Source organism: Sabethes cyaneus, chromosome 2 (assembly GCF_943734655.1).
Source record: "Sabethes cyaneus chromosome 2, idSabCyanKW18_F2, whole genome shotgun sequence".
Classification (NCBI taxonomy): Eukaryota; Metazoa; Arthropoda; class Insecta; order Diptera; family Culicidae; genus Sabethes; species Sabethes cyaneus.
Window position 1 is genome coordinate 142,246,942 of NC_071354.1, and position 144,179 is coordinate 142,391,120.

A 144,179-nucleotide genomic window follows, 5' to 3' on the forward strand; every position below is an offset into this window, starting at 1 on the left:
GCATTCGTGATTGTCTACGAAATTGTTGATAGCACCATTCATTGTGAAATTGCGATAGATTGATTTGAGGTATAATTGTCTTTCAACTAACATGTGAACAGCCAGTTAAAATATCAATTAGCTAACGTCCTCTGCAACTTACTGGTTGCTTTCGACACTATAGCTGTGAAGCTATTTGCATACTTTACAGAAATATAATTAAACTATATTAAAAATTTGCAAGCAAATACCCGAAACAAAGCAGCAAATGTAACTATTCTCGGATAAGACAGTCGCTGATTTTCCTCGCTTTGAGAATTGCTGCGTCCAGTCACACGCACAAATATCCCTTTGGCCCTGTTTCCGTGCAAGTCAACAGTTCCGAACAAAATCTTGCAGTAAGGAAAGGAAGGATAACCGCTCAGTGTTCTATGACATTTCACATTCAAAGCATCGAACTAAACTAGATGCAATGTATAAAGAAAAAATCGGTTGAAAAAAATAGGTAGTTTTGCACTTTATCAAAATTGTTTAATTTCAAACAATAAAATCGGTTGAATAAGCCGGGTGGTTTTGCATTCTGGCGTGCTTCCCAGGCACAGATATCAAATTGGTATGGGTTTAAACGTCATAAAGAATCTTGGACCTGTTGGAACGGGGGAGTTTTGTTACTTTTTTACTATACTAAACTATACTTTTACTATCCTAAACAGATCGTGTGTTTAACTGTCGTCCCAGCCTGTGACGCAAGGTAGTCACGAAGAAAATGTATGGGGAGATTTGACCTTGAAACTTTACATACATTGGCACTATTAAGCGTATAAAAGATTGTCATGAATATGTTACTAAACACTGCTGGACATTTGATCTATTCAACGACATATTAACAGTTATGTTTCGTTGACTAGTATAGCAGCTATTAGCATTTGAAATCTTTCATTTAAAATTTACACTTCTATTTTTGTTTTCATAAAATGCTACCCGGTATAATAAATAAAGACATAGTCCTATGTCAAAATTCCAGATCAACGGATGTTTTCAGATTGCATTATCAGTGCACCGATGATGGGAAAAACGAACCCGTAACCCGTTGTGTGACATTTGAATAAGGTTTATGTTCATTTTGATTGTACTATGCCCACTGATGTGTTTGTAAATAGGCTAAAGAGATTACTCTAGTAAAGGCTGTGCTACATCAAATTGCACCACGGAAAAAACGATGTAGAAAATTACCTAATTGACCGATCCTTTTCAAACTTTCAGACATTAAAATATAACCCATCAGTAAACTTTTGGCATATTTATTTCATTCAACTTCAATACCATAACCATATGCTCGCACCTTACGATTAACTCCACTCATATAGTTCTATCATAACATCTGGCTGCAGCTGCAGCTTCTTCTCTACGAAAACCCACTTTTTCTTCATGTCTTCCTCAGATTTGACCTCCTTGGGATGCTTCAGAATAGTCCAGTATTTTTCGGCCTTAGTCCGGTGCGTTGGATAGGTTCATGTCCTTTAGGTGCGAAAGTAACCCCGTTGGCTTCGTACAACTTTAGGTCATCCTTTGAATAGTCACACGAAGCTAGATCCGGCCAGAAGATCGTAGGGCCCTCGTGTTGCTTCAACAGAAGAAGTAGATGCCTTTGTAGAGACTCCTTGAGATAGATCTGGCCGTTTACAGTCCCGATAATTACGAACAGCGCACTCCGTTTGCCACATGAGCAGATCGCTTGCCAAATCATGTAATTCTTGGCGAACTTGGCAAACTGGGTCTTTCCAAACCCGTGACTTTCCCACGTATTTTGCCGTTCGTCACGATTTGGAGCCTTTTGCACGTTGTACGTATGTAGTCCTTTCCGTGCTTGGCGCTCTGAACGAAAAACTGGGACAGGTTCAACTTTTTGGCCACATCCTTTACCGAAGTATTGGGATTCTCCTTAAACACTTCCGCGACACGCTTGTGATCCCGATCACTAATAGAAAATCCATTCTAAAGGGTGTTCCACATCAAATTGAACCACAGAAGAAACGCTGTAGAAAATTACCTAATTTACCGATCCTTTTCAAACTTTCAGACAACAAAATACAGCCCATTAATAAGCTTTTGGCATATTTATTTGATTTAACTTCAAAACCGTGTGCTCGCACCTAACACTTAACTCCACTCAAAAAGTTTTGTACAACCTGGCTGCAGCTTCATCTGTACGGAAACCCACTTTTTCTTAATGTCTTACTCAGATTGACCCCCTTGGTATGTTTCCGTAATGTCTGCTTGATAATAGCCTAGTATTTTTCGATGGGCCTTAGTTTCGGTGCGTTTGGGGGGTTCATGTCCTCGGGTACGAAAGTGACCCCGTTGGCTTCGTATCACTCCAGGACATCTTTTGAACAGTGGTACGAAGCTACTATAGATCCGGCCAGAAGGTGATAGGGCCCTCGTGTTGCATAAACAGAGGAAGCAGACACTCCTTGAGGTAAATCTGCGCGTTTGTAGTCCCGATAGTCACGAACACGGAGTGCACGTTTGCCACATGAGCAGATCGCTTGCCAAATCATGTATTTCTTGACAAACTTTGAAAGTTTCTGCGTCCTTACTTTCTCCGGAACATCAAACTTGTGCTAGGCGGTGAAGCCCTGGAAGCTGCTGGAAGTCCGCTTTGAGCTTTGACGTAAGTCTCACCATTCGTGATGAGAGAGCTGAGGATTTTCCAGGTGCTTGCACAAAATAAATTCGCGAGGGGGACTTTTCGGGTGACGTCATCTTTTCCAATTTTCGAAAAACTGACAGCGATAAAAAATACAGTGTAAACAATACACTCTAAACTACTTCTACTCAAATTTTCAAGAGAAAATAACCAATGGGTAGTTTTGTACAGCGTTTTTCCCGTGGTGCAATTTGATGTGGGACACCCTTTATGTAGAATTTCTGTTAAATGTTAATTTGACAGCAGTATATAAACTTAAATAATGTGTGATCAAAAATGTATTGTAAGCTTTGAAAACAAGAGTTATGCATCGATAATTGAAGATGATGGAGTTTTATGCCTCCTTGACACTTGTCGATGTATGATCATTTCAAGGAGCCTTTTTTCCGTCCAATCCAATACATAAAGGTCTGGCTAGCCAGATAAATAAATAACAAAATAAATAAATAATAAATAATAATAGGATAAGAAAGGAGATTTCCATTCGATAGTGCGGTTTGAATCAGTATAATTAGTTTCGTCGCAAACTTTTGTTCAAGCATTATCTGCCACAGCTCATTTCGTTTGACTGATTCATGCACCGCCTTGAAATACATAAACAGATCATGAGCCTGTTAATTGTACTCCCGGAAGTTATCCAGGATCTGTAAATATTTAGCTCGTGGAATGATCCCCTCGAAAACCATTGGTTTCTACATCGCAATGACTTTGTTTTTGCCGACAAAAGACTTCGCCGATGAGATCTGCAGAGAAGCGCTTAGCTGGAATCCGCAAGGACAGTGAAGAAGAGGCAATCCCAGAAGCTCATGATAATACAGCTCAGCTAATGGTCCGAACTGTTGACGCAAACTTTTTCAGGTGATAGGTTACAGCAATCCAGGGTAATCGTCGGTAGTGGAAATATCTGATTTCAGCTCATTGGAGAAGTGGGTTGAAATCCGGAGACAATTATCTCCGATTATAGCTCAGTTCGATCCGCAGTTCTCTCAGTTTGAGTCTAAGATGCGATACACATTTTCTTAAGCCTTGTAGCTCATATATTAACTACTGCCATCCAGAAGAAGTTACAATTACACTCATCATAATACAACAAAAGACGTAAATGATATGTAAGCAATTAAAATGAACGTAAGCAATTTAAAACCACAGACAAACAGACATAACACTCGTTTTCCATTCTTCGTACCGATTAAACCGTCATTTCAAATTTGAGCTTAGTTGAGAATGTCTCCGTTTTTGTCAAAGTAAAAAATACTAGCTAGTTCGAGGGACACCCATGTTGCTATTTGATATTTGGGAATGTCGAGCATAGATGGTGCTAGTGTTCAGGCTAAATGTGACGTACGATAATTTTTGTTGATATTTCTTCTAAGAGTTATGCCTGTTTGTCTGTGTTAAAACTATTACGAGGCATTTTACAAATGTTCAACAGTTTGATTCACAGATTTATAATTTACTGTATTGTTAACAAATGCCTTGAAATACCATTTTTATCAATTTGCATATCATTTGTATCAACTGATCGTTTCCAGAGTTTCTAGTTTCACTAATGAAACCACTGTATACTGCGGTTAACAAACGGTATTTGTTAACTTTATTTCTTCTGTCGAGTTAGTTGAATTTGCAGGTATATAAACTTGTTGCCGTGGGTCTAAAGAGCTAAATCATTCTTTTGTGTGATTGGTTGATTCGTTAATTCTTTACGGTTTATTGATATTTATGTTTATTTCAATACTGGTTTAACAAATTTCTATTATGATTGCTATTTCAATCAATTAGAAAAATAGCTGATCGATTGATGCAAATATCTCTAAAACTTATTGAAAAAGTGATAAGCGTGCAAAACTCATTGAAAAAGTGATAAGCGTGCAATACGTAACAACATTTCATTACATGTTCATTACTCGTACTTCTAAAATGCACCTCAATACCGAAAATAAAAACTTAGTTCTACGTAAAAAATGTTTCTTTATTATACTGTTTCAACAAGAATGATAGCTGCAGAAAACGCTCTACAAAATCATTCATAAAACCGTTGCTCAGCTGTTTAAGGTGATACGGTACTGAATGTCAACATGGCCGGAAAAATGGCATCCATGTCAGGGTATATGGATGCCACTGATGCGGCCATGTTGGGATTCAGTACCGTTTCACCTTAAAAAACTATGAAACCTGCTCATTAATTTCTTAGCAATAAATTTTGTTCACCAGCGAATTGTTCAATTAGAATCTGCGGAGTAGAATTGCAAATTACCCCGTATATTTGACAACTATTAAACATTTAATAATAGCTTATCTATTCAGTAAGACTGATAGGTACTGTTAAGCGCAATAATATTACCTGTCACTAATGTAAAACGCATTTTTGTTTATTATAAGGCCATTGCAAATTATTTTTTTAGTTTTTGTCTGATGCATCCGACGGTCTGGTGATGTAATTGGTTAAACAACACGCTCAACTAGAGATTGAGAGTTGTGCGTTCGACGCTCACCCTCGCTTAGTCGAGATTTTTAGTCCAAGATCAAGATTTTTAGTTCATTTTATTTTTGATTTATCACATCAAGTATTTAGGTAAATAATTTTACTGCAACCCAGCTGTTTCTGTATCTATTTTTATTCTGATTAATCAAATCCTTTTCTAATTCAATTAATAACAATTAAGACAAGGTTAATTGAAATTTTCATGAAGTACATGTTATTTTAAACAATTACTATTATTAACTAGTTAATGACTCTCTTGATTAGAACCATAAAGAAACTACTATTAACTGGCACCTGAACCGTTTTAGTAAATTATATGATATCCAGTACTATTATATGGTACTTCCAGTGTATCTTACAATTACAGGGATACCTCGATTTAAGACAATTTATAATTTCTAAAAGTTGTCTTATATCGAATTGTCTTATATCGAGGTTGTAACGAGGCTGTCTTATATCGAGGTATCCCTGTATGTATATTACAATGCATATTTTGACTCCGCATGAAAATAAATATGAGAAATAAATTGCTTTGAGATGGCTAATAATTCGACATTTAAACAAGAATAGGCATAGCTACATGAACAGAATTGAGTGTTTCATAGTTCTGATGAAAAATTGTCAAACGAAAATTTTGATTAAAAATGAAAAATGTTGCATGCGAACCTCATCAAATGTATGAGTGTATAATTTCTTCAAAATTACCCGATAGAATTATTATGGTTAGCATTTATGGAATCTAATGGAATGGAATGAACATAAGCTGAGAGCAGAAACATTTGATACATTTTTCTTAATTGGACTACTCAGTCATTTGTCGAAAGGCACAATGTATATGTATTAGTGGATAATTCGAGAATCGCGACAATGATGACGCTATTCTATGTGTTATCCTGCTCAAACAGTTTTTGTTTTCCTCCCGTGTACCATGTCCCTTTCTACGCGCGTCGTCGGTCGTCTATACATATTATAGCAGGGAGCATCATTTGGCGTTTCGCGTCTTTTCGATTGCAAGCAACCAGCAGCGGCTGGAACTTTCCCGGGAAGAAGCACCGTAAGACGCAATAATAATTACGTAGTTCAGCAGCGCGGTTGTGCAATTTTGTTAAATGTCACTGCCGAATTAGAATAGTGCGTCATTCCTCGCTGGAGCAATATGTTCGACATGTGTGGTTGGAAATTCTTGATTCAAAGCAATCGGAAAGTTTAGCAAAAAAATAGCAAAGGTACCTATATTTATAACGTTCAAATCGACTTAGTCTTTAACGATTGCGCTCTAAATAGCACATAATTCAGTTACAAATTGCGTAGAAAATTCACTGATTGTACGTTGGTCCGTCGCGAAAGCGCGTGTGGCTCGAAAGAAAACGAAGACATCGTCTCAATTTCTCAACAAAGCACCGCTCGTTTCACCGAAAGGTCATGCTCATCATTAGCCTTCCAGCCTCGGCCCTGGTGCGCAGTGCGGGACTGATAGAGCGCAAAGCGGCAGCCACTGATAACGGCTGCAGCAGCACAATCAGCACGTCAAGTACGCCATGTCTGGGCCGGCATGGCCGCAACTCGGCCAGACGAAACATTACCGCGCGCGCTATCGTCATTACCGCGCGCTCACTGCACTGCACAGTCGGCAAGCGTTACACTCGTGATAGGTTCCGTTATCGTCGGCCCGCAAAGCCGTGTTAGCGGTGCGAGATTGGCACTGTCTGCCCTCGCCAAAGTCGGGCTGAGCGACGAGGAACACTCGGTCGTAAGTGCACTTTTTTCCATTACGATGACGGCTGGGTGGGTAATTTTTTATTTGCAGTTTAATAAAATATACATACATTTCATGTGAGTGATGACCTCGTCTGTGACCTCCTGTCGATACGGGGGCAGTTCCAAGAGATTAGGGGATAATTTTCCGACATCCGCCGACGGGTTATCACAAGCCGCCTGTCTCCGTTAGTGGTAGCTTTCCACTGATCACGAGCTGGGGTGAGATGGCGATGACTAAGAGGAGCTCTGTGCTTGTTTCGCTGGTCCGAAAAGAAAAAAAAACGATTGTAGTGCGGAGCAATTATTGCTCGTTTATACTCGTGATTGTTCTGCGTCACTGAACAGTGGTCGGAGTTATTTTGCCATTAATCAGTGCACATATTTGCGTTTTGTCTAGGTACATATATGGCGGGGACAGATAAGGTCTATGTATTTTTTAACAGTTCATTACTTAGATGTGAACCAGTTAAGTGAGTAGGATTTATTAGAATTTAATTACTTATAATAATTATTACAGAGACGAAAAAAATTGGAATTGGCCATAACACATGTCAAAAACATAGTTCGAAAACAGACACTGAGGAAGCCGGCAAGTCGTAGTCGAAATACGTATCTGTCAAGAATAAATTTACATAGTAGAATTTAATTGGAAAGTTTTCTTTTTAATTTGATTTCAGACAAAAACATATGTTTTTATTTGGAAATTCATGACAAATTTAACAAAATGTCCGTATGAATTTTTTATTGACAATTACTCACTTTTCATACTTATACATATTAGACTGCTGTTCCATTGGTTCAGAGCTATATGTTAAATAATTCGAGTTTTAGGTATTCATTGATTGAAGGTTCTTTTGATCTCCAAACATCAGGCTTCTAAAACTATTTCCCTTACTTACTGGTTCACTTACTTATGTGTTCATGTCCGCCGCACAGTGGGGAATCGCTGGCCAGCAGCCAAAAAATGAAAGTTCATTTCGACTCTCCGTTGTATTTTTCCTGTGATTCTATACTATTGAAGTGTTTAAATCCAAAATTTTAGATCAATATGACAAAATTTTAATTTTCTATGAATCTTGAAAGTATGCTATCTCAGCAGTTTTTAACGTTTTTTTGAAAAATAACCCAATATTTCAAAACATGCTAGAGGTCTAATGGTAGCTCGGATTTCAACGGTGTCTAAGGAAAAGTTCTTCAAAAAATAGTGCTGAATAAAGCCTTTTAATTGAGTATGCAGTAATTGTATCATAGTATGCCACAATTTTAATTTTCATTAAAAAAGTGCTATATTTTCGCGTAAAACACGCTTAAAAGTTTTGAAGCCAAGGTTCGCCACTATTGACACTACCGGTAAAAGTTAGCGTAAAATATGAGCTTTCGAATGGATATAGTCTCATTTAGCGCAGAGTAGCGCAGAGTACAGATGTTACGCTTGTAAGGCTAGTATATTAGAATTCAACAATATAGACAAAATGCAAACATTCAAAGTAAACGTAGGATATCTTAATTTTGGGATTTCTCCTTTACATGGTTGGATAGGCTGCTTCGAATGTATGGTCCATATTGCATATTGACTAGATTTTAGAGGTTGGAGGAAATCTGGAGGATACAGCGATAGTAATGACGGAAATACAGCTCGAAGGTCTTATGCCAATCCTGGTATTAGTTCCGAAATCACGGGTATAGATATGAAATTAATTAAAAGGTTGAGAAATTTTCTTATAGCAAGTTCTTGAACACATTATTTCAGAAAAATTCGAAACTTATTGTTTGTATACCAAAAACCTTTATGTCAGGGTATAGTCCTCATATAATACGTCCACTGCAATGCAAAGAATTTCAATTTGCGGTCATAAATGAATCTAGACAACTATATTGCTTGTAGGACGAATGGCAGAAGAAGTACAAAACTAAGTTTTTTTGTTTAATTATAATCACTTTAACAACTCGGGTCATTCGTGACTTCTGCAGGGTTGGGAATTGAACCACGGTCCTCGGTGTGAGAGGTGTGAATGCTAGCCACTACACCGTTATTGACCATCACGAAAATAAGGTTATTGCCTTATGCTTAAAATAGTAATAAAAATACAAGACAATGTTTTACATGCAAAAATGCGTGTGAAAATACAAATCGTGATAGAATTATTCGTCTTCTTATTTCTCCGGATGAAGCTTATAGCTTCTTCGAAACGGAAAAATGTAATTAGAAAAATCTTTCTGAGAACGCTATATTACTATTGAAGACGAAACGTGAAACGAGTGAATCTGCAGAAGGAGAAAAAAAAGAAGAAGAAGAAGAAGCAGAAGAAGAAGAAAAAGAAGATGGAGATAAAGGAGATTCAGAAAACTAATAAGGGGAAAAGTTTTGATTTTTGATTAATATTAACTTATATGGATTTTGTGTTGATTATTAAAGCTCATACTTGTTTTACATAATGTTTTATCCTATAAAAATCCATCTGCAATAGTTTTCCAAATGACTCTCATTTCTTATACGTCATTATACTTAAAAAATACTTGAAAAATAGTTGAAAATTCTCCCTAACACAAAAAATATACGTTCTAATGCAAAATAAACCTGAAATTCGGGCTCAGCACCCCAAAATTACTTAAGAACCACATATTATCCTTGATTTAAAGAGATTTTTTTGCTTGGCCAGCATTTGTATGGAGTCGCCCCACTGTGCGCCGGTCCGGGAGAACAAAGAGCTGAAATCAAAAATCATCACTGCCGACGATTACCCAGCATGGCTTTCATTTGTGACCACAACAAGTTTTCGTCAACAACCCATTGATCCATTGCACTATGTGCACGTGCCAAAAAACAGATGCAATTAAGATACGGTCTGCAAGCTGATAAAATATAGGTGATCTTATGCGAAATTTTCTCGAAGAATCGCGTGCTGCCCATCCCTTATCTATTTGTCACCGGAAAGTACCCCATTTTGCTAATTTTCCCATATTTTTTAACATTTAACATTTTTTAACCTTTTTGGACTATATCAAGCAAGGCTTCGCGGAAACAAAACTCAAAGATATAATAATTTTATGTAAAATAGTCAGCAGAATCGAATAGGGTTTATCCGATTTAATTTAGAGCACATTAATTTTTTTGGTTGAGTATCCGTTACCAAAGCGAACATATCAAACGGAAACTCACCAAAGAAAATAATGTGGTCTAAATGGGATAAACCCTATTCGATTCTGCGGACTTTTCACACAAAATTATTAGGTTTTTAAGCTTTGTGTTCTCAATGCCTTGCTTGGTATAGTCCAAAAAAGATTAAAAGAAATGTTAAAAATAGGGGAAAATGAGCAAAATGGGGCACTTTACGATACTAAACAGGTAAGGGGTGTGAGCCACGTGATTCTCCGGAAAATTTAACGTAAGGTCTCTTAGATTTTATCAGCCTGCAGGCCGTATCTTAATTGCGTCCGTGTTTTGGCTTGTTTTTGCCCACAGTGCATTGGTGGTTGATGCATTGATCCATTGGTTGAGCAGGGTCGCCATGAGCCTCTGGGGTTACCTCTTCTTCGGATGCCCGTGCGGATTCCACAATGGACCAAATATTTGCCTTGTGACAGTTTCTGCCTGAATCCCAGGAGTAAAATCTAACTTAAAGTAACTCTGGACGACCATCGTGCGTGACCGTCACGGCTCTTGTGGTAGGAGCTGCAACTATTCGACAAAACTTGTTTATGTTTACATATTTATGAAGAATAACAGATGTGCAAGTTTAGTCAAAATATTCTACCACGTTGTGGAGCAGTACGGAATGGAACTCGAATCACGTAGAAAAATCTTGCAAAAACATCCGGAAAATCCAGAGTGGTCTAAATCAAAGTTGGCTACAGTGCTAAAAATTTGGGCATTAGTGTGTAATATTTGGAAGGGTTAAGGGGACATAAACGACTAAATTTGAAAAAAAAAAATCAATATTTTTTTATTTCCGATTTTGATTCTACAGTCTTTTCTACTTATTTTGATATTAAGTTTGTAAAGAGCCGACTACGGGAAGTGGCCGAAAAACGATCATACACATAAGCCTTCCAGTGCGGCGTGGAACAACTTTGAAATAGATTATTGCAACAACGAAATAGATTATTGCTCAAAAACAACAAAATATTCTTCTTGAGTTTTGAGTGTAAAGTAATCTCTTTAACATATTTTTGAATGTACATTGCCCTTATGGGCTCGTTTTTGCCATCAACAGGGCGATGATATTGCAGTTTTAAAAAAATCCCTAGATCTAAAAGTTTCAGATAGAATGAAAAAGGAAAGTGAATTTCGCCTAACAGCAGCTTTGCCACGAAAACTACTCTACTTATATCTTTTCTTTTAGCCAAGGTATTCCTATTGAGCAAGCAGCAGTGTTCAACAGATGGTGGGAATCCCATTGAATTTCTCCAAATATGGATTTCTCAAGACATAGCCAACAAGAAACTTGCTTGAATAACTTCGTTCCTGTTTGACCGAATAGCTATGTATTGACTCCAAATTCAAGCTTCTAGTACAAAATAAACTAGGGAATAATACAATACTCGTAAACAGTATGAATCAGTGAATTCTTTGGCAAGTCTTATAATAAACCCCAAACGAATCAGCATGCGATTCTACCCGAAATGACATGGGTATCACGTAGTTTACAAAAGCAATAATACACTACGGGATTTACATTGTAACGCGAAAGATAAAATCCCCGCCGAAGAAAAATCGGGAATTTATCAAATCGAGTGTCAAGTTTGCCCGACGATCTATATTGGCCAAACTCGTCGAAAAATTAAAGTCCGCGTGAAAAAACATAAAGCAGCAACTGAAAATAAACGTACTAATGACTCCAGTGTGGCAATGCATGCCATTAGCAGTGAACATGTGATAAACTGGAATAGAGCTAAACTTTTAAAAAATGTACAAAAATCCTCACATTTGAATGCGTGGGAGTCATTACACATCCTCACAGCTGAGCGGCCACTGATGAACGAAGATGATGCTCCAATAGTATCGCCGCTCTTCGGCTTAACAAAGTTAAGTCTGTAGCAGCTCTCATCAACATAATTAGTTGGGCTCGGCCCCGTAGATGGGTAACTACTTACCAGAAACCAGTCGCACGAAGGTAATTTTATACTTATTCTAAGAACAAAAAGTAGAGTGTCCAAAGGTATTTAAGAGTTATTCTAGTTCTTACGTTAGCACGACTGCGTAATTGAACCCAAATGTCTATTTGACATTAGAGCTTTCTGGATGATGTCACCTGGATGGATGGATAATGACACCTAGAGGTTACAAAGCACTTGGACACGCTCAGGATAAGCAAATTTCGAGTCATCAATCGCTAAAATCACAGTTAGCTGTCGAATGTAGTAATTTAAAAAAAACGTAATGGTCCCTTGTGAAACACCCGTTTGTAAAGCATAATGATTTATGCTTTCTAACATTACCTCTGGTTTTATTATGGTACTACGCAATACCAAGATGGCACGAGTTTAAACACACTTATAGCTAGCTAAAAAACCATAATAAAACTGTTAATAAAGCAAATTTATTTTGGATGTTTATATTACCATGATAAAACTAGTTGACTGTGCTACATCTCTTATAAACTTACTATAAGTAGGGTGTAGCAATACAGCCCGTGTAGCCCGTGACAGCATGGGGCGATCTCGTTTGGCCCGCACCATGCCTATGCCTGGACACCACTACCCTAGAATATTATGAAGAATATTAGAAACCAACACCGAAAACATGTTTTTATGCGAGGCCATATTGCCTTATTCTAGTTTTTTTAGCTCGCAAACAAAAATTCATCAAAGTAAAGTGTGAGTTGCAGAAATAAATTTATTATCGATTGGTTTTCATGCCACCGGTAGCAACTAAAATGAGTTTGCTAGAGGTTGAGATTGACTAAATATTTATTTCATCATGTTTATAGCCACGATAAAATTTAATGCGCATTTGTTGCACAACTACGGAAACTGCTGAAAATTTATTGTTTATTAAATCGGATACCGTTCTGATTCAAACTTAGAACAGTCTCAAACTTCGAACATTTCAGAATAAAATGCTCGTTAGTATCGCTAATTTGATAAAATATCATGCTTGTTATACACCACCGTGTTCGTTAGAATGTCCTCTACCCGGTGAGGTATGACATTGAACTGTAGGACCTCTTATAAGAAATCAGCAGGCGCTGGAAAAAAGTGAGAACTCATTTTTTAACTTGGTGTGCTTTCTCTTAGCGTTTCGTATAAAAGTAGCTGTTTTTTTTCGTTTGCATTATTTGACCAGTTTTAGAACGTTTACTTTCCCATTTCGCGATTATTATATAAATGCAAGGTATGTATGTATTTCCTAAAGCATTGTTGAAATACAATATTTCATGCATTATTTCAAAAATATTAGATAAATTAAAGTGTTCGAAGTTTGAATCACGTTTTGAGGTGTGATTCAAACTTCGAACAGCCACGAATAATCTCAGGTTTTGTCCGCATTTCCGTCCGGAAAATGAATTGTTTTGATTGTAAAGTTGTAAAAATCAATTTACATAAGATGTGGTACATACAGATCGAAAATATTAGCGATTAACTACAGAAGTGCAGATTGAAACTAATTGTTATGTGAAAAATTTAAATCACACTAGTAGGTGGATTTAAAACGACAGTGTTTAGAAAAAGGATATAATTTCACTCATTTAAGTTTTGTGGCACTAAAAACATTAATATTTATCAAAATAATACTAGTCTGAGACAGAAAAATTTAACCTTTGAATATCGTCCATGAAAGTGTTCGAAGTTTGAATCAAAACCGAGCTGTAACTTTTTAGTTTTTTTTAATGTAAAACTACATTTTATCGCCGTTTTGAACATTTTCCTTAAAAAGTGATTAAATTGTCATGCTGTTAAACCATTTGAGAGGGTAAAATAACAAAAAAGTCGAGCATTTTTCTTCGAACAAAGTTTCAGCATAGCTTAAGTGTTCGAAGTTTGAATCAGAACGGTATTTTATTACGGTCACTATGAGTCGATCAGGATGATTTGACAGTAAAACTTTTAAGTGAACGTTCATTTAGTCCCTAATGAGTTACTAACATCGTAGCACTGTAACTCAAAAAATACAGCAAAACTTGTAGATAATAACTAGAAATAACTGTCAAAAGACTGTCGTACTGTCAAATGAATTAAAATTGAGCCAAAATGATCGAACCATGAAAACCACTTAGCGCAACGTATTAAAACTTTAAATAATTGCTGCTTAGGTTCGATTGTACATTTCATGTTTTATTACACTCTTATAAAGGTATTTAAGACCAATTTTGATCATAAAAACTATCATAAGAGTACCGTAAAACCTTCATTGTTACGTGGAATGTCTATTGCGGCGTTAATATCGATTGCATTGTCTAATAGCTTATTCCAGTCAATGTATGAAATCGATTCTTGAAACCCAGAGTAATGAGTTTGCACCAGTGAACGCCGAATCGACATGTTTCTGAGTTACGGTGACATAAGAGAAGGAGCCTGGAGGCAGGTATACAGCACAGGTATACAGCAGTATATTTTGTGCGTTGGCCTCTGACGTTCTGGTAGTATAATATTGAGCTGCTATGGAAGATCATTTTTTTGAACACGGGTTTTACTATATAAATTCAGTTTTTTATTTGATTTGAAAGTAATGTGAATCTGAGCCACATTACAGTGAACGTAATACTTAACTCAAACCCCTCTATTTGAACTGGAGTTGGGAGTACCGACAGGATTTTTGAGAACCGGTCTTTCGGTACTGAAAGGATCAGTACCGGTGATACCGGTAATCTTTAAAAACAAAATCCTTATTCTTTGAAAAATCTGCTAATACTTCTATTTGAGGTCCAATTGTTAAGTCACTTCACCTCACCTTGCAGCTATCATTTCATTTGTACTGTCACTTAGGTAACAGGGGTCACCCAGGTACTTTCAAAATCGCTAATTGTGTTCTCATCTGAGATCTATGAGAATAGGGCCCTTGTAAAAATGAGAGTGATTCCAGACGACATCTGGCGAAAGTCGGGAGGCTACGATGGGTCGGCAATGTCACAAGGATGACGGATGACTGTGCAACCAAAATCTGTTCTTTTTAAAAACCCCACCGATACCATGAATAGAGGGGCCGACCTCGAGAAGCTCAATGAATTGGTGACAAGTAGCCTAGGACCAAGTACAGTGGAGACAAGTTTTTGATACACCACGACCCCCCGGTTGTATGCTGCTAGAAGAGAAGCTTGCAAAATTCAACTTTAAGATGCACAGAATATTCAATGTACTGTTCACCATGCGAAAACGAATCTGCCAGACGCTGAAAATGCTTTCTCAGAATGTATCGCTGAATGACAGGGTGTACTCAGGGTACCGAAAAGCATAGTCCAATACTTGAGTTACATCGAAGCGAATTGATTCCGCAGAGTGTTTTGGTGTACAGGTCTAATCGAACTCCTTAAAGCTTGAACTGCTATAGGCGTCTGAAGTCCGTTCTAATTTTTCCTTCATGATCAGCTAGCCATATTCATTCCAATAACTAACTCAACCTCGTTACTGGTGTTAAATCGGTGTAGTAACTCATCCGCTAGCTTTCTCAAAATATAGCGCGTAGTTTTAGAAATTATTTTAAAATTGTTATCTTCGATTTTAAGGTCGAATGTTAGAAAAATTGCATAATTGATCAGTACCGAAAGTACCGGTTTTCTCTTGTGCCAGTACCGGTATTTCGGTACTGGAAAATCAGCTGGTAGTAGCGGTATTCCCGGTTCCGGTAGTCCTGGTATCCCAACCCTGATGTGAACATGTATATTTAGGTTAAATCGAACTGAATCAGAATATCAATTTTTAATTGTGAAAACCGAAGCCTGATATTTTCTTCTGTATTTACTCTAAACTTTAACCAACGCCTCCAAGTCAAACATATTCCCGCACACAATACTCACTTTGAATCTTGCAACTTGAGGATCTCCGCTCATACGTACCTATTCAGACTAGACATGAAATCAGATTACTCTTTGCCCGAAAAATAAACTGCCAAAGTCCAATGACACCTACCGATGGTGGTGGAGCACAAGAAATGGGAGAAACTCTTCGGACGGCCGTAAATTGAGTCATCCGTTGCCGGTGCCAAGACTACCATCATCGGTTCCGTCGGAAGAGCCCACGACCGACAACGACAGCAACAACAATACCAGGCGCTTGAGCGCGCTAGAGAAGCCGCTCTTCATCTGGGGTAATAACATGGTCCATAAATTTCGCTGCCGGTGCTGGTTGGTTATTTTCCTCCCCATTCTCGTAGTATTTTTCTTCTTCTTTTCCATGCTGTGACACCACAGCAACATGGCGAAGCTGGCCGTTTCCATGTGTTGTGTTATGCTGTTTGTCACTGTCGATGTCGGCGGAGTGTCGCTGCTTTTAGTGGGGATTTCTTCTCTGTTTTCCTAGTGTGTTCTCCGTCGAGGAAAATTAGGTTCGGATCGTAGTGTAGTGTGAACGATGGCACGAAAAGCACTTGTTTGTAGGCCTCATGCTTTCTACCGATGTCACCACTCCTGGTGGGTCCAATCGTATATGTCTAGTAAAAATAATGCACATATAGAAGGTAGTCGCAGTTTTTATCGAAACCGTTGCATCTGTCATATCAAACTTTTATAATGAATAATGTTATATCCTGAATAAGGCTTTAACACACACACACCTGCTCATTACAATGTTGCTCAGAAAAACATATTTACCGACATTTTACTGTCCCGTTGAACCCACCCTGCTTCCGGTCAATGCTTTTCGCACACTTCGACGCGATGTCTCCCCGGAGGGTGGCAAGCGGCTCACGCGAACGATCGTCAGAGTATTTATTTCTGCTACCTACCGCCAAAGCTTCTTCCAAAATGTTGGTATAGGAGAAGAGCCCCCATAGTAACGATAAAATAAGAAAATAAAACCAAGCAAACCTAGCTCTAGCATGGCGACAAAGCCTATCGCTGTAGTAGCGTGTAGTCAAGGAGGGGTTTGGGACATGAAATATGTTTGTTTAGGGGCAAGTTTCTGCAGAACTCCTAATCTTTAACTGCTGAAGGTACTGAGCTTCGTAAACATTTTTATTTTTTGTTTCTTGTTCTATATTTATTACTGACAGAAAAGGGAGTGCTGCACAATCAAAAAAAAAATGTTGCGTAAAAATCAGTGTCACCACTACTGTCACTACGCGCCATTGATAGGTCCCTTTCAAATTTTCGCTCTTTTGAAGAAGATTCAGTTGGCCGACAACAGCTAGCACGGTGGGTCTTTTCAGCGCGGGGTCAGTTAGTTGGCATGAAGCTAGATGGTGGGTAGACTGCGAAACTACTAGACTGCGAGAGAAAAGTAGAAGGAAAAAATAAACAAGACAACAGAGCAGCGTCGGCATTAGAAGCAGGTTTTTCGTTAGCGGCTGGCCGTTTATCCTAAGCTCAGTCGGCAGTACGCCGTATAGCCTAGCCGGGGTCAAAAAACCTATCTATCAAATGGCGATACTCTGTGAATGGATTTTTTTTATCTGCTTCAGCGAAATCTAGCCTTAAGCCGGAACGTTAATCGAGCCGGGTGGCGTAGCAAGCGATTCGCTAGGGCCCAGAGATTCGGTTCGCTTTATAAGTAGCGATGCAAAGACGGGAAGGTGAAAATGGCCTTACATATTCAATTGAAAACTTTAAAACAGATGTTTACATCACATTCGCTGCTGTAAACGATAGTCTTATTTGCCTTCATTGATTCAGTTGAGGATTTAAATAATTATTCACTAGAACCGAATTTATCATTTCACCTTGTCTGTAAACAGTTTGAATGGCGCCTTCTTCAAACGGTGTATACAAGGAAATCACGTCTAGCTATTTCGTAAAAAAAATATTTTCTATACATGTTTTAAGACAATCTTACCAGATTGAAAAACAAAAAAGTTGATATAGTTTCTTTATTTTAACAAAATTCAGTTTTATTGTATGTAGAATAGATGCTCCATTAATGGTGCAGCTAAGCACCATGTAATTCCTTTTTTGCTTGTGCACACTACATACTTAAAAAAATCCGGTAAATTACGTCTTTTAAGTTGCACATAAATAAAGTATCGCAAATCATGTAAAATATTGTAGCATGTGTTGCATACATGTAGGCTTGATGTAAAAATGAATCTTTAAAAATGGTTTTGGCTATTTGGCAGAGGTTGGAAAACTCGCAAAATGAATAGATACGCCGAGCATCGGCAAACGTAAAGAATCTGACTAGAGAAGTGACAGGTAACTCATTTTCAGTTCGTCGAAACCAAGTGCGCATGAATCTCGATGAAACCTTCTGAATCTTTTGCTCGAAAACTTGCGGAGTATCAGTCGATGACCGCTGTAGAAAATAATGACTGCAAGCAAACGGCAACAAATATCATCGTATCATCACGAAATCGATCCGTGCTGCCTAACGAAAACACCAGGCAATCAAATTTGTATCGTACAGTTCATAAAATCGCCTAAATGTTGAACTCGAAAAAATATTGTTCGAACTTTTCCTAGCAACTTTGAACAGAGTCACGCACAACAATCATCGTTGAGCACATCAGGTTTAATGATGACAGGAGGCCGCGAGTGACTGAGCTCCAGTGTCTTTTCTTTAGTCAGATTCTTTAATTTACCGTCTTCTGCTGCTTGTAAAGCCACTAACACTACTTTAAACTATTCCCTTTTCGTGGTAATATTATTTTGAATACTTTGCGGCGTCCTCGGGCATTTTATATCCGATAAATCGAACGCACTCAATGTTCAATATTCAATTTTTGAACGAATTCTGAAGTTCACATTGGGGTTCTGTTCGTGATAAAATTCAAAGCTGATGCGTGCATTATTGCCGAGGCAGGTGAATAGTGTATGTTCATGAGGGATGTTCATCGATTCAAATGATCACTTTTTCGCGAATTCTCCAACCACTGCTATTTGGTAAAATCCAATATGGCGGCCAAATCCAAGATGACCGCCAATTTTTTTTACACAGGTTAAAAGCCATATCATTCCATATTATTAGGCCATTGCAAATCATTTTCAAAGTTTTTGTCACCCCTTCCCCCCCTGGCTTGAAAAATCGGGGGGCAAAAAAAAATTTGTAGGATATGAGTTAATTTTTTTTATAAAGTCAATTGTCTGTGGGCTCTACAGCCTGAAAACCTCGAAAAATGAGTGTACGAGTTGAGTTAACGCTTCTAGCACGAAATAGAAATGGAAGTTCAAACAGTGGGATTTCCGAAACTCGGCCAAAAAAATTTTCTTTCGTTTTTATCTTTTAGTGCGTAGATTTTTGCATGAAAAATAACAACGTATATATTAAAAGCAAGAATAGATTTGGTTTTCACGTTTAAACTTTAAATAAAAATGCTAAAATCCATATTTTTTTGCTCGATTAAAAAATTCTCTTTGTTTTTTTTCTCGACTCCCCCCCCCCCCCCTTCAGTGGCCCAACACCGGAGGGACAAAAACTTTTTTAAATATTTGTAATGGCCTTATTAGGTGGCTTACCGTCCTAAGACAAAGCCTGTTGAACAAAGTTTCTCCATGTAACTCGGTTGAGGGCTACCGCTCTCCAATTTCTCGGACACCGAGTACTCTCCAACAGATCTCGCTCCACCTGGTCTAACCATCTTGCTCGCTGCGCTCCTGGTCGTCTTGTTTCTACCGGATTTGAGGCGAACACCATCTTTGCAGGGTAGTTGTCCGGCATTCTTGCAACATGTCCTGCCCATCGTATCCGTCCAGCTTTAGCCACCTTTTGGATACTGGGTTCGCCATAAAGCTGTGCGAGTTCCTGGTCCATCCTCCGCCTCCATACTCCGCTCTCCTGTACACCGCCGAAGATCGTTCTTAGCCACTTTAGTCGTAGTTTTAGTTTTTTGTTTCTTGTTGTTTCGTTGTTGTGTTTGCGTCTTTCCGTCGTCTTTTCATCGTAATTTCATTTTTTCCGGTTTTTATGTTTTCAGGTGTTCCGTTTTGCAATTTTTAAGTTTCGCATAGAAAACTAAAGCTTATCAATGTAAATAGGATAATGATTCTGAGTATGAAATGGGAAGAGTTATCAGGAAGTGCCGAACTCTCTCAAGCACATATCTAGCGCCTCCTCAAAGATTTAATTTGAACGATGATGATCGATGGCCATCCCTGGACCAGCTAAGCCTTGGTGCCGTTATCGAAACTTGACCTTCTCTTTTTATCCGACAGACTTCGCAGCCAACTGTTAGAGTGCAGGACAATTGCAGGGCCAGTTGCTATGATCCTATTGATTCTGACAGCCTCTCCCAGTCGAGATTCGAATATAGGACGACTGGTTTATTAGGCCAGCGTCATACCTCGAAGCCAACTGCGAGGTAAAGCAGCTAAGCTAAGAGGTGCGAATTTGAGCGCCTGTTCCATAGGTGACGGGCGGTTCAAACAGCGTCTGTATCGGAGCGAGCCGCTGGCAGACCCATCAGCGGCATGTAGGTATCGCGGCCCCGGTAAGGTAGTATACCGAAACTCTCATTTACTACGGAAAATGAAATGGGAAATTCGGAGCTCTGAACATGAACCGACACGAGCTGGCTCGTTTGCCAGCTACATCGGCTCGGAGTGAAGCTGCTATTCATGAAGTTCGGTGGCTAAATTCCAGAGAAAGGGAGCTGTGTGCAGTAGACTGCAGGCATTTCTTTCAAATCTGATTATTCTAAGGACGAGGTCTACGACAGACTCGAGTGCACTTATGCAAAGTGCCCAAAACATGACGCAAAAATCATCATCGGAGATGCGAATGCACAGATCGGGAGGGAGGACCTTTCTGTCATTGAAAGACATTGCCTTCATCACTCGACCAATGATGACGGTCTGAGGCTCATAATTTTAACCACGGCTAGAGGAATGGCTATCTCTAGCCTCTACTTTCCACGTCTGAATATTCGAAAACACACCTGGAGGCATTCAAGTGACGATTCTAACTCTCAGAGTCTCAGACCCAGCATGTCTTAATTGACGGCCGATGCTCGTTTTGAGGATCAAATATCGACTCTGACTACTAGATCGTCGTGTGTAAGATTCGCGCAAAGTTGTCGAATGTGGTGAAAGCTCGCACTGAGGAGACGTTTCAACATCCAGCGGTTTGCTTCAACCAGGTTTTGGTTGCTTTCAAAAAGCAGGCAGTTTAAAAAAGTAATCTTAGAGACCTAAAATATCAGTCAAGAGCAAGAAAATTGACTGGTAGGTTAGACGAGTTATCGTTCAGAACTGCAATTCATGATTGAATTGTATTGAAGGGTAGAAAACTGAGAAAGATAAACACTGTCAGCAGCTCAGTAGTCATATTCATGGGCTAACCGGTTAACGAATACTACCAGAGGTAAAACTGCATGCGCTGAATGCGTTTTATATTCGCCTTCATGCAGGGCTGTCATTTTTTCGAGCACTGCATACGGCCTGCTTACGGACATTTAGTCCTGAATAATCTAAGAGAGAAGAATCTAAGAAGAAGAAGAAGAAGAAGAAGAAAGAAGAAAGAAAGAATGATCTAAGAAATTGTATAAAATTACCCTTATACCAAATGGCGTAATGCGAAATGACCCCTCATGATTATGCCAAATGGATTATATCAAATAGCGTTATGCCAAATATCATTATGCCAAATGGGCACGCAGCACTGCACACCATCCACCGTGGCCTTCATCAGTCTTGTCAGTTCCTCGGGAAAGCCGTTTTCATCCATAATCTTTCATAGCTCTTTACGGTCGATAGTATCGTAGGCGGCCTTCAAATCTATGAATAGGTGGTACGTAGGGACTTGGCATCTGCGACACAGAGATTTGGTCCATTATCGTTCGCCCGTCCACAAAAGCGGGTTGATAACTTCCCTCGAATCTACTTGCTAATGGCAATAGACGATGAAAGCTGATCTGAGGTAGCACTTTATAGGCGGCGTTGAAAATGGTGATCGTTCGATAGTTCTCACAAACAATCTTATGGCTGTTGCATATTGGACATATTACTCCCTCCTTCCACTCCTCCGGTAGCTGTTATGTTTCCCAGATCCTGACCATCAACCGGTCTGCAGACAGGTAGCCAACCTATGCGGGTCCATCTGGATAAGCTCCACTGCCTTGTTGATCTTCAGCTGCTTTATAACTTCGATCACTTTACCTATTGTGGGGGTCCGCATATTACCGTCATCCGTCGTACTGATGTAGTCATTACTCCTGCTGTCTTGGTATTCCGTCTCCATGCGATTCATGTACTCATTGTAGTGTTGCCTCCACCTTTCGATCACATCACGTTCATCCGATAAGATCTCTCCGTCTTTATCCCGACAAGTTTCGAGTTTCGACTCGCGGTACAAAGCCTTGATGGGATACGTACAGTTTCTTGTAGAATTTACGCTTTCCCTGAGAACAATACAGCTGTTCCATCTCATCGCACTTCATTTCTTTCAGGCGGCGCATCTTATCCCGGTAAAACTGGGTTTGCTGTCTTCGGTTCTGTCTACATCGTTCCACATTTCGACGGGTCCCCTGTTGCAGTATCAGCGCCGGCGCTGCATTCTCCTCGTCTAACATTCTCTGGTATTCCTCGTCGAACCAGTCGTTGCGTTGACTGCAAACGCAATGGCTATGACATCTTCCACTGTGCTGTTGATGGCTGCTTTAACGCCAAGTCAGCAGTCCACGAAAGGGGCTTCGTTTAGCTCTCCCTCACCCGGCAGCGCAGTCTCAAGGCGTCGCGCGTACTCAGTAGGGACTTCAGGTAACTTCAGTCGTTCTAGATTGTACCGTGGCGGACGACGATACCGAATGTTGGTAACAACGGAGTCTTAGGTGCACTTTAACCATCAAAAGGTAGTGGTCAGAATCGATGTTTGCGCCACGATAGGTTCTAATTTTTTTTGTAAAAAGGTTCTAATGATAGCCGAGAAGTGCCTGCCATCAATCAAAACGTGGTCAATTTGTGAGTCCATTTGTTGTGGTGATCTTCAGATGTAGCGATTTGGAAGGCTGTGCCGGAAGTAGGTACTTTGTATGGGCATATTTTGGAGGCGGCGAGGTCAATGATTCGAAGGCCGTTTTCTTTCGTAAGCGAGTGTGCGCTGAACTTTCCAATAAACGGTTTGAATTCCAACCTGAGCGTTGACGTTGAGGCAGTTGCAGACACGCTCAAGCTGCGCGTAAAATGTGTCCTTATTGTTTTCGTCATTTCCTAGATGTGGGCTATGCACGTTGATAGCCGTTGATAATGTGTGGGGGGGGAGGGGTGCTGTATCCACAAAGTTACCGAGTGTGCCTTGACTAATGAGTAGCTTGTAGCTTAGTAGAATCAGTCCTTTCGATGTTGAGTTTATGCTCAGCCCCCCCCAAATGCTGCCTTCCTGTTGAATTTTGTATTTATCAACAATGAAACTACTTACCAATTTCTTATTCTAGCTGGGGCTAGTTAAAAAAATGGTACTGAGTAAAAAAATGGTACTGGTAATGCTTGAGGTGCGAATCAAGCCTTTTATCCAAGGACAAATTATAACTAGTCTCCGCAATTCCTGGTTCTAAAGAGCACTGATTCGTTGAAAAGTAGTAAAAAGTTGTTCCGGATCATGTAAATCTCAGCCAAGCTACTCATATTCATTGTCTTAAGTTAAAACATAAAAACACCCATACACCAATTAGTTTAAGTCATCATCAAGAACAAATTCAATACAATCTCGAAGCTCTTCATTATTGCTACGTTCGTTTCGTTCATGCTAATTTAGGTTTTTTTAACGAGTTCACTTACTTTTAGTAATGGGTTTTCAGAAGCGTTGCCAGACACAATCCCGTTAAACCTGCCCCAATCGACACAGCAGGTAGAACAGTAAAGTATTAGGGGAACTGGGGGGAAAATGAACACCCTTAGCAGTTTCGCCATTTCCTTCCCCAGAAACCAACCAAATTCTGAACGCACTACATGAATTGAAAGCTGGATTCATATTCCACGTAGCAAAATATAAAGATGTTTGAAAAAGGACGATTTGTCATGAAAAATTCCTTATTTTCGAAAGCGTCACATTCGAACCTGATTTTTTTCGTGTGGGTAAAATGAACATGCTGTGAGGGCAAAATGAACATGTCATAGAAAACTAAAGTTAACATGCAGTTTGGATAAATTAAACATTATTTTACCTTATCATTGTTCTACATAAGCTGTAGATATTCAACAAGGCTGGTGAAATTAAAATAGGACTCCACAAAGTTAGCATAATGAATCTTCGCCACGTTCATACAATGCTAGACTTTCAACTCGCTTCATCGGACATTTTCCGTCATTTTTCGAGACACTCGATTATTTTTATTGGTTGAATTGTAATTAGGTCCTGACTGCTGATAAATGGAAAATAAAACATCATTATACACATTGTTCATTTTGCCCCCATAGTGAAGTGTTCATTTTGCCCCCAAAACACCAATTGTTTTCTAGTGTTTATTATAAACAAACAGTTGATAAAAATATTTGGAATTTTCGACAGAACCGCAGGACAGTGATAAGCAAACAACACAAAATGATACCAATAGTCGAAATGTAATTTGTTTCGCCAAAAAAGCTTATATACTATTAGCGGAAATTACCATCGGCGTCAGATTTCAATAAATATTTTTTACTTTTTCAATTTTTTTCACATTAGAAAGCTTATGATCACCACATATTGTCTCAAACAGCTTGAAATACTTCTAGGAGAAGATACCTATTGATCTGGAACAGATTTTAATCGGTTTACTGGGAATTTGGCTACCTGTTCATTTTACCCACAGTTCCCCTACCCCTACATTCGATCGGGAAAAAAAGCTAATTTTCCAATCATAAAATATGCGAAATTTGACACCGACGGCACCAATCTGAACCGACGTTCGACGTTCACTTCAATCTTCCATTCCCGGGGATGTCCAAATTTGGACCGGACTTTTTGTGTGGACGTTGACGACAGTTTAACTAACTTCAGAGCTCAGCCCACGCTTTTCGTGGAGATTCCAATAAACCGTGCCTGAACTGCCGGCTGCACTTAACTCCTGGCACTGAACAAAAAAGAGTTTTGATTCTGTGCACGATTCTGTATCTGTGCCGATTGAGATGCATACTGATCGGCATCCCGTTGCAGCCTTTCTCTCCTGGACGGCACGGAGCAGAGCCGAGCAGACAGACCGGAAATAAGTTATGACTTTTGGATCGACGCTTCTTAACAAGTTTAATCTCGACGGTTGCCTCCCCGCGGGCGGCGGCTGAATGGGTAAGAATGAAAATATTAATGAAAGCAGACGGAGCAGACTTCGACGATGACAACGATGTCGACGACATCATTGATGTTTTAAACGAACAAATTATTCCGGTGATAATGCGTTTTGTATGCTCGTTTCGGTTGAGCTTAAGATTGCAAAACAAGTTTTATTTATTACGGCCAGGACGACGACGACGACGACGATGACGACGGTGGATGGTGTCGTTCGGAAATAGAGAATTATGTTAGAGAGCGTCATTAAACAGTTTATGGCGCTCGCATGTCGCAACATATTTGCTTGCACACTTTATTGGCCGGAGCCAGTAAATTGAATGCTTTCTTATTGCTACCATTACGTTGTAATGTCCAACGAAAACTTTTTGAGATTTTCAAACAATTTGGTTACCATGGACAATAATGCAGAAAAAATTACTTTTGATTGTGTTTTTCTTTTCTTGCATTTTATTAGGTACCTAGATAATTGGTTCAATTTTTAGAATTTTATTTCATTTAACTGAAATGCCTTATTTTTATGAAATCAGTTAATACATTTTTTAAATGTACCAGATCGCGTTATATTTTATTTTAAGTAAACCGGATTAATACAGTAAAAATTTTGAATTTCACTTTGCTCGAACTTCTACGTCTCAGTGAGTCGTTTCCAAAAATCGGCACACACGAGGACCATAACCAGCAAATTAATTCATATGAATTTCCGTTTTTCTTTTTCCCTTGTTTATTTTTCAAAGTAATTTCCATTTCCGATTGCCGTAGAAGTTTTCTAATAGAGATACAACAATTGCTCCATCTCATAATATGTAAATAATTTTTCCAATAAAAAATCTGCAGAAAATTAATTTTGAAGTTAACCTGATACGTACTGCAACTGGGAAACCAGCAAGCAGCAGGGTGTTTTGTGAAGGTACTTCCAACCTCAAGTGGGGTAAACTCACGTAAAATGTTGCATTCAATCCAGCCTGCCTGCCAGTTGAATCAGACAACGATTGCTGCCCGATTGCACTTATCCAATTAAACTCGTTATCCGTGCGGCATTTCTCTCTGTTTCGTTTCGTACTTCGCGATTTGTAAGAAACTCTCTAAGCCATCCAAGGATCGGCATCATCATTTTCGTTGAATATCGCTTTTTGCAATCATCTTTTGCTCTGTGCAGCGCGAGTGTATCGTCGATTTATAAGATGTTTTGCGCTGAATACCTGTTTCTTAGAAGGGTTCATATTTATTCGGCTCATTATAGTATTGTGCGTTGCTTCAGTTCACAAACTGGTATTTAAAAAAATGTTTCTGATTCAACAACACGTTTTCATTAAATTTACAATAAAATAATAAACTTAAGGAAACGTTTGCAAATCAAGAAAACTCCATTATGCAAAAGTATTCACCAGTCATTGATTTAATATCAAAGCTTACGGTTTCATCGCGTCTGAACCAATCTAGTAAAACGCAGAGCAAACCAGCATACAGTGAAGCATCGAAGCCGACAATAAATAAAAAAAAATGTGAACACCATCCACTCACATACAACATACGCCAAACATTCCGCCAAGCCAGCCTGCCAGCCGTCCGGCTGAACGCCGAAACCAAAGTAATTTGCGAATTTTGCCTGATACTTGCGAATCAAAGCATTAACTTCGCCGCGATTATCCAATAAACCGGTCATTGACCGATTGCGCTTCTTCGGCGGCTAACCCACGACAACGAACGGTGGTTGTTGCTTTGGCAAGATTGTTCGCCACTTGCCGGGTTCCCAGTAAGTGCACGAATCTGAATAACAGCATACACACTTGAAAAGCTCTGGCATTTGCGATGACTTTGCCGATGTGTATGTGGAAGAAATCCGAAATCATTAGAAGGTAATAAAAGGCTAGCTAGCAGCACTGCTTAACACTGGTGTGACTGTCGTGCTTCAATCTCTGTGGTTCGAACGTTACTCTAGGCTTTAGGTATGTTACGCCACAGCTGTCTGCTAAACGTTTTCAGAGTCGCTAATGAGTAAAAGTACAGAAGCAGCAGAAATGCATAAGTGTGATGTGAATAAGGTTCGGCTGTTAAAAAATACTCTTCATCTGATTTAGCATTCAATGAAAAAGTTGGATTTATACTCTTGTAAAAATAGACATAGAAATACTGAACAAATTTGAATGAATTTTTGCTAAATAATCCAAATTTAGAGCATCGAAAGGTTAGAGATTTTTGAACCAGGTTAAAGTCGTTTTCGGATAAGATAGTTTTGAAGCACGTTGCGCCGAAACGATAACGTAATACAGATTGTCGCACTTCGCCGGGTAAAACGCGCAATATTGTGGTTATGTTTTGTAACCGAAATGTACGAGGCATCTTCATCAGTTATAAAAAAGGGGACGCCTGGTGCGCTTAAAATTTATGTTATAAGGAGGTGATAGTTTTGTTAATAAATTTTCAAAACTTAAGAATTTTTAAATATAAAAATATTTTAATAATGCAATTATTGCTTCCTTTAATAAAAATAAAGTCGACTTTAGAAGTGGTAATGTTGATACTCTCAAATCGGATTTTCATTTGTATCCGGAAAACTGTCTATGTGTGATCCAAATAAGCTTATTCGAATTACTCAGAAATTAAAAAAAAATTTATTGAATTTGAACTACATTTTAATCCTGTTAATTACTAATGTCGAATTTGTTTGTTCAATCCGGATTGGAACTGGATGAACTTTTTGTATTCATTTGCTCCTATCTGATAGATAAAATTCATCCAGTTTCAACCCGGATTGAGTAAACAAATTCGACATAAGGAATTGCAGCAAAATGACTCATGATTTCAGGTTTCTAGCTTATGTATTATGAAAATACACCATGAATAATAATCATGACATCGTGAACTTTTTGCATCCCAACACAACAGTTCATTAATTTTTATTCATGATTCTGAGAAGCCCGATATGGCAGTTCAGTCATGAATTCACAGCAACTCAAAGTTCATGATTTCATGATTTCATTCTTTCTTTCCGTGTATGTACAATGTACTACTTTTAAAAAAGTTTTTTCGCAAAGTTTTATTATGGCTATTAAGAAAGGTTTCGTTTAAAGAATAAGATGAAATGTACTGCGCAGATGAAGGACCCCTCTAAGCTTCTTTCCTATCATATTGCAAGCTTTGATCAAACATTTACTCGTATTTTGTTGATTTATGATTCACTCCCACTCGACAGTTCCCCCGTCAATGACCGAACAAAAGTACCAATATCCATTCACCGCAGTCAGTTTTATCAGGACTTGTCTAGAATGTTAGAAAAACAAATCAATTCTTAAGTGTTTAATTTCTGTCTAGAGATACCGGCCGAATACCATTCCGGACGCCAAATAATTACCCACAACGCACCAATGTGTTGGTGAGCTGCTTCGTTAGTGATATTGCGCGATTTTTTCCGTCTGTACCAACCGGCCACCGGCGGCGACCAACGACGCGCGGCTGATGATGGTCTAATCACTGCTGTCAAGCCAACAGCAAACCACGTAACAAATCAGCCAGACTATGCCGGGTGCGGCCTCCGCCGCCATGGCGCACAGCTATACACGTTGGCAGAGAGCGTCATCCGCCAACGTATGTGGGCCAAATTTAGTGGGCCAGCAGCCGCCGCCTGCCAAGGTTAACGGTGCTTATGCGTGCTTGAATGATGATATGCGTGTATGTGTGAAACTTGTTTTGGCAAAGCTGTGTAGATTCACGTGCAAATTATAGTTTGTACGATTGCTTCTTCCGCAGTAGTCATTTAAGTGCAGAAAAAAAGACGAATAGAATGCGCAATGTAGCACGAATACACGCTAATACTTTTGACTTGATTAGTTCGTTCGACTAGGCCCTAAATTTGTCGCCTCTCACAACTGGTCCTCAGCTTTCATATTTACAAATAAGTTTGCAATTAACGTCGATCATTTATTGCAAAATTATTCAGCTATTATTCAGTTATTAATTAAGAAATTTCTATTTCATACGCCTGCTGGCGAAAACGATTGTTGTTGATATTGATATATTTATATCTCAAAAATAAAATTTACTAAATTGGAAAAGGTAACCGAGAGAAAATAATTTATTGAAAAAAAGATTTGGAGAGCTTCACAAAATTTGAAATTTAAAGTAGTTATTTTTACAGTAATATATATTGCTATAGAAACAAACTGAAAATTCACACTACATTAAATTTAACCCTTATGTTACCAGCATTTAGCGAGCAGAGCAGGGAGCAGAGTTTATAAATCCCTTTAAAACCTATTTTTTCGCATAGAAGTAATTCTCGTTGTAACGGGGCCACTAGTGACACGAGGTCTTCAAATATTGGAACTTTTGTGCTTAAATGGTTGAAAATTGTTAAAAAATAAGAATTACACTTTTGATACCTCCAAATAATGGACCCTTCGTTCGCCAAGGGGCCTAACAGTTTAATAAAAAGGTGAGTTTTGAGCAAACCTTGACATCTATATCATGTGATATTTCATAAATTTGCCATGAACTAACAAATGACCCGGTTCTGTAGTTCGGTTTTTTGGGGGCCATCTTGGATTTGGCCCTATATTGGATTTTATCAAAAAATGACCATTTTCACCATGAGCCCCCCAGCCGAATTTCATTTTAAGACCACCATTGGAAAACTGAGAAAAAATGCTTTAGGAAACATTCATAAAATTAGGTGTGCAATGGCATTAACTGAATAAAACAAGCAAGGTTCACAATTTTCATATAATTATTGTGATATTTTCAAAATTTGCTATAAAACAAACTACAAACGACACGGTTTTGTAAAGAGGAGAGACAGGGTTTATAAACTAAGTGAAAAAAAATCGGCGGCCATCTTGTATTTGGCCGCCATGTTGGATTTTACAAATAAATCGCCGTTTTCGTCATGATCCTGCAAATTGATTTTAATTTTAAGTCCACCATCGGAAAGCTGAGAAAAAATGCTATAAGGAACATTCATCAAATTACATGTGTAGTTGACGAATTTATCAGCAAACATGAACTTATACTCAGCGCTGTAGAGTGCAGTTGGCCAGACTGGGTGCACCAAAACAGGCATTCGCCAGGTAAAAAATTTGGTTCAAAATCTGATAAAAGAAGCGGTCCAGACAACCTAGTCCAAATCTGTTCCAAAATCTGGAACAAAATTTGATACAAAATGTGTCCCACGGTATAGTCCGGGTTCAAAATAAGAGCCAAATCCAGAATCTTGTTCAAAATCTGTTTCAAAATCTAGTAGCTGTTTTAAAATTTTACTAAAAATGTGGCACAAAGTTAGCTCCATATCTAAAATCGGATCAAAAATTTCTAAAACTTGCCCCAAATTTGATGGAAATGTGTTCCAAAATCTGATCCAGAATCTAGTTCAAATCGCTTGCAAAATTTGTTACAAAATCTGGAAAATTTCATAACAAATGTGGTCTGCAATCTAGTCCAGGTCCAAAATACGGACCAGGTTTAGAATCTAGTTCAAAACTTGATCCAAACCCCGATTGCTGGTCCAAAATTTGATCTAAAATGTCCAGAATCTGGGCCAAAATTTGTTCAAAAATGTGGTCAATTGTGGCGGTGTGGTCTATAAATGTGGTATTATCCGAAAATACTTCCAAATCTGATCAAAATGTGGCCCAAAATCTGGTCTGGAAGCTGTTGCAGCTGCAAACTCTATTTCCGGTCCAAATATGGTCTAGGTCCAGAATCTGATTCTAAATCTGATCGAAAATGAGGGCCAAAATGTGATAAAAATTGTGATTTAAAATCTAAAATAAATACTGGTTCATGATAAAAATGTGGTCCAAAATTGATTGCAGGTTCCCAATGTGGTCCAGTCCAGGTCTAGAATCTGGGTCCAAAACTGATCCAAAATATGATCAAAAATCTAACCAAAAATGTTCTTCAAAATTTGGTCCAGAATCTAGTCCAAATCTTTTTCCTTTTTTTCGGATTATCCAACTGGTCGCTTAATAGCGTATAAAACTCTGCGCTGGGCCCTTTTGTGATGTCAACAAAGTGCCAGGGAGACCTCAAACATCAGTTCTACCTGACGAGACAGGCAATGTCGCCCGCTAAAACATAGGTAGAGCCCCAAGCAAAGCCGTCACGGCTATGCCCGCAGGCGGATATTTTAAATATAATGATGCTGATGATGGTAATGATGATGATGAGAAGAAAACTGATATGTCGAATTTGGAAATGTGCGTTAGACTTTTTGTACTACCTGAGTTATTTATTTTGAAACGATGATTCTACAATTGATGAAGGGACGGTAAGGGAAAGTAATGAAGAAGGATTTTTTCGGGAATGAAGGGGAAGGGTGGAAAGGAAGGGGGGGGGGGGGGGGGTAATAGGTAGCTATGGTTAACAAGTTGTCGCTGTGACTCCTATCTTTTGTCCAATGCTGGAAGGTGCATGGGTCGAACCAAGCTGTAATCAGAGATTATAACCGGATTTGAACCCACAACACCTGCCAGGGCGTGTCGCTCACTGGTACCCGTGTACCTTTGAACCACAGAGGCGCTGGACAAAAGAAGTCTGCACAACCCCCCTTATTAACCATAGCGCGACATGGGTTGTTCTATTTTTAGACACACAATGTGCCTCTTCCTACACCTACTGTAGAAACCACCGACCGAGAAGTTTTAGTCTAACGTCTTTTTACTTTCAGGACGACGACACTATGCAGGCCCTTACGACTTGCAAGGTACTGCGTGTGACGCTGTTCGTCCGAAAGCGTGTTAGTCCGCGTTTCTCAGCGCGGTTATTCGGAGAAAGGCTCCGTTCCTATGAAAATTGACCAAACTCGTGACTTTAGTCATGACCTTGAAATGCGGTCAGGCATATATAAATATTTATTTTGAAACGATGATTCTACAATTGATGAAGGGACGGTAAGGGAAAGTAATGAAGAAGGATTTTTTCGGGAATGAAGGGGAAGGGTGGAAAGGAAAGGGGGGGGGGGGGGTAATAGGTAGCTATGGTTAACAAGTTGTCGCTGTGACTCCTATCTTTTGTCCAATGCTGGAAGGTGCATGGGTCGAACCAAGCTGTAATCAGAGATTATAACCGGATTTGAGCCCACAACACCTGCCAGGGCGTGTCGCTCACTGGTACCCGTGTACCTTTGAACCACAGAGGCGCTGGACAAAAGAAGTCTGCACAACCCCCCTTATTAACCATAGCGCGACATGGGTTGTTCTATTTTTAGACACACAATGTGCCTCTTCCTACACCTACTGTAGAAACCACCGACCGAGAAGTTTTAGTCTAACGTCTTTTTACTTTCAGGACGACGACACTATGCAGGCCCTTACGACTTGCAAGGTACTGCGTGTGACGCTGTTCGTCCGAAAGCGTGTTAGTCCGCGTTTCTCAGCGCGGTTATTCGGAGAAAGGCTCCGTTCCTATGAAAATTGACCAAACTCGTGACTTTAGTCATGACCTTGAAATGCGGTCAGGCATATATAAATATTTATTTTGAAACGATGATTCTACAATTGATGAAGGGACGGTAAGGGAAAGTAATGAAGAAGGCCTTTCCACCCCCCCTTCCTTTCCACCCTTCCCCTTCATTCCCGAAAAAATCCTTCTTCATTACTTTCCCTTACCGTCCCTTCATCAATTGTAGAATCATCGTTTCAAAATAAATATTTATATATGCCTGACCGCATTTCAAGGTCATGACTAAAGTCACGAGTTTGGTCAATTTTCATAGGAACGGAGCCTTTCTCCGAATAACCGCGCTGAGAAACGCGGACTAACACGCTTTCGGACGAACAGCGTCACACGCAGTACCTTGCAAGTCGTAAGGGCCTGCATAGTGTCGTCGTCCTGAAAGTAAAAAGACGTTAGACTAAAACTTCTCGGTCGGTGGTTTCTACAGTAGGTGTAGGAAGAGGCACATTGTGTGTCTAAAAATAGAACAACCCATGTCGCGCTATGGTTAATAAGGGGGGTTGTGCAGACTTCTTTTGTCCAGCGCCTCTGTGGTTCAAAGGTACACGGGTACCAGTGAGCGACACGCCCTGGCAGGTGTTGTGGGTTCAAATCCGGTTATAATCTCTGATTACAGCTTGGTTCGACCCATGCACCTTCCAGCATTGGACAAAAGATAGGAGTCACAGCGACAACTTGTTAACCATAGCTACCTATTACCCCCCCCCCCCCCTTCCTTTCCACCCTTCCCCTTCATTCCCGAAAAAATCCTTCTTCATTACTTTCCCTTACCGTCCCTTCATCAATTGTAGAATCATCGTTTCAAAATAAATATTTATATATGCCTGACCGCATTTCAAGGTCATGACTAAAGTCACGAGTTTGGTCAATTTTCATAGGAACGGAGCCTTTCTCCGAATAACCGCGCTGAGAAACGCGGACTAACACGCTTTCGGACGAACAGCGTCACACGCAGTACCTTGCAAGTCGTAAGGGCCTGCATAGTGTCGTCGTCCTGAAAGTAAAAAGACGTTAGACTAAAACTTCTCGGTCGGTGGTTTCTACAGTAGGTGTAGGAAGAGGCACATTGTGTGTCTAAAAATAGAACAACCCATGTCGCGCTATGGTTAATAAGGGGGGTTGTGCAGACTTCTTTTGTCCAGCGCCTCTGTGGTTCAAAGGTACACGGGTACCAGTGAGCGACACGCCCTGGCAGGTGTTGTGGGTTCAAATCCGGTTATAATCTCTGATTACAGCTTGGTTCGACCCATGCACCTTCCAGCATTGGACAAAAGATAGGAGTCACAGCGACAACTTGTTAACCATAGCTACCTATTACCCCCCCCCCCCCCCCTTCCTTTCCACCCTTCCCCTTCATTCCCGAAAAAATCCTTCTTCATTACTTTCCCTTACCGTCCCTTCATCAATTGTAGAATCATCGTTTCAAAATAAATATTTATATATGCCTGACCGCATTTCAAGGTCATGACTAAAGTCACGAGTTTGGTCAATTTTCATAGGAACGGAGCCTTTCTCCGAATAACCGCGCTGAGAAACGCGGACTAACACGCTTTCGGACGAACAGCGTCACACGCAGTACCTTGCAAGTCGTAAGGGCCTGCATAGTGTCGTCGTCCTGAAAGTAAAAAGACGTTAGACTAAAACTTCTCGGTCGGTGGTTTCTACAGTAGGTGTAGGAAGAGGCACATTGTGTGTCTAAAAATAGAACAACCCATGTCGCGCTATGGTTAATAAGGGGGGTTGTGCAGACTTCTTTTGTCCAGCGCCTCTGTGGTTCAAAGGTACACGGGTACCAGTGAGCGACACGCCCTGGCAGGTGTTGTGGGTTCAAATCCGGTTATAATCTCTGATTACAGCTTGGTTCGACCCATGCACCTTCCAGCATTGGACAAAAGATAGGAGTCACAGCGACAACTTGTTAACCATAGCTACCTATTACCCCCCCCCCCCTTCCTTTCCACCCTTCCCCTTCATTCCCGAAAAAATCCTTCTTCATTACTTTCCCTTACCGTCCCTTCATCAATTGTAGAATCATCGTTTCAAAATAAATATTTATATATGCCTGACCGCATTTCAAGGTCATGACTAAAGTCACGAGTTTGGTCAACTACCTGAGTTGTTAAATGTGGTATAGTGAAGAAGCGGAGGATTCGTCAACCCCGCCTAACACCGGTCCTCAACCGCGCGCCCACTTTTAATTTTCCAACACAAAAAACCACAAAGGAACTAATAGGAAAGACAAATTTCGGAGCATTAGTGGTTGTCAACTTATCAGGGAAAATTTAATCTTTCATCCCTCACTATCCCAAGATACAAAGTAAATTGAGCGCAGCACAACCTGGACGTTCGCGGTAGTCGACAGATGCTTTAAAATATAGAGACCCACCCGTCTTCCAACTCTCGAAACCAAGGAGCTAGTGCAGTGAAGCTGTGGGCTGAAACGTCTCTCTAAGACTCGACCCCTCCCCATCAACAGACCCCGCGGCCGGCCATCAGAGCACAGGATAGCCACGGGCTCAGTGCAAAAATCCTACCGACTCTATCTAACAGCACCGCCCAGCCGAGACTCGAACACACGACACGAATTGACCTAATTTTCCCATCTGCTACCTAAGCACTTCTATTATTACCCGTAATCATTGTAGAGTGTTCCTCCGGCATCCAACCGGATCTGGTATCCCGCTTACATCCCCTTACTAACCCTAAACCCCCGACCGACCCAATTAATCCGACATTTCTCGGAAATATTTGTGATAGCTGTGATAAATAGGGATGAATCCCAAAAACATTCATCTATTAATTATCAGACATCCCCATACTGGCCTTATTCTTAAACGGAATAAAAGCACTTTCTGAACAACGCAACAATCACATTTGGTAAATTTTTACCCCGAGTCCCACTTGAACTCACAAAAGTATTTTGACATATACCCACATTCAGCAGTAAACGTGGACGCTGTTCATTTACTGATTAGTTAAAAAGCCCTACACCACGACAAGGTTCAGTTTTATCGTATCCAGAATCTAGTCCAAATCTATTCCAAAATCTGAAAACAAACTTGATAAAGAATGTGATCCACGATGTGGTCAAGGTCCAAAATATAGTGCAGGTCCGGAATCTATCCAAAATCTACTTTGTGGCTTAAAAACTGATGTGAAAATTGTGGCCCAAAATATGCTCCAGCTCTGTCTGGCCCATAAAAATCAGATCAAACCGTGGTTCAAAACCGTATTTATAATGTGGTCTAGTTCCAGAATCTGGTCCAAAATTTCATCCAAAATGTGATTCGAAATCTGATAAAAAAAAATGTGGACCAAAATATGGTTCAGGTCCAGAATTTGGTCCAGGTCCAAAATCTAGTTTTGGTTCAGAATATGGTCCAATATCTGGTTTAAAGTCCGACCAAAAATGTGGCCCAGAATTTGCTCCAGAACCTAGCCAATTCTGTTCCAAAATTTATTATAAAGTTTGGAACCAAATTTGATAAAAAAAAGAATTTAATACAGGTTCAGAATCTGGTTGGTGGTTTCAAATCTTATCAAAAATAATAAACTTGGAAGGAACACATTGAGGAAACGAGAGCGTGCTAAATCGCCAAGGGCGCCACAATGTCACGCTACGGTTCTGTTTATACTTGTCCGACACTTCGCCACGCCCAGTTGCAATGTTAAATTTTGGACCAGGAAGTTGCTTGAAATCCTTTTTTACGAAGGTTTCGTCGTCCATTAAAAAACATCCGTTGCAAGTCATCAAAACTTGCTCGTACAAACGCCTAGCACGCTTGTTAGCTACCAAATTCTACTTCAAGTACCGATTCGGATGTTTACTGGCACTGAATGACCTATACTCTTCTCGAGTGAGGATATTCCGCGTGGTTTGATAACTGGCATCGTACCTTCTAGCCATATACCAAATAGAGATGCCAGGATTGGACTTAACGCACCGCAATATCTTCCCCCTTAGCTTTCGCTTCCTAGTTCCGGTTTTTTAATCTTTTTGCCACCTTTCCACACCTAGGTTCTCCTTATAACCTTTTAGAACATTACACACTATGGATTTTGGCATTTTTAGCATTTTCGCCAACTTTAATCTATACCACTCTGAATTTTCCAGGTGTTCCATTCCAGCTTTATGTATTTTAAATATTATTGACAGTCACGTCCCGAAAAACGATACACTTAGAGTCGCATCTGCCATGGAAAACGCTGTTCTATGTCACTTTATATCCGAAAACAGGCTGCTTCGACAAGCGCTACAAAAAGTGTATTCGGCACTGCTTCTGGAAATAGTTAAGCAACATTGAGCGTTGCAAGAAACGTAATCCCAAATCATTCTAGAAAAACGCTGGTGTTCAACGGAAAGACGATAGTCTTTCATCAGCCTTGTAGAAGTAAGAGGGCTGTACCGTATGGAAGTTTGCAGCATCCGAGAATGTATTTATTCCAGCAAGTGCTCAATTTGTGGTTAGAAAATTCGTCTGGAACCACGACGTAGTCAGGTCTAAATTGTGTCTCTGTGACCAGCAAATATCAACCGGAAGTCCTGTTGGCAGATGAAATGACAGCCAGCAGCAACCTCCTTCATCCACGGGACAACAACATCATTCATAACCTCCAGGTAAACATAGGCTGTTACCTTTAGTCCTTGTTCAAAGAAATACGGAGGCATTGCTTCCCCCTCGCTGAAAACTACGCCTAGAACCATCACATGGGTCGGAAACCTTGCTGACATGACGATAGTAACCTGACTACGATCTGATGCAAGCCAACTGTCATTCTTTCGATTCACCTTTTGATCCTGATTAAAGTTTTTTTCATCAGAGAAAAAGATGTTCTTGTTCGACATCTTTCAGTTTACTCGACACTGTTTGTTTACATCTGACACCCAACAGTGAATAACTTATTTCAGTGCTGCCAGATATATCTGAATATTGTTTCGCAAGCATGACGAATTACGATTTGAAATTTACTGCAAAAATTCGTCACGCACCCTGTATAACTGGCATACAATGTAATTTTAACAAACTTCGTACCATACTTTGATTTCTACGTCAGCGGCAGCGTACTGAAAGTCCACTTCAGAACAAATGCTCATTATGAATTTATCGGTTTGAAAAATTTATGAATTTATCAGTATACTCTCCTTCAAATAGTGTTCATTCATTTCACCACATCCCATTTGAGAACTATATATATTTGACTTCAAAAGAATTTTCCATTGTAGCGACTTCATCACTAGTCAAATATTTTTTTATGAAGCACCGTGTTTTATCCATCGGCATATACCGACATAAAAACAACTTTTATTTCTAGTAAACAGTGCCAAACAGCACTCTACACTTTATGTGCTCTTACTGTCAAATTGTTGCTCAAATGAGACAATTTGCAGTTATTGTGTTGTTGTCAACATCAATTTGCTTTTATTTCTTAAAGACGCTAGAAATCGCGACACCCATTTGGAAAATAAGCAACTTTTTTCACGATTATATAAGAAAATGAAAATCAAATGATTCTCCCAGGATCTCTACTATGACGTTTACTTTCACTTTTCGAATACACTTTCATGATTTTCAGAATTCAGCGTTTTCTTGAGCCACGGTTCCGAGCTTTCCGCATCATTTATATCCGTACGGCTACGCTTGAAATCATTATATACCACTGACAAATGGTTTGCTTCGCCGAAATGCGGAAAACAGTTTCTACGCCATTACAATTGCTTTGTTTGAGCGGCATTTTTTCCCATTAAACATAATCCGCAGCAATTTCAAGCGCCATCTTAAAGTCACCCTCGTGATCATTGAAAGAAACTCTGAAAACCAGAATAAAATAAAGAAATTCAATTAAACCACAATTTCTTTTCAAGGACCGTCATTTTTATACATTTATTACAGAATATTGGCGACACTATGTGCTTCAAAATTTTATTTAGTACACAAATATTACAGCGGCGTAACTTTTCATGCAAAAAAACTAATTTGAAATTTTATTTCTTTTACAGGTAAAACCATAATTGTTCATCATCTTTTTAGTAAGTAGAATTAGATTGTATTTATTGAAAACAATAATTTAATTTCGACTACTAAACTAAAGAATGGTTTGTTATGGTTAGTTGATAGCAGCAAGTATTATATTTAAGATTTTCAGCTCCGTGTAACAGCCTCGGAGCTCAGCATAAATGTGTCGAATAACGTGTACGTAGGCATAAAAAACCAGCAATTACAGGCTCGTTTTGCGCATTAGTTCTACACCCTTTGACTTCCCACTCGTCAATCTATAAAGCGTATAAATTATGTGTTTTAATCGCTCCCGAGCGATACTTCTGTTTCGGTTTCAAAACAACACAGGTTTGAACCGCTCTCTAACAAGCAACCCAGGCAATAATGAACACTGCCACCGGTCACTGTTTGGGAAGGTTGTGAAATTGTGTGTGCATTCTTGTTTTATTTTGCTGAAGGTGTAAAATCCTAGACAGTATGGCTGCCATAAAATCCCAACCAAAACAGCTGTTCCTAGGCTATTAATTCCCGTCCACTGCAGCTAAACCCACGTGACTCTTTTTTCACCCAGCAAACTTCACAGTAATAACGTGAGCCCAGCAGCCAATAACTGAGAAAAACGAGTTTCGCTATCCCCGCTAGACGTATTATCTTATTTTAATTATTAAGAAACCAGATTTCTTTCTATTATTTACGTAAAAATCGACATTTTACAACAAGCTAACTCTAACTTTGAACGTAACCTACGATGGAGGAACAAACCAAATCAATCAACATTTCGAACATCGAAAAAAAGTGAATGTATTCATCTCGATGCTTGTTATCGAAAACGGAATCCATTTCCTCGTTAGATGACGCGTCAGAAACCTTTGTTTGAAAACGCCTATTTATTATCTGTACTGCAAAACCCTCGAAGTTTCTCGTTCTCGCCAATGCAGAGCACCCATGGTCACACCGACAGAGTACGATGCGACCCAAATATTGATTTTTCCTGATCCAAGGGTTTTCCCTGGCAGCAGCTCCTATCTGTACCTCGCTATCGCGTCTCCCCTTCCGCATCGGTGGCGGTTGCCCATTTTTGAGCTCATGGAAGCATACTGGCAAGTTACTCCGAACTAGGACTGAAAGTGGCTTCGCCACAACATTGTTATGCAGCCAACGGCACTCGCACAGGGCCGACTAGTTCTATTCTAGTTAAAAGGACCAAATCCGCACAGTATTGTAGCGACGAAAGGAAGGCACGGTGGATACAGCACAGAACACAAATACCAGCTTACGCTGCTGAAAGGCATGGCCTGGCACCGAGTGGAAACTAGAACGAACAGAGAACTGGAGTGTGTGATTCATTTTTGGCCCTCTAGGAAAAAAAAGTTCAGTAAAACCGCCTTACCCTTGATCTAACGCTGTAAAATAGGACTATGTTCTGTTCAATCGAAGCAATATCTTCCTCAAATATAATTTGGATTGTAAATGAGACAAACGGAATCGTAACATTTTGATAAGCGAATGGTACGCAAAAATAATCATTTTGAGAAAGGACTACCGCAGATTACGGACATATAAGACACCGTGGGAAAAAGAAAGCCAATGCTCACTACAATAAAATGTCATAATTCATTTAATCCTTGGGAAATCTCCATTTTTTAATAGAACAATTTCTAAATACTTGGTTACAGGGCAAAGGCGTCAAAGTTTTATTTGTATGCAAATTCAAAAATCACCAAAGGAGTACTAAAATCGGTGTTTTCGAAAAAAAAATTTTATGCCAAGTAACTTAAAATGCGTTAAACGTCGAGATCTGGTGTTATCTAAAAAAAAAGAAATTCGTCAAAAATTGACTTTCTAGGACTTAGTTGACCTCGTATTTCGAAAATACGACGATGTCGTCGATGTCGATTGTCGTAAGAACGCCTATATTTAACGATTTTTTTTTCGAGGTAACACCAGATCTTGACGTTTTCTGCATTTAAATGGACGGTACCAAAAATAGCATCAAAGTTTTCCGATTCAGTTTGCGTTTTGTCGATAAGTGTAGTCTGTAAGTAAAATTTGTCAATAAGTCTGTGTTGTTTATCTGGCTCTTATTTTTTGTTATTAGTTTATTTTGCCTAACATAGAATAAGTTTACTAATCCCTAAAATCTCATCCGTTAATTCAGCGACGAAAAAGTTGCGAAAAAATGATTTACCTATATGAACGTTACCATTTAATAACCTAAGGAGACCCTGTCTACATTGTTGACTCAGCAGCTCAAAAGAGGCCACCCCGGAACATCTAGACCAGGTAGTGGAGCTTAGCATGGAGGCTCTAAAGGCTCCATAAATCACTCACTGGGTTCGTGAACCCGTACCCGGTAATACCAGCGCCGTTCGGCAACAAAGTCCAGTGCTACGTAGTGTCCACTGTAGTGGAATAACCGGAACCCACATACCGCACAATCAAAAGTGTGGAATATCGGTCACGTGGACGTTGCGGTTAACTACTCCGGCCACAATTGGCACCGTACGGTGCGTCGTAAGAATCCTGTCAATGTCCCGAGCGAGCCTACAGCCATCTACATTCATCACGGTTATCACGGTCATCTCTTCATCACGGTACGTTCGTCTCCTCTCCCTCCGTTCGTCGGTCATCAATGGGCCCCAACGTGTGACGTCAGGAGCTACATCGATGGAATGCACGAGTTTTCCTTTTTTTTCTTTAAAAAAAGAGCCAGATTTCCCTTTAAAACCTTCTTTAACGCTTTCGAATGGTCTGCTTCGTTCTTGGTAAATAATCGGGTTGCGCGAGTCCTCCGAAGGTGGGTTGCCGATCCTGAGAGAAATACAATTGAGCTAGCTTCGAACGAATGCTTATAAAAGGCAAAGGCCTAGGTGGTACACTCCGTTTTCCAAGTTTGACCTTCTATTTTTTTCATTCGCAACATTTCACAAGCAACTGTTAGACTACAGGACTACAATTATTGCGGTGCTAATGCGATGATTCTATTGACTCCAGCAGACTCTCCCAGCTGAGATTCAACCAGGGATGGCACCTCCTCAGAAGAAAAAAAGAGAAGAGAAAAATTCAAACTGTGCTCAGTCTTCAACGCGATTTATTCTGCTCCGTTTCATTTTAACTGTGCTCTTTCTTGCTGAACGCAGTTGTATGAGCAACCGCACACTGTGCTACTCATTGAGGAGAATGTTAATACACTTTGAATACGTTGATGTGATGCGCTGACGTATGACAACTACGGGTAGTTTTAACATGGGTAGTGCGTTAAGAAAAAACGACGATTGTCAGTAGCGGTCATTGCCATCAGAAAAATATTAATCCATTAATGCAGTTGAATCATGATTATTACATTTAGTATATTCAGTTGAGTTTGGCTGCCCGTGAACGCAACTGCATCATATGGTTAGGCATGTCACAACGGCAACAGTGCGAAAAATGTTATTTAGATATGGCAACATTTGAATTCCCATACATTTGCTTCTTGACGCGTACCAACAGGAAAGTCCCATTATAAACAAAGGCAATTCTCCGCTAAGATTCAAAATATAACGACTTTTGATTGCTTGACGCCTCTGAGTCTATAGTTGCTGTACGCGCACCGGTTGTTTTGTTTCCACGTTTACTGCTGTAGCTACCGAGAGGACCGGGAGCAAAACCGAAAGTTGCTCATTTAAAGAGCGCATTAAGAAATTTTTCTGCACGTCAGTTTTTCTCATTGTGTTTAGTCTGTTTCTCATTGTGTGGATTTACTTCTCATTTCTGAAAGCAGTTCTGCTCATTGTGTTGAACAAAAAAAGTTGCACTTTTTGCACAATGAGTGAGGAAATAACAAGCCTGGATTCAACGATGAAAATGTTGCCAAATATGATAAAGTAGTGAAAAGAATCGAAGTAAAAAAACAAGCGAAGATTAAAGACATCGGTGCGTCAACTTCATAGCTCCCTGAGCCCTGTTGATTAATGATTCATCGTTAATTTTTTGAGCGTCTCGATACACGCAAGTCGGTTTCAACTAGCTCGAGCCATCTAACACGGTGGGCCCCTCTATTTCTGATGCTAGTGGGGTTCTCGGCATCCTCACGATGTGGCCAACCCACCGTAGCCTCTCGATCTTTCGCCAGATGTACGATGGAATCGCTCCAAGTACCCGTAGCTTGTGGTCCACACGCCTCCGTCACTCTTGGTTTTCCGTTTGTACTTCGCCAAAAATAGTCCGCAACATTTTTCTTTCAAATACGGCAAACGCATGTATGTCTTCCGTAAGCAAAGTTACAATCTCAAATCCGTTGAGGACTACCGGCCTGATTAGTACTTTGTACATCATCTTTGTGCGGCGGCGTATTCTCCTTGAGCGAAGCGTCTTGTGGAAGGGAAAGTAAGCCAGACTTGAATGCGTCATTGAATCTCCTTACTCATATGATTGTTGGCGGTGACCAGAGATCCCAGATATATGAACTAATCAAACACTTCCAGTTCATCGCCATCAATAGTCACTGTTTGTGAGAGGCGAGCCACAATTGTTTTCTCTAGAGCGAGATCATCGTCGAGTTCGTCCCTGTGACACGCACATAGCACATCACTCGCTCCAAGGCAACTTTGATCCGCCACGTCAGTTTGTCCGGAAACCCGTTGTCGTGCATTATTTGTCGTAGCTGTTCGCACTCAAAAATATGATTTGTGAGCATGTTGTGCTCCGGACATTTTTTGAGGATTTGTCGGAGAGTGAAAATTTAAACTGTAGTAACACGGGCCCGCATAAAGCCCGTCTGATACTGTACTCTGATTCTCCTATTATTGGAGGTAGACGACGTAATAAGATCATGGAGAGCACCTTAGCGTTGATCCGCGTAATGCCGCAGTAATCACCTCTGTTTGTAGATGGAACAAACCACATCTTTCATCCACTCCTCCGGTAGTTTCTCATCCTCCCAAATCGTTGAATTTACTCAGTGAAGTGCCGTTACTGATTCTTAGTCATTCTTGTATAGTTCTATCGATAGTCAGTCTTTTCCGGCGGCTCTATTTTTCGTCGGATTTCCTCGAGATCGGGAGCCGGATGCTGTTACCGTTTGTAGACACTCTTAGGTTAACTACCGTTTCATCTCCTCCTGTAATATCAGTTTTGAGGGACCCAGCAAAGAACTGCTTCCACCTGTCGACCACTTCGCGCTCGTTTGTAGCCAAGTTTTCCTTCAGCGTCCTTATACACTCAGGGTTTCTTCATCCTGCACCGTGATTGCGGCCTCATTGACGGCCGAGCGTATTCCGCTCCACCGCTTTCGGCCTAGGTCAACAGAGGAAGGTAAAGTTTCAGCCTGTAGGCGCGCTTAGTTCTCAGCAACACGCGGGTTGTCTAATTGCCGAATGTACCGAGCAGGGTAGCTAGGTTATGATCCGAGTCGACATCCGTACGCTGTAGGAAGCGTATGTTGGTGATGCTCTAGGAAACCCAACCGTCGATGGAAATATGGCCGATTTGGTTTGATGTTCGATGGTTTGGTGTTCTCCAGGTGGCTTTGTGAATATCTTTGCGAGGAAAAAAAGTGTTTCTGTTCACCAGACCTGCTGGCCGCTATCTTTCTAGCCGGTGTACATTGCCTCCAGCTACCAATTGAACGCTTTCTTCGAGTCGTTGAGTCTACCTTTCTGTGGACAGTGCACTTTTATGATTTTGTAGTTGAAGAAACGGCCGTTTATTTTCCTCCCGTTGATCGTCATCCAGTCCATCACGCGATCCTGCAATCTACCCATCATTACAAAGCCCGTTTCCAGCTTGTTGGTCGCTCCGCCGGGACTTGTCATCATTAATCCTCCACATTTCCTCGCCTTTCTGACAGATCTTTTATAATGCCACGATACCGAACTTTCAGGGCTCTAGCTGTTCCACAAGCATCCACAAAATTCAGCTATCTATAGTTCCAGGTACCGATATAGGTCCCAGCATCAAATTTATGTCCTTATTTCGTCGCCGTTGTCCATGCTGTATGTTTCGAGTCGGATTTCCCTGATTGTTCGTAATAAGTTTGTTTAGGTAGGTTACGTTCCTAGGGCCGCATTATCGAGTGCACTCGTAATGGGACTGCCATGTTAGCTTCAGTGCCATGGCAACACATATCTTAATTCAACCGCCCGTTCCAGACCAAACGTCCTGGTCTGTCCAACAACCCGTCGTGAGCCGCTCCTAATCTGGAGTACAACGCTCAAGACTGACAAGATTATTCCTCGTTACTGCACTCGGCATTGACGTAAGTGCCTCCTTCCCTATCGGTATATGACCATAGTTTCCATCGGGGTTACCTTAGGTTAGTTACCTGATCTCCGCTAAGCTTGCTCGGTTTCCGGTTGGTACCACGAAGAGATAGGAATGGGTGTTGCTGTATAAGATACTGGGGACCACTGTGGGATCTGTTTTATGTCTACGGGTACGCGAGGCACCGACGTTACGTATTGTCCATTCGGGTCGGGTATTGCCCATCAACGGGACTGTGTGCAACTAACCACATTGAAAGTAGTTACAAACTCAGCTTTGTTAAATTGAAGAGCGGCGACGCTACTAAGCTGTGGTGATATCTAGGGACTCCCAGGTATTTAAGTATGAAGATTTCCTCACAGTTTTCATCTGTTTTGCACTATCCTAATCTGTTTGGTGTTTAAAATTAATAGCTTTCGTTGTCACACTGGAGCCGGCTGCGGTTTTATGTTCACTTGCGCTTCCTGAAGATTTTACAAAGAGTATTGAATGGAATTTGGTATTCAATATTTAGTTATCAGTTTTCCAGATACAGGTTTTAAAAAGAACATAAAAGATGAATTAATAATTTCTTTTAATGGATTTTTTGACAGCATTCGGCTTGGAAAATACTTTTTTCATATGAGGGAATTTCTAAACGACCAAAGACGACCGTCACCAATAACACATACACATGCACACCTTCATAAATGAACACTAAATCTTTGTACCATCTCATATGAAACATGAACCGCACAGAGGTTATCAATTTATGAATTCTTAGTACGATGGCCTGCCGGCAAGAGTCTCTCCCTTGAGCGCCTACACGTACGCAAATCCTTGAACCTCAAACATTTATTAGTCTGCCGTACGAACACCTAAGCAACCAGCATGCTATCTCATCAGACCGGTCGACCGACACAGACGTTTATTATTTCCCCCCAAACGGGCACCGTTTTGCTTTTCCGGCCGTGTCTGAAATACCTCGGGTGTCATCATGGTTGGTGCTGCCTCCCGCTGGCTGCTTGATTGTATCGTGATTCTGCAATAACCAAAGGGGTAGGCACGAAATGTGACCTCCCGGCTGCTACTGGCTGCGAGTTGGCAAATGCAGGTTTAGAATGAGCGAGATATTCAGAGCAATAACTCTTTGTGACTCGGCAACATTTTCCGCAAGTGTTTAATTAAGTAGAAGCTATTGGAAGCTTATACGCCTTGCGTAAAATTGTTGCACACATACACTGAATTCGGTAAGCCAACTAGAACCAGCTTTAAATGTAATTCACAATTACATTCAAGTTTCCAGTCCCGTTGTTACGCTCCAGATAAAACCCTCAATCAATCCATTCGCTTTAAACCTACTGTGGCATCCAGACTATGCAATTAATCTACCGTCTGCTTCCCTAATCGATTTATCTCCTGCGATAATCTGTCTGCACGTCAATACAAATTGTATTCCTGGAAATATAATTGCCGGAGCGGGGGGAGATTGGTGGGCCTGGCGTCTGTGTCCAAAGTCTGGTCACTGTCAGTTGATAAATATGACCACAGCAAATATCGACCCGACTGTGTGGGGTGTTGTGATTTAAAATCACTTGTCATCTTCACTTTTGGTCCAGCCGGCTGATAACGGTAGCAGGAGTGGCGCCGCCGCCGTTACCGTTCGCTACACACATGCGTACGCAACCAAACAAGTGCAAGACTGAGTTGAACACATGTCAGTGATGTCCGATGCCTTAATTATCATACCAAAACAGTGTTACTGGCGATGATAAGCATGTTACCCGTAGGGGGCGTGAATGTCACGGATCATCAGCCCCCGAAAACATGTTAGAAGTTTTTTCTTGTACCAGCGCCGTATTTTTACGGCACTGACGTCAAACTTCTTCGGTTTTTTTCGATGATGAATGCTGTTCGGCTCTCCATTCGCACGAATGTCTACGACGGTGCGGCAAATTTCTAACCGGCTGAAAGCCGTCTGGGCCTTTCCGATAACTTTGGTTCGATAATCCAATAAATACCATCTATCTTCTGTCCAGTATTTATCGGTTTAAAAGAATGGTGTGCTATCGATAGCGAAGTTTTAAAAATAAACTCGCAGCTACGAAATATGTTTAAAATAGAAAAAAAAATTGTAACGGATCTATCATTCGAGTAAATAGTGTAGGCAACTATTTAGTAAGCCTTGCATTTGTTACAGCTGTGTTTGATTCGTTTCAATATCAGTATTTAACCATAACAAACAAGCAATGCAACGAACTAGTCTAACATTGCGGTGTAAGCCAATGTAATCATTAATCAGTTTTTTCTGTATTGAAATATGCATCGTTGAGCAATTTGGTTTATCACCGAGCACGGCGATTTTTCTAACTACACTGATAAAAATAATTAGGACGTTTTTTGCAACATATTTCACAAAAGAAGTAAGTTAGCAAGAAGAGTATCTTTGAAAAGCACTGATCTTATTTTCTGAGTGTATGCAACACAGTACGCAAAACTCATAGTCCACTACTGCCCGCCGCACCCTACTTACTACCCACGGTCCACACACACAAAACCGTCCGCAGCCGACGACCATGTGCTTTCCTAATGCTGGTTCAGTGGTATTTATTATTACGCTACGTCTGGCGGCCTCGTGATAAGATAAGCATTAATCTGTCTGGGCTTCTGCCGCACGCCGACAACTTGTGCCGCGGTGGGAATTAGCGGAGTGTGGTGTCGGTGGCATGTAATGGGCCGTTTGCGAATTGAATGTTCAAGTGCACATGTAATTGCTACTTTACATCAACATGTGATGTGTTTTTTCTCTCCGTACCATACAGGGAATGGTGCTGCCGTGAGGCAACATGATTAGGTAACGAACCATCTCGTGCCGAACGATCTTTGATGGCTTCAGTCACGCAGTTTTGGGAACATTCATCTCGCTCTCGTGCGCGCGCTCTGGTCCCTCGCCCGAGTATCACAAAACAGTTCTACCGTGAGTCGGTAGGAAATTTTGCAGTTATTATTGTTGTCTGGAGCAGTTTGTAATACGTTCGCACATGTCAGATTGAAGTAAATATCGGTGGCAGCCAGAGCCACGATGAACGCCGTAGACCACGGAGTAGGTATATGAGCAATTATTTTATGAAGCATATGGCGCTATCTTGGCAAGCTTTGAACATGTCCAAGGAGGTGTGAAATTTCTTGATAAGCATCACGAATTTCTGTATATTGCGAACACATGAAAAGAGATTAGATGCATCGAAAATTATTGTTTCTTTCCCGGCTTTCAGCAACTTGAGTCAACGGTCAGCGTGTGTCAGGCAGACTTGAGAATTTGAGATCTTGTTTGTCACAACGTCAGCCGACAAAACCTCAGATTAACAGACTTAACACTAAAGCGCACACTAACACCCTCTTCTACGCACATTTCGAAGCATTGTTTTGCAAGTAAAGCATCCCTCGTACGCACCTACAGTGTAATTTTTCACTGACTGCTTTCCCCCGTTGTTCGCGTCTGCGCATCAGTTGTTTGTTGAAATCAATCAAAATAAACAGCCGCCTCGGCTCAGCTAACCGAGCTGAAAATATGTTTCAATTTGATTAACGCGTAACATATTTTAAATAAGATGGGTCGTTTGTGAACGAATGCAATATCGACAGTGCCACTGTTCATCGCTCATCTAGCTCACTAATTCAGTTGTTATCTACCAGTTATATAGTGAACCGTAGGAAATCACATTGGCTATCTTTTGGCCAAATGGAACCGTCGGTGTGATTTTAGAGGTAAAATCAGAGGAAAAAAATATGGAATTGGAATTCCGAATGCAAAGTGATAATTTGCTTCGCAATAACAAACGCAAGCCCATGGGAAAAGCCCATGCGAAACGTAGCGGTTTCGTTAGATTTAAGTAAACACGAAATTTCGCGAAACCTCCAAAAGCCTTACCATGGCCAAAGTGTATTATGATTTGAGAAAAACCCATAGCAAACAATTATTAGGGTTCAGTCGGGAAAAGCACAAGGCCAACACCTGTGAAGATAGAGTCGAGATGAGTTTAAGGCCAATGTTATGAAACTACTAAAACGTTGAATAGGTCGAATACGACCATTGACTTCAGGAAGCCAAGGTTCAAAGACATTCAATGTCAATTACAAAATTTGTGTGACAAGTGGTATTTTTTATTTTATATCGTCACATTAAAAAAGTGAGTGATTTCTCTACAGGCTATGATGAGATTTACTTACTTACTTTACCAGCAGAAAGCCGGGCCCGGGGTAGCTGTTACCGTATCAAGAATTCCTCTCCATTGTACTAGGTCCTGGGCTACTCGTCGCCAATTCGTTGCGCGTCTCGATACACGCAAGTCGGCTTCAACCTGCTCGAGTCATCTGATACGTTGGGCCCTCTATTGCCTATGGGGTTCTTGCAGAGAACGAATTCCACTGGACAGCCGTTCGGTATCCTTGCGACAGCCGTTCGGTATCCTTGGCCCACCGTAGTCTCCCAACTTTCGCCAGGTGTACGATGGGAATCTCTCCAAGCAGTGCCTGTAGCTCGTGATTGATACTGTACTTCCACCACTCTCCGCTTTCCGTTTGTACTCCGCCAAAAATAGTCCGCAACACTTTTCGTTCAAATACGGCAAGTACACGTAACTCACACGTATCGTAAGCAAAGATGCTGTCTCAAGTCCGTAGAGGACTACCGATCTGGTTAGCGTTTTGTACATCGTCAGCTTTGTGCGGCGGCGAATGCTCCTTGATCTAAGCGTTTTGCGGAGGGAAAAATAGGCTCGATTTTCAGTTTGAATGCGTCGTGGAATCTCCTCCTCACTCGTATTATCGTCGGCGATGACCAGAGATCCCAAATATACGAATTAATCAACCACTTTCAGTTCATCGTCGTCAATAGACCTTGTCCGTGGAAGGCAAACTTTGCGCTCGTGAGCAAACGTGGGCGTTCTCTGGAACTTCTTTCTGCCATATATTTGGTTTTCGACGCATTGATTTATAACCCTCTCCACCCAGCTTCCGTTTTTAGCCTGGCGTAGATTGACTCTGCTGTTCCAAAGTTTCTAGCAATGATGTCGAGGTTATCTGCAAAGGCTAGGTGTTGACTACTCTTACTGATGATCGTTCCTATCGTTTTGATGTTCGCTCGCTGGATCACACCATCAATAGCGATATTGAATAACATACAGGAGAGTCCATCCTCTTGCCACAATCCTCTGTGCGATTCGAATGGACTCGAGAGAGTCCCCAAAACGCGCACGTAGCACATCACTCACTTCGGGATAGCTTTGATCAACCGCATCAATTTGTCCCGAAAACCGTAATCGTGAATTATCTACCATAGTTGTTCGCGTTCAACTGTATCGTATACTGCCTTTAAATCCACAAGAATATGATGCGTGGGCACGTTGTACTCCCGACATTTCTGGAGGATTTGTTGGAGAGTCAAAATTTGATCCGTAGTAGCACGGGCCCCACATAAAGCCCGCTTGGTACTGCCCTACGAGTTCTCTTGCTATTGGGGATAGACGACACAACAAAATCTAGGAGAACATCCTTGTAGACGGCGTTGACCAGCGTAAAGACATTTTCGAGGGTCGAAGCATCTAGCTCCACAGAGGAAGGTAGAGCTTCATCCAGTACGCGCACGTTGCCTTCGGTAACTCGCAGGTTGTCTAATTGCCAAATGTTTAACCGAGAAGGACGGCTTTGCCGCGAGGCATAAACCGTCGATAGTTTTGAGCGCACATGTACTGCTTCTAGGCAATGGTTCTAGTTGATGATGTTCGAGAAAAACTGACTCTCGATGAGAATATGGTCGATTTGGTTCAAGGTTCGTTGGTCAGGTGTTCTCCACGTGACTTTGGTGGTATCTTTGTGGGAAAGTGCTTCTGATCACCACACCTCGGGAAACTGCAAAGTTGATGCATCGCTGGCCGTTATCGTTCGTGTCAGTGTGCAGCTTATGGGGCCCGATCAGCGGTCTATCAATTGCTTCCCTGCCGACCTGGGTATTCATATCTCCGGTGACGATCTTGAAGTCCCGTGTGAGCAGCTGTCGTACGCTGTCTCCAGCTGCGCTTAGAATACTTTCATATCGTCGTCTGGTCTACCTTTGTGTAAACAATGCACGCTAATGATGGTGTACTTGAAGAAATAGCCTTCCACGATGCCCAGCTCGTTGGTCTCTCCACCGCTCTGGTACAATTGGGCTTTGCCGCCACGGATCCTCCACACGTTCTCGCCTTTGAGACAGATCTCCTGCAGTTCACGATGCCAAATTTTCGGAGTTCTAACTGATCGGGCAGTCGCCACCAACAAAATTTAGCAATCTGCAGTTCCAGGTACCAAGTTTCCATTCCATGTCCTTATTTCGTCGACTTTGTCCATGTTTCGATTGTTTCCACCGGGGTTGGTTACCCAATCTCCGCTAAGGTTGCTCGTAATCCGGCTGGTACCACGTGGTGGTAGGAATAGGAGTTACTTGATAGGAGGCTAAAGACCACTATGGGGTCTGTTTTGCGCATTATTCAATTATTCACCAACCAGAGTGTGAAAGTTAACGAATTTAAATCTATCAAACAAGAATAATTTGAAGACTGTACCAACAATGTAAATAATCTATAATTGACCTGGAATATTATTGAATTGTTCCTTTTATACACGGGAAGAATGTGGTATCCTGGTATATATAGCATATTAGAGAATTTATCTGGAATGTGTAATATATGCTAATGACATATTATTTGGGTAGTAACGTGTAACTGGCGTAGAGAGAAATTGTCAGAGTCGGTTGACAACCTCCCGCGTAAATGGAATGAGTCGTCAGTTTGTGTTAGATGGTGAACCGCAGGACATCACAATCGGTACTTTCTTCAGCTCTACCGTGGCGTTGGGAATCAGCTTCTTCTCCTTTTTGGCCATAAGATTACTGGAGTAAATCATCCGTTTAAGATTTACCCATATTCATATTTTTTTTGGTAGCAGCTCAGGAATATTGTGATTGTTGGCGGTCTTTGGTACAATATTTATTTACAGCCGGTCTACCTCCTGTAGTGCATAATGGGCATAATAGGCCGAGCCAGGTCCGTCCAAAAGGCCACATCTTCTTTCGCGTGATATTTCTTGATAAAGGCGGCAACTCCCGGTAGGCACTTTGCACTGTTCATCTCCCCGTTCGCCGCAAGCTTTGAAAGGAAAAACAGCGGCTTGGTCATTCTCTTATCGCGGATCGTCTGGCACAGAAGGGAACTTGGCGTGGGATATCAATTTGTTGTCCTCGTTTACCTCCTTGGTGTCCGGTCCTATGCGAGTCGGTACCTTCCAGCCTCAAGAATGTCTCTTCATCCATTGTGACCATGACGTCGTGCTTCACGGGAAAGATGTTTTTCACCAACACATTCAACTGCTCCTTCTGTGTGATCAGGCACGGTATTCCTCGACTGACGCTCTCTATTCCTCTATTCGACGCTCTCTCCTTTCTTTAGAAGAGAGAGGATGTTGTGAATACCGAATCGGTTATATTCGGCGAACCGAAGTGGCTCACGATGGCCAACTTTTTCGCTCCGGGCTGAAGCTGGCAGTACCAACAAAGCATCGAGGGTAGTTGCTTGATTGCTTTCGCCGTGGCTGCTGCAAATCAACTGATAACACTATCAATTGTATTCTGTACACAACAGGGTTGCTACGGTTGGCGATGTTTTCATGAATTCACCACCAGTTGGTTGGGTAATCGCATGAAAAATCGCTAAAATTAGTCAATTTTTGTAATGCATAGGTTACAACGCCCAACCACCCACCCTGTGGCCCTACCACAGAGTCCATCATCATCTCCTAGTTCTCTGTTGAACATAGTTTTGACGGCTCTTACGTCAGGTATTATAGTCACGTGTTCAGCTCAGTTTTCTATTGAAATGTTCAGATTATTTTTTTTAAAGCTTCATTAGTATAGAATGCAGAAGTAATATTAAGAGAAATTTCCGGTTTACCGAATGTATATTACTGAGCTTTTCGTTTAACTCCTGTTTCCGTCTTATTTTGATTATCATCACGATTTGGAGTCATTGCCTCCCTGTAAGCTGACCGTTCGGCTCGTTTTTCAGCTTGATACATGATTGTAGACGACACTCTTGGGTGAAATTGGGGCTCCGCTTGAAAGCGCTGACTGTTGGCTTTTTATTGGTTTCCGATCCAGGCTTCTTGACTGTACATAAACGTTTCCCTAACACTTTTAATATGTTGTTGTGGTGGCAATTGCTTTGACCAATTTCACCCATTTCGCTTACTCGAGGAATTAGTAATTCGGATTTTCGCGAAGTACAAGTCAAATTTTATTGCGTTTCTCCTCTTGCTTGTGCGTCAATTTGATAATTAAAGAGGAAACATCAAAAGCGAAGTACCTATTATTGAGTACCAATAACTAAAAAGGACAATTATCTAATAATTGTTAAATTAGATGTTGCGAAAATAAACGGTATTATTGAATATTGACTGAGGAGAATTGATTCACAACTTCAGAAATCTTTTAGCAGAATCTCTATCTCAATATCATAGTACTAATATTTGCATTTCTTTCCAGGTTACGTCTACTTCCTGCTGTCGTTCTCGCTCATCGGCGTAATTGTGTTGGGTCTGTTCGGCGTGTACCGGTGTCTTCGTCTGACCGCCAGCCGTGCACCGCCCGAGGCTCTGGCTTTGCCGATTCAGTTCATCACCGACGACTTAGCAGCAGCCGTAACAGCACCTCTAAACGCCGACTCGAACCATCCGTCTGTACCCGTAAGTCAGCATCAAAGTCAGATATCCTATACTTTTGTCCTCGCAAGCAACTAACTACGGCCTGTCGAAACAAGGGCCATTTTTCCTATACAAACATTACATTTCACGGAAGCATACATCACAACTTTCTACAAGAAAGATATTTTCCATATCGATTCTAGCCAACGGCATAACAATATCATCACAACACAATAGTAAAGCAGGAGTAATAATTTACCTCCCCCTGTCATCGGAAGCAACGCATGAAAACTTTAACTTGAAGAAAAAACAATACTTTTCTTAGCCCTTTTGTTCGTCCCGTAGTCATCTTTTATTTAGTGTGCACATAGATCAAAGACTTTTGCGATAATATTGGCGTAAAACATCCGCCAGCTATCGCACTGTGCGGGCGTCTTCTGGCGAGGGCAAGAATCGTTTTCTCAAGCGACCAGCAGGTCATTCAACTCCCCCGATGGCGTATGTGCAGGGAAAATACACCGTGAAGGAAAATAGCCGCACGCCACTTTGAAAAATGTCTTTGGAATCCACCCTCGGATAATCAACCAGTCTCCGCGCAATCCCCCGGTGCATTGTTTCGTTGCATTTAAATCACTCACTGACATTCCGAATGGACGCCGCAAAACCGCTAAGCAAATATGTTTTCACATTCACTGATTTGAAACCTTATTCAAACTGGCAGTGTTTTGACATCACTTGGGACTGAAATGAATTGCTTTCCGACCCCGTGCAGCGCTTCTCCAGCTGCGGTGCACTTCGCAAGACCTTGCAGTTCCGAGAAAAATCGAGCGCCATGGACGAGATCTACGGTGTGACAGCAAGAATGAGGCTAACGAATAAATATCCTCTTGTCCCGATGGTTTTATAATTTGAAACGATCATGTTTTGCTGCAAGCGAAAATTTTTATTTCGCCGTGACTGTCAGCTTAAATTTATGGAAATTCTGCACAGTTCGAAGATGCATCTGTCTTTATGTATATTGCATTCGTAATAAGCGATGCACAACGATCAACGATGTTTGCACGAAGCTTTAGTGAGGATGTTAATCTTAGTGCTTAAGAAACTCAGTTGATAAAGCAAGTGACATTGTATAGCAAAAAAATTGGTGCATTATTATGTTAATAAAATATTTTCTAATATTAAATTATAGCCATGTTATATGAATGTAAGGACTGTCCAAAAGGCAAATTTAATTATTTATTCTGTCGATGAGTGGCAGGTTGACGCCTTATATGAATGTAAACTGAAACACCAAATGTATCAGCAAATGCAGCCCTGGTTGTCGTCCAGGCAGACAGGTTGGCCGAACAAGTGGCCGATGCAAACACGTAGTCGGAAATGCGCACGCAAAACTGTGCCCGGCTGTGTTATTTCTCTTTCCCTTTTACACCGATAGATATTGCCGTCGGTTTCTACTGCGGCGTGGTCTAGTCTAGCGATGAATATTAATTATAGGATGAATTTTAACACCTGTCACCTGCATTAGTAGTCCAAACCCTGTCTCTCGCTCTATCTGCAGGGGCAGCTTACACTTCTGCAAATGGGAACGCGGTACTCTTCACTGACAGGGTTTCCGAGAACTGGCGAATGCGCTCAACAAAACGGTGCTGTTACATTTTCGGAAATCGAAACGAAGTCAACAACGACTGGAACCCAACTGTTACCCAGCTTGCTAAATTGCTTTACTAACTGTAGGAAAGCTATTTCAAAACTATTTCAATCTATTTCACATGAGAATGACAGTCCTATTTTTTAGATTTAGACTACATATTTGAACTTTTCTGGAGTTCCGGACCGGTAGAGGACTACCAGTCCTGTTCCGAGAGGCTTGTTCTTTTTGATCGCAATGCCCTAGCGGAGGACAAAGAAATTCTGATTTCTAGCTTGAAAGCATCGCGAAGTCTCCTTATTTTTGTTATTGTAGAAGGTGACGAGATCCCAAACCAACTTTTAAATGCGCAATATTGTTTTGAAACAACATAGTGAAAAACATCGTCAAAGTAAATGATTTTTACTGCCTTTAGATAAGCAAGTTTTTTTTTTAAATGAATGGGTTGATCACTTCAAATTCATCGCCATCAATAGTCACTCTTCGCGGGAAACAAATGTACTTATTATATATTTGGGTTAAGATGCATTGAATTTCACTAGCGTGCCAAGACATGAATAAAGTGGGGCTCCAGACCTTTCAGAACTATGTTTTGGCCTGGAAAATCTAGTAATCGTAGCATGGCGAATCTATTATTAGATATCACAAAAATAACGTCTGATTAGGTTGATAACTTCGGATTTTCGGATGCAACTGTTTAAACTAAGCCGAAATTGGACCATAAATTAGAGTTGAAAATGGACTGTAAATTGGATTTTAAAATAATCTTGCAGTTAAACTGAAAATTGTAACTCAAAGTGAACGTAATTTAGATTTAATAAGAACTTGAGATTAGACCTGGATTTACATTTGAAATAAGACTTGAAGTTGGACTTGTTTGGAGTTTAAATTTGAGCTTAATATTAGTATTAAATTAGATTTGAAATCGGGATTAAAATCGAACATGCAATTGCACTTGAAATTGGACATTAAATTAGAGTATAAATTGAACGTGGACGCGAAATGAAACACGTGGTTTTACTTGAAATTGAGATTGAAATTTTCCGTTTTACTGTGTCACACGAATTACCTCTTTTCTCTTCCTTTTGTCTCGTTTCCATTACCACGTTTTCAACTTTTTATTCCGTTTTTCTTCTTTGTTGTACCAGTTCCTTGGTTTTTGCTCTAACGTTCCTTCTTTTTCTCTCCTTTTTTTCTCTTGTTCTCTCGTTTTTCTTCTTTTCTGTCCCGTGTTTTCTGGTTCATTGTTCCAATTCTTTGTTTATTGCCCCATTTTTCTTATTTTCAGTCTAGTCTTTGCTTTTGTTTTTCACTCATTTTTTGTAAGTTTCTTTCCCGTTGTCCGCCTTTTCCCTATCCTCTTTTCGTTTTCAGCTTTCACCATGTTTTAACAAATTTTGTCTCCTTTCCTTCTGGTTTTTCATCCTTCTATGCCCTGTTTTTTGTTCTACCTCATTTATTCTGCTTTTGGCTCCTTTCTTTCCCTTTGGTCTCCGGTTTCCCGTTTTTTCGTCTTTTTTCTGGGGACCAAAAAGGTCCGTTTTACCGGTTTCTTTTCTTCTGTTTCTGTCTCAGTTTCCCAGTCCCGTTTTGTTCTATCTTTCCTTTTTAGATCCCGTTTGACCTGTTTTTCTCGTTTCCTCTATCGGTTTTCTTTTTTCTCTCGCGCTATTCCTCTTTTCCCTTTTAGTTTTTATCATTTTTGTTTCCGCCTTCCCTTTCACAGATTAAAGGGAAAACGATAGAGAATTTCAGGCCCACTTTAAGTCTTTTCCTATCCCACTTTTTTGTTTTCTGTTCTGTTAACTTCTTTTTTTCGTTTTCGTCTGTTCCGTCCTTCCCCTCATTAGGTGATGCTTTTCCTCTTTCTCTGTCACATTCTGTTTTTCTTTTATGTTTTATTTCATTTGTCTTCCGTTTTCATTTTTTCCTCTTTTCCTCTCGTTTCTCAATATTGCTGCTCACTAATTTTCTCCCTATCTTTTTCTTTATTTTAATCGCGTTTTTTCTCCCTTTTTGTTCCGTTTTATCTGGTTTTTGAAGCCACCCTAATTTAAAAAAGGGCACTCTAAGCATCCAATAAAAAATATGAGTCTAAAATTTTTTGATTAGGGATAAGCACACCAAATTTAATCGAAATCGGAACACTTTTACAGTTGCTCGTTTTCCTATGAATACTATCTCAGATTTCAGTACAAGTTATAGGGTAAAACAAGGCAAAACATTCCCTTACACGACATTTTTGCGAAAAACTTGATCGTTATTCGATATTCTGACTATTTCAACCTGCACAACAGGCATGCCTTCTTGAAAATCTCTGATAAAAGTGTCGAATTGGTATTTTGCCTGTAGTACAAAAACCTTAAGGAAAATGGGGCAAAATAGACTTCCAGATTATGTTATGTTAAAATAAAATTGTTCATATACCAATTTCTCATCGTTCTTCTTCTTTCCTTACCATAGAATCTCAAATTGGAAAGAGTTGGTACATGATTCTTTCAAAACTATTAGAAAATGGGGGTAGATGGGGCAAAATGGGCTACTTTTCGTCATTTCCGCGCATTGAGACCAATACCAATCGATTTCTCATGATTTTTTACATAAGAAAAGTCACTTTTTACCCCGTAAAAACAGCGGCAACAAAAGTTTCGTTTTTTCGGTCGATTCTGCCCACTGTTACGATTTTTCTCTCGTTTTTCTTTTTTCATTTCTTTCTTGTTTTCTTTCTCACAATTTTCCTCTTTGTCTATCCCGTTTGTCCAGTTTTTGACACGTTTTCCTCCGTGTTTTTTCCGTTTTTCTCCTGGAGCAGCAGGAAACGGATCCAAAAATAATCCATCTGTGAATATGCTTAGAAAATTTTTCTTGCATTTTCATCAGAAACTGTGTTATCATGAAAATTTTACTATTAAAAGATTAGAAAGTGTCAAATAAGAAAAAAATATTTGAAGGGATTTCTATATAACGGAGCACAATTTTACGACTTTTAATAATAATTTTCTGGTTGCGTTTAACGCCTAGCTGGGCAAACTTGGTGCGTTTTGTTCACGGGCTTTGGCGTTCTGCACCACATAATGATTTTGACTCTTGCCAAAAATCGTCAAAAATAACAAAAAATACTGATTTTTGTTAGGAAATTTCACCAGGAGTAAGTGTAAAAAATATCTCAAAGTCTTTTAGAAGTTGAAAAACGTGAAACAAACACGCCTCTGCAAAATAATGTTTTGCTTAAGCGGTGCATTCTGCACCACTTTACCCTATAATCTTTTCTTAAGCATTTCTTGGCCTATCTTTTTGCCATTTTTTTTCAGGTCGGTATTAGGCCTTCTCCTCAAAGAAGCCCCTCGATAGCGACGCTTGACGTTTATGTGAAAAAATAATCGAGATGCCATGCCTTCTTGTTTATTTGTTTGTTTATGTTGTTCAAGAGGTCTTCGATTTTAGCCCAATTTTTCAAGCTTTCGCTTTTAGTCTGGCATAAATTGCCACGCCGTTTCTAGAAAAAGTTTCTAGTATCTAATAACGTCAAAGTAAACTGCAAAGCCCAGGAGTTAACTACACTATACATATAGTTAAGGCTAGCTGTTTACTACTCTCTTTATTTTATAAATCTTCAATAATATTGACGGCCACCCAGTTAGCTTTGGGCTGATCTAATAAACCAGTCGTCGTATGTTCGAATCCCGGTTGAGCTAGGCTGCTAGAGTCAATAGGATTGTTGCACCAGCCCCGTAATTATACTGTACTCTAATTACCGGCTGCGAAGTCTGTCGATAAAGAAGGGTCAAGTCTTAAAGAGGTGTAGGTATAACCCAAGGCTTTGCTTTACTTTTCAGTATCAATCACGGTGGCGGTGTCTTAAAACGAATTCATTGACATTTTCCTAATTTAATTTGTGCCATTCCCTTTGCTTTGCTGTTAGAATAGTTTCAAAAGTGCAACGTTGCGTTCGCGTTTTCGAGCGCGCCGACAATTTACGCCCTGTTGTGACTTATCGACTGCAAAAGGGAACCCACGAAACGTGAGTTTTTCTTTACATGAATCACAAACAAGCAGAAGCTCGAATTTTGTTTTGTCGCAAGCGCAACACCATATCGTGAATCCCGCCATACCATACATATTTTGTTCCGTCAGCACGTTTCACTGGACGGGTGCAGGTTTTGTCTTTGTACCCTCTTACTACGGGAGGGAGTGGGGCTACGCGGTAGAAACCATTGTATTTTGCAGTTTTTATTTATAAAAATCCATAACAATAAGTTTGCTACAATTTAAAGAGACGCAGCTGCAGTTGCATACTAATTAACAAATTGTCTCGCCGGTGAACAATGCGGCTCGTGTATGAGATTATTTCTGTATCCTCCAGCAGGAAAGGTAACTTGACAGAAAGTCTGTTGCATTGAGTGAGGAGGGAAAAATCTTGCCGCTCTCGAAATCAAATCGAAAAGACGCAACCATTCATCCGAAAACAGGAAATCAAAGTTGGCCTCTCGTTAGTTGATTGATGCAGATACCCGCCATTTTCTTCTGACGAGTGATGACGGTGGCGGCGGTGGCGACTACAACGACGACGACGACGACCGACGACGTTGACTTGACACCATTTATTTTCTGGTGGCGGCGGCGCTGGCCAGCCGTTGATGGCACACGCTGCACGTAGGTAGCCGGCCGATTCCAATGGGGCAACCGGCTTGCATTTACTCTACTAGCAGCATACACCGAAAGGTGTCGAATTGCTGATGAGTGCGCGAGACTTGCTGGCAGTTTGGCGGATCGGTTCCAATCCGAATCGAGACGGTACGCAATGCCGTGTCGCGTCGTCGCCGGTCCGTTGGCCGGTCGGTGGCGTGTTGTTGATCAGTTGGGTGTTGAAATTCGAAATAGCGTTGGCATTAGGGGTTTCGCGATGATCGAATTGACGGGTATTTTTGTTTTTGCTGTTTTGCACTATTAGGTTTACATGCATGCTTCGTTTCGAAATGTAATCGGTTTAATGTGGAGGCATGGATATGTCGTGTTGACATCAACTCTTAAGTTCTAGTAGACGCTGCGTAAATTTGCCGTTTACTTCTAAGTAAATTTTCAATTATACCGATTATAAGGTCTTATAGGAAAATTGTGGTATGTACTCTTTTCTGGGATTGAAACTGTTGATGGGAAAACATATCACAGAATGATTGTATTTCTTTCACGCTCCGACTTCAACAACAAGAAATCATAACAACATTGAACTGTAAGCGGGTAATTACACGTATGAAAGGACAGCTTCTAACTTCCGAGGCTTTTGTAAGCAAACACATCACTTTCAGTGACTGTATTTAATGGCTCGTTGATTCTTCTCGGTGAATAACAACACTTTTATGTTCTTTTTTGCGTTATATTACGGCCTACTAGGCTTCAGCATTCATGCGACGCAAAAAAAACGTACAAACGTCTTCGTTCAACAGATGAATTGTTGAACGGCAAGACTGTTCACGTGTGAGGAAGATTAACGGATGATGACTGGAATGTAGCAGATCGAAACGTAACCCTAAAACTAATAAATGTATTATTATTCGCCAAAAAGAATTGGCACGCCACGAAAAAAACGTACTTCCGGTGACTGATGATGCGACTGGGCTCTGTTTTTTTTTCTTTATATTTATGCATAAAAATTCGATAAAATCTTCATTATTTAAATCATAGTCAGTAAATGTATCACAGCTTGTTGAATAATTTATGATTTACATCTTATGAATTCTCTATGATTTTTGAATAACTTCAATGCATACTTGAAGTAAGAAACGGTGTAAATTTTCGTGTTTTTAATCAATCGTGCATTGAAATAAATATTGTCAAATATTATTTTTAATTGCGGGTTGCGGGTGTTTGAAGATTTATTTTGAAAAATTGAGAAAATTTAATTGGCTGACTCTCAAACAAACGGTAGTATAGTCATTGTAAAAGTGTAACATAAGTTAAACAGATATACATAAACAAACATAAACAAATAAACAAATAAGTTCTCCGGTAAAGTTTTCATAGAGTCTAGAAAAAATTATGCACTTGACATTTTTAATTGAAAACCAATTTGGAAACTGTGTTCGGATGACTTTTGGGGTATAAAATAATGCATTTTTTTAAGCCACTAGGTAATTACTATCTATTGTCTGAAGGAAGTTAGAGCAGTTTTTGTTTTAAAATATTACAATTTTCCACGACATCTCACACTTCCGTTGGAACACGTTTTCAAAATTAGAATGCATGGTTTAAAAGCACGTATCTGAATCTAAAAAATCCATGTAATGATATTTATCTGCACCCTCTCAGAATTCAATGAAACTTTGTGTGTGTAAATAATTCATGTAAATAAGCAACTTTGCATACTTAGCTTTTCCAAAACTGATCTAGACTCGATGTCGTGGAAAATTGAAATATTTTGTAACAAAAACTTCTATAACTTCCTTCAGACAATAGATAGCAACTACCTAATGGCTTCAAAAAATGTATTAAAAAATGCATTTTATACAATAAAAGTCATCCGAACACAGTTTCTAAATTGATTTTCAAATAAAAATGTTAGAGCACAAAAACTAATTTTTAATACCCACTCTGACACAATCTAGAAAAATCTTTACATATCCATAAACAGACGAGATACAATTTTCAGCAAAGTTTTTGCAAAATAAATTATCTATAACTTTATGGTAGGAAATATTACTCTATATCAGCGGTTCCCAAATGGGGGTTCGCGAACACCCAGGGGTACGCCAAAACTTTAGTTCGCTTCAGAATAGTACATAGGGAAATCCGTCGGGGGGTACGCGAACCGAAAAAAGGTTGGGAATCGCTGCTCTATATTACAAGAATAAAATGTTAAAATTTTTATAACGAGCAAAAGTGAACCACTCTAGTTACCTAAGTGACCGAAGATAGAGCTAAGATCTCTTTTTATAAACAGATTCCTCTGAGTACATGAAATCTATAGAGCAAATAGTTTTCCAGATATTGATTTTTGTCATTAATTTTTAACTGAAGTTTTTGGAGCGTCTTAGTAGAATATGAAACCTGGAATTAAATAAAAAGAAAACTTATCCAATTTCTTTCTACTATGTATATTTGTTCTTGACAGATACGTATTTCGCCTACGACTTGCAGGCCTCCTCAGTGTCTGTTTTCGAACACATTTTATTTAATTCCTGGCATGAAATTTTGTTTTTTCGACCATAGTGCACCCTGGCCAACCGCCTTTTGCCAGATGTACGATGGGAATCTCTTCAAGCAGTGCCTGTAGTCCGTGATTCACACGCCTTCGTCACTCTCCGCTTGCAGTTTCGTCCGCAGCACCTTCCGCTTAAACACGGCAAGGGCGCGTATGTCCTCCGTCAGCAGCGTTACAGCTTCGACTTCATAAGGAATGCTGCTTTGGAATCAATAAAGATGTGTTGCTTGACACGTTGTACTTCCGACATTTTTGCAAGATCTGTCGGATGGAAAAAATTTGGTCCATAGTTGCACGAGCCCCCATAGAGTCCGCCCGCCTATGAAAGCCTGTGCTGTCGGTGACACCCGGCGTAATAGAAACTGGGAGAGTACTTTATAAAGGGTGTCCCACATCAAATTTATCACGGAAAAAACGCTGTAGAAAATTACCTAGTCTCGCGATCCCAAGCCTTTGACATATTTATTTTATTCAACTTCAATGCCGTTATCGTATGCTCGCACCTTACGCTTAACTCCACTCATAAGGTTCTGTACAACATTTGGCTGCAGCTTCTTCTGTATGGAAACCCACTTTTTCTTCATGCTTCATACTTCCTCAGACTTGACATCCTTTGGATGCTTAGTGCCTGCTTTATAATAGCCCACTATTTCCCGAAGGGCCTTAGTCCCGGTGCGTTGGCGGGGGGGTTCATGTCCTGTGGTACCAAAGTGACCCCGTTGGCTTCTCTCCGCTCCAGGACATCCTTTGAATAGTGGCACGAAGCTCCGGTCATAAGATCGTAAAGGCCTCGTTTTGCTTCAACAGAGTAAACAGACGCTTCTGTAGACACTCCTTGAGGTAGATCTGCCCGTTTACAGCCCCGGTAGTAACGAACGGCGCAGTCCGTTTGCCACATGAGTAGATGCCGAATCATGTATTTCTTGGCAAACTTTGAAAGATTCTGCTTCCTTACTTCCTCCGAACCATCAAACTTGTGCTGAGCGGTGAAGAACAGTAGCCCGATGCTTCCGGAAGTCCACCTTGAAATAAGTCTCAAGGTGATGAGACAATGAGGTTTCATCAGCATCTGGATGTACAGTTTCAGGCCCGTGACTTTTTCACCGTATTTTGCCATTCGTCACAATTTGGAGCCTTCTGCATTTTGTACATATACAGTCCCTCCCGGTCCTTGGCTCTCTGAACGTAAGACTTGGACAGATTCAACTGTTTGGCAACACCCATGACCGAAGCATTGGGATTCCGCTTAAACGCTTTCACGACACGCTTGCGATCCTGATCACTAATAGAACCTTCATTCTGACCGCTTTTCTCCTTCCTTTCGATGCTCAGAGTTTCGTAGTAACGTTTAGTCACACGACTCACCGTTGACTGTACGATTCCAAGTTGTTTTCCGATGTCCCGATGAGAGAGTTGAGGATTTCCCAATGGATAATTTTCTACAGCGTTTTTTCTGTGATGCAATTTGATGTGGGACACCCTTTAGGCGGCGTTTACCAACGTTATGTCGCGATAGTTTCTGCAACCGAACCGATAACCCATTTGGTAAATGGGTCTCATTGGACGGGACGAACTCACCCCGTCTCATTGGACGGGACGAACTCGAGACGGAGCGATGGGTCGAACTCATTTACCACTTCTAGTTCGTCGCCGTCAATGGTTAAAGTCCGCACGTTTGTCTCCTTTGAGCCTCATCCTTCTTTGTATTTGATCTTCCACGTACTTATTTTTAGCCCACTCCTCCTAGACTTCGTATTCAGTCTGGAGTAGATTGCCTCTGCCGTCGCAAAGTTCCTAGTTGATATCAAAGTCATCTGCGAAGCCTAAGAGTAGGCGAATTTTGCTGAAAATCGTCGCCAGCGTTCTTTCGGCTATTCTTATAAAGGTCTGCTGGTAGGCGGTCCTTACTAGCAGTGTTATTGATCTTCAGCAACCAGATTTATCGTTTTATTGCTTGGAGATCAGTTGCTGGAACATTTCTATCTTCGATGGATATTCCTTAGTTAACAACCGTTCCGTCTTCTTCTGCAACTTCCCCATTCAGGTGTTTATCGAAGAGTTGTTTCCATCTGTCGACCACCCTGCACTCGTTTGTGATCAAATTCCCTTCCTCATCCCTACACATGTCAGATTTCTGTATGTAGCCCTTACGAGATTGGATTTCTTCTCGTAAAACTTACGAATATCATTAGCTCGGCATAGTTGTTTTAGCTCTTCACAATCTCTGTCCTCCCTCTGGCGTTTTCTGTTCCGCAGGATTGTGATCAACTGGTTTCTTGCTCGTCGATATTTGGCCAAGTTCTATCTAGTGGCAATGTTCAGAAAATTTTTACAAATTATTGTCGTAAACTTTCGTATACTCCCTAGTGGCCTCTCCGATAGTAGAGCATATTCTACCCCATCCGTCTTCGAGGGTTGAGGAACCTAACTCCTCAGAAAAAGGCAGTGTCTCATGCAGTATTCAACCGTAGCATTTAACCGTAATGTGGTATCTGGTACACGTTTGATGGTTTTGAGCGCATATATATTGGTGCTAGTTGATAGTCAGAATCTATATCTGCCCTTTGTAAGGAACGTATATTCGGGATGTTAGAGAAGACCTCGTCTTCTATGAGAACGTGGTCAATCGGGTTCATGGTACGTTGATCCGGTGATCTATAGATGGCTTTGTGGATGTGTTTGCATGGGAAACTTCGGGGGTGTTTCGATTTACCAGGCCTCGGGAAGCTGTGAAGTTTGTACACCGCCGATCGTTATCATTCGTGTTGCTGTTCAGACTATGAGGTACTATTACCGGTCTATACATTTCCTTCCTACCGACTTGGGCGTTCATATCTCCGAAGACGACGTTGATGTCCGATGGCGAACAGCTGTCGTACGTTGGCTCTAGCTGCGCGTGGAACGTTTCCTTCTCCTCGTCGAGTAGGTTGCCTTACTAAGGCCACGCGTCATACTCTCGTTAAGGGGCTTCCAGCACGTTAACTGTCATATATTTAGAGTCGAGACACCACATTTCTTACTTAAGCCACCCGCTCCCGATCAAACGCTGTCGTGAGCCGCTCCTAACCTGGAGTGCATGCGCTCACTATGTTGACGAATGTAGATCCGTGAAGAGCTGCCCCTGACATGGGGACAGATGATCGTGACAGGCAAGGCTGCTCCTCGTACTGATAATCAGTATTGGTATGTACGCCACTATTCCCATGTCCGTATACCACATTAGTTTTCTCCAGGGTTGGTTCCTCAATCCCTGAAAAGTTTCCTCGTGTTCCGGTTGGTACCCTACTAGCACGGTTGTTAAAAAGGTGTTGTGGTAACCGAGATATGACTAATTTCAGTCGTAATTCGGTTGCTTCAACTAAATGGACCTATAGTGTGCTACTTGGGTACCTACGAGAAGGCACCAAAGCAGCACATTTCCGTTGCATTCAGTAAAAACCCCTCATAAATGACTGTTTTTGAACGTTTCAAAATTTTTCATTTTGATGTTCATTGTGATATCCACGTGCATTATTTAAACTTGTCACGACCAAAGTTTTCACTGTACAGTAGGAGGTGCTTGTGGAGCTAAAACGAAACAAATCATTAGAATTACATATTAGGCTTACCTGGTCGTGTGGCTCAGCCGTCTGCCCAAAATCGCAGTTTTGAAATCAGGCAGCTGGGAACCACTCAGCATCGCACCTCCTAGCTTAGCTACTTAATAGAGCATTACCGGGTATGGCCACGTGGAGGCGCTAGGTAGGTGCTAGAGATGGCAAGAGCTATGTTGGTCGCTTTCTTGTTTGCCTTCCCCATTTTATACCCTCAAGGTCGAATTTTCCCACACATAAGTCTTTTATATTTTGGTCATGACCGCTCTTATGAAATCATGCATTTCGAATTCTCAGATAGTAAAACACATAAACTTCTTTTTTAATTGTGTTGGTAGATTTTTTAAAACCACTGTTGCTACACTTGAGCTTTAAGAACAAAACACACTCTGAGAAAAAATAAAATAAATGCATGTTTTTATTGTTAAGAATGGTTATACATTTGTCGTTTTTATTGTACAATCTCCCGAATCCATTACATTAAAATTCGGTATTCGTACTTTACTTTCTAGTGCAAAACAACTAATTTATTACTTTGGTCGTTTGAAATAAATTAATGTGCAAAACGTACTGTTCGCAATTTGTGGCTTAAGTTAAACTTAAAATTGTTCAATTCTTTTAAATCTTAGGCATAGGTTTTGCTCTTGCAATACAGCTGAAAACGTAACTCATATTTCATGTCATGAATACAAATCACAATTGCAAAAAGCAAAGGTATTTTATTTACCAGACTTTGCCTGTCATTTTGCTGAATGATCTACTCTGAACGAAAAATTCATTGACACGAAAAGCAGACCACTTTTTATTTTCAAAAACCCTTTTGAAACTACAAGTGGTTCAGTTTACTCGTTACTCTTTCGAGCTTGCATTTTACGGTTGATAAATACATCTTTCAATTATAACCTTCTATTTATAGTTAACAGCCTCACCGAATAGGCAGTTAATCATCATCACTGTACAATTCGTTTTCTCTTGCCAGCAGATAAATAAAACCCTAATAACGCTATTGTTAGCAATTTTATGTACTCAGCAAACAAATTCAGAGATGTATCACCCGTACGGCTCTGCCAAAAATATCAATACTGACAAGATCCAAAAATGAAACAGAAATGGAAAATAATGACAACAGAAAAATATGAAAAATATTAAATAAAAGGCTGCACATCGCGTCAATCGCGCTTTTCGAACGCAAACCTGACACCTTTTAATGGCAACTGCGGCTGGCAAGCTTATCTACAGGCCAAATCTTCATTTTCGGTACAACTCGCCGTAACGTATAAATGCACATTGCCACATGTAGATATTATATTTTAGTCGTTCCGCCAACGACAGCCAACAAAACAGACTGCAGTTGCATTGCACTTTTATGTGTAGTCTTTTTGTGTTTTTTTTTTCGTTCAGTTGTCGCTTCACAAAAAAAAACACGGACCACGCGATGATCGACGTTTGCCTGAGTTATTTCTCAGTCGTCTGACGATGGACGTCCCAAAGTTCGATGTTTCTTAATTTTTATAGTGTTTTTTTTTAGATTACGTACTATGATATAACAATGACCCTTACTAGAAAAGACGGTTGTTAACTTTCGCTTTATTCAAGATTGGATTATTCCCTGGCACTTCCATTTTGCTTTATTACCCACACTATTAGGTGAATTGATTCGCGCCACTTTTCCCCTGTATCGTTCAACTGACAGAGCATATTTACAAAATCAGACAGACCAGACAGTTAAAGTCAATAAACATGGTGTGTGCAAATTTCGAGGGTTTTTCGGCGTTGTGTCTGCAACTTGCTAGCGTACCTACCCTGTCTCAGTCAGTCAGCCGATAAGTCAACCGCCAGGCAGCGCCACACTTCCGTCGCCTCTTGTGGGGGTGGGGAGGTAGCAGCTTGAAGTCTCCCAAGTGCTGCTTTTGTATAAAGAGCGAAAGGGAGTTGCACATGCAGAAATATATCTTTTGCCAGATAAAAAAAACTATACAACTGATTTGTCGAAAATATATGGCAGACAATAACAAGACAGACGATGACATTGCATCGCTTGGAATCAGCCGTGTCGGGTTGGCTTGGCCGTCGATTAGTTTTTTTATGCGACAGCAAATTTTGACTGAACGACTGCTACACGGATAACATACGGGAATTCAATTAGTCCTGGGCAGTTCAGCTTTGGCTTCAATATGCATATGCCATAAAATGACTACTCTGATTAAAGTAACAAAGAGCGCACAATTTTTCAAGTAATTGACAAGCATCTGCTCAGTTTTACGAAAAATCGACGAATCATCTGCGTGTGGTAAGAAAAAAAATTTGAAAAGCACATTTCCAACAAAGAACAATACCATTTATATTGATGGATGAGATCACAAAACTACTTTTCTACTGTTAAAACACAGCTTATTTAATTTCACATTTCTGTGCATTTTTATTTCTGTTTTTTGAAATTATTTAACAAATTTTGCAATTCTCTTATAACACTCGTATCTTAAACTGTTATAAGTGGCAATACCATAACTCCGTCTACGCGAATGGTGCACTGATACGATCGGAAAGTGGATATCTCTTCATAGAGCGATCATACAATTGACCCGAATTCGAATCGGGTCTTACTAAGAATCAGGGTAAGAATCGATCATACTAATGAACAGTACAATGCACGAAGATACAGTGGATCAACAGCAACTTTCGAAATGAAACCAAGTTTGCGGTTAGCCTTGTCTACAATAGACGAATAGTGCGTTTTAAAGGGCAGTTGGTAATCTAACAAGCTGGAAATTGAGCCTACTTTTCCCTCCATTGCCACATAAGGCTAGCGATGTACGAAACGCTAATCAAACCGGTGTTTTCTACGGACTTGAGACAGTAACTTTGCTTACAGACGACATACGTGCACTTGCCGTATTTGAACGAAAGGTGTTGCGGACTATTTTTGGCGGAGTACAAACGGAAAGCAGAGAGTGGCGGAGGCGTATGAACCACGAGCTACAAGCACTTCTTTGTATGTGTCTTTGTCCGTCGGTCCGGAAGAACAAAGGGATTAAATCAGAGATCTCCACTGCTGACGGTTTTTCGCCATGGCTTTTATTTGTCGCCAGAACAGGTTCTCGTCTATATCCCGGATGTCGTTGGCTAAGGTGCGTCGCCATGAGCCTCTGGGTCTGCCTCTTCTACGCTGTCCGTGTGGATTCCAGTCGAGTGCTTCTCGACAAATTAACAAATTCGGAATCATAACTAATAGTCGTATATAACGATAATAACTGACAGACATACGATTTTTAGCACACAATTGCATAGCAGTATGGAGTAAGTCGCGCTTAATCAGATTTTATCGTTTATACATAATTATAGTGGATGAAGAGAACGCTGCGCGGGCGGCCAACATGCGCAGTGCCACACGTCAGAACGTGGAAAGACACAAACAGAAGAAGGAAGAAGTTCTCAAGAAACGCGAAAGTTCTACCAGAAACTGAACGGATCCCGCAAAGGCTTTGTGCCTCGAGCCGAAATGTGTCGGGATAAGACTGGCAGTATTCTGACGGATGATCGTGAGGTGACCGATAGGTGGAAGCAGCACTTTGACAAACACCTGAATTGCGCCCAGGCGAAGAACCATGGCGGCGGGGAAAGCGATTTCGACGGTGCAACAAACGGGAAAAAAGTGCCAGCCCCAACGATAAACGAAGTTAAGGAAGCCATCATGCAGCTAAAGAACAACAAGTCAGCTGGGAAAGATGGCATCGGAGCGGAGCTTATTAAAATGCGACCAGAAAAGCTGGCCGTTTGTATGCACCGGCTAATTGTTAGAATTTGGGATACGGAACAGCTACCGGAGGAGTAGAAAGGTGGCGTTATCTACCCGATCATTAAAAAGGGTGACAAGTTGGACTGTGAGAACTATCGAGCGATCACCGTTCGCAATACCGCCTACGAAGTGCTATTTCAAATCATTTTCCACCGTCTGTCACCTATTGCGAAAAAATTTGTGGGAACTTATCAAGCCGGCTTCGTCGAAGGTCGGTCTACAACGGATCAAATATTTACACTGCGGCAAATCCTACAAAAGGGCCGTGAATACAGAGTTCCCATTCATCATTTGTTCGTTGGTTTCAAAGCGACATATGATACCATCGACCGGAAAGAGCTATGGAAAATCATAGACGAGAGCAGCTTCCCCAGAAAGCTCATCAAACTGATTAAATCTACGATGGATGGTACACAGTGCTGTGTTCGGATTTCGGGTGGATTGTCAAGTTCATTCGAATCGCACAGAGGGCTTCGTCAAGGTGATGGTCTTTCATGCCTGCTGTTCAATATAGCGCTACAAGGTGTTATGAACCGAGCGGATATCAACACGCTGGGCATGATATTCAACAATTCTAGTCAATTCGTCTGCTTTGCTGATGACATGAATATTATCGGCAGAACATCTGTGGGAGTGGCTGGACAGTACACCAGACTAAAACGCGAAGCAGAAAAGATTGGGTTAAAGGTAAATACGTCTAAAACAAAGTAGATGCTGACTAGCGGAATTGAGGCCGAACGACGCCGCTTGGGCGTATATTGATATATTATATTGGGTATATTGATCGACCGCGATGAGTTTGAGATAGTCGACGAATTTGTCTATCTTGGTCTACCTCACTGGTAACGGCGGACAATGATACCAGCCGTGAGATTCGTAGGCTCATTATCAGCGGAAGTCGTGCTTACTATGGGCTCCACAAGCAATTGCGGTCGAACAGACTAGGTCCCCGTACAAAGTGCACCCTGTACAAGACGCTTATTATACCGGTTGTTCTTTATGGGCATGAAACATGGGCAATGCTCGAGGAGGACCTGCGAGTGCTCGGAGTTTTCGAACGACGAGTGTTAAGAACGATCTTCGACGGCATACAGGAGAACGGAGTATGGAGCCGGAGGATGAACCATGAACTCGCACAGCTCTATGGCGAACCCAGTATCCAGAAGGTGGCTAAAGCGGGACGGATGCGATGGGCAGGGCATGTTGCAAGAATGCCGGACAACTATTCTGCAAAGATGGTGTTCGCCTCAAATCCGGTAGGAACAAGACGATCAGGGGCGCCGCAAGCAAGATGGTTAGATCAGGTGGAGCGAGATCTGGCGGAGAACGGGAAGCCATCTAAGTAAGAACATACTTATAGATGAAATGCATAGATTTATTCCTCATCACGTATAGCGCTTCCAAAATTGTATGGATATGCCAATTTTGCGCATCAAATACGACTTATTAGTATGCATATCTGTACGTAATGCCGATTTTTCGTCTTCTACGAATTACGTAACCAGCTGAGGTCCCGTAGCCTGCAACTCCATACAAAACTCGCGCTCTATAAGACGCTAATTCTTCCGGTGGTACTCTACGGCCACGAAATGTGGACGTTGAAAAAAAGCGACCAACGAGCTCTTGGTGGTTTTGATCGTAAGATCCTGCGAAGAGTGTAGCCCAGGCCCATGAATCACGAAATATACTAAGTATAAAAAGAGGCGGACATTTTAAAGCGACTAAAACACGACAAGATACAATTGGTTGGTCACGTAGCAAGGATGCCAGATGAGAGACCAGCGAAAACAACATTTAGCAGAGAACCCTACTGAGGCCGACGACTTCGAGGCAGACTCCGTTGGATGAGCGCTGTTGACGTGGATGCTAGAGCAGCGGGTGTTAGGAGCGACTGGAAAACGGTAGCCCAAGACCGAGAAACGTGGAGACGACTCCTGAATTCAGCACGGATTCGATAAGTAGATTGTCGCCGAAAAAGCAAAGTAAAGTAAGTAAGTTCAAATGTAATTGAATGGCGTTGCAATTTTTTCTATTGTTCGACGGAATATAAATAACACCAAGGAAAATAATCGTACCACAAATAATGATTTTCACGCATAAATTTTCGACGGCATGTCCACTGGTTAGAGGGCAGCATTGATGGTTTTTGCAATGGCTGTTAGAACTCCTCCATCTCTATACCGGAAACTATTATGTGCAAAACGATCAACCCGGAAGATACTGTAATTGTTGCTGAATAATTTGCGAGAGTCGATGCGTTCTTCGAACCACGTCTCAGTAAAATCATACGCATCGTACCTGCACTCTGAGGTATTCAGAAACACTTTGGAGATCTTGGACTTCAGCCTGCGCATGTTTTGGTATAAGATGCACAAGGACTCGCTGGGGGCTGGTCCTTTATGGTTGTACAAGTAGTATTCATTACAGCGTTCGCTTGAGCTACCGTTCTTCAATCGTCCCAAATACCCGTTGCTTGACTATCCTCGTCAGCAGGGCACATTCAGTGCATTCAGTTCACAAAGTCATCGACCGCTTACGGATGACCTGCCGAATATTGACTTTTTTCTTTTATCAGGCATTCTCCCAGCGCGACCGTCTAACATCACAAACGAGTTTTATATCTCACCCGCTATATTGACGTTTGACGAGGAACCGTCAAAGATGACACGTATCAGCCTTATCAGTTTCGTCAAAATAATTCGTCCTAACTCACTCCGGTTGTCTGGAGGTCTGTAAGCAGATGCTGGGTCTGCAAGTTCAATTCTCCAAATTTGTCGACGACCAGTCGCATCCATTGCGGAGCGTCCCACTAGTGTTCGCCAATAAAGGATTTCTATAACGGCTGTAATCTGTGAATCGGGATGCGGAAGCAGATTTTGTATACCAAATTGTGAAACGTTATAGCTCGAGTTGTGGTCTTTCTTCTTAATCAAGCATCTTCAAGTCCGTCGACCGGTAGTGTTTCTCCGGACTTTCAGCAGGAATGTTGATCTTTCCAGCTGTCTTGATGATTTTTACCTCTCTCTTGCTGCCTTTCGCTATTTTCTTCATCTCATGCAAACTTGGCGGGATTCACCACCTCAATCCTTTCCATATTCTTAGCAGGAACTTCCTAACGACAACTGCGTATTTTACCATTTAAAAGCACGAAATGATGCTTCTTACAACTAGTCACCTACGATGTCTATAATCAGGATTCACCGTAGACTTCGACAAGCATTCATATGATTCTGCAACAGTTTAAACAGTAGCAAAAAATTAATGTTAATCATACTTTCCAGGCACCTATACTGTATAGCTGTAAAGCTGTAGAGTAAAACTTGTTTTGTTTTGAGTTGTCGTTTGCTAGATGTCAAAACAAGGCAATGTTGCCAATAATGCATTAGCATTATGATGAGGATTGCATTGATAGTTGGAGCCATCTGTTGACAAATTCCGGCTTAGTAATTATATACCTGGTAAAACTCACTAATTTGTGTTTCTGATTTTGTTTGAAACATTTGTTCATTTGTTTCACTCGACTGTAAGAATACTGTTTGCCGATTCGTTCGATATATGGTTTAGGCCAATGCATGTGCCTTTTTAGATGTAACAGACGAATGTTGGAATAATAAAATATTTATGAACACTTTTTTGTTCTATTCGAATTTCAAAGGAAAAACGATTTGAAACCCAGTAGCAAGTCTGACGGAACTATTTCTGTCAGTTTTACTGCAAATCTGGTATTTTTCCCATGAGTGTAAGTGTAAGTATGCGTTCGACAATTAGGTACCTATGCGTAAGCAGGTTTGTGATGTACGTGTTCTTAGATAAGTCCAATTATTGCTTTGAACAGATGTAGCGGATGTATATCATTAAAATAATTACTATTAGAAAGTGCAGGATCATTTCGATCGATTTATGCAGTTTAAAAGGAAAGCCCCACTCATCGGGACATGTTTCCAACGGTAGTCTACATCCTCTAACCTCGATAGGGAAAACTATAGCAGCAGAATATTAACCCCATTACTATATAGATGAAATTGAGAAAGCACAGAACCAATTCAGCAGACGAACGAACTTGGTTGAATGCTATTAAGCTATTCATAATGGAAGTAGTAATTTCTCTCGCAAAAAAAAACATCCAACCATACTAAAAAAGCTGTGCAGCTGTGGAAAACGGCACGCCATGCAGGCCATAAAATTGCAAGCCAATCGCGGAATTTTCGTAATCATTAGACGTGTCTAATGGCTTCGATGCACGCTGCACTTCGCATTGATGTATGTACTCATGATATGATGTATTGCCACCGCCGAGGCCTTGAGTTTCACTATTCACTGCTGCAATCCGAGAGCCTATGTCTGGCTCAATTTGATACTTGGTGATAAAAATGTTATTCGGCTGATGCAATCAACCGCTATGTTATATTTATGGATGTACTATAGTGCGATCACATAAATTTGAAACGTATCATACAATATTCAAAAGCCAAGAGTCTTGCCAATGGGTACACACATTGTTCGACTCTGGCGAGTGAAATCAAAACAGATGGTCCTTATTAAGTATCGAATTTCTATTCTGCGTTGACGTATATTTAGCCCATTCCTAACATCGCTGATCCTTCGAAATCGTGTCGAAATACTCTTCGTGCGTACACGCAGAAAATGAGCCTTTAGGTGTTTACCTGCTGAGGGCTCCTTTTTCCTCCTTTACTTTGCTCGAACCTTACCCAAACTGGCTTGTCATCTCGACCGGCAGCTTGCCATATTGCGAATCACCATAGGAGGGTCACCTACCGTGTGGTCTGCGCGCTTCGGCGACGAACGCAACGGCAAAAATTACCCGATCAGGTGCTGCGTCTGCGTCGACAGTTTCGCAGACATTCTGCGTTTTTTTTCTGCTCTTTCTAGGAACAGCAGAAACGACAGGCGCTCGTTTTGATGGTACCGATGGCTGGCAATGGCAAAAAAAAACTGATTGGTTCTCATTAAAAACGAAAAAGTGCGTGTTTCGTATCATTTTTCCAGTATGCTGGCTGTAGCACATTTTTTCAGATTCCCAGAAGGCAAGGGCATCAACTTTTTAGTATCGGTATCTTTCGCCAGACTGGTGTGTAGCTTCGTGTGCAGTCGAAGAGTAGAAAGTTGGATGGTGTTCTCTAACCAAAATACACACAAGAAAGGAATTCACTTTCATATTGAACCGATAGTGTGTTCTTTGAATGTAGTAGTAATAAATCAGTACTATCAATCGCAAAACAAACCTACCCGTTTGTTTCAATAGTCGTCGTCAATCGACATCTTGTCCTTTTGTAGAATAGGTGTCTGCACCTTGCCATCACATTGGCACAAAAGCTTCCCAAGCTGAATCGAACCTTCACAGTTTATCACGAATCATTTCAACAGCAGAAGCAGCAATTATGCAAAAAAATAACGACGACGACGCCGGCAGCATCGACGGACGTCGTCGGTCGGTTAAGTTTTTGCTGGAATAAAAAATGGTCAGCACCAAGAATTAAACGAGGTCAGCATGTTCATAATGGATAGCACGCCAATAAAAGAAGAAACCCGACCCTGCTGCCAGTACCTTACCCGACCGTACCGGCGGCCGGCCCATCCTGAGTCGTCCGTGTGCACAGACAGCAACACCCGAACGACGGACTTGCAGAGCCGTGCTGAGTTGTGGCTTGATGTCCTAGACTGTGTAATTGCACTTCTTCTGCAATTGCAGCATGCAAAAATAAATCGACCGACGAAGCGAAACGAAGCACGCTCAGCATGCAGAGGGCTCTGGGCTAATCACTATAGCATGCGGTATGCGGTTTTTTGTTCAGTTGTTGGTGTTTGTTGCGCTACCTTATCGAGCCGGACGGACGGGGTTCGCCGGGTTTTCCATTTGTATCGGTTAGTCACATGGTCACTACAAGCATTCCAATGTTCAGCCAGTCAGAATGAATTAACGTGAAGTGAGTTACATTCTTGGATGAAATGTTTCCTTGCATAGCTTGCTCGAAACCACATTTTTCCGTCACCTTTCGTGTAGGATCACGAAAAGCTTACAGCAATGAACTTCGCGTTGGATTGATGTAAATAGATGCCTCTAATGTCGAGAGGAAGAAGATTTTCTTTTTGATTTTTTTCCACAGGAATTTACGAATCGACTTGGAACTTTGTACACAAGCACTGAAAAAGGATCACCACCATCATTTATGAACCTGAAATATTCGTTTTAACTAACCTGCAGGAGTTCACGACTCTATGCTTGCATGCAATGAACGAGCGCTATCAGGTTGATGCAGTCTCACTGACTTGAAGCCAGCATTTGTTTTCGTTAACTTGGTGTGTCCGCTGATTTAAAAGCCTGGCTTAATTCTGATCTACGAGACCGCAGGATGTCAGTATAGCTTGGTGCGTCCCTATCTCCAAAATAATTCGGGAGTCCCCATGGCTCCAAAATAATTCGGGAGTACCTCAAGGTAGCACGTTAAGACCACTACTGTTTTCTTTATTTATAAACGAAATGGTACTAAAAATTGCCAAACAATTTCATGATCCAGGAACATTCAGGCTTTGTACTGCTGGCTGGTTCGTTCCATTTTAAAAACAAACTGCGCTGTGTGAAGCCCCTAGCAGTAAGAAAGAAAAATGTTTATATCACTAAGCACAAATACATCAGGAATAGTGGACCAACTTACTTACTGACTTAATTGGCCTTACGTCTTATGACAAGGTTTATATAACATAATTCCTCTCTCTAATTCGATCCATGGCAGCTGGCCTCCAGTTCCGCAGACAGCCAGTGCCCGCCAGGTCTCGCTCCACCTGGTCTTGCCACCCAGCTTGTTGTGCCGCTCTTCGTCTTGTTCCTACCGGATTGGATGCGAAAACCATTTTGCAGGATAGTTGTTCGGCATTCTAGTAACGTGTCCTGACCACCGAATTTGTCCAGATTTGACCACTTTCCAATACTGGGTTCGCCGAAGTGACGCGCAAGCTCGCGGTTCATTCTTCGCCTCCATACACCGTTACCTTGCACATCGCCAAAGATGGTTCTTAGCATCCACCGTTCGAAAACTCCTAGTGATCGTAGGTTCTCTTCTAGTAATATCCGCCGATAACACGCCTTTTAATCTCATGGCTGGTTTTGTTGTCTTCTGTTACCAGTGAGCCAAGGTATACGAACTCGTCTACTACCTCAAACTCATCCCCATCGATTACCACGGTACTGCCCAAGCGGGCCCTGTCGCGCTCAGTCCCGCCCGCCAGCATATACTGCATTTCAGACGAATTTATCTGCAACACAATCTACTCTGCATCGCGTTTTAGTCTGGTGTACTGATCTTCCACAAAGCAGCAAAGCAGATAAATTGACTGGATTCATTGAAAATCATGCCTCGCATTTCAATCTCCACTCGTCTTATAACATTTTCAAGCACAATGTTGAATAGCAGGTAAGAAAGACCATCTCTTTGTCGAAGAGCTCTGCGAGATTCAAATGGGCCCGATAATCCACCCTAGATTCTCACACAGCACTGGATCCCATCCATCGTAGCCATGATAAGTCTAGTAAGCCTAACCTGAAAACCATTTCCATCCAGAATGTTCCATAGCTCTTGTCGGTTTACCCTATCATATGCGGCTTTAAAATCAATGAACTAGTGATGCGTGTGGTCTCGGAATTCGCGGAACTTCTGGAGAATCTGCCGCAGGGAGCAGATTTGGTCCATTGTAGATCGACCCTCCATGAAACCTGATAACTTCCCAAAAATCTATTGGCTATTGGCGATAGTTGTTTGAAGATGACTTGGGAAAGCACTTTGTAGGCGGCATTAAGAATAGTGATCACTCGGTAGTTCTCACAATCCAGCTTATCGTCTTTCTTGTAGAAAGGGTAAATAATCCCCGTCTTTCCACGTATCCGGTAGTCGTTCCGTTTCCCAAATCTTGCCAGTCAATAGAGGGAAACAGCTAGCCAACTTGTCCGAGCCCATTTTAATAAGTTCCGCCATCCTTTCCTGTTGCTTTATTGTTCTTCAGCCGCTGGATGGCTTCTTTTACTTCCCTTATCGAGGAGGGGTGGCATATCTCCGTTCCTTGCTGCACCAACGAAGTCACTTCCTCCACTATCATGGTTTTCCGCCTACACGCCATTTATGTGTTCATCATAATGTTGCTCCCATCTTTCGATCACCGCACGGTGGTCACCTCCATTTCTGTCTTTGCACATTTCGGCCCGCAGCACAAAGCCTTTGCGAGATTCGTTGAGTCTCTGAAAGAACTTCCGTGTGTCGTGGAAGCTGCTGGAGTTCTTCGCCCTCCTTCTCCTGCTGGTGGCAATTCTTCTCCTAGAAGAAGGGTTTACTGTCCCCACCTCTGCTTGTATCGCTCCGCATTCTGACGAAGCATTTGTACCCGCGCTGCGTTCTTCTCATTCAATATCTACTGGCACGCACTCCTGGTCAAACCATTCGTCAAACCAACCGTTCGATTCGGTGCCACACGACCTAAAACGTTCTCCGCTATGCTGTTAATGGTTGTTTTCACGGCACTCCAACGGTCCTCAAGAGGAGCTTCATCCAGCTCACCCTCCTCCGGCAGCGCGGTTTCCAGAAATAACGCGTAGCTTTCGGCGAAATTCGGTTGCTTCAGTCGCGTTAGATTATACTGTGGCGGACGTCGGCATCGTATGTTGTTCACAACAGTTTTCACAACAATAGTTTTTGACGTATCTTTACCATCACATCAGTGGTCCGAATAAATGTTAGCGTCCCGATAGGTTCTGACGTCGATAATATCTAAAAAGTGCCGACCATCTATCAGAACGTGGTCGATTTGTGATTCCGTCTGGTTGAGTGATCTTCAGGGTTACCGATGGTGGAGGTTATGGTGGAGAAGGCACTTCGTATGGTTATGTTTTTGGAGGCGGCGAAGTCGACAAGTGTTAGACCGTTTTCGTTAGTTCCTGACGTATTTTTGCCTATCATTCGTATGTGTAATGACCGTATGTCTCTTGGCCTGTCCGCTTTAAACAATCAATGCAGTGAGTAGGCCAATTTTGTTCTGAAAAACTCAATTGAGCCCTAGTTAGCCCAACAACGACACCTTTAACAACTTTGCAAAGTCACTCAAAGATGATGCAAAGCCATTATAACGGTAATTCTCATAATGCACGAAACAAAACCCGTTTCCTACAATTGGATGCCCACTTGTCAGACTTGGGCTCACTTGCCTCTTGAAGAACTCATCGACAATTCCCCCGGCGTCTCAGAAGTCGCAAATCGCTTTCGACTTGGTCGAACCATGCACATTGGCCCCCTCTGTTTCCGGTACCGGTAGGGCTATTGAAGAGAACCATTTCCAACCAGCATCTTGACGACGTGTCCGGTTCACATTACATTAGAAATGTATGCAAGCAGTTCCTGTAGCTTGTAACTCTTACACCTTCTGCTACACCCCAAATCTGTTTGTACTCCGCCAATTATCGACCGCAGCACCTTCCACTCGAACACGGCAGAGGCGCATATGTCCTCCATGAGCAGTGTCACAGCTTCATGTCCATTTAGAACCGACATTGGTCTAATGAATATTTTGTACATCATCAAATTCGTACGATGGCGTATATTTCTTGATCGCAGCGTTTTGCGAAGAACAAAGTAAGGCCAATTACGAACAGATGTTGTATGCTTTCTCCGGTATTGAAAACCCGTAGTAGTTTGATTTAGGTAGGTTGCCTTATTAGGGCCACGGTAACGAGTCTCGTGATGGGGCTGTCATTTTGGGCTGCCATTTTAGCCGCCCGATCCGGATCAGACGCTGTCGTGAACCGCTCATAACATGGAGTACAACAGCGCACTTGGTTGAGGAGTCGTCAAGTCACCAAGAGCCGCTTCTGACATATTCCGGTTGGTACCACGAAGATGCAGGGATAAAAGTTGCTGAATAAAAGGCTACGCACAGTGATGTCTATTTTATTTGAAATTAAATAAAAGAAAACTTATCCAATTTAATTCTACTACGTGTAGTTATTCTTGACAGATACGTATTTCGCCTACGACTTGCAGGCTTCCTCAGTGTCTGTTTTCGAAGCGCGTTTTATGCCTGAAGTTTTAGCTACTCCCTTATAGAAATCTTTTAATATTTTCGTTCGGAAGAACTAGTAGAATTACTGCCCGTGATAGAATAAATAAGTATACTTTCCATGCAATCGACCAAATGGTTGCAAGTGCAATCAAAAGGTCCAAATATTCCTTCGCTTCAGGAACAGACTAGTTTGCTTAATGTGTAGCATATGTATAGCAGCTGTTATTCATTCACTGGTAATGTTGTTTGAATGTTCTCTCCAATAGAATATATTCTCAGCCCCATCGATTCCTGCTAAAAAGATCCCTAATGATTCCTGCGGACAAAACAAAAGAGAAAAGCGTGGAAAATAATGCTGGCATCACGTCACTTTCTGCCTGTTTCTTCAGACTTCATTTTGAGTATGAAAAAAGCTTAAAAGTCGCTCAATCGAGCTGAAAAATCTTATTGGATGGATTTCCAATGAGCTTTAACCTAAGTACTGCTTCTAGGGTAAAATGCTGCTGAGTTTCTGCAAAAATACGAAAAATATCTGCGACTGGTTGGTCAACAACCTGGCAAGGCTATCCCCGTACAAGAGATGAGAAAAAACAGTGATACTGTATAAGTGCAATGCGGTATAACCCGATTGGACCACTCAGCTAATTCATCTAATTAGAATTTAATGAAAATTTATGAAATTGGCTGAATAATCAACGAGAGCAAAGCAATGCTCCTCGTTGCCGGCGGCCGATGGATTCAGGCAGTCTGGACAGTCAATGGTAAATGTCGTATGACTAAAAGAATAAAGACTTTACCAGTCCAATTGCAACTGCAAGATGAAAAGAAGATTTTATGAAAAATAGCGGAGAATACCACAGAACATAAAATAAATGATTTTTTTTTTATTTTTGATTGTATTTTTTACCATTTGGATTCTGAAACATTTTCCACTGTCAGTTCATCAATATTTAGTTCTAAAAATTTCTAAGGATGGCTGTTTACTATATTCAACCAGAAACGTAAATGATACAAAGTTTCATTGATTATTCACCTATAAGAATCAAGTTAAATCTGATAAGAAAAAAAAATGCATACATAAAATTCGAAAACGCAAAAGCCTCCGCATTCCAAAATATAAATTTTCAACACATCTTCAGTTATTACAAATTGTCATGAACTTTATCAAATCAAAACATTCTTTTTAAATTTGCTCTTCGAAGCTTTTTTTCCATCGAAAATGCTGGATTACAGAATTGTAATAACACAACTTTTTCATTTCTGACTGATTTAGCGAGGTTTCATGAAATGACTCAATATCAACTTCGAAAGGACACTCCCTGGAATTCGGACATTAACATGTTCGTACTCAATTAGCAATCAATTAGCGTACCAGCAATTAATTGATTCACCTTTGCGACTTCTATATTAAGGTTAAACAGGACAGTTAATCAGTCGCATACTAAATTTGCATTTTTGGTCGATGCAAATTTTAGCCAATTGACGGAATGACCATAGTCAGTTAGCCCATAAGCAACATTTGCACTTATCACATTTGTTTCGATGGGTTGCAGTTCCTGGCCAGAGCAGGGAAATATAAATATGCGCCAACTGACGACCAATCAACGAATCACGTTTTTAACGAATACAATTTTGGTTTTCTTTCTCCCCCCACAGATGCTATCGGTACAGTCACCCGGCTGCGCGGGGATGGAGCGGCTCGGCGTTCCTGCCCGCAGTTCCATTGGCTCACCACCTCTCAGAGATGAACGGTAGGAGAGACAAATTTCCTAGTTTGCAAACTGTTGATAAAGCTAATCTATTCATCATCCTATTATCCATTTCGGCAGCAGTCGACGATTACGAGTAGACTCCGGCGTTGCAAACGTCACCACCAACTCTTCCGCAATCTACCAGCATCATCCCAACGTGCACCATCACAGCCATCACGCGCTTCATCTGCATGACCATCAAAGTACCAATAGCAGTAATTTTATGAGCAATCATAGCTACCACCACTCCCAGTTCCACCAAACGACTACACCGACGACGACTAATAGCATTCGGCATCAGGCGTCCTTGACGCCAGTATCATCCTCCACGACAACGCAGAAAGCAAATTCGCCAACGGCGGATTCCAATGGAAGCGTCGGAGGAAGTTCCGGCAGCAGCGGGTACGGGAAGGCCAACCATCATTACCAGGGAAGCAATAGTTTCTTCGGAGGAAGCAATGGTACCAACAACAATACGAGCCTCTGCAGCAATAGCAGTATCAGTCGGTGTCCGCACCACGTGGCGCTGCCGGACGGCGAACGGGGACCCGATCGCGATCTGCAGATACGAACACCCTGTCAGGTTAGTGAGCTAATCAAGTTCTTTTGATGTTGTTTAGTTTCTGTAATTTTATAATTTTGATTCGAAATCAAACCAAACACCCAAAACAACGAGCTTCATTTTACAAGTCAAATATTGTAGCATTGTTTCCGAAATCAACAGAATGCAAAAAGTCTTTTTACATAATTCATAACCATCGCTGGCAAAACCCGGCCAACAATAGCTTCCCTATCTGACAGGCATCAATTTTTCATTACACCCTCCTCGTTTGAAACAAACAGCAACCCAGTGAACAATTTTGTAAATTACCTCGAGATTGCATCGCCCGCCGTGCCGCCGACCGGCCGGCCTATCCTAAGTTTCCATTCTGAAGATCCCCTTTGCCTGGTGCAAGCATTTGTCAGCAGAAATAAATCACCTGCACTGACCTAGATTTTTCCCTGAATACCCTTTCATTCCCTCAAACGTGCACTTACACTCACACATACATAAGTGCGCAATTTCCATGTGAAGCACCCGCTGCCGGCGTGCCTATTCCGGTATATCCGCTGGCACAACAACAGCGCACTATGACGGCATGACGATGATAGCTTTCATATTCCACGTCAAGGATATTTTTCAAAGGGCAGCCAGCCTCATCTCTGGTGCCCTGACAACCAGAAACCTAGCGGGAATTGTGCGCCCGTTCTCCCCTAGCAGCTGTTTCGGTGGATGCTGCTACTGCCCAGCGGTTTCTCATCCTTAAATGAGGATGATTCATGAGAAAATTAAGGCTCCACCAGCGGTGACCCAGATAGCGATGCGGTTTTCCGGGTAGGGTTGTTTTATTTATTTATTTTGTTTTTTTTTGTGATCGAATAAATCAATGCTTGGCGGAGGAAAAAAAATAAACAGTTTCATGGCTGTAGACAGCCAGTCGTATTTATTCTTTTCAATATAAAAGTGATGTATTGCTGGCTTTCTTTTGATCGTTATTCTCTTAGTTTAGACTATTTGTAATAATTAAAAGCAAGATGCAACCCGAAACATTTATTTCTTCGTCACTGCTGTTAACTAAAAGGTGATGAAGGCAGGTGAAAAATCTGCTCGTTTATAACTTTAACGAAATTTGATTATTTTCGAACATCTTAGAAGATTTTTCCAAATCAAACAGATTCCGATTTTGAATCTAGACACTTCACCGCCTATTTTGGTACTAATTTTGTAACGATCCGACAACGTGGATGATAAAAAATCATACACATAAGTGCCAGTGCCGCGCAGAACACAATTTTCAAATTGTATGCGTGCTTGAGTCTGTTTCGCCTCGTTATATTTGACACGGATAAACCCTCATGAGGTTCGAGACCATTGTCTCAATAAGTCCTCATAACCAGTAAGAAGTGTTTCCGGGGTAATGTAGAACTCAATATCAATGTTGCAAATTGAGCGAGAAGCAAACGATACCTACTCGCACGCGAGCGAGTATGAGAAGCATAGCAACCAACGCTTTTTTTTATTTTTTATTTTTTTCAAAGCAAAGAATAAAAAAACCGCTTACGTCACTGCCGCTAGCGCGCGTCAAACACCCGTCGTTAATGTGTGCAGACATGCTGCTACCTACACACTCGCGATCGGACAGCCTCATATCGACTTTCTGCAAAGCTCATTCATGAGGCAAACATCTCGTGAGCAGCCAGCTGTCCGTGTGGTTAAGATTCGAACCCACGACTAGGCGCTTGTCAGGGCAGACTATGCAACCTTATGGTTACGGAGCCCGATAGTTAAACTGATCCGAACGACTGATCAACAACAACAGTTGAACGGCATCTTCACATTGGTTCTAACACCACTAAAAGGGCGAAAGATATGGTCCAATAAGCGGATGTCCCCATTAGTGGCGGCCCTTTCTCCACCCTCTCTACTGGCTTTTGCGCCTTTCTCTACTCATCGATCGTCCTTCAGGTTTTTTCTGAATTTTCTCCGGCCACTGCGCACTCTGCTATAAAGTGTTCAAGGTGCGCATAGTTGGAGTCAACCTTAGCGTTGAAGTCACGTAAATAAATTTCGAGCTTTGTCAACCACACTCTTTAGCTAGCTGTTTCTGTAGCTCTTTGTCCTGCAACTCTATAGCATCTGATGAGGCATTACACTGGATCATTGCCAAGTTTCTTACTCGTATTCTGAATCTGGAAACGATAATTCTATAGTTTATTGGTTTCGATGTTATGAAGGCCGTGTGAGCTTGAGCTCAACAGGAATTAAAATAGCCATTATCACCTCTTGTGCCAAATTATAGTAGAACTTGCCAAAAAAATGTCTTGTGTTCACCAGTATCCGGCCAAAATTCCAGAGAGCTTCAGACAGCTAGCTCTTCTGGGTAAGGGTCGAGACATGTTCCGATTCGTGTCTGTATTACAATGGGTCTTAGGGTCATTGTCAGAAATCCCAATCGATTGCTTTCTTCCTTTTCTGGAACAATGAATAAGGTTGTCGGGAAGAGTAGGAAAACAGCTAAGGCAAATCACGAACACGGTTTGAACTACATTAGATCGAATGATGCGTTTCCTGCGCATCTCGGGAACACTGCGAAGTCCCTTCGAGACGCAGCGAGGGTTGAGATAACATGACGGCTTATCGTACACGCTTTTCAACGTCGCCCTTGAGGAGATGATCCAATGGTTTTAGGTAGGTTAAAGGTAGTAAACTCCTCAGTTTCGCGGAGGTTGATTTGATATTATAGCAAGAAACTTTGCAACGGCGAAGTAAAACTATGCCAGTAAAACCAGTTTTGTTCCATTCTTTGAACCTGGATAAGACCCGGGGTTAGATCCCAGTGGATTCATAGCAAGTTAAAGTTAGCTCCGTTGGTCAGGAAATAGGACGACCAGTGAGAGCAGTGACATTGTGTTGTTTGCCGAAATAATGCAACTGCTGCAAAGAGCGCGGCCCAGTTTCCTCAAGGGTGGGCGCTAAATTAAACACCATCTTATGTAACTAAAATGCATTCTCCGCGAACGTTGTAGCTCGGAAAGCAAAATAAACACATAAATTTTTCCGCGTGGTTCGTATAACGCGCCTTGATCGTCTCTCTAGTTAGCCGTACTGACGCTAAAGGGTTACCGCGCTTGAAGACTTGGCGAGTCTTCGAGCACGCGTAAGTTAAGTGGAGAGAGAACAAGAGACGCCCTTCACTTAGCCAAATGGATTTACCATCAATTGTTTTTCTTCTATGTCCAAATGGATTTACCCACCATTCTTTTTCTTCTACGTCCGTGTCCGCCGGTCCGGCCGAACAAAGGGATACAATCAAAGATCTCCACTGCCTACGGTTACCCGCCAAGACTTCTACCTGTCGCCAGGGCAAGTTCTCGTCTACCGCCTGAATGTCGTTGGTTAAGCTGCGTCGCCATCAGCCTCTGGGCTTGCCTCTTCTACGATGTCCTCGCGAATTCCAGTCGAGTGCTTCTCTACATATCTCGTTCGCTCCTTTCCTCAAGGTGTGTCCGATCCACTTCCACCTACGTTCACGAATTTCTGTTGTTATCAATTCTGTAATTCTGTTGGCCGTTGATGACATCGACGATGGAGTTCCTCGTTGGATATCTAGTTGTCAAGCCAGTAAGCACGAATGATATATCGCAGGCAGCGATTAATAAACACCTGCAGCTTTTCCGCTGCAGACGCACCACTTTAACGTTTGAGTTGAAAATTCGGGTTTTCGTATGATAGAGCGATCTGGTTTGAGCGCCAAATGTTTCGCAGACCATCAAATGCACCCCTGGCCTTCCTGATCCGTGGGGCTATATCAGTCTTGGTCAGTCTGATCCGTGGGGCCATATCAGTCATGGTACCACCATCGGGCAGACCTGAATGACCAGATATGGTTAAATGGTCTCAAATATATGCAAATGTCGAAACGTCGGGAAAACATCACACTTCAGTCTCGATAAATTGCTCCGAAGACTGCCCTGGCAAATATTAACAGCCATAAACAAACAAACAAACCACCATCGGGCTACCAAGATATTGAAAGGCGTCCACCTGCTCAACTTGTTGTTTCGCTACTGTGAAGTTGGTGGTATTGTCAGTGTTCACTACCATAGAGTTAGTTTTTGCTACATCCACTGTGAAACCTGCTGCCTGGGAGCTCTCGGAGAGGTAATCGAACTTGCCCTACATATCCTTTCGGCGTTGTGCGAGCATGACAATATCGTCGGGTAGGTCGAGGTCATTTAGTTGCTCCATCGTTAGACGATTCCAAAGCAATCTTCGATTTGGTCTACTGCCAGCGCTCCAACCAATATCTCATCCATAATAATGAGAAACAACAGCGGTGATTAAATGCAACCCTATCACGTACCAGTAGTAAAGGTCTTATAACACCTTGCACGAGAACGCCTCTTATTGAGCCTCGATGAGATGGACTAGCGTATCTGAAACTCCTCTACCCGTAAGTGCGCCCCAGATGTGCTCGCGGTTGAGGTGGTCAAACGCTTTTTCGTAGTCAACGAACACGAGCAGACGCGTGTCGAGGAATTCCGGTTGAGAATTACCTTACAGAGTCCTTTGAGAGTAATACAGAGTAACGTAATACCCTACCAGTTACCGTGTTCAGTTAGGTCTCCTTTATAGGGACTTTGATTAATGTGCCCTGCATCCAATTCACCGCATATAAAGCTGTTGCATCTGGGCTAACAAATATGGTCAGCTTTATGCATCCCTGCTGAAATACAATTTATCCCTGTCGCTCTGTTGGATTTTATATTTTTGATGGCTGCTTCAATTTCATCCAGTGATGACGCCTCATGGTGGACGCGTTCAATGCGACGAACTATCCATCGCTTAAGCTACTAGACTGCTCACGCAAAACATACGCGTCCTTGCCGTATTTGAGTGAAAGATATAGCGGACGATATTTGGTGGAGTACCAACTGAATGCTAAGAATGATGGAGACGTTTGAATCACGATCTACAGAGATACTGCTTAGAAAGATTCCCATCGTACATCTAGTGACAGTCGGTAGGTTTTGGTGGGCCGGCTAGGTTTTAAGGATACCGGAAGACAGTGCGGCGGAAACGGTTCTCTTCATCGATCTAACGGAGCCCAACATGCGACCAGGACTACGCGACTTGCGACTCGTGAGACGCCTGGGGAATTGGCACGAGCCATGCTGACTCTATGCTGACGACAACAGCACAATAGAGTGTTGATCTATAGTTCTTATTCCGCGAGTAGCACTACCGAGCTACCACTTTAGATGTAGTGGACGGGAATGGCGTTTCGTATTCAGCCGATTGCACCGAGACAGACGCTGTTTGAGCTACCCTTAATCTGCGGAACCGACGCTCGAAGAAAACTGCGTCATCCGAGAAGGACAGCCACTCTTCTCTATCTGCATACGACAACCATGGTTGCGCACCCGTCCAGCACCGCGTGGAGGTAGGGATAGTAGTTAATCGTTTACATGTTCACTTAATGCTAGGCGTGTAGGACGTGTCAACAGTCAGCGACCATTCTCTGACAGTATACAACCTTGGTTTCCAGCAGGATATGCAACCCGATCTTCACAAAGATTACTGTCTCGTACTCTCCCAAGTCTAGTTGCGTCGCCTATCCCCAATAGCAAGAGATTTCGTAGACCAGTACCAGGCGGGCTTGATGGAAGCCCGCGCTGTTACAGATCCAATTTTCACACTCCGACAAATTCTCCAGAAAAGTCGGAAGTAGAACGACCCCACGCATCATATTTTCGAAGATTTTAGGACAGCATACGATACAGTCGAGCGCCAACGGCCATGGCAGATGCTTTGCAGACAAACTGGCATGCACGGCTGATCAAAGTTACCCTGGAGCTAATGATGTGTTAAGTGAGTATTTCGGGGGCATTCAAGAGTCCTTTCAAATCGCGCAGAGGGTTGCGGCAAGCGGTCCTGTATGTTATTTAACATCGTTATTGAAGGTGTGGTCTGCTGAGCGAACATCGAAACGAGAGAAACGCTTTTCGGCAAAAGTAGCCAACTTCTAGCCTTTACAGACGACCTTGACATCATTACCAGAAATCTTGGGACGGCGGACGTATTCTACGCCAGACTAAAAACGGAAGGATTGGGTTACAAATCAGTGCGTCAAAAACCAAACACATGGTTGAAAGAACCGCCAGAGAAAGCAACGTTTGTCTCCCATGGACAGTGACTATTGACGGCGATGAATTGGAAGTGGTTGATGAACTCGTACTTTTGAAATCTCTGGTTTCCGCCAACAATAATACGACTAAATTTTCCTCCGCAAGACTTTAGACTTTTTCCTCCGCAAGACATCGATCAAGAACCATTCGCCGCCATATAAAGCTAACGATTTACAAAACGCCAATCAGACCGGTAGTCCTTGAGGCGGACTTGAGACTTTAACTTTACTTATGGAAGATATACGTGCACTTACCGTATTCGAACGAACAGTGTTGCGGACTAGTTTTGGCGGAGCACAAATGGGAAGCGGAGAGTGGCGAGGGCCTCCCAAGTAACAATTTGGGTTTTATTACACTCTTATGATGGCATTTAAGACCAAAATTGGTCATGAATACCGCCATAAGAGTACAATAAAACTTACATTGCAGCTTGGGCTATGAACCACTAGAGATTGAAGTCGTACACATGGCGATAGTCGTGAGACTATGATGGGTCGGCCACATCGCAAGCATGCCGGACGACCGTCAATGAAATCTGTTCTCTTCAAGATCCCCTCCAGGAACCAGAAACGAGGGGCTGAAAGAATATTTGTGGAAATTGCAATGTTTTATGTTCTCTGGTCATTTAAACTCGCTTTAAACTAAAATGTCTCTTAAAATTATCTTTTTTTTGTCACGTGAGAACACTTTACATGCAAGCGTTTGCGGTAGGCAAAACCAGCCAAAATCTATCCCAATTTTTTCGTGTCCTGACGGTGCTAACAGAGAATCACTAGCAGCGCCGACATTCAGTGAGCCGTGCGAGAATCGGAACACCCTTCAGTCGGTACTCAGCCCGGATTTACCACCCCGTGCAGCAGCCGAGTGATGTATGCCACAATGATGGAGGCTGCCTCTTGTGTAATTCTCGAGTATTACATGTGGGTGGCAATGCAGTTCTTGAGCCACCCATTGAGAAGCTATTTTTAAACGAACGAACCCATTATGCAACACCCCTTGACGGATGCACTGGATGCACAATATACGCTACCCCCGGTAAAGCTGATGCATAGCGATAGGGCGGTAGTTGGTAACAAGCAGGTGGGGGGGCGGAGACTTCGGTAACCTTGCCTCTGTTAAGTGCGTAGCGTGGTGCACGAGATTTTATTTCTCGCTTATACCAACATTGGCAAAATATGCGTTTGGGGTGATTTTTATTTCCATTTACGCCATCACGTGAGTGTGCAGTTACACGCAAAACGTTCTACTGAACTTTGATCCCATTTTAACGAGAAATGCTTCCCCCTGCTGTATTGAGAACATTTAAATTCTGTCACTTGTGGTAAAATTTTCATCTGTGACTGACTGTGAACATTGAATGATTATAGAACAACATTGTACCGGAGAACATATTGATGGATTGAACAAAACAATATCAAAGTTTTCATTTTACTTTACTTTACTTTACTTTACTGTCTAATGTTAGTCTATTTTTGGTTAGTAAAGTCTTGTCCTGTTTTACTATGTCTAATATTTACATGTTTGCCTTCCGCTTTTTTTCACAGCAGTCGGAAATTCCGCGAACCTACGTCAAAGCACCACCGAACAAAACGGTCGGCGATGTGCCCTCCCAGTACCAGTCGGGCGCATCGTCCACGTCGTCGTCCAGGAGTAATCTCAACAGTCAACTGCGTGGCACCGGAGCGTCCAGCCTCAGCCACTCGCTCAGTGGTGGCTCCGTTAGTCTGGGCAACCGAGCGATCGCCAACAGTCTATCCACGCTGGGCAGCGGCAGTGGCCACCACAGTTCGTCGATCAGCGGCTCCAGCAGCCAGCATCACCAAACACAACCCAAGTCTGACAAGTCTGAAAAGCTGAAGCAAATCCTGCGGTCTCTCACAGGTAACAAAGCATCCAAATCATCCACTAGTGGTATTAATGTTAATAATAGCGGTAATAGCAGTAGTAATAATAACAATTATGGACCTAATAGTAGCAGTACTAGCTGTAATAATAATAATTATCAAACCCGAAGCAATTCCTACGGGAATGGGAGCGTGATCGGAGCTAGTGGAAGTCGTGTGGGTGGGTTGAGTTCTAGTGGTGGGTCTAATTTAGCAGTAAGTGGAATACATAATCATAATCATCACTACCGACAATCGGCCACGTCGGTTCAACACCGTCAACAGCAGCAACAACAGCAGCAGCACCAGCAACAACAACAGCAAACTGGGCTGTCCTCTTCGGTGCCGAGTGCATCATCTAGCTCGCTAAACCAACAACAGGGCAGCAGTACACCAATGTCTCTGTCCGCCAGTCCCAGTCCGGACACCAGTACGCACTACATGTGACAGGATGGAGGACCGGCGCAGGATAGTTGAAATGTTGACCCCGGTCATCGCGGTGATCTGTTCCCCTTTCTGTTCGTCAAGCTAGCTAATCGATGTCGTGATAATATTTGTGATTCCTACTGCGAGCAAGATGGCTGATTAATCGATGGGATTATTAGTTAAAATTACTTATCTATTATATTGTTATCTTCTACGGCCATATTCCTATGTTTATTTCCAATGAAGTGCCAAAAAGATGGCACTCAAGTTGAACGATTGCTCTTCTCATAATTGCCGTTTGTGCATTTTCTATGGTATGCAACCAGTAAGTTGTGCCAATGACTGCCACTCATTGTCAGCTGGAAACTCTATTTTCAGTTTGATCTCAATTTGAATGTCAACATCACGTGTTGCAAAGTGACTGCTTTATTTACTAGGCGCATCAAAGGTTTTCCATTTCCACTAGTGAAATGAACGTTCATCCGCTGAAATGCATTAATGTCAATCAAATTTGAATTATGTATGTAATACTTATGTAAAAGCATTCCCTATAAACTTTCAGAGAAAAAATATCGATGCACTTCATTCTTACTGCGGATTTCCGCATGAACTGTAATTAATTACCAATAGTGCATACCTTAGCTGAAAACATACCGTTATTGCTCAGCCATAATTTACATTTTGCCTTCAATCGGCCTTTGAAGTAAGGTAAAACAAATCTTATCCAAACTGGAATATCGCTCAACAATAATTTAAACAAATTGACTGCAATCTTATTCCAAGAATTTTAGTAGTTTGAAAATTGTTTCTTTAATCCTAAACCGTACGCTTCTGTCAACATTTGTTAACCCCGACGAGTGATTAAGTTTTGAAAAGTACAAAGCAAGGTTAGGTTTCCTGGGTTAACAGCCATAATTTCTGTTGTTTTTATTTCCACTATCACCCGTTATCGAATTTCGTAACTGATAGGTTCACAATAAACTATCAACGTTATATAACAACTTTCCATTGAAACAAAACCTTTGTTTCTCCGTAGACTTCGTAACCAGTTGTTAGCGTATAGGATAATTGTGCGGGATTTGCGCAACAATCCTACTCACCCTAACAACATCTCCCAGCCGAACTTTGAGCATACAAGAACTGACTGGTAAGAGCAGAACCGTACCTCAAAGCCAACCGAAATATTGATATATCCACGCAGTGTACGAAAAATGTCAAATAAACACCTACCCCGGGTCTTGATTCGCTCATCCGACGAGATTAGCTCCGCTTTTCACAAAACTCCCAGCTAGGGTGGAAAAAAGAACTGCTCAGTTGCGTGCCGCTTTCCCATACCACCAGGTGAACCGTCTTTTAAGAACTAATATATTATTTCGTAGCAAGTAAGGTTCAAAACAAAAAACTAAACGGAAAAATGTATCAAATTTATGTGCAAGACTACCATTTAGTAAAGTGTGCAACCAAAACGATGAACAAGTAACTCAACTGTCAACAAAATAGACGAATCGAGGTTAATTGTTAACTCAATTTAACAGAAAGCCTGCAAATTTAAGTGAAATGACAGCCTTTCCGCTCTTCATTTCCGAAGGGCAGAATAAGATAAAGCTAGGGAAATTTTATTATTTGTTAAGTTAAATTATTCAATTTATAAAATCGACAGTTTTGGCTGCAGGAAGCTAAAACCAACGATAAGTCCTTGCGCAAACTGAGAAAAAAAAACTACAGAAACAAACAGCTACAATAGTAAAAACAATTCAGCTTCTTAAATATCACACATCAGGTTACAGTAAGTCGCTAAGCGTTAAACAAAATAAAACAAAATGGGAAATAATGGCTCAACTACTAAAAAAATACAATACATATATAGCACGAAAATAGTCGAAATATAGGTGAAAACATACACAAACACACAACAGGCAGACCCGCAAGCAAACAAACACATACACACACGAACACAGTATAGTAAATAAATGAAAAATTACCGTCGAAAACAATAAAAGCTTTTTTCGTCAATAGCAACAAAAATGAAATAAAACTACTACTAATACTAGTGACGCAACTACTACTATTATTATTACTACTATTACTACTATTACCATAACTACAAAACTACAGCAAAAGAAAAGCACTACTATACAACTAACAGACAAAAAAATTACATGGCTGGGAATGTGTAATCTTTCTTTTAAAGTCAGCAGAATGGGCGATGAAAAAAGAAAAGAAAGAGGAAGGACATAGTTTAGCGAAATAAGCATAAAATCCCGTACTAAGTTAGGCAAAAAATAAACAAGTTGACAGGCAACAGTCATTCAATTTATGTTAGTAAATGTGAGCGCATGCTAAAATGAAAACGATTGACGAGTAGAATTACAACAACAAAAAATGTGAGTGTTCATTGGTACGTTTATACTTTTCCTTTTGTTTCATTTGTGTACGTTCGTATCGTAGCTTATAGATAGTAATGACATATTTATTTTACCTTTCGCCGAGAACGACCTTCTGCCGACGTTCAGAACACCCGCGGAACGGCCCCTCGGGAAACAATCCGGAGTGTCAAAACGAAACAAAAAACAAACAAAAAACAAGCGTCATATGCCATATTTTCTTTTTTTTTAAGATGTCGACAACATTTTTCGAAAACCAAATTTGTGATAATTTAACCAAAATCGAAAAAAATTCTAAATTTTCAGTTTTCGTTCAAATCAAGCCAAAGCTATACCGATTATAAACATACTAATTATTGGAATATTTCTGTCGACCAAAAAAAATCATACCAAAATTGTTCAAAATAAAAAGTATTGGAAACCATTCGCCGGCTCAGGCAGTTTTAAGCAGACATATTTTGCCGAGCGTAACACTCCGCGTATAGAAGAAAACCAGAAAGGCAGAGTAAAGGGGGAAAGGAGTCACTAGGTACTTGTGGTTTATCGAAAAACAAAACAAACAAAAAAACAAACGGCAACAAACAACAACAACAACAACAGCAAAATGGTGTCACGCACGAACGCGCAGCTTATCCGACGAACTAAGCGCCACGGCGAAGAGAGTGAAATTGTGATATATTCAAGGTGAAAACATAACCAGATTGTAACTACTGAGCGGTGTTCATTATATAAAGAAAAGAAGAAAAAACAAAACGTTAAAGGAATGTAGCTTAAAGGTTATTTTAGTCGCCATTTTGTGTTGATGTGGGGAAGGTAGCAGAGAAGCTCCAAATTTAGGCAACCAAGGCGAAAAATATACACAGGAGAAAAACCTCCATCGATCATTTAAACATTTTCCTACAACTACAGCGAGGCGACTGAATGTGATTGAAATGGTTTCGATTGATTGTAAGCAAAAAAAATCAAATTTTTCTCAATCATCTGATTATAAGCTTTGAAATAGGTTTCACGAAGATAATTTCCATGCCGTGGAATATGTTAGAAAGTTTGTCCCGATTCACGCAATTCACGGTTTCAACCTGGCCCCTCAATTTCTGGAACAAAAGGAATTCTTGAAGAGAACGGATTTCACCGCGCATTCTTGCGACGTGGTCGGCCCATCATAGTCTCTTAACTCTATCCGCTATCCGTTTATAATCCGCCAAAAATAGTCCGCAGCACCATTCGTTCATAAACAAGTGCACGTACGTCTACTGTAAGCAAAGTTGCTGTCTCAAATCCGTAGAGGACTACCGGTCTAATTAGCGTTTTGTTCATCGTCAGCTTTGTGCTGTGGCGATTGTTCCTTGATCGAAGACACTTGCGGAGGGAAAAGTAGGTTCGACTTTCAGCTTAAATGCGTCGTTGAATCTCCTTACTCCTTATTATTGTCGGTGGTGATCAGAGATCCCAAATCTATGAACTGATCAACCACTTCCAGTTCAACGCCGTCAATAGTCACTGTCCATGGGGGGCATACGTTTTTTACCCTGGAGCCTCTTCCTACCATTTATTTGGTTTTTGACGCATTAATTTGTAACCCAATTCTGTTAGCCTCCATTTTCAGTCTGGCGAATATTGCCTGCGCCGACCAAAGATTTATAGTTATGATGTCGATGTCGTCTGCGAAGGCTAGGAGTTGCCTACTTCTGCTGTAGATCGTTCCTCTCGTCTCGCTGCACTCTCGCCGGAGCACACCTTTAATAGGGATGTTTAATAACACACAGGACAGTCCATCGCCTTGCCGCAACCCTATGCACGATTCAAAGGGACTTCAGGTGGCCCCGGAACACATTACGTAACACATCACTCCAGGGTAGCTTTGATCAACTGCGTCACTTTGTCCGGAAAACCGTTCTTGTGCATTACCTGCCATAGCTGTTCGCGCTCGACTGTATCGTATGTTGTCTGAAATCTACGAAAATATCATGTGTGGGCATGTAGTACTCCCGACATTTCTGGAGGATTTGTTGGAGTGAAAATTTGATCCGCAGCAGCACGGCCCAAAAGTGCCCTTCGAATTATCTTGGACGACGTAACAAAATCTGGGTCAATGTAATGCCACGGTAATTGCAGCAATCGAACCGATGACCCCTTTTATAGATGGGTCAAACTCTGCCTTTTATCCATTCTTCAATCAGCTTCTACTTCTCCCAAATCCTTGAAACTAGTGTAGTGGCGTTGCTAGTGTTTTTACCATTTTTGTAGAGTTCTGCCCGGAGTCGGTCTTTCCCGGCGGCTCTATTATTATTATTATTATTCTAACCGATTTCTCCGTTTGTAGACACTCCTAGATTAACTTCCGTTCCGTCACTTTCTGTTATATCGCCATCGAGATGCCCATCGAAGAACTGCTTGCACTTGTCCACCACCTCGCACTCATTTATGACCATACATAATACATCATCAAGGCACGGAAAGCTGCACAGTTGATACATCGCCACCATCAACCGTCTTTCTAACGACGAAACCAATCATGGGTCGTTGTTCGATTCAGAACAACCTCTCCGTAAAATTACGGGAGATCGAGTTGTCGAGTCAAAACCAGTCAAAACATCTGCATCTCATTTCCTTGCCGACAAGGTCGTCAGAGTACATTTATGGCAGTCAATATGGCACCGAATAGCACGCTTCCCTTCACTCACGGGTAGAAATCTAATCTCCAAAATAAGCAAAATGACTCATGGTTTCAGGATTCTAGCTTATGTTTTATAAAAATCCACCATCATCATCATCATAAATATAAGAGGCTTATGTCTGTCGCCAAAACGAGGGGCGCGTTATGTATTTTCGTGGTAATAATCGCCCACATTAAGCAAAGACTCAAACCAATCATACCAGATTACATTCAAGACGAGCAAAAGTAACGTAGTTGCACCTCATAGAGTTACATAGCGTTAGCGTTACATAGCGTACCTCCAATTTGCTCTCAATCAGACGCGAGGCGACGCGCGGGTTACAGCTAGTGAATAATAATCATGAAATCACGAACTTCTTGCAATACAATACAAAGCAAGATCACGAACTATTATTCATAATTTTGAGCTGCCTGATACGGTAGTTCAGTCATTCATGGTTCTGGAATCAGATTTCTTTCCGTGCTTCTTCAGTGTACCCAAATGCTCTCACAGACTCGGGAAACCATCACAAAACAATAAAATTAGTTCAACTAACCTGTCAGCCGTAATAAGATTTTGCAACTCGAAGCACTAAACATTGCATTCTATAGGTTCTATTGCTTTTTGAGCCATAAATTACACTAAATACTGAGATATCTGCCCAATTAAAATGCATCACTATATTTTTGGACTTTTTCGACGTCGATTCTTATTAATTTTGTCGGCTGTTCCATTCGTCACATCACTCGCGAAACTTATCTTGAGGCACATAAAACTTTAATTTAGCACTCGAACTGTTATTGAGTGAGATATTATAATGATTTTACATAAACTGTTCACTTGAATTGATAGGAAAAACTTCACTTCGTTTCGACTGTAATTCCGAATCCACGACCATCGTTGCTGTACGTTACCAGGGGAATGGACGATAAATAAGACGATAGTGGCAGCTGAACTCTGACGACCTTCACATTAAGTTTGCTTGTAATACAAATTTGGAGCCCATTCTGGATTTGTAGCGAGCGAGCTGCGATTCTATTGAATCTAGTCATGAAAACATGGCGTCTAATCAGGGGCTTGGTCAAAACGAGTGAAATTTATCGGTGCTCTTTCATCCGCACAACACCAACACTAATGTTGGTTACAAAAACAGAGTTAACTGTCAATGGACTGGAATTTATTCTACTTATTTGGAAAACACGAACAACACGCAAAAATGGTTCAGAGATTTTCAAAATTCAACAAAACGGATCATTAAGTGAATGGTTCGAATAAAAGCCGATACCATTTCAACCATCTTCTTTCGCCATCACAGAAATGAATCCTTAAAAATGAACACATTTAATACTGCAGATTTTCATATTTATTCTACTATTTCACCATGCAGCTCGCAGATTGGTTTATTACATTGGTTTTATGAAATTTTATTTACGGAATTGAATTTTTCCCACACCAATCAACAGTAAACCTAAAAAGCTATCAAAATCACCACTTTTGTAAGCACTGTAACAACTCCAATGTTGGTATCGATTCCAGTAGAAATAAACTCAAACGTCAGGTTCATATCTACTCACAGACATTGTCACATAACAAAAAAATAAGTCGCTAGTTAAATTGTATCTCTTAAATCAATCCATAACCTAGAAATCAAGAATTACATCCAAAAAATGAGTAATAAAACAAATATCAACTATACCTGTCTATTCTACACAGTCAAAAGCTAATTTCCCGTTGTCTGTACTCTAATAGTACCATACCACCAATTGCATGTAGTAAAAAAAACAAATACAAATCGGAATATTTATCATAGCTCGTCCCCACAGAACAAACGCATGTTCCCGTTATATCCTGTATAAAAAAACAAGCTCCGAACGAAAGTAAATATATAAATGGAAACCTGTAAATATTGTAAAATATATATTTTAATAATATCAGTAACAAACACATTACAGCAACAGGTAAAACGAAATCAAACACAGAAAAAGGTGAAATTGCATTTACGCGCGGACTATTTTGGGAGAATCTTGGCATCTAACACACATCTAACTTATGGTTGATCTGATTTAAAAGCGATTAACGTCATTTTGTGTTGTGTGAGTGAACCGTGGCTAAATTGATGTCCATGTTTTTTTCGTTTTTGTCCTGCAATTGAGCCATCTTACATACTACCTACTTCATATAAGAGAAAACAATGAAATCGGCTCAGTAATCAAAGTAGATCAAAAGTAGATCTCCAAGAGCTAGACATTCAGATTCAGATGACACCTATTAGTTGCTCTCTGAGGAATACTCATCACATTTTTCAAATTTTCTTTAAGGTCAAAAGAATATCTCTTGAACCAAAAGATTGCCTTAAAAATATGGTTCAACGAAAATTGCACTTAAATAGTGTCATTTATCAAAGAAAAAATTGCTTTTCAAAGATATATTATATATTCTGTGTATTCAGATTGACAAGAACAATGCAGACAATATATTCCTAAAAACAAAGCTCCTGTTTTGGGCCCAAAAACTGTTTTCGAACTTGGGCTTTCCGACGAAAAGTTAATGACTGCTCATTTACCCTTAATTGTCGCTCTCCTGATTCGCTCGTTTCCTTAGTGTATTTTTGCACCAACGAACTAAGAAGTCCAGCAAAAAATAACCCTCATCCGGTTTACTTTGAGCCAATCCCGTTTAGCTTTGAAATCCTCCACATCGAGAACTCAGGTTCAAATTCAAACCCAGAAGAAATAACGAATGACCGGTCACGAACGAATGGTTTGTTTACATTTTGAGCTTAGGCTCTGTTCAATTGTGGATCTTGATATATTTGTTCCAAATCAATTACGCTGTGGCGGATCTTTTCGATTTGTCAATTTTATCTTTAAATACGATGTAAGATAAATCGTTAACAATAGACTGCATTATTTTATTTATGTTGTTTTTCGGAATACCCAATAAATATTTTATTTGAAAAGTTCTTTGTTCAACCATTAAACAATTGTTATCAAAGAAAGAAGCGTTTCATAAGGTATTATTCAACAATAACACTCTAATGAATGAAATATGACAAATCCTAACTGATCAACTTGACATTTAATTTGAAGTAAAATGGTTTTGAATTTTCATTGACAGTTGAAACTTCGATTATTTTAAGGTTTAGGAATATAACCAAAACCCGCATCATAAGGTTCACTCACACAACAGTTTTTAGTGGAAATATTCCCAAAAAAATCAGTAACCGAAGAAAACAAAAAATGCAGTACGTTCTACTATGATAAAAATTTCATCAGCCTCCCCTTTACTTCAACAACACAGTAAAAAAAATTAACTTATTGCAACAATTTGGGGACTTGAATAAACCGCAAAAATGCAAATTAGCGAATGCAAAAGCCGCAGTAGAGGAAACATGATAAGCAAATTTTTCGTTGATGGAAAGCGGACGATAATTTATTCCATCAACTAAACGTTTTTTGGTTCGATAGCAAAATAAACAACAAACTAACCCTAAAGCAGATTAACAAACCGAGCAACTAAAGTACCAACCAATTGGTAAAATGCCAGAATACACGCTATATAGAAAGTACCGCCATTAAAGAAGAAAAAATGTACATTTATTCGACAAATAGAGAACAAGCATGAAATATTTAACAATAAATGAAACCACTAGCACTGGACAACTACATACAATAAACTAAACGCTACTAAACTCAGAAATGAAAAACAATTGGCAAACACTCAGCTTTACATTAAAAAAAATATAATCAGAAAACGCCACATAAGTTAGTAGGGTTATTGATGAATGCAAAAGAAAAAAAAACATTACAAACCATCATCGGCAAAAATGGCAAAACTGCGTACATCTATAAGTTAGCAATCAGAAAATGTCAATATTTTTATACTTCATCCATTTCACTGAGAACGCCGCAAAATTGAAGGAAAATATTTTTTCGCCGAACCACACAATATCGCATTAATAACAAATTTAAAGGAAAACCAAATCAAAACGAAACATTTTCCACAATCTGGAAACGGGAACCGACAGGTGACAGGCCCCCTGTCCTGAGCTCGCCGTAAAGCGGGAACTAAGTTTGGTAGTTTGTGTTTACGTGTGCTTGTATGTAGGAACGTATGCGAAATGACGATTAGTAACGCCCAGCGATTAATATCGGGAACATTTCCCAACCAGTCAAAATTGAACAAACAAACACAAGAAAAAAACCAGAACGGAACAACCGTGCGCATATATGATTAGGTCGTCACGTCACACGATAGGATCGCGTCAACTGAACATTCACCGAACGAACGGAACAGGTCAAAACGTTATTGCATGGACCTTGGGATCGGACAGATCGGCAAGGGTGTGTTTGCAAAACAGAAGAATGAGCGTGTGGGTGTAGTAGTCACTACTGGGTCCGAAGATCATGTACGAAAAGCGAATAATGTTGTCTGTGTAATTGTAATGGAATCGAAGTAAAGCAAAACAAAAATACACATACACAAGCGAAGAGAAAAAAATGTAAAAATAATACTTCTACCATAACACGCGTATGTATAGCGGTAAGAAATATTTTACGTCATCTTCTCGTTTTAATTTTATTATTTTTTATTACGAGGATAATAAAAATGTGAAATTTTAAATTATATATTGAAATATAAAGAAATAAATGATTAATATTTATTATGCAAGGAACCATGCAAATCGTGGACAAATGGAATATATATTGAAAACAATTAAACCATTATTGAATAATAAATGAAATTAACATTCCCCAAGCTGTTATTTGTCAATGATTCTCCATATCACATCCTTTCGCAGATTGCACAAGTCGGAAATAAGCATGCAATGAGTGATTCGCGCCCTAAAACCACTGCGATCACTTGCTTACAAGTTTTCTAAGGATATCGTACCAGTTCGTCGGTGTTAAAACTGCGCTGAACTACGTGACAGCAGAACGTTCTCCGCCCTGAGGAAACCGTTAGGATGCAGAATCCAGCAGCAAACTCCGTGACCCTGACTACTATGCAACTATACCTGACTATACTATGCAATTGGTCACATAAACATTCTGTCATCGACGAACTTGCGACCATGGAAACCCAAAAATTTGAACGACGCGATACGGAGCCATACGGAACAACACAGACTCCACGATCGCACAATGAGCTTGGCACGGTGGTTACGATGATCTCTAAGCCCCCCCGTCCCCAACAAGTATTACAATAGTATCAAGATCGGCAAATCCTGTGGCTCACTTCGCACAGTTTCAGCCTGTTTAAACTATTCGACCTGTGTCGCTATCGAAATTTCGACGTGCATGTTACATGCTTTGTAATGCACCTGTTTGATCCCAATCGCTGAACCAACTCTCGTTTTCATCAACAGCTGAATTATCCGAAATCGCCTAGTTTACTGTCCTTCTTCGACTAGATCCGCTGTGCGAGCATTGAATTTGTATCCATTCTGGCGTCTTCTGTCGCTCATTAGAACAGGTGCAATGCGAAGGCAACTCGTCGTGCGCCATTTTGTTGCTTCAATTCCAGTTTTTTCTAAAGAAATTTCTTGAAGACGTGGAGTTGGTCTTCACTAGCAATCGCGTTATCGTGTTCCTCTAACTCCTTCTACTTAGGTAAGCGCTCTCTTCCTTTTCTAATTTAAACTTCCTTTGCTCCGTTCCTAATTCATATGGAACGACCAGCCCTGGCAGGTGTTGTGGGTTCAAATCCGGTTATAATCTCTGATTACAGCTTGGTTCGACCCATGCACCTTCCAGCATTGGACAAAAGATAGAAGTCACAACGACAACTTGTTAAGAATAGCTACCTATTACCCCCCCCCCCTTCCTTTCCACCCTTCCCCTTCATTCCCGAAAAAATCCTTCTTCATTACTTTCCCTTACCGTCCCTTCATCAATTGTAAAATCATCGTTTCAAAAAAATATTCCTTTGCTCCTCTAATCGCTGCAAGGCCAATTTACGTAAAGCTCAAGAGTTGGGAAAGAGCTACGTTGGGAGGTAACCATCTACTACGTCGAAACACTTCCCGCTTCTACATCTATATATAAAGGTGACTCCAGAAAGCCTTGACCATTCTCTACCAAACTTGGCACACATGTTCCTTGACATAAGGGAATCAGCACTGGAAGATTCACACGGATTAACACGGAGCGGTCTTAATAAGTAAAAGGGTTGACCGATTGCACTTGCGCAAGTGGCTGGGAAATAAGAAGGTGAGGGTGTAATAATGAGTGAGGTTAGGGAGGGGGTCCCCCGGGGAGAGATATGTGAAAAAAGGCTGTTTCTCTTCCATTATAGGGATTTTCAGGAAGCAAACATATGCATAATTGATCGGGAAGAAATTAGCAGGAAGAGACGAGGAACGTCAGTAATAATGTTTGTTCCGCCATAACTCCGAAAAGGCCAGACAGTTTGTCATAAAACTCGGCACACATTTTCCGTGACATAAGGGAACCAGCGCAGGAAGGTGGTTGCCAACAGGGAGGAGGTCCATATAATTAAAAAGGGTTGCGTTTCTCTTGCATTTAGACTGATTGCAGTTATGTATGAGACTGGGAGACGAGAAAGGGGGTTTCACTGAGGGGAAATATATGGAAAAAAGCTTTGTTTCTCTTGCGTTACAGAGATTTTCAGGGGGAGACGAGGAACGTGAGTATGAATGTATATTCCGCATTAACTCCAGAATGCCTGGACGGTTATTCATCAAACTTGACACACTTTTTTGACATAAAAGAATCAGAGCAGGGGGGTTGACAAAGGTTCAAAGGAAGCAGGAATGTTCAAAGTGGTAAAAAAGTGCATTGCTCTTGTATTTAGAACGATAGCAGCTGTACAAATGACTGAACAATAAGAGGGGATTTCTGAAAGTGGGGAATAGAGTGGCCATTGACAAGGAGGAGACTCAAAGACGTAAAAAACGCTTTGTCTCGCTTGATAGGGACGAAGACAGATTTACAAGTGGTTGGGGGAGAACAGGAGCGGGGAGCTGACAAAGGGTAGACATAGACACATTCAAATGAAGAAAAAGGCGCTTCTCACATCGTATTTTAGGAGCTATTGGGCCATTGGTCCATTCGAGTCTGTCCTGGAACCATTAGCGTAACTAAAAGGGGTACCTAGGAGACCAGGCCCCCTCCAGAATTCAGCAGGCCTCTTCCAAAAAATTTCACATTTTTTCAGTGACCATGTAAGATAGTAATGTTCCAGCACCTGATCTCCAAGAACAAGAAATCGGGTCGCTGAAGACCAACAAAGTCACCACGCTGGTAAGGACCAACACTGGAAACTGGCAACGACTCTGGGCTATTTACAAGAATTGGACAGACGAGCAGCTACCGGACAAATGGATGAAAGAAGTGGTTTGTCCCAGCTACAAAAAAAATGATCGGCTCGACTGCTGCAACTATCACGGCATAACGCTGATAAACGTCGCCTAAACGCCATCGGTTGTTACCGACAGCTCATGGTTTCGTAGGGAATTACCATGCATGGGGGCTCGCGCAACTACGGACCATATTTTACCATTCAATAGATCTTGCAGAAATGTCGGAATTACAACATGCCCATGCATATTTATTCATTTCAAAATAGCATACGATACAGTCGATCGAGAGCAGCTGTGGCAGATAACGCACGAACACGGCTTTCCGAATAAAGTGATGTGACTGATCAGACATTAAATAGCTTCATTAAATCGAGTAATGTGTTTCGCGGGCTTATCGGGGACGCTCGCGGATCCCTTCGAGACGCGACGAGGGTTGAGACAAGGCTTATATTACATGCTGTTCAACACCGCTCTTGAGAGGGTGTTCTGATGAGGGGACACCGAAATGAGAAGCACGATTTTCACCTAAGGTAACCAATTCCTAGGCATTATAGATGAAAGACTGAAAGCGGAGTCTAGGAGAATTGGGCGAATCTTAAATACATGCATCGAAGACCAAATACGTAAAAGAGGAGGTGCAAAGGAAATAAACGCGGGCCTCCCACGGACGGGAACCGTTGACGGACGGAGACTAGAAGTGATAAGTGCTTTCGTTAACATTCGCTTCTGCGGAGTTAGGATTTGAACCCAGGTCTCCAGTATGAATGCCAACTAGTCCACCGGATGGATTTTTATGAAGCTACTGGAATTCCATTCCTTAATGTTCATCATCATTACTATTCATCATTATTAATTCCAGAACTAACTTCGATGACTGCAACCGTTCATTGACAAAGAGATAAAGAGTAATGAAGGGATTAAACTAAGTAGTTCAAGGCAGCTCCAGCTTCAACGAATTCTATTTCGCCTAGATGCCAAAGAAATCTGTGAAATAAATTGGTTTCCTCTAAATTTGTCCTTGATAGGTAAATATTTGGTTATGCTTTCCGATGCCTGAGTACCTTTCTATGCATTCCTCCTCCTTCTTCTCTAGCAGCATAGAACCGTGGTAGCTTATCTCTATTGTAGACAGTCTTGGGCAACTCGTCGCTAATTCATTGAGAAAGTTTAACCTAGTCTAGCAGGTTGGGCTCCTTTACTCCTTGTGCCGGTGGGGTTCTTGAAGAGAATAGATTATGGTGCACAGTCTTCCGTCATTCTTGCAATGTGGCTGGTCCACCGTAGCTTCCCGACTTTCGCCATGTGTACGATGGGAATATCGCCAAGTGGTGCGTGCAACTCATGGTTGAGCCTGCGCCAGTCTTCGCTTTGCGTTCATACTCCGCCAATACTTTTTGTTCAAATACGGCAAATGCACGTAGGTACACACTTAAATTTTTTTACCGAACACCGTAATTTTTTGACGAAATTAGAACTGCTGAACGTTCGGTGGTCAGTTCAGTAAATAATTTGCTTGACGAACATTCGGCAATGAAAATATTTTTATGAAATGTCAAAAAATGCGGACTGTTCAGTATAAATTAACAAATCTCTCATCAAAAATTATTGCTGAAAGCCGTAATTATAGTGCTGATACTTCGGTAATGTGTACTGAATTGTCGTCATAGCACCAGCCCCGCAATCGTCCTGTAGTTCTGCAGCTACATGCGAAGTCTGCACCGAAGCACTAAGTAGCAGCAAAACAAAGATGACGAAATTTTGAATGAAAAGGCAAATGAAGATTTACAATTTAAATTAATATTAACTGAATGAGAGATATAGAGGGATAAATATTTATAACACAAATTACATAATAAATTGGTATACCTTAAATAACGTAGCGAAGCCTTGCTATGCGCCACTTAACTCTTAAGAAAAAGCATAATTGTTCATATTTTGAACAATTTCCACACACTTTAAACACGCAATAAAGTATTTTCTTGATTGTGCTTCATTTTGACAGCCAACAAATGCTTGATGACAACTTCCGCAAAATTTTCTGATCTCAGCAAAGCTTTTGCGGGCTATCCCGTAATAAATACTGATAGCTCGTTAAACAATTGCTGAATTATTGAGATACGAAATGGAATCGCTTTGCGGAAATACAGCAAAAAATATTAACGAACTCGCCATCGGTTGATGAAGATCTGCATTAAGGAATGTCAAGTATTGACGATACTCAGCATTCCTTGAAAAATTACCGAATTGTTCAGCATTTCGAAATAAACTCAGTTTTCCACATCCGAAGAAAATAATGTTGTTTTCAATGGGCCGTAATAATAAAATAGTTAGAGCAAATGCTGCCATACGATTTAAACGGGAAAAGCAAAGCAAACTGTTTTATTCATACGGCCTAATTACAGCATTTTAAAGCTCAAAATTCCATCATAAATAAATTACGAAATTATATACAATTGATGTAAAATGATAATAGATTTGATGTTCTGAAAGGAGACATATATTTTTTTACTATGCCTAAAAGTTGAGATAAGCAACTTTTACCTGCTGGGCAAAGATTGAAGGGACGAAGGCTATTTCATCTCCCCTGCGTACTCGCTAGACAGCAGGATCCGTTTAGCGCTTAACTTAACTGCGCCTAGCTGATATGCAATTTTTGCAAGACAGACTGAACGCCTAAATATCAGTAATCTTGAAATACAAGTTCATAGGAGTATTGAAGTAAATACCCAATTAAAGTGTGTACGGAAAGATTGGACCTAATCTATTGAAACAAAACCAAAGTGATTTTTTGAAAAAATTTTAAATCTGGTATGCACGAAAAAATACGATGAAAATCAACGCATATATTAAAATCAAAATTAATAAATTAACATTGTTTGAAATGTACACTACCTTGCAGCAAACTTTTACTTACATTTACTCGTTCATCAATTTATTCTCATTATTTAAACCTGAAACTTTAGCTCTGATGAAATATACAGCAGTCGCTTTTTACGCGATTTTCAGAATTTTCGGGGATGTGCTCTATGAGTCTAATTTTACGCGTTGTTTTGGAATTCTCGATGTTTTAACGCGAATTTTGGAATGTACGCAGTTTTCCTACGCGAATTTTAGAATTAACGTGGTTTATTTTTACGCGGTTTTGATTTACGCGGAACATATTTTTGCGTAAAATGCCACGAAATTAAACTGATGTTAGGGGCAATCCCGGTGTAGCGGTTAGCACTCACGCTTTCCACGCCGAAGACACGGGTTCAAATCCCATCCCCGCAGAAGTCACGAATGACCACGCTAATAAAGTGACTTTAATCAAACAAAAAAAATGATGTAGAGTTATTCCCATATTCTTTTATTCATAGAGTTTTAGACGCGCTATATAAACCATAATGTGTTTAATTCTCTAGTTAGACTATTTCGAACCTTGAAGCTCTTTGGGTAATTTCAAATTTCAACTGATCGCCAACTAGCCAAATTCGGTTCAACCACCAGACAATATTTCAATATTATTCTTTAGAATCACCAAATATTTTACGAATATAGATTTCACTGGCAAACCGTTTCACACCGACTTTACTACTAAAATCAGAATTGCTTGTAGGCATCGCCGTCAGGATCGAGTAGCAGCAAAAGGATATATTTCGTAATTAGTTTCTTCATATAACTCATTCGAATGAGGTCTGTCTGGACGTCTATCCAGCCATCCAGTGAAGCGAACTGCTGGTACACTGCCCACCGCTAGCCGACTCAGTTAGGGGCATCATCGAATCATTTCCCGCACAAGCACAACAAAAGGATTTTAATTAAGGTCGAGAAAGTTTTTCACTTTCTGCCCAGTTGGCGGCTCGGTTCAAGACAATCAGGCTGGATCCGGCTCGTGATGACCTTTGGCGTTCTCGAAGCCTCTCCTCTAGAACAATTTATAGTTTACCTTTGGCGATAAAAAAATCATTCATGCATTATAAATCTGCCGACATGCACTTCATTAGGCAGTCATTCCGCATGAATTAATCTATTAATTATTTAATTTCATGTTATTCATATGTGAAAAATTAAACACAATGAAATGAAAGAGAGCGTCATATGTTCTAAAAAACCTTGTTTCGGATTGATCAACAATCGTGAACTGTGGCACCGATGATAATACCAATCATAATAATCAAACATAAGCTCAGAATAACGGTGCTGTGTAAATATCGATATCAGTTGTTAATAAAATTAAAATAATTAAAACAACTTCTGCTTCTCGAGCTATCTAGAGCTTGCTAGGTAATTTATGTTTACAACTAGGTAGGATGTTTTTGTTGCACAAGGAGAGGAAAAAAGCGCTTGGAAAAACTATCTAAGCATTGCCACGAGGGATAATTTTGGCAAAGTATCGACGAGTGAAGAATGAGTTAACCACGATGGAGGAAATCTAATCACAAACTAGCACAAGGTGGTCGACAAGTTGAAGCAGTTCTTCAATGATCCTCTCAATGGGGATATAGCAGAAGGAGACGCAACGAATGTTAGTTAACCTAGGAGTGTGCCGGCTCCCGACCTCGAAGAGGTTCGGCGAGAAATCGGTCAGTTGAAGAATAAAAGAGCCGCTGGAAGGGACCGACTCCCGGCAGAACTCTCCAAAACTGACCGCTAGCATCGGCACTTTACTGAATAATTTCATGGATTTGAGAGGAGAAGAAACTATCGGAGGAGTGGATGGAACGTGTGGTTTGTCCCATTTACAAAAAGGGCGATCGGCTAGATTGCTTTAACTACTGCGGCATTACGCTGGTCAACGCCGCCTACAGATTTTCTATCTATCCCCAATAGCAACAGAATTCGTGGGGCAGTATTAGGCGGGCTTTATTTGGGATCGTGCTAGTACGGATCAACTTTTTACTCTCCGACAAATCCTCCATAAATGTCGGAAGTACAACGTGTCCACGCATAACAGTTTCGTAGACTTTAGGGCAGCATACGATACAGTCAAGCGCGAACAGTTATAATGCATGCTTACGGTTTGCCGGACAAACTGACGCGGCTGATCAAAGCTTAAGGGTGTGTCACATCAAATTGCATCACGGAAAAAAACGCTGTAGGAAACTACCTAGTTTACGGATCTCTTTCAAACTTTCAGACAATACAATATAACCTTTATACAATATAAGCTTTTGGCATATTTATTTCATTCAACTTGAAGACTATAACCGTATGGTCGCACCTTACGCATAACTCTACTCATAAGATTCTGTACACCATCTGGCTGCTGCTTCTTCTGTACGGAAACCCACTTTTTCTTCATGTCTTCCTTAGATTTGACCTCCTTAGGATCCTTTTTTGATGGGCCTTAGTTCAGGTGCGTTGGGGAGAGGCTCATGTCCTTGGGTAAGAAAGTGCCCCTCTGGCTTCGTACCACTCCAGGAATCCTTTGAATAGTGACATGAAGCTAGATCCGACCAGAAGATCGTAGGGCCCTCGTCTTGCCTCAACAGAGGGAGCAGACGCTCCCTGTCAGTTCACAGTCCCAGTAGTCACGAACGGCGCACTCCGTTTGCCTCATGTAGCAGATCGCTTGCCAAATCATGTATTTCTTGACAAACTTTGAAAGTTTCTGCTTCCTTGCTTCCGCCGGAACATCAAACCTGTGCTGGGCGTTGAAGAATAGTCGCCCGGAAGCTGCCGGTAGTTTGGCTTGACGTAAGTCTCATCATCCGTGATGAGACAATGAGGTTTCGTCAACATTTGGGTGTACAGTTTCCGGGTCCGTATTTTTCCCATCGTATTTTACCGTTCGTCACGGTTTTGAGCCTTCTGCACTTTGTACGTATGCAGCCCGACCCGGTTTTTGGCTCTCTGAACAAAAGACTTGGACAGATTCAACTTTTTGGCTACATCCCTGACCAAAGCGATCGGATTCCGCTTAAACGCTTTGATAACACGCGTGTGATCCAGATCACTAATAGAACATCCACCCTAACCGCAGTTCTCCTTCCGTTCGATGGTCAGAGTTTCGTAGTAACGTTTAATCACACGACTCACCGTTGACTGTACAGGATGTTTAATAAGTTCGAATACAATTTAAAAATGTGTTTAAAAAATGAAAATACAATATATTCTTTTCTGAATCAATTTTTATTGAAGCACAGTTTATTGAGAACCTTTACGACATATTAGGTGGAAGCACCCCCTCTTTATGCTTTATGACGAGCTTGAGACGTTTCCCAAAAGAATCACAAGCGGCACGCACCTGGTCCATGAGCATCTTGTCACAGTGCTGGTAGTGATAGTGCTCACTTTATGTTCGCTCTGCTTGCATGTACGACCATACATAAAAGTCCAGGAGATTAAGATCCGGGGAGCTGGGAAGCCACAAAGTCTTATCGAGAAAATCAGTCAAATTCTCCCGACACCAAGCTTGGACGATATTCGCCGTGTGGGCTGGTGCGCCGTCCTGTTGAAAGACGTAATGATCTTTTCCGTAGAGATCACGAAGTGCCAGGGCCACAACCTTCTCCAGAACCTCGGTCTTATAGTACGCGGCGTAGATTTTCACGTGTTTCTCGATAAACACCAGTGGAAGCTTCACCATCACCGAGGCGGCGCCCTAGAACCGCAGGATGTTCATGTAGGACGAGGGGATGCTGGCCAACGTCGGTCCCCACAGCCGATCAATTTGAACATTGTGCAGCTGTTGCAAAATGAAGAGTTTCTCAACAGAAAACGTGAACTCTTGACCAGCGTGCCGCGAAAGTATCAGTTTTGCTCTGTCCAGCTTCTTCTTCGTTGTAGCCTCCGTTACGCCGTGAACCTTGCAATTCTTGTACTGCTTGCATCCCAGTTCCTTCGCCATGATGGTGTGGGTAGTCCTAATCGACATATCCAGGCCAACAGCGGTCTTCCGGATCGAGCGGTTCATTCGACGAACCCGCTCCCTCTCCGCTTTGATGGCTGCTGGCGTCCTCGCCGAACGCGGCCGCCCGGATCTAGCACGGTCCTTAGCCGAGTCCGTCTCCCGGTACCGACGGATGGTGTTATAAATGAAATTGCCCTTCACCCCGTGGGATTTCAACCACCAAAATATGTCACCGAGTCGCTCTCCTCCCGCAAACAACTTTACTACGACGTTGCGGCACTCCTTCATCGCGCGTTAAACAAATAACAAATGACATCAAATCAACACCTTGCGCGTTGGTTAGCCTATATAAGGTTTAAGCTGACGCCAAAACCAATACACAAAATGCACATGATGCGCGCTTGCACAACGATGAAAAGTTGTATTCGAACTTATTGAATCTGAGCTGTTTTTCGATGTTCCGACGAAGTTTAACAACATCTAAAGGTGCTCCTTCCATCTGGCTGCTACCGGCGGTTTGTCAGTAAGCAGGGTGCAACTCCCCGTTTTGTAAAAACTCCGTGAGTCGTTGCTAGCGAATAGCTCCTCTGGGCCGGCGAGCACGTGCTCCTTATACTCGCGTTCTTTAGATGATGGGTTCTTTTTCCGCAGCTCTAGTCTCTCTATTTCTTTCGCTATTCTGACATGCTGCCGCAGTGAGCATACAACTCCCAGCCTGGTCCTTCTTTTACGCTGTCTACCACGAATCGTGCCTACCACCACTCTTGCAGTTGCATCGATGGTACCTTGGATGTTCGTCCACAGCCCACTTATATCTTCTTCCTTTTCTTGCTGTTGTTCTGTAATTCATTAATCAAGCTTTCTGGTATATTCCGCTATCTGCCAGCAACCGCTCTATTTTAAAACGCAGCGTCCTATCAATGCAAGTCGTCACCGTGTTCGACATTCTTACGCGAATCTTATAAACGACCAGCTAGTGGTCAGAGTCGATAATAGGTATCCGAAAAGACCGTGCATCGATGACATCCGTTAACGTGTCGACTGTGGAGACTATCTACGCTAGACAAAAAGCGGAGGCTAGGAGTAATGGATTTAAAAAAATGCATCGAGGACTAAATAAAGTAAGAGGACATGCTTGAACGAGATGAACGTGAGACTCCACGGACAGTAATCGTTGATCTCGACGAACTTGAAGTGATAGATGAGTTTGTGTATTTGGAGTCATGGGAGACCGCAAATAACAACACGAGTAAAAAAAATCTAGCGGCGCATTTAAGTTGAAAATCGGGCCTACTTTGCACTTCGCAAGACGCAACGATCAAGAAGCAGAAAGCGCCTTACGAAGTTGACAATGAACAAAACCCTTCTTAGACCGATAGTTCTTTATGAACTTATAGCAATGATACTGCATGCGAAGGACATACATGTCCTTACCATGCCCGAGCAGGAAATACTGCAGACGGTTTTGGGTGGACTACAATTAAACGTGATCCACGGTAACAAAATCGTTTTTGAGAACTGGTACTGGGAACAATTGGCCGGCTGTCTGCATCAACTGATTGTCAAGATTTGGGATACGGAACGACTACCGGAGGAGTGGAAAGACGGGGTTATCTGCCCTATCTACAAGAAAGGCGATAGGCTGCATTGTGAGAACCACCGAGCGATCACTATCCTGAATGCCGTCTACAAAGTGCTGTCCCAAGTCATCTTCCATCGACTATCGCCAATAGCCAATAGATTTGTGGAAAGTTACCAGGCCGGCTTCATGGAGGGTCGGTCTACAACGGACCAAATCTTCACCCTGCGGCAGATCCTCCAGAAGTGCCGCGAATTCCGAGTCCCCATGCACCACCTGTTCATCGATTTCAAAGCCGCATATGATAGTGTAAACCGACAAGAGCTATGGAAAATTCTGGACGAAAACGGCTTCCCGAGTAAGCTTACTAGACTTGTCATGGCTACGCTGGATGGAATCCAGTGCTGTGTGAGAACCTCGGATGGATTGTAGCACCCATTCGAATCTCGCAGAGGACCTGGACAAGGAGATGGTCTTTCCTGCCTGCTATTCAACATTGCACTTGAATGTGTTATAGGATGAGCGGCGATCGAAATGCGGGGCACAATTTTCAATAAATTCAGTCAATTTATCTGCTTTGCTGACGATGTAGATGCTGTCGACATTTGAAGCGGTGGAAGATCAGTATACCAGCCTAAAACAAGAAGCAGAAAAGATTGGGTTGAAGTTACATACGTCTAAAACGAAGTAAATGCTGGCCGAGCGCGACAGGGTCCGCTTGGGCAGTACCATGCTAATCGACGGGGATGAGTTTGAGGTGGTCGACGAGTTCGTATATCTTGGCTCACTGACAACATAGGACAACAAAACCAGCCATGAGATTAAAAGGCGTATTATCGGCGGAAGTCGGGCCTACTACGGACTCCACAAACATTTACGATCCAAAAATCCTAGCCCACGTACAAATTGCACACTGTTCAAAATACTAATTAGACCCATTGTCCGCTACGGGCACGTAACGTGGACACTGCTAGAAGAGGACCTACGAGCAGTCGGAGTTTTTGAACGGCGGGTGCTAAGAACCATCTTTGGCGGAGTGCAAGAGAACGGTGTATGGAGGCGAAGAATGATCCACGAGCTAGCGCGACTCTACGAGAACCTAGTATTCAAAAAGTGATTAAATCTGGACGGATACTTTGGGCAAGACATATTGCTTGAATGCCGAACAACTCCTGCAAAAATGGTTTTCGCATCGAATCCGGTAGTAACAAGAAGAAGAGGGCACAGCGAGCGAGGTGGCAAGACCAAGTGTAGCGAGATCTGGCGAGCATTGGGTGCCCGCAGAACTGAAGACCAGCTGCCACGGACCGAAATAAATGGAGAAATTATGTTACGCAGTCCTTGTCATAAGCATCATAGTCATAGTCATAGGCCAATTTAATAAGTAAGTACTGGGAACATCGACATCGAAAGCGGTATACGGTGTTCAAAATACCGTTATTAAAAAATAAAATAGGCCATTTAAACGGCAAATGCCAATTGGGTTGTATTGCCATCCTATAACTCTGAGCGAATTTTTAAAAAAATCGTTCGACGAATTTTTGAGTTACGCCCTTTTGAAATTTTGAAGGGCAGATTGCTCATATAAAGTAAATAAAAATCTTGAATGACACTCCAAAATGAAAGTAAATCATAGCTGGTATTAATTTTTTATGCAACAGAAGCCCATTGGCGACCATTTTAGGAGTTTTACGCTGTATTGGGGCTTACAGGATATGTTCCGGATTAAGTTGTCGCTGTGAGAAATGGTCAGTATCGACCGTGAACAAAAATTTATCATGCGACACCTCAAATTACGCCAGAATTTTAAAACTAGTTTAATCAAAGTCAGATCATGTACTTAACACCACGTTGGTTACATCTAGACAAGTTCAGGGGACTTCCAGGAACACCCTGACAAGTGGCCAGTTTCGTCCAAGAACAAAACCTTATCGTGCGACATCTTAAATCACACTAGAAATCAATAACTAGATCAATGGAAGCCAAATCTGCTATCTAGGGACAGGTTTGGCCATATCTTGACATGTTTGGAGGATTCCGGGAAGTCCGCGTCAGCGGGAAGTCCTGATTCTTTTAACTTGATCAGACGAATTTGAGTGGATAGATGTAAAGGATAAGGATATGCGCGAACCATTAATCGACGACACAACAGCGACTTCTGAACCGTATCCGATCGCAGCAATATCGCAGATTATCTTCAAAATCCGTGAATCGATAAGTTATAAGCTGGAAAATTTTCCTTTTTTTATTTGCTGAAGTTCTGTTTTGTTGTTCGATGAATTGATTGAAGTGTATTTTATTGACAGCTTGAAATAAAAAGAATCAAAGGTATATTTAATTACTTTGTTGTGAGGAGGGGGGGGGGGTTAACCGTGACGTAAAGTGCTTTCTCAGGGGGGTCATGAATGTGTGACAAAATGTGACAAGGGTGGGGGGGATGATTTTGGTCAAAATTTGCGTGACGTACTAAATGGATGTCGCCTTTCCTCTAAAACGACCATCACTCAATCATCCGCTTCTACGCCTCACCCTCAGAAGTAGCAGAGCTGGGCCAAGTTCATCGATCCTTTTAAGCCTGTCATAACTCTTGAAACGCTACAATGTTGGACTTGTTCGAAAAGCGCGTGAGTAACGAGGAAGTTCAGAGATTAATAGTTGCATGCTCCGACCACCCAACAATAAGTTCATTTTCACTATCCTAAGCTTTATTAAATGTTCCAGTCACGTTGCTGCGTTTACAGTTTACGTAATCGTTCCAGCTTGCAATGCCCGCGACTAACCCGTCTATCTCACAAAGGATGGCGACGTAGTACTTATTGTTTACTTGTTACTAATTTTTTAGATATACCAATAGTAAAATAATAAATGACGTATAAATGTTTTACCCCAACGAAACACATTAACCCGTAATTAAATATTCTGAATCAGTACCGACCGGCCACGTGCTGATGGTAAAAATCACTGCCCCAAGTTTTCAACGAAGATTCGGTTGCTTTTAACTGCCGAGACGGTCCCGAAAATTTCCATAAGAGCAAACAGACTGCTTGATTGCTTTTTGAAACATGACGGGTCATGCAGATGCGACACAGTGGGGGCGTATCAACGCTGTCCAGCGTGAAAATCGCTTGGCTCTCACCGTCATGCAGCCAATTTTATAGCCAATAAAAGTTAAACAAATAACCTTTTTCCTATCGTAACGATATCAGCGAAGGTCATCCATCGCATTGAAGTGATACCAACCGCCAGCATGTTTTACAGGATAGTATCTAAGAAAATACCTTTTTATTTAATGCAATTCCTTTATTGAAAACATATTCCGGCCCTGCACATGCGATCGTAACAGACCCAGCCAGATCCGCACCCAAGCCAAGACGGTAGATTCCCGAAACGATGTCCTATCTGCCAATGGAACAGATTATACATTGGATCTACCATGAACCCACGTTCAAAGGTAGCACGAACCATTTTGAGAATAATGGAAATTTATTTGATTCTTTCGGATCAAATCTCATGCACCGTGGTAGACACCGGCTGGGACCAGTACATGGTTGTACTCTCAAGGGCAAGGCCACCGCACATCGCACCGTCACCGCCAAGATAGCTTCTGCCGCGCCACGATGCCCATCACACGTCACCAACCCATACCGAACCGAGATTCGGCGACGGGCATTGGACCGACAACAATCAGCCCTCTCTCCACTGCACTGCCACCGCCCGATGTGAGTGGGTAGGAAAACGGGTAAGAAAACTCATAAAATCGTCGTAATGGAAAGTGAAAGTTTCATTGGTCCCGGCCAGGACAATGATGCTAGACGGCTTTCTTGTAAGAAAGCTAAATTGTGTACTGAATTCGGTTTAAAAAAATTATTTCAGAAATTTTTCCTATTTGTAGGATTTATCGTGTCTGCAGCAACCTTAATGATTATTTTAAGCAGCTGTACATTTCAATACAAATGCATCGTTTGCATATTGTATTTAATGTAACATTTTCAAAAGTAAACGGACAATCGCGGGCTTCAAAAATTATTTATGATGATTTCATTTTAATACTTTTTGAAAGGTTTTCATTTTTCATTCAATTTTAACTATTTATTCCGTTTTGTTTTATTACATTTGGGCATGATGTTTCTGATTTTAGTTGATGTATTTATTTAAATACGAAAGCAATTTTTTCAATTTGGTGAAACTTATTAGCGAAATTCCACGATAAATATTAATCTGGTTTCCACAACCACCGTTGAAATAGTGCTACGACAAAGTGCTGACCTTCAACTAATTTTCCAACATTAGACTGTCAATCCCCATTCCATCGGGCACATCAAATTGACGCACTTCTAGAGTCTAGCGTGTGTATTATCGTCGGATGGTTGGGTGCAACGACATATATGTACACGTTTACCCAGCCCAACACCCTCGGCTTCGGCGGGCGACTATGAAATTTCTTCCGCTTCGAGGTACGTGTCCGCATATCATCTACTCATTCACCTGGTACTCATCGAATCATCGCTCGTCTGCAAAATATACTCTACAACAATATTTATCTGTGATTTCAACATTTCCACGCTCTTTTCAAGGTCGTCTCAATTATTTTCCAAACCATGTCTGTTCTCCTGTTTATATAACAAGCGCGGGACCCGACCCAACAACATAGGATAATAAAGCGTATATAGTCTCTTACTTATGTAGCGCCAAGCCATCAACCTATACGATGCTACGATACGGTATGGTGTGGAAAAACTCGGGTTCGGAAAATTAAATAACGGGCTATGTATATACACCGCACCTATCTAAACAGTCGCGGCGCGTACGGAAAGACGGAGTCTTGCCCAAACAGGATTGGCAGGCGTAACGGTCGGTGGCGATAGTAGGTGCAAAATTGTGAAAACGGATGAGCCTTTTCCGTTTGCAAATTTCCCAAATGCCTTCCAACGCAGACAACGTGGATCGACAAAGGATAAGCCGTGCTCCTTGTAAGCGAATGTATATGTCGTATTTCAGGAACCTAAATGAATGTCGAAAAAAATGAAACCACATGAAGGTTTTTTCGGACCGGTTTTGAAGAATTCTTAACTCTTGAATCAGATGTCGCAAAATGAAAACAAATGTTATGAAAATACTAGCAAATTCTCTTATCAATCCAATAACAATTATTAGTTATAACAACAATTATCTGGAAAAAGTTTCTTCAGAATCGTGAAATTTTTGTCATTATTGATAAATTATTGATTTTAATTCGGATATATTAGGAGATTATTGACCAATTCAAAATTGGATTGACAAATGATAAATAATATTTTGAAAATTTTGTATCATAATAGAAATCGTTCTTCCAAGTTTTCTTTGAAGTTTTGCGTCACCCTGGAACGACCCTGGAGGACACCGCCTCTAGTTTCTGATAATAAAAAACAAAAGTTGACGCTAGTGTTTCACCGTGCGCCACACGTGAGAGTATGCTTGAAACCATCAATGTTTCCCTATTGAATGTAACAGATGTCGTTACTTGGTAACGCATAATATACATTTTAAAAACAATCCAATTTTGCGCCACAATGAATTTGCTCAGCGTGACAACAGCACTTTCTCGTGTATCTCAGTTTTTTTTTTGTTTATATCGTTAAAGGTAATATTACATATGACACCTGAACCAACAAATAGTGGGTAAACATTGTTTTTGTTTATCGCGTCCATATCACGAAATTTAATTTGTTCGAATTAAAATGTCGCAAAAAAGTTCGGCTCTCGGCTCTCGCACGCTAAAGGTGTCCACGCTAAAATTGCGGCACAAAAAATTAATTCGCATAATTCGAGTTTTTACCCGATTGTCATGAAACTTGCAGGGCACCAAATGAAACAATTAAACTTAGTTTTAGCGTCCTTATTTTATTAAGTTTCGCTTCCGTATCCGAATGCCCGCACTTTGGCCTTAGTCCCACCCATGAAATTTTGCACAACCTCAAAATCAACACGTTTTGCATATTTAGCCATGCTTTCTTCATTTCATCAACTGTTTCGACTACTTTAAGATGTTTCAGACGATTCTGTTTTTTGGATGGTAAATGGTTGAACTACCACGAAGTTCCACAGTCTCTTATTCAGCAACTCCTATCTCTACCTCCTCGTGGTACTATCCGGGATACGTTCCATAGTGGAAATCGGACAACCGGTGGAAACTAGGGTCGTATGCGGACAGAGAAGGGGGCACTCATGCGAAGGCTGAGTGTAAACTCTCCGCCTGCAAGACGGGACGGTAGGAGGTAAGACTACTAAGAACCAAAGCAGAGGGTCCAAAGCCCCTAAAGGAGAATGGTTTTAATAGCTGTTATCCATGACTAAAAGTAAAAACGTGAATGGATAAACCCCTAATCCAAGGTGTCGTGCGACCCGTGCCGAGGGATGAATGGTAGGAGGGGGGTTCTATAAATACTCAACCTCAAACGAAGCCTGTGGAGTACCAGAGCGCCCTCCACAGTAATCAGCCCTTACCGCATCATGAGGGGCTCTGATGCGGCGGACTCTTCTTTCCCCTCAACTGGTGGGATTCTATATGAACAATCAAATAAAAAAATAACGTAGCTGCAGTGAACGCGGATGGATTAGTTAATCCGTTCGCAAGAGGTAGTATCCAGAGATCGCTAATAAAAGCAGTGGTAGGAAAAAGAAACATGCTACCAAGAGTGGTAGCGGTGTCTCATCAGCTCGATGCCATTATCGAGTTCGTGGCAGGTCGCAGCACCCTGGCGAAGGACCTGAAACAAAGTCTGCTCATGCTTAGGAGCACCATGCGTGCTGCGACGAAGGAACACAGTGAACTCGGAGAGCGAGTAAAAGTGGCAGAGAAAGAGACCGAGAAGGCGTTTGAATCGAGGTCTGTACAAACGGATGCCTGCCTGTCAACGACTGACCACACCGTGGCCCTTGTGACTACGGATCAGTCCAATGACAACAATGTATCCACCAAACGTGCAAGGCAGTCCCCAGGGGAAGAAACCCCCACGGGACCGAAGAGGCGCTTGATCGCTGTAGGTCGTAAACCAACTGAAGAACCCACCGAGGGTAACAAGACGCAGTTAGCGTCCGACAACCAGTGGGAATTAGTGAAAAAGAAAAAGGTCAGGAAGAAAGAGGAGGATCGAACTCCACCGAATGTGGTTAGAAAAAAGAGGAGCAAAGGCGATGCCCTTATCCTCAAAACTGAGGGGCTGAGATATTCAGAAGTTTTGAAGGTCATGAGAGGGGATGATCAGCTGTAGGGTTTTGGCGCGGATGTGCGGAGTATCAGCCGCTCCCGCACGGGCGACATGATCCTTGATCTCAAAAAGGATGCCACTTAGAAGGGTTCTGCCTACAAAGTGCTGGCAGAAAAGGTCCTTGGTGATAGCGTACAGATCCGCGCACTAACGCTTGAGATGACTCTCCAGTTTAAAAACCTTGACGAGATCACTGAAGCAGTCGAACTGGCACGAGCTCTCAAGGAGCAATGTAACGTGGTGGTGATTACCGAAGCAGTTCGTCTGCGAAAGGGACCGGCGGGAACCAAGGTAGGTACAATAAGAATTCCACTGGTAGACGGAAATGCAGCCCTGAAAGTAGCTAAGCTGAAGGTGGGATGGTCCGTATGCCCACTGAGCGTGTTCCAGCAGCCGGAGGCCTGCTTCCGATGCTTTGAGCGGGGGCACAAGTCCTGGAGCTGTAAGGGGCCTGACAGAAGCCGCCTATGTAGGAGATGTGGCGGTGCGGGCCATATAGCGAGGAACTGTACTGCGCCGCCCAAATGCCTGATATGTACAGGCCACCGGGACGCTAAACACACAACAGGAAGCCCAAAGTGCCCGGCAAGCGCGCCGGCGACTAAAACACGGACGTAGTGTAGGTAACGCAACTAAACTTGAATCACTGCGACGCGGCCCAGCAGCTGTTGTACCAAGCAGTTACTGAGTCGTTGACGGACATTGCCATCATCTCGGATCCATACCGCATCCCTGCCGGAAACGGTAACTGGGTTTCAGATAGGTCCGGGACGGCGGCTATATGGACGACAAGCAGGTTCCCGGTTCAAGAGGTTGTGTCAACTGCAGACGAAGGATTTGCGGTTGCCAAAGTGGGCGGAGTGTTCTACTGCAGCTGTTATGCTCCGCCGAGTTGGTGTATCGAGCAGTTTACGCGGATGGTAGACCGAGTATCAGTTGTGCTGACTGGTCTAAGGTCGGTGGTTGTGGTGGGCGACTTTAATGCTTGGGCGGTTGAGTGGGGAAGGCATCGCACGAACTATAGGGGAGAAATATGCAAAAAGCTCGTTCGGACGAGGGCAGGGCAGAATGTCGAGTAGCACTAGTTGCTCAATGCGCAGCGCTTAAGAGTGGGATAAAAGCTCGCAAGCGAGACTGCTTTGAAAGGTTATGTGCTAGTGCCAATGCGAACCCGTAGGGTGATGCCTACAGGGTCGTAATGGCAAAGACCAAGGACGTGATGGCGCCCGCAGAGCGATCGCCAGAGATACTGGAGCGGATCATCGAAGGCCTCTTTCCGCGTCACGAGACAAGGCTCTGGCCTCAGGCTGCTGAGTCGTCCACCGGCCGACGTTCCAGTATATCAGACCATAGCGTTGGATGGTCGGCCTCCATGCCGAGCATCCAAAGTAACGTGGGCGACGGCGGTTTAGAGGTCGGGGAGGACACGACGGTTACGAACGAGGAACTCATTGAGATCGCTAAATCCCTAAGGGTGAGCAAGGCACCGGGGCCAGACGGAATTCTGAATATGGCCAATAAAGCGGCTATTTTAGAGGCTCCCGAATTATTCGGGGCAGTAATGAGTAGATGCCTGGAAGCTGGCCACTTCCCGGACAGATGGAAGCGACAGAACCTGGTCCTATTGCCGAAGCCGGGAAAACCTCCGGGTGTTCCCTCGTCATATTGGCCGATCCGTCTGCTTGATACTGCCGGCAAGGTGCTGGAAAGGGTTATCCTTAACAGACTCGTACAGTACACTGAGGGTACAAACGGTCTGTCAAGGAACCAATTCGGCTTCCGAAAAGGCAAACCTTCGGTGGATGCCATCTTGTCTGTCACTAAGACAGCCGAGGTGGCAATCCAGCGCAAGAGCACACTGACACATGTTAGGTACCAGTTGTCACGCTCAGCGCCAAGCTGGAAAGCACCTATCGTCTCATGTGCTTGAGAGTGGCGAGTGCGTATCGCACTTAACGTCTCAGCGGGTATGATGCCTATTGGCATCATTATCAGCGAGTACGTAGAGTCCTTCAACCAACGTGGAACCGGAGGCATACGGAGTACCACAAGATCGGCCTCGATGACCACATGGCAGCGGTCTAATTCCACAAAAGGCCGATGGACATATCGACTTATCCCGGAACTACCCGGATGGGTCAATAGGCGCCACGGAGAAGTCAACTTCCACCTGACACAGATTCTGTCAGGGCATCGTTGTTTTAGACAGTACCTGCACAAGTCCCCCGCATGTCCCGAATGCACGGATGTTAAGGAAACTGGAGAACATGCTTTCTTCATATGCCCGCGATGGGCGCGAGAAGCAACATGATGGCAGTGAGCGAACAGCACACTACTCCGGATAACTTAGTCCAAAGGATGTGTTCCAGCTCGGACGTCTGGGGAGTGGTCAATGCTGCTGCTACCCAGATTGTGCTTGAGCTACAAAACCGCTGGCGAGCCGATCAACAGCGAGTAAACAGCCTAACTACCATAGTCCAGTAGTTATTTAAGAGAGTGCGTTAAGCACAATAACCCCTCCCTGAAGTAATACCGATAAGGTGGTGCCAGGGGGATTGAGGCTGGAGACTCGAGTAGGGTTTTAGTGGGTCTGGATCCTAACGCCCCATTAGGGGGGTCGGGATACCAAACCCCACTCCCTGAATTGTCTTCTCAGGTGTCTGATAGTACCGTATCTTCTAAGGTGCTTAGCAGATTTCCCTACTCGTAAAAAAAGACGATTTTGTTTCATAATAGCCCAGTATTTCTCGATTGGTTGCAGCACCGGTGTATTTGAGGGGTTATGATCTTTAAATTTCGTTAGGCGCAGGACGGACCAACAAAGTAAGTAAGTAAGAAAGCAATGCATTCAAACTACACAAACATAGGTGGGTTGAGTTATTTTTACACACGAATTCTGCCTCTTCGCCCGTCTACGTCTGATTTCCTTTTGAATCTACGGAAATCTACGGACACCGCACGGAGAAATCGCTTAAATATCAAAAGCCTACACTTTGAACTTCCCTTGATATTGAAGGCGCCTTCGATAACACGTCCTCCGCTTCAATTATTTAGCCTCTTTTTCAAAACGGAATCGATCACATTATAATGAGCTTGATTCCAGCACTGCTTTCGAGCATGGAAATCACAGCTTCAGAGATACCGTCACCCGGGGATACTTGCAACACCGGGGTTACTTGTAGCACTTCTGCGCATCGCGCTTTTTATAGCTCTACCGCATTTGTTTGTTAACATAACTATTTGTAGCCAATGCCGTTTTAAAGAAGGGACGTTTAGCTACTGTTTAGTTAAGCTTAATCGATTATATCCTTTATTCGCTTGTTTTTATAAGATTGGAAAGTAATTTCACTTTCAGAGTAGGAAAAATGAATATGCAAAGTTGCGTGAATTCATTGACATGAAATTATTTTTTATCGTGTAGTTCCTGTGCACAATTAGGGCATCATATCAGCTAACAAATAACAACTTTGAGCTTTGTTTAGAAACGATGAATTCGGGTTGTTACTTCCAATATGGCGCAGCTTGCAGCACTTGTAAAATAGATAATTATCGTAATAGACAGTATGTACAAAGTAAGTTTGCGTCTGTATGATGTTATTTTGTCTTCTGCCATCTCCAGAAAAATTAAAATTGTGAAAAATTCCACGTGCCTTGAAACGGCAATTTAGACTTCGCCTATATGCTGTATTTTCACCGAATATCTTTAAAAAATGGGATACCCGAAATTGAGAAGCAAACATGCCTCTAGTATCTCATGTTTTACTGCAAATACACTCAAAATATCTAAAAATAATCATTCGCGGTTTGAAATCAAATTTAAAATCAATAAAAACGCAAAATCAGATATGTGTTGCAACTAACCCCGTTTACTGGGGTGGCAGCACCCCTATTTTCGGTTCATTTTACAGATTCACAGATTCATTTTTTCTCATAATCATAAATCAAAAGTACTAACCACTGTACAAGTTTTGGCTACTTATATTTGGACCTAAACGGTACACTTCGAAAGTTATACCAAATCAAAGGTCAAGTGTTGCAAGTATCCCCGGATGACGGTACGTAAATCACGATATCAGTGAGGTCAAAGGATGTCCACAAAGTCTCCCCCTTGCTTTGGTCACTGCTGACCGACGCATCCCCCACACTGATTAGTGCAAAAATCCTACTGACTTTATCTAGTAGCACTGCCTGGCCGAGATTCGAACATACGACGACTGAATTGTTGGACCAGCATCGTACCTCGAAACCAACTAAGCGGTTAAGGCAAGCCCAAGTATAAATTAGTTATCTTGAATTATCATTTTAAAAACTTACCTGAACAGGAAAATTTAGAACGATAAAACAAATTCTTTATTTTTAAACGAGTGATTTTTTTCAACGTGATTTTATAAAGTTACAAAAAAATGAAATATCTACTATCGGGATCCTGTGTCACAGACAGACTACAGTAGAACTAGGGCCGCTGAGGAATGGAAAGGATGTGGAGTAACGAAACGTAAAACCGTACACGGCGTATATACACGCGCACGCATACATCCGATAGCAATTCGCCGGCTGGTTGGGAGAATTTAGTTGAACAGCCTTCTCTCGGCACAAGTTGCGATGGTTCCAAAGGGGGAGCGAAATGGCTTGGCAGCACGGTCTCGATTGTCCTTCTCGTGCACAAGAGTTATCCTGGGTGACCTTGAGACATTTTGCAAAGAGCAGTTTTATGCGTCGGCTGCTTTTTTTTATTGCAGGCACAGGACTTTTATTCGCACCACCCTCTTTATCCGGCGGCTGCCGGCAGAACGACATAAAAAGTTGAAAGTTGAAACGGATAGAAACGAAAATAAAATAGAAACTGCGCCAGGACGTATTGTTTTGGAAACATAAAGATAATTGTACATGGTCCGATGAACAGTGTTCATTCACTAACTTAGTTTATATAATCTTGTTGATTGATTTTATCTTGTGCACATGATACATCAAATAAAATACAAAAGTTTTCTAGGATGTTTAAGAATCAAAATTAAATGAGAAAATGTGCAATTTCCATTAGAGCTCCAAAGAAAATATAAAATGTTATTTTCAAATCAGCTTCTAACTCAACATTTTTTAATATCTACATTCGTTTGAAAGTTATTCTGTTTATGGAGGACGAACATTCGTTCGGTTGACAGTTCTAGAAACTTATCAAATACGTTATGTTATGAATCTAATGTCGATATCCACTGAATTATTTCAAATAAAATTCGGCATTTGCTTTAGACATGTAAAAGCTTTGTTTTGAATATTAAAACCATCTGCTACAACTTTGACAATACGAGCACTGTTTTAGGTGTGGTTTAATCAGTTTCGTAATTTCAGTTGTCCCTAGTTTCGGCCACCAAAATTCGTTCAGAGCGGATGGAAAACAAACTTTTACATCCTACCGACTCCGACGAGCCATGAATGCATTTTTATTACACTGCCAGTGTCCCGCAACATTTTCCAATCTAGCCGGATCGCCCAGACACATTTATCGTCTGTCTGGAGCGCAAGAATTTGGCTTATTTAATCACCATTATCAGCCAAACGAACGTCAGCTAGGCTGTCGTCATTCCCGTCGACCGGACCTTGGGAGCCGGGACAAGAATTGCCGAACTGCCAGACACAGGCGGTCGGGACGAAACGAGTCGAGCCAGCCAGACACCCAACCACCAGCGTCATCGTTTGTCCTGATACAGACACAGTGCACTCGCGTCCCGAGCGACAAGCGTGGTTCTAATTTATTTTATAAATTGATATGGCATGTTTCATTTGCTAGATTCTTTACTTCTAGTTTTAGCTCTCAATAATACATCGATTCTTACCACAAATGTTATATGCACTTATAACATACGCTGGCAATGTGTTTGATATCCCACCTTAATCAGGACACAGCAGATAGTTGCACTTTTCAATTTTCTCTGTTGCGCCACCTCCACCTCGGCGCCAAATGCAGATGCAAAAGTTGAGTTTAACTCCCCAGCTCTTGCACTTTCGGTGGGTGGTTTCGGGTTTGCTAGGCAGGTCTTTTATTCCAGCAGACCGTGGAATGGGTAATGCCGTTCGCCGGCAAAGTTCTGCCCGGGTACGGAATGCACATTCAAACTTGGTGCCTTCCGCTGCAGCAGTTGAACTCATCGTCAGTGGCGTCGCAATGAAGTTAAAGTAATTTACCTTCACTGATCTGGTCGTTAAATGGATAGAATTATGCTACGGAAAGCAACACATGAACGATGAACCACCGTTGATTGCAACTTGCATTTCTTCTGGTTTTGTGTAAATTATGTACCAAGTGGTATAATACTAGCAATACTATAGTACCTAATTAATAAAGGATTTAAAATCTATTGGCTAAATTTAACGGCATACAGTAACAGGGTGAGTTTAAGATGAAATGGTACTGAATCTCAACATGGCCGGATCGATGGCACCCATATATGGACGCCATTTTTCCGGTCATGTTGGGATTCAATATCGTTTCACCTTAAAATCAAGCACTTCATGCCATTCAGTTGCATTAAAAGGACAAAAACAACTAAAACATTTTTCATTTCAGATATCCATTCTACAGACTTCAGCTTACATGATTTCTAGGTTTGTAATGATGAAAGCATGGGAAGTGGATGAAAAACGATCATACACATAAGTATTCCAGTGTCGAGCGGCGCAAACTCGACGTAATAAAACGTCGCTTCTGTAAAATTACGATTTTCAAACTTTATGAACCTTTTTCGCAGAAACTAATCAACTTATTGGAACAAACTTTTTTTGTTTTGTTGATGAAAGTTTGGAAAAGACTTTTACAACATTGGGCTTTGTAAACGAAATACTGCTGCTCGAGCCAAAGATGCTGAAACGAAATGCAGCTTTACAAGCTTTTTCCTACTTAGAAAGAGTAAAAAATGTAAGCTGCCAGTAATTTGTAGTGTGAAGGCGCTGTGTGAAATTCGCAAATTTCCCAGCAAACATTTTCGTATGCATATCAGAGCAACAAACGAGTTATATGTACCTATATATACCCTGAAAAATCGTATCTGATGCACAAAACAAGTATATGCGTACTAATTTGGAGGCCATATACGTACAACAAAATATACGTTAACAATTCAACTTTATAAATCTTTGCATGCGATAAGACCCGACTCAAAGCGATTAGTTTTATAATGCTATACAATTCTGTACTGGAAGTCGCAGTTCAATCACTTGCAATCGTCAAATACGACAGAATATAAGCTTGTGTGCATTTCACTAAGCTATATTTACGATATTGAATTTATTAAAAGTTAATAACGATCATTTTCGTACATTGATATACGAGGTGGTGTTTGCTGGGTTAAGCCTATCTACTAAACTACTTCTTGCTTTCTCCGTTCATTTCCTGCACTTCCGGGACTACCGTCAAGTCTGCATCAGCGCAACTCCGTTAGATGTCAATCAACACAATTTTGATTCTTTCACGACCACGAATGCTTCTGTCTAAGTTCGGTGTTACTCCGTCGTCTGATCGTCTCTCCACTTTCAATGCATCTGTCAAGAAGTACTAGTTGGCGTCGCTAGTTTACTGTTCATTTCCACACTTTCGTTGCAGCTGCAACATAATTTGCGATATTACGCTTCTTCTTCGCTTACAGCGTTCCAGGAACGCCACTCTCGAAAAATTTCGAAAAACATGTCGTACAAGTTCAGTGGCATCTTGCATTGCCCCGCTGCAACTCATGAGCATCACATAAGATCCGACGTTTCTTCGGCCACGCCACATTCTGGACAAGCAAGTGTCACCGCATGTCAAGTAACTGTGACTCGACAGAAACTCATCAAGTGGAAGTTGACTTCAGCTAAGTCGACAGATCCAGCGTGAGTCGGGGCGCTCATCTACCGCTTTTGGCAGTCAGTGACCCAACCTTGCAGCCATTTGCAGTGTTGCGAAGCCCAAACTCGTGTGGTCTAATTTTCTCACAGACGCGTACTCATTCTAACGAACACGCCGGCATAAGCATCCCTTTAAAATTCTCGCTCTTACTTCTTCATGCACTGCAACGGGTTTTTGCGAGTATGTAGTTAGCTAACAGCTACAGTTGTCGCTCGTCGTTGCAACCGATCTGCTGATGCCGATTACACGCGAGGGCTCACGCTCTCGCCCGTAAGTAGAATCGAGGGCGAAGATGAAGAAGTAGAAGAAGAAAAAGTAATGCAAAACTTGTATCGGGAATAAGCTATGCAGGAAGACGATGTGAAGACGTGCGTGCGCGAGTGTGTGGCTAGCAAAACGTCTGCACAAAGCACCACAGCATATCGGTTGCTATCCGCCGTTGATAACATCGGCGATGGAGTTCCTCGTTGGATAACCAGATGTCAGACCACTAAGCAAAGCAAAGCCTTGGGCTTAAACGTCTTTCTAGGACTTCAACCTTCTTTATCGACAGACTTCACAGCCGGCTATTCGAGTACAGGACAGTTACGGGGCTAGTGCAACAATCTTACTGACTCTATCTGCACTGCCTGCCCGAGATTCGAACATACAACGAATGGTCTAACACAACATCGTCCTTGAAACCAACTAAGCGGTGCCAGGGCACTAAGCACGAATGATATATCGCAGGCCCCGGCTAAAAAAATAACTGCAGATTTTGTGTTGTCTCCACTGAGAACCACGTTTCGCAAGCGTGCAATAATACGAATTTAACGTTTGAGTTGAAAATTCGGGATATAGAGCTATCTAGTTTGTGCGCCAAAAGTTTCACAGACCGCAAAGCCACTTCTGGCCTTTCTAATTATTGTGACTTTATCAATCTTGGTACCACCGTCGAGCGTTGTCTGGTTATCAAGTTTTTTGAAGGCTTCTACCTGCTCAACCTGTTGCTCCCCTACGGTGAAGTTGGTAGGATTGTCAGTATTCACCAGCATGGACTTAGTTTTTGTTTCATTGACTGTGAGATCTAGTGACTAAGAGCTCTTGGAGAGGTCACCTAAGTTGCTCTGCATATAGTTTTGGCGTGGTGCGAGTAACTACAGCTCGATTTCATCTACTGTCAATGGCTCCAACTAGTATCTCATCCATGACGATGAGAAACAGTAGCGGTGATAATATACATCCCTATCTCACATCAGCAGTAGCCTTTATAGAATCGGATAAGACACCATTGTGCAACTCCTTGCACGAGAAAGCTTCGTGCTGAGTCTCGATGAGATGGGCTAGCTTATCTGGACTTCTCCACTTCTCTACGCCTAACTGCGTCCCAGATGTTTTCGTGGTTTAGTCTAACGAACGCATTTTCAAAGTCCACGAAGGCTAGCAGAAGAAAGTCCTGGAATTCATTGATCTGCTCCGATATAATGCAGAGCGTTTTAATACGGTCTATCACATGACCGGCCAGCACGGAATCCAGCTTGCTTCCGCCGGAGAGTAACGTCGATCTTTTTTTGGATCCGGTTGAGGATTACCTTACAGAGTACTTTGAGAGTAATACAGGGCAAAGTGATGCCACCCCAGTTACCTCATTCAGTTAGGTCTCCTTTTTTAGGGACTTTGACCAATATACCCTGCATCCAGTCCACCGGAAAAGTTGCGGTTTCCCATATATGACTGAAAAGCTGATGTATCATCTGGGCTGGCAAAGATGACAGAGCAAGTTAGATGACCTCTCCGAGAGCTCCCAGACAGCAGGTCTCAAGTCAATCAATGTAGCAAAAACTACGTCTATGGTAGTGAACACTGACAATTCCACCAACTTCACAGTAGTGGGACAACAATTTGAGCAGGTAGACGCCTTTCAATAGCTTGGTAGCCAGACAGCACCCAATGATGATACCAAGCCTGATATAGCTACACAAATCCGGAAGGCCAGGAGTCCCTTTGCAGGTCTGCGAAACATTTGGCGCTCAAACCAGAATACTCTACGTACGAATACCCGAGTCTTTAACCCTTAAATGCGCAATGTTACATAAAAACAACATAGTGAAAAACATCCCCAAAGTAAATTATGTTTACCACCTTTAGATAAGCAGATTTTTTTTAAATGAATTTTTTCAGCGTGCGCATTTAAGGGTCAATTCAAACGTTAAATCCGTACTGCTGTATGCCTGCGAAACATGGTGCGTCTTAGCGGAGACAACGCAAAAACTGCAGGTATTTATTAACCGGTGCCTGCGATATATCATTCGCGCCTGGTGGAATGACAACTGGATATCCAACGAGGAACCCCATCGTCGGGCCGATAGCCACAGGAATTCGTGAACGTAGGTAGAAGTGGATCGGACACACCTTGAGGAAAGGAGCGAACGAGGTCTGCAGACATAACACTGACGAACTGACATGACACATAGAAGGAAATCCTTCAAAAACCATCGTCCTACACATTTTACTTACACACTAGCACCCTCTGTTATGCATGTTGCGGAGTAGCTTGCATTTGCAGGGTTTTATACTGTAGGTTTTTTACATTTGCAGGTTTTTATACTGTAGGTTTTTTACATTTGTATGGTTTTATACTGAAAACTCGAAGTAACACTCGTGCGCCGCGGTGTGACCATGTTGCGTAACATGCTTTTTTTGAAAAATAGGTAAAATAAGTGGTTTTTGAATGTACGATGGAATTTACGCGAGTGTCTCGTCTGTTTGTCTGTGGACATAACATAAAGACACATGCATGGACACATAAGTAAGTAAGTAAGTTTGTTGAGTACATCAAGAAGACCCCTTCTCCATTTTTGACCGATGCAGATGTGGTCAATTTGGTTTTCTGGTTGGCCCTCGCAGGAAACCCACGTGATCTTATGTGCTGGTCTACGAGAGAAGAGCGTTCCACCAATGACAATGTTGTTATTAGCACAGAATTCAGTAAACAACTCTTCGTTTTCGCTCATCTCTCCTAAGCCATGGCATTCCAAAACGCGTTCAAAATCTACGTTGATATCCAATCTACACGTTGAAGTCGCCCAAGTCGACTTGGATGTCCCCATCAACCACGCTGTTCAGCTGGCTGTAGAAACTCTGTTTCTCCTGCAAGTCGGTAGCATCTGTTGGCGCATAGCACTGGATTGCTGTAAGGTTTCTAACCCGTGTTCTAGATCCGACCACGATCATCTCTTCGCTTGTCCCTGGGCTCAGTAGAAATCCAACTCCTCTCTCGTCATCGTCGTCAGCAGCATAGAGCCGGGGTGGCCGCTCGTGTTTCTAACAGTCATCTCCATTCAATTCGATCTTGGGCCACTCATCACCAATTTCCCAGTCGTCTCAAAAGTCGCACATCATTTTCAACCAGGTTGGCAGATTAGGCCGCCCGTTTACAGCCAGTCCGAGGTGAAAGAAGAGGGGCTTTGACATCCCGCTGATCAGCCACAGTAACACCTTCTTGGGGAACTTGGTGTGTGAAATGAACTTAACCTCGAAGCTCACTTCCATCCAGGGTGAGATAGGTTTCGTCGTCCATCTCCACCGCCGCGTCGCGATTCGCCGGGAGAATAATCTTGACCATGCTATTCAGCCGCTGCCGCTGCATCATTGCCTGCAGCACCGACACCAGTGGAGGGGATTGCCACACCTGACAAGTATGTCCATAATCGCCAGGTACTTTTTCACTGTTTGGTCCGGTTGCACCGACCTCCCGACCAAGCCAACGCAGTGATATAGCCACTTTTCCCTCGGTTTTCCTCTTCAGCAATCTTTGGAGCTTCATGTTACTCAGGGTCGTCGGCCGTTCCGAACCGGGCTTTCTTCCGATAGTCTGATTGTTGTCCAATAGTGCCAAGATATTGTAGATGCCGGAATGGGCGTATCCGGCGTCCACAAAGTGCCGCACGATGTTCGTTTTATTGCAAGTAAGATAATATAATTACCTTCCATGAAAAATTTATCAAACTCAATTAGCTGTCCTAGATTTTTCAATCACCATCCGAAAAAAGCCCATTTTTTAACGCATACGTTAACGGCGCAATAAACGTTTTCCTTTTTATATTTGCTTGGACGACTTCTTGGCTCGCTCGATTACTCGACTGTTGTCCGAATAGCATCCGCAATGGATTTTCCTTTTCGAAATGTGAATTGTATGTCCGAATCCCAGTTCATCTCGAGGTATGATGCTGGCCCAATAAGCCACTTGTCGTATGTTCGAATCTCGACTGGGAGAGGCTGTTGGAATCAATAGGACCGTAGCAACTGGCCCTATAATTGTCCTGTATTCTAACAGCTGGCTGCGAAGTCTGTCGTATAAAAACAGAAGGTCAAGTTTCGATAACGGAATGTATCACCTAGGCTTTATGTCCGAATTGTATGTCCTGGAAATAATTAGCTGTTGGAGACTTGCAGCATTGCCCATTTTTTTGCTTTGCACGGTGTTGGTTAACATATTGTAGAGGAGATAGCGCGTACGGTAGCGATGCGTTTTGGTTCTCTCTTAATTCTATCAATATCAGTAAATTATCGAGGAAATAGTAAATACAACAAATTAGTTCAATAATGATTTCTATTACAGGCATGAATGTCACTAAATTGATTTGCCGATTAAGAAGACATGGTCTAGTTTCACAAGGTATTCGGAAATAAACAAATAAAATGATAGTATAAATCATTACTTAACTCCCATTTTTAAAGTCATATTCAATCTACATCTTCTTCTGCGTTACATTCTTCAGCTTGTTCGATTGGTCATACGCGGCACATAAAAGCTTTGTTTTCATGAGAAAAGAAAACAGAACATGTTACTGCCACAAGGGCGTGCCATCGTTTTTGATTGTCGCGCGCTTTCTTACAACAGCTACAGGCTGCAGTCTGGTGACACGGCTGGCTAACTTGTTCCAAAGATTGTCTCGTCTCGGTTAACAACCTTTCGTAGACGCTGGAGACCTTTGTGAGAAAATATTATTTTGATACTCTTAAATTAAATTGTCTACGCAAGCATATTATGTTAATAAGGACTCTCTATGGCATGACTGTTGACTCATGTGGAGTCAGACTTCAGATTACCGTGCATCAGATTATTCGTGAAAATTATAGGAACATTATCTATGCTCATTTACGTGTAATGTCGTTTCAATGTTAATATCGGCTCACGATGTTATACGGTGAACAGTATCATGCTCCTATCACGGGAAAACATTTACTCGACAATTTCTGTGCGATTCTTTTGTTACAGGTTCGTGAATGCTATATCATCATACAAATTTAATCGAACTGAAAAGAGTAAACGTTAAAAAAAATTAAATGCTTATTTTGCAGAAAAGTTGTTTCTGCATTAGTATCTTTCTGACAAAAAATTAGAGAAGCAAATATGTCAAAATCATTCCACACTCTGCCAAACTAGCAAAACTACTGGAGCAACCGAACATTTTTACTGAAATCACAACAGTGAATGACATAATGAAACTGGCTCCCATTTTTACCGATAGTATTGGAACGCTCGCAAAAGCACTCGTCCTCGGACTTTTCTATTACGCAATGTGAACTGCACGAAGTATGGAGCAGACATGAGCTGCGTCAATTTAAACTTTGCACCCAGGACGAACACCCCGCAGTGTCTTAAATTAAACATGAATCCCAAGAAGGAGAAAAACGATGGCCCTGCTGATCCTGGTACATCGTACGAAGAAGAAACCATTCGCAAGAACTATGTGGATTCATTCTTCTTGCGTCTGATGTGTTCACTGTTATTTATGGTACGCTCATAAATACACGACTGGTAAGTTCGATTTTTTGAGCCACCATCATTGGGTGTGTTTAATTTTTGAACATCATATCATTACTGTGTTCAAACCTGTCTTTCAAATGTACAATATTTAAACAAGTCTGATACGTCGTGACTACAAAAGTCCAGCAACCTGGCCCATAAATTACTAGCAAACACGAGAACAAATGTCTAGAACAGGGACACTCTCTGTACACAGTAGGTATACGGTGACTGGTTTTATCGTTCCCGAGTGAAAATCCGTCAGAGACGATTATCGAAAGCATAAAATACGGAATGACTCTGTCGGTTTCGTGCAGGAGAAAGTTCAATCGGTCCGTTACGGTTTGATGATGTGGAGCATAAACGTCTAGCGGAGGGAGCTTATTGGTTACCGAAAGTTCACACGTGTGACGAAAACAAAGTAACTCTTCATCATTTTTCCTACCGATTACTGAAGACATAAAATATTAAATGGTTCGTAACTCAATTTTCAGATTGTTTCAAACTTTATAGTATGTGTAACAATTTAGTTACAGTACATAAGTTAATACTTTGTGAAAACTTGTGACCTTTTTCGATTTCATTTAAGTAATGCCGTATGATTAAGTAATGCCGTATGGCATCATTGGGATGAATCGGGTTAATCCGCCTATAGACTGTGTTTTCAGTCTGGCGTAGATTGCCCCCGCCATTACAAAGTTTCTGTCATCTGCGTCATCTGCGAAGCCTAGGAATTGGTTAAATTTGCCAAAAATCTCGAAGCCCATCCTTCGGATCACCCCCTCAAGAGCGATGTTGGAAAGCATGCAGAATAAGCCATCACCTTATCTCAACCCTCACCACGTATCGAAGAAACTCGAGAGTGTCCCCACGATGCACACATAACACATCACTCGACCCCTTATAACTATTATCAGTTACGACAATTTATCCGGGAAACCGTGTTCGTGCATAGCCATAGCTGCAGTATCGATCGACTGTATCGTACGCTGCTTTGAAGTCAATAAAGATGTGATGCGTGGATGCTTTGTATGTGTCCATATCCGCCGGTCCGGCATTCCAAAGGGATAAAACCTTTCGCCAGGACAGGTTCTCGTCTACAGCCGATGTCGTTGGCTAAGCTCCGTGGCCATGAACCTCTGGGTTTGCCACTTCTACGCTGTCCTTGTGGACCGGTCGAGTGCTACTCTGCAGACCTCGCTCGCTCCTTTCCTCAAGGTGTGTCCGATCCACTTCCACCTACATTCACGAATTTCTATGGCTATCGGCCGTTGATGACACCGACGATGGAGTTGCTCATTGGATATCCAGTTGTCAGGCCACCAGGCACAAATGATACATCGCAGGCACCGGTTAATAAATACCTGCAGTTTTTGCATTGTCTCCGCTAAGATGCACCACGTTTCGCAGGAATGCAGCAGTACGGATTTAACGTTTGAATTAATGATTCGGGTTTTCGTACGTAGAGTGAACTGGTTTGAGCGCCAAATGTTTCGCAGACCTGCAAAGGCACCTCTGGCCTTCCTGATCCGTGTATAGCCAACGGGTGTTGTCTGGCTAGTAAGATATTGAAAGGCGTCTACTTGCTCAACTTGTTGTCCCGCTACTGTGATGTTGGTGGAATTGCCAGTGTTCACTACCATAGACTACTATAGTTTTTGCTACATCGACTTTGAGACCTGCTGCCCGGGAGCTCTCGGAGAGGTCATCTAACTTGCTTTGCATATCGTTTCGGCGTTGTTCGAGCAAGACAATGTCATCAGCAAAGTCGAGGTCATTTTGCTGCTCCATCATTAGAGGATTCCAAGGAAATCCTCGATTTGGTCTACTGCCAATTGCTCCAACTAATATCTCATCCTTAACGATGAGAAACAGAAGCGGTGATAATATACAGCCCTGTCTCAGCAGTTACCCTTATAGGGTCGGACAAAACGCTTTCGTTCAAAACTTTACACGAGAACGCCTCTTACTGAGTCTCAATGAGATGGATTAGCTTATCTGGAACTCCTGTACGCCTACGTACGCCCCAGATGTTTTCGTGGTTGAGTCGTTCGAACGCCTTTTCGAAGTCAACGAACACCAGCAGAACAGAATCCTGGAATTCGTTGATCAGCTCCAATATAATGCGGAGCATTGTGATATGGTCTACACATGATTGGCCAGCACGGAATCCAGCTTGCTGCCGCCGGAGGGTAGCGTCGATCTTCTCCTGGATCCGGTTGAGGATTACCTTACAGAGTACCTTAAGAGTAATACAGAGCAACGTGATGTCACGCCAATTGCCGCATTCAGTTAGGTCTCCTTTCTTAGGGACTTTGACCAATATGCCCTGCATGCAGTCCTCCAGTCGAGAAAAGTTGCGGTTTTCTATATTGCTAAAAAGCTTATGCATCATCTAGGCTGCCAAAGATGGACCAACTTCGAGCATTTCGGATGAAATACAGTCTATCCTTGGCGCTCTATTGGATTTCAATCGCTTGATGGCTGCTACAATTTCATCCAGCGATGGCACCTCCGAGTTGTCTGTATGCATCGTACGCTGCTGGTTTGATTGGTCTCTGATATTTAAACTCGAAAGAGTTGTTCAATATATTCAGTACATCGCATAAGCTGTTCTATACGGTTCGTCAGTAGCTAACTAGCTCTGTCCTTTAGCGGCATCTCTGTATTCATCCTGGCACTACTAAGGCGGCGAGAAACATCGTACATTAAAAGGATATCACCATTGACGGCAGCGGTTTCTCCTTAGCCGATCTGGTTCGCGTTCACGCAATGCATGCTTTCGCCTCTCTCCGCTCGTGGATCTTCCTCCGCCCGCTGCGCGATTTGCCGAGGGTGTCATCATTGGTCGTGATGAAGGGGTTCTTGATGCCCGTCCATTGCTCTTCGATGGTTCCACCAGGTGGCAACTCCGAGGCTCAAGTTGTTCGACAAAGGCCCTTATCACCTTAGGAATCTCCAATCGGCGGACATCGTACAGGCACCCTACTTACTCCTTCCGTCGTTCTGGTGCTTTTTGATTCTCAGAATCAACAGGTTTCTTGCTCGTCTTTAACCAAATTCTCCCTAGCGGCAATCATCGGATTTCTTTTCGCTTCACCGCTTATTGACATTCCACATTAAACTAATTATTTCGTTCCACCGCGCTTCAGCAAGTGCGATGGTTGGCCGCAACCCGAGGTTTGTATCATCTAACGTAAAGTGCAGCCGCTCACTAGGCTGCGGATCGTTGAGCCGTTAAGAAGCGACCCTAGCATAGGTCAGACATGGGGACAGCCGCTCATAGCTGACAAGTCTACTCTTCACGCTGGCAATCAGCATTCGCATGAGTGACTCTTTCCCTATCCCTATACGACCTAAACTCTCACCATTGTTGGTTACCGGATCTCCACTAATTGTAAGGTTATTTTTGTTCCGGCTGATACTATAAGGAGACAGGGACAGAAGTTGCTAGATGACCTACAGCCGCGCGAGACTCTGACAGTACGCATTATCCAGCCGTTTACCAATCACCGGAAATCCATACTCGTGCTTGATCTGTCATAGCTGTTCCAGTTCGATTGTATAGTATGCTGTCCTAAAATCGATGAAAATATGAGGCGTGGTCGCATTGCATTCCTGATATTTCTGAAGGATTGGTCGAACTGTGCGAATTTGATCCGTGGTAGCTCGAACCCCAATTCCTAAGGTAGTTCTAAGAACTTCTGGAAATGTATTCCTACATAATTATTTGTAAAATTGCTTTATCAGGCATGATAATATCCAATACTGTAGCGTGCCAACTCCTGCTATATGTAAACACCGTGAAGAAAATTTGGTGGCCAGGCGTTAGAAACTATGAGGATAACGGACTCGCTGAGTTTTTGAAGGTTAAAAACACTCCACAACATTCCAAAATCTCTCTCGCATTCTGTCCCACAAGTTGAAGCCGCTGCAAGAAATTGTGTTTTGCTGAATACTACTACAGTTTTCAAGAGTGGCGCTCTACAACTAACCAACCGTTTAGCTTGTTAGAGATCTTCGATAAATTTTGAGGGCTCAGTCGGATTACACAGTTTCTATAATTACATTCGACAACACTCCATTGGCTATAGATACGTTGCGCATGCAGAATTGCCTTAAAAGTCCTAATGTAGAGGTTAGTGGATAGTGGTTAGCGCTCACTCCTCTCACGCTGAGCTCTCGGGTTCAAATCTCAATACCGCAGAAGTCACAAATTACCTAAGCTGTTAAAGTAACTTTAACATTTTTTTTAAAAATGTCCTAATATGCGTTTGTATGTGCGTTTTATAAAACAATCTTGATTCATGAATGAAAAAATAAACCAGTTTCGTAGGATGAATGGTATTATTATCGTCCGATAATTATTTATACCGGTGTGTAGCGAAAAACAAGAAACTGGTTTGACGACAATCATTTACGCGATATGCAAACAATGTGGCAAACAATAATAGGTTAATAATTGAATAATATGTCACCCACGTTATCAAATACTTTTGCCAACAACTTTCTAAGCGCAGTGCAATTTTTCCATTAAACACAATAAACAAAAACCGCAAGGGGGGTTAGCTGCACCATACAGAGATAACTGTTGTGAATAAAAATGCTAATTATGTATGGCAAAAAAGTTACACCTGATCAGTATCCATTCAACCTTCTCACCGTAGGCAGCTCACGTGGAAAAAGCCAAAATCGACGATGTTTTACCGCAAGTTTTACTGCTTTCTAATTACATTTATCATCACATATGGTCTAGAAAAATCGGTAGCGGAACAACATAACAGCACCGATCAATCCCAAACGGTCGATGTTTCACCAGACGATTCGGCTCGTGCTGGTCCAATGGATATTAAGCCACCAATCGGTACAACAGAGAAAGCTCCAGCTGCCACAGAGAGGCCCTCACTAAATGGTTCACTTCCGCAGCTACCGATCGGAGGTGGATCCGGTGGCAATGGTCAAATTATTCAGCCGACGCTAGTACTAGGATCGTTCCAGGCCATCATTACCCCGATCGATCCTAGCATGTTAGGATCGGTAGTTGGTGCTATTGGCAGTGGAGGCGGCGGTGGTTTGCCCAGTATGCCGGCCGCTCCTGGTGCTGGCGCTGGTGGTAGCGGGTGATCAACGCTAAGAATAATAAAGTTTACCGATCGCTACTTTTCTTTTCTGTTTGCCGGTAGGCCAAAAAATAACAATACGTTGGTATAGTTTACAAAATTTGTCTAACTCGACTGTTAAACCTTAAATAAAAACTTTTTTCCCAAACCAATTACAAAGCTTTTTTATTTTCATTGAAATTCACATGAGCATCCTAGGCCTACCTGCATGCTATTTAATGTCGGTTAAGTTAAGGTTGATGAAGACAATTTTGGAAAAACTAAATATGCAAAGTTGCTTATTTACATGAAATCTTTACACACACAACGTTTCATTGAATTCTTGAAGGGTCATGCCATGCTCTAGTCGAGTTGCGAAATTTGCCTGTGTTCCAAAGGCGTGCTTTAACTTCCGGCGTCAGTAGGGCAGTGACATCTTTCCATAGTTTTGTCACCAATACCCAAACAGCACACTTTTCGCACTTATGGTTGCAGAAACTTATTTATGACTAAAATTAGTCATAAATCGGGTGTCACAACTGGTTTGTAACAACTGTGTTAGTAGGGTATTAACCTACTGCAGCTGAGGTGGTAGTCTGACAGACATCGAAAATCAGACATATGCAAGAGATGCATTACGCATTGCATGTTGATTCTGAAGTTTGCACTGTCTTCCCGACTCATATCTACGGTTTTCATCCATCCAATCCAATTTACATCCAATGCTAAATATGGGTATGAAATGGAGAGAGTTACCTGGAAGGAGCGTCAAATATAGCTCTGGTTCTCTCAAGCTCCCGTCTAGCGCCTCCACGCAGATCTTAGTCATATGATGACGGTCAATGGCCTTACCCGGAAATGCGTCATATACTTACTGGAGCAGCTAAGCTAGGAGGTGCGAACAAGAGCGCCTGTTCTCCAGGTAAGGGGCGGCTCAAACAGCGTCTGTCTCGGAACGGGCGGCTGAATATGAAATGATGTATCTCGCAAGCTATACCTAAGATGGCAGACCCATCAGCGAGATGTAGGTGTCGCGACCCCGGTGAGGTAGTATACCGAACAACTCAATTACCACGAATAATGAAGAAGGAAATTCAGGACGGAACAATCGGTATAGGGCACGGCAAGCGACAAGGAAACGATTAAGGTATAATGATTGGAAACTTGGTACCTGGAATGTCCGAACTCTCTATGAACCAGCACGGGCTAGCTTGCTTGCTCGAGAGCTGCATCAACTCGGAGTGGAGATCGCTACTATTCAGGAAGTTCAGTGGCCACATTCCGGAGAAAGGGAGTTCCGTGCAGTAGACCCTATTGCAGGCACTTCTTTCAAGTACCACATCTTCTACAGTGGCGGCAAAAAAGCAGAACATGGGGTCGGCTTCGTAGTGTTGGGACAACAAAAGCAACGAGTTATCCGGTGGAGGCCCGTAGATGACCGTATATGCGTGTTTGAGATTAAGTGCAAATTCTTCAACTACAGCCTAATCAACTTATATGCACCGACAAATGATAAATCCAATTATGCTAAGGATGAGTTTTACGACAGGCTTGAGAGGACCTATGAAGAGTGCCCAAAACACGACGTGAGAATCATCATCGGAGATGTAAATGCGCAGATCGGGAGGGAGGAATTATTCCGTCCAGTCATTGGAAGACATAGCCTTCATCTGTCGACCAATGATAACGGTCTGAGGCTCATAAATTTTGCCGCGGCCAGAGGAATGGCCATCTGTAACCCCTACTTTCCACGTTTGAATATTCGGAAACAACCTGGAGGCATCGAAATGGAGACTCTAGCTCTCAGATCGATGATGTCTTAATTGACGGTCGACACTTTTCGGATTTTATCGATGTACGGTCTTTTCGGGGACCAAATATCGACTCAGACTACTATCTCGTAGTGAGTAAGATTCGCGCAAGGCTGTCGAATACGGTGAAAGCTCGCACTGAGAGGACTCTGCGTTTCAACATCCAGCGGTTACCGGCAGACAGCGTAGCAGTGGAGTACGCCAGGAAGCTTGACCAACGAATCGCAGAACAGCAGGTAGAAGGAGAAGTTATAAATGGCCTGTGGAGAACATCCATGATGCCATCGAAACAGCTGCGCGAGAGGTGGTAGGCACGACGCGTGGAAGACAGCGTAACAGCTGGTTTGATGCAGAATGCCAGAGAGTGACAGATGAGAAGAACCAGGCCAGAAGTCGCATACTCACTGCGGCAACGCGTCAAAACAGAGAGAGGTACAGAGAGACTAGAGCTGCGAAAAAAAATCCATCGTCTAAAGAAACGCAAGTACGAGGAGCACGTGCTCGCTGGCGTAACGAGGAGCGTTACGCCAGTAACGACACTAGCAGTTTCTATAAAATGGTAAGATGCAGGAATTTTACCATGCTTGTGATGTGCAATGATAGTGCTGGCAACCTGCTTACCGACAATACGGCGGTAGCAGCCAGGTGAAAGCAGCACTTCCAAACACTGTTGAACGCGGAGATCAGCAGGGACAAGACAGGAATTGTAAGCGATGGTCAAGCTGTGGAGACACCAACACAGGAGGAGGTTAAAAAGGCATCAGTGAGCTGAAAAACGGTAAGGCTGCTGGGCAAGTCGGTATCCCGGCTGAACTTCTAAAAGCGGGTAGCGAAGGGCTGTACGAAGCAATCCACCGGATCATTGTCAGGATCTGGGTGGAAGAACAAATGCCGGAGGAGTGGTTGGATGGCCTCATTCACCCAATTTTCAAAAAGGGACATCGAATGGAGTGTAAAAACTATCGAGGAATTACATTGCTCAATTTTGCCTACAAGGTGCTTTCCCGTATTCGGTTCTGCAGACTGAGACCGTTATCGGAGTCCTTCGTCGACGAGTACCAAGCTGGTTTTCGTGAGGGTCACTCCACGACGTTTACCCTGCGTCAACTGCTAGACAAGTTCCGGGAGTACAACTTGCAGACACAACATCTGTTTGTGGACATTAAAGCGGCGTACGATTCAGTTAAACGAAATAAGCTGTGGCAGATCTTGCTAGAACATGGTTTTCTGACGAAACCAGTCACGCTGATTCGTGCGACGCTGGACGGATCCAAATCATGCGTTAGAATAGCGGGTGAGACCTCAGCTGCTTTCGTGACGCTGGATGGACTGAAGCAAGGGGATGCACTCTCTAACCTGCTATTCAACATTGCCTTGGAAAGTGCAATATGATGAGCAAACGTAGAAAGTAACGGGACTATCATCACGAAATCTCACATGCTTCTTGGTTTTGCGGATGACGTCGATATCATCGGAATCAACCGTAGAGCAGTGCAAGAGGCCTTCAGGCCTTTTAAAAGGGAAGCGGTGAGATTGGGACTTACCATTAACACCGCCAAAACGGTACATGGTTGCTGGTAGGGAACGTAGGAGCCCAAATGGTGTTGGTGTCGAGGTGGAGTTAGATGGGGAACGATATGAAGTAGTGGAGGAATTTATATACCTTGGGACACTCGTGACATGTGAGAACGATGTAAACCGCGAAGTGAAACGACGAGCTACAGTCAGGGATGCCACATATAATTCTGTGTTTTTTGTTGGAAAAATCTGATAATCTGTACGGCGAGGAAAAATATCTGTGCAAAAATCTGTCCAATGCAAAACAATGAGAGTGAAAGAGATAGAGAGTCATTTTGCTGGCTATTTCCGTCTCTTTCACTCTCATGTAAAAGCTCAAAAATCTGTTTAATCTGTGCAATTTGGCGAAAATCTGTATTCTATGCATACAGATTCTGTACAGGTGATTTCTTTCAAATATCTGTTAAACACAGAATAATCTGTGCGTGTGGCAACCCTGGCTACAGTCGCGAATCGGGCTTTCTTCGAATTACGTAGCCAGCTGAAGTCCCGTAGTTATAAATGATGATGATGATGATGGTCCCGCCGCATACCCCCACAAAGGATTGAGCAAGACGTGATATCTATGAGATAATTATTATTATAACAATATGAACCAGTTATGCAAAAAAAACGAACTGGTTTTATATACAGATATAAGAAGTCAAAGTCATTTATATCCGTATGTCGCGCGCGAGGCTCAAACTTTTGTAGACTACTCTTATATTTTTTTAAAATTATAATATGAAAGAAAAAAATCCATCATCACCATCGTGGCGAACATAGTAGTTACTGTGGCATTACAAGAATAAAGAAATAAATAAATTAAGAAAAAATATGAATACAATTTCAATTACAATGAGATCATTCGTCAAAAAAACTTCGTCAGTTACAATCTTCTATTCAATAAAATAAATACATAAATAATCCTAAAATGAAATAGTCTGTTCAATACGTCGTCAGTTATAATCTAAGTCAATAAATATTTTTAAAAAACTGATTTTACGTGTGAAATACATAGCCTCTTAAACTCTGCAAGCGTTGACGCACGTTTAATGTGTCTTGGCATCGAATTGAAAACATTTATTCCTTTATAAAATAACGAATTTTGTGAAGCACCTGACAAGAAATTTGGTGTTCTTACTTCATCCGCGTTTCTAGTATTATATCTATGATAGTCTCTTCCTCTTTCAATTCGATTACACAAATACTGAGGCAGCAAACCGTTTATAAATGAACACCATAGTCAGATAAACAATTCGCTGCTTCACTGACAACCATTGCAAAACGTCTAGCATTAAAACCGAGGAAGTAAATCTGTCACATCTTAAAATTAAACGCATAATTTTGTTCTGCAAGCGCTGTAGTCTCATTATTTGTGTTTCAGTGGCCAAAAATAAAATGGAAGGGCAAAAGTCTAGGTGAGGAGAGATAATTGATTTGTATAGCTGTATTTTACTCCAAACAGTTAAATCGTTTTTCAATCGGCATAAAATTCCATACTTTTTGGCTATTTTCTTGATGACATTGTCAATGTGAGCATTGAACTTTAGTTTGTCATCAATAATCACGCCTAGATATTTGATCTCCCGGACGCGTTCAATTGCCTCATTATCAATTTTAACGGAGACATTCTCATTTAACCGATTTCGCGAAATTACCATGAATTTAGTCTTAGTTATATTCAATTTCAATTGCTTATACTTCAACCATCTACCTAGAGAACGCAAATCTTCATTCAAATGTAAAACGGCTTCATGCAAATCTTTAGCTGCAATGAACAACACGGTATCGTCTGCAAAAAGGTTAATATCACAAAAACGTAAAACCCGTCGCATGTCATTTATATACATAATAAATAAAAGGGGCCCTAATACACTTCCTTGGGGCACACCAAGATTATTACACGTTGGACTAGATACAGAACCATTAAAAGCCGTCCTTTGAGTTCTGCTAGACAAATAGCTTTCAAACCATTTGAATGCAGTACTCGTAATTCCAAAGCGCTCGATTGTTCTCAACAATAAAGGCCTGGAAATTGTCTCAAAAGCGCGTTTCAGATCCAAGAAAACAGCAACTATTGTGTCTTTACTATCTAAATAGTCTTTCCATTTTGCTAACACCAAGTTCAATGCGGTTTCACAAGAATGACCTTCTCGATAGCCCGATTGTTCCGGAATCAGCAAGGAATTACTATTTAAATATTCCAGCACCTGATATTTAACAACAAGTTCTAATATTTTCTCTAAGGTGTGCAACATATTGATGGGACGAAACTCTTCGGCTTGGATCGTTCCAGCAACCTTTTGAATCGGAACAACCAACGATTCTTTCCACATTTGAGGTACATGTCCAGTTTGCAGAGATTCATTAATAATGTCCAACAAAGTGTGATTAATGACGTGAAAGCAATCTTGAATTACTCTAGCATTTACATTATCTACTCCAGCCGTTTTTCCTAGCGAAAAGCAAATTTTTCTAAGTTCGTCTAATGTAATTGGTTGAAAACCTTCAAATCTACAATTGCTATTTATTGGCTGTTTTATTTCATCTGGTTCATCCATCAATTCAATTGATTGATTAATTAACGAAACGCTATCGACAAAATAATTATTAAATTTGGATGCAATTGTCAATTCTGACTCTTCCAATATGCCATTAAAAGTTATGGACCGCGGTTTACAATTGCTAGGTTTCAATAAAGTCTTTAATATTTTCCACAACTCTTTGCTGTTGTTTTGATGCTGAATAATCTTCCTCTGAATGTGTTCACCTCTAGTTTTCTTAATCTCTTGTGAATATTTATTGCGTGCGTTCGTGTACTTATACCAATGATTTTGACTTTAGATCTACTAAACTTTTTGTACCATTTGTCCCTCTTACGTTTAAGGCGCAAGAGATCTAAATTGTACCAGCTGTTCGAGTTTTTCAAGGAAACAAATTTTTCTTCAACTAATTGATTCGTACACGTCTTCAGAGTATTTGTAAGAACAGCTGCAGATTCATCTAAATTACCGGCTGCGAACGGAAAATCCACGCTTCGCTCCATGAGATTCGAAATAGCCTGTTTCGAATATTTTCTCCAGCATTTCAATTTTACAAAATCATCGTTATTATTGAAATTATTTACAATATTAATAACTAATGTTTCATGATCGGTTATTTTTAAATTAGTATCCGCGACTGAACAAATAGTATCAAAATTGGAATAAACATGATCAATCAAAGTTCTACTATGTTGGGAAATGCGCGTATATTCATATACCGTTTGCCTTAAATTGAAAAATTCCGCAAGATGCTTCAAATGATGACAGTTTGA

General features: G+C 41.7%; 1 protein-coding gene across 3 annotated transcripts; it reads left to right on the plus strand.

The window, feature by feature from the left end:
• The first annotated feature begins 53,460 nt into the window (after nucleotides 1-53,460).
• LOC128738559 (uncharacterized protein DDB_G0283357) lies at nucleotides 53,461-100,479 on the plus strand. 3 transcript variants are annotated; one of them, XM_053833786.1, is made up of 4 exons: nucleotides 53,461-53,656; nucleotides 81,565-81,659; nucleotides 81,738-82,242; nucleotides 89,933-100,479. In XM_053833786.1, the coding sequence occupies exons 2-4, from the start codon at nucleotides 81,565-81,567 to the stop codon at nucleotides 90,716-90,718; spliced, it is 1,386 nt and encodes a 461-aa protein (XP_053689761.1). In that variant the 5' UTR covers nucleotides 53,461-53,656; the 3' UTR covers nucleotides 90,719-100,479. The 3 variants fall into 3 exon arrangements, with proteins under 3 accessions (XP_053689761.1, XP_053689760.1, XP_053689759.1); XM_053833785.1 differs by having other exon boundaries at nucleotides 53,553-53,656; nucleotides 89,936-100,479; XM_053833784.1 differs by having other exon boundaries at nucleotides 53,553-53,656; nucleotides 81,741-82,242.
• Nucleotides 100,480-144,179: the final 43,700 nt, after the last annotated feature.

Excerpts from the sequence above, each read along its gene's own strand:
- LOC128738559 (XM_053833786.1), top strand. The coding sequence starts at position 81,565 with ATGCTATCGGTACAGTCACCCGGCTGCGCGGGGATGGAGCGGCTCGGC. Across the intron at positions 81,660-81,737 it reads CCACCTCTCAGAGATGAACG|CAGTCGACGATTACGAGTAG; the intron begins GTAGGAGAGACA and ends CCATTTCGGCAG. Across the intron at positions 82,243-89,932 it reads AGATACGAACACCCTGTCAG|CAGTCGGAAATTCCGCGAAC; the intron begins GTTAGTGAGCTA and ends TTTTTTTCACAG.